The sequence below is a fragment of the Lissotriton helveticus genome, chromosome 10 (genome assembly GCF_964261635.1).
Source record: "Lissotriton helveticus chromosome 10, aLisHel1.1, whole genome shotgun sequence".
Classification (NCBI taxonomy): Eukaryota; Metazoa; Chordata; class Amphibia; order Caudata; family Salamandridae; genus Lissotriton; species Lissotriton helveticus.
The window spans coordinates 9032026-9176204 of NC_136071.1; the positions used below are offsets into that span (position 1 = coordinate 9032026).

The 144179-nt window shown below is 50.0% G+C and overlaps 2 protein-coding genes across 2 annotated transcripts in view; one reads left to right on the forward strand and one right to left on the reverse strand.

The window, feature by feature from the left end:
• The first annotated feature begins 17507 nt into the window (after positions 1–17507).
• ALAS2 (5'-aminolevulinate synthase 2) lies at positions 17508–88501 on the forward strand. The gene is made up of 10 exons (XM_078664538.1): positions 17508–17720; positions 23453–23635; positions 39753–39887; positions 56896–57118; positions 60569–60753; positions 63788–63967; positions 68964–69128; positions 71333–71601; positions 87677–87839; positions 88027–88501. The coding sequence occupies exons 1-10, from the start codon at positions 17546–17548 to the stop codon at positions 88188–88190; spliced, it is 1842 nt and encodes a 613-aa protein (XP_078520664.1). The 5' UTR covers positions 17508–17545; the 3' UTR covers positions 88191–88501.
• Positions 88502–123740: 35239 nt separating this feature from the next.
• Positions 123741–144179, reverse strand: part of APEX2 (apurinic/apyrimidinic endodeoxyribonuclease 2) — a 21586-nt gene continuing 1147 nt past the window's right edge. The window contains exons 2-6 of the mRNA XM_078664539.1: positions 140413–140496; positions 140008–140188; positions 130014–130160; positions 129033–129102; positions 123741–125498 (exon numbers count right to left, since the gene is read on the reverse strand). Coding sequence (XP_078520665.1) covers positions 124443–125498; positions 129033–129102; positions 130014–130160; positions 140008–140188; positions 140413–140496 — 1538 coding nt within the window. The 3' untranslated portion in view covers positions 123741–124442. The remainder of the gene's footprint in view (positions 125499–129032; positions 129103–130013; positions 130161–140007; positions 140189–140412; positions 140497–144179) is intronic.

Below are 144179 nucleotides of genomic sequence, written 5' to 3' on the forward strand. Positions count from 1 at the left end.
GTGCAGTGTGTCTTACAGACCTCCACTCAGTGTCCAGTCCAGGTGCAGTGTGTCTTACAGACCTCCACTGAGACTCCAGTCCAGGTGCAGTGTGTCTTACAGACCTCCACTGAGACTCCAGTCCAGGTGCAGTGTGTCTTACAGACCTCCACTGAGTCTCCAGTCCAGGTGCAGTGTGTCTTACAGACCTCCACTCAGTGTCCAGTCCAGGAGCAGCGTGTCTTACAGACCTCCACTCAGTATCCAGTCCAGGTGCAGTGAGTCTTACAGACCTCCACTCAGTGTCCAGTCCAGGTGCAGTGTGTCTTACAGACCTCCACTCTGTGTCCAGTCCAGGTGCAGTGTGTCTTACAGACCTCCACTCAGTGTCCAGTCCAGGTGCAGTGTGTCTTACAGACCTCCACTCTGTGTCCAGTCCAGGTGCAGTGTGTCTTACAGACCTCCACTCAGTGTCCAGTCCAGGAGCAGTGTGTCTTACAGACCTCCACTGAGACTCCAGTCCAGGTGCAGTGTGTCTTACAGACCTCCACTGAGAGTCCAATCAAGGTGCAGTGTGTCTTACAGACCTCCACTCAGTGTCCAGTCCAGGTGCAGTGTGTCTTACAGACCTCCACTCAGTGTCCAGTCCAGTTGCAGTGAGTCTTACAGACCTCCACTCAGTGTCCAGTCCAGGTGCAGTGTGTCTTACAGACCTCCACTCAGTATCCAGTCCAGGTGCAGTGTGTCTTACAGACCTCCACTCAGTGTCCAGTCCAGGTGCAGTGTGTCTTACAGACCTCCACTCAGTGTCCAGTCCAGTTGCAGTGAGTCTTACAGACCTCCACTCAGTGTCCAGTCCAGGTGCAGTGTGTCTTACAGACCTCCACTCAGTATCCTGTCCAGGTGCAGTGTGTCTTACAGACCTCCACTCTGTGTCCAGTCCAGGTGCAGTGTGTCTTACAGACCTCCACTCAGTGTCCAGTCCAGGAGCAGTGCGTCTTACAGACCTCCACTGAGACTCCAGTCCAGGTGCAGTGTGTCTTACAGACCTCCACTGAGAGTCCAATCCAGGTGCAGTGTGTCTTACAGACCTCCACTCAGTGTCCAGTCCAGGTGCAGTGTGTCTTACAGACCTCCACTCAGTATCCAGTCCAGGTGCAGTGTGTCTTACAGACCTCCACTCAGTGTCCAGTCCAGGAGCAGTGTGTCTTACAGACCTCCACTGAGACTCCAGTCCAGGTGCAGTGTGTCTTACAGACCTCCACTGAGAGTCCAATCCAGGTGCAGTGTGTCTTACAGACCTCCACTCAGTGTCCAGTCCAGGTGCAGTGTGTCTTACAGACCTCCACTGAGACTCCAGTCCAGTTGCAGTGAGTCTTACAGACCTCCACTCAGTGTCCAGTCCAGGTGCAGTGTGTCTTACAGACCTCCACTGAGACTCCATTCCAGTTGCAGTGAGTCTTACAGACCTCCACTCAGTGTCCAGTCCAGGTGCAGTGTGTCTTACAGACCTCCACTCAGTATCCAGTCCAGTTGCAGTGAGTCTTACAGACCTCCACTCAGTGTCCAGTCCAGGTGCAGTGTGTCTTACAGACCTCCACTCAGTATCCAGTCCAGGTGCAGTGTGTCTTACAGACCTCCACTCTGTGTCCAGTCCAGGTGCAGTGTGTCTTACAGACCTCCACTCAGTGTCCAGTCCAGGAGCAGTGTGTCTTACAGACCTCCACTGAGACTCCAGTCCAGGTGCAGTGTGTCTTACAGACCTCCACTGAGAGTCCAATCCAGGTGCAGTGTGTCTTACAGACCTCCACTCAGTGTCCAGTCCAGGTGCAGTGTGTCTTACAGACCTCCACTCAGTATCCAGTCCAGGTGCAGTGTGTCTTACAGACCTCCACTCAGTGTCCAGTCCAGGTGCAGTGTGTCTTACAGACCTCCACTCTGTGTCCAGTCCAGGTGCAGTGTGTCTTACAGACCTCCATTCAGTGTCCAGTCCAGGAGCAGTGTGTCTTACAGACCTCCACTGAAACTCCAGTCCAGGTGCAGTGTGTCTTACAGACCTCCACTGAGAGTCCAATCCAGGTGCAGTGTGTCTTACAGACATCCACTCAGTGTCCAGTCCGGGTGCAGTGTGTCTTACAGACCTCCACTGAAACTTCAGTCCAGGTGCAGTGTGTCTTACAGACCTCCACTCAGTATCCAGTACGGGTGCAGTGTGTCTCACAGACCCCCACTCAGTGTCCAGTCCAGGAGCAGTGTGTCTTACAGACCTCCACTGAGACTCCAGTCCAGGTGCAGTGTGTCTTACAGACCTCCACTGAGAGTCCAATCCAGGTGCAGTGTGTCTTACAGACCTCCACTCAGTGTCCAGTCCAGGAGCAGCGTGTCTTACAGACCTCCACTGAGACTCCAGTCCAGGTGCAGTGTGTCTTACAGACCTCCACTTCGAGTCCAATCCAGGTGCAGTGTGTCTTACAGACCTCCACTCAGTGTCCAGTCCGGGTGCAGTGTGTCTTACAGACCTCCACTGAGACTTCAGTCCAGGTGCAGTGTGTCTTACAGACCTCCACTCTGTGTCCAGTCCAGGTGCAGCGTGTCTTACAGACCTCCACACTGTGTCCAGTCCAGTTGCAGTGAGTCTTACAGACCTCCACTCAGTGTCCAGTCCAGGTGCAGTGTGTCTTACAGACCTCCACTCTGTGTCCAGTCCAGGTGCAGTGTGTCTTACAGACCTCCACTCAGTGTCCAGTCCAGGTGCAGTGTGTCTTACAGACCTCCACTGAGACTCCTGTTCAGGTGCAGTGTGTCTTACAGACCTCCACTGAGACTCCTGTTCAGGTGCAGTGTGTCTTACAGACCTCCACTCAGTGTCCAGTCCAGGTGCAGTGTGTCGTACAGACCTCCACTGAGTGTCCAGTCCAGGTGCAGTGTGTCTTACAGACCTCCACTGAGACTCCAGACCTGGTGCAGTGTGTCTTACAGACCTCCACTGAGAGTCCAGTCCAGGTGCAGAGTGTCTTACAGACCGGCACTGAGAGTCCAGTCCAGGTGCAGTGTGTTTTACAGACCTCCACTCAGTGTCCAGTCCAGGTGCAGTGTGTCTTACAGACCTCCACTCAGTGTCTAGTCCAGGTGCAGTGTGTCTTACAGACCTCCACTGAGACTCCAGTCCAGGTGCAGAGTGTCTTACAGACCTCCACTCAGTGTCCAGTCCAGGTGCAGTGTGTCTTACAGACCTCCACTTAGTGTCCAGTCCAGGTGCAGTGTGTCTTACAGACCTCCACTCAGTGTCTAGTCCAGGTGCAGTGTGTCTTACAGACCTCCACTCAGTGTCTTGTCCAGGTGCAGTGTGTCTTACAGACCTCCACTCAGTGTCCAGTCCAGGTGCAGTGTGTCTTACAGACCTCCACTGAGACTCCAGTCCAGGTGCAGTGTGTCTTACAGACCTCCACTGAGTCTCCAGTCCAGGTGCAGTGTGTCTTACAGACCTCCACTCAGTGTCCAGTCCAGGAGCAGCGTGTCTTACAGACCTCCACTGAGACTCCAGTCCAGGTGCAGTGTGTCTTACAGACCTCCACTCAGTGTCTAGTCCAGGTGCAGTGTGTCTTACAGACCTCCACTCAGTGTCTAGTCCAGGTGCAGTGTGTCTTACAGACCTCCACGCTGTGTCCAGTCCAGGTGCAGTGTGTCTTACAGACCTCCACTCAGTGTCCAGTCCAGGTGCAGTGTGTCTTACAGACCTCCACTCAGTGTCCAGTCCAGGTGCAGTGTGTTTTACAGACCTCCACTCAGTGTCCAGTCCAGGTGCAGTGTGTCTTACAGACCTCCACTCAGTGTCCAGTCCAGGTGCAGTGTGTCTTACAGACCTCCACTGAGTCTCCAGTCCAGGTGCAGTGTGTCTTACAGACCTCCACTCAGTGTCCTGTCCAGGAGCAGTGTGTCTTACAGACCTCCACTGAGACTCCAGTCCAGGTGCAGTGTGTCTTACAGACCTCCACTGAGAGTCCAATCCAGGTGCAGTGTGTCTTACAGACCTCCACTCAGTGTCCAGTCCAGGTGCAGTGTGTCTTACAGACCTCCACTCAGTATCCAGTCCAGGTGCAGTGTGTTTTACAGACCTCCACTCAGTGTCCAGTCCAGGTGCAGTGTGTCTTACAGACCTCCACTCAGTGTCCAGTCCAGGTGCAGTGTGTTTTACAGACCTCCACTCAGTGTCCAGTCCAGGTGCAGTGTGTCTTACAGACCTCCACTCAGTGTCCAGTCCAGGTGCAGTGTGTTTTACAGACCTCCACTCAGTGTCCAGTCCAGGTGCAGTGTGTCTTACAGACCTCCACTCAGTGTCCAGTCCAGGTGCAGTGTGTCTTACAGACCTCCACTCAGTGTCCAGTCCAGGTGCAGTGTGTTTTACAGACCTCCACTCAGTGTCCAGTCCAGGTGCAGTGTGTCTTACAGACCTCCACTCAGTGTCCAGTCCAGGTGCAGTGTGTCTTACAGACCTCCACTGAGAGTCCAATCCAGGTGCAGTGTGTTTTACAGACCTCCACTCAGTGTCCAGTCCAGGTGCAGTGTGTCTTACAGACCTCCACTGAAACTTCAGTCCAGGTGCAGTGTGTCTTACAGACCTCCACTGAGACTCCAGTCCAGGTGCAGTGTGTTTTACAGACCTCCACTGAGACTCCAGTCCAGGTGCAGTGTGTCTTACAGACCTCCACTCAGTGTCCAGTCCAGGTGCAGTGTGTCTTACAGACCTCCACTGAGACTCCAGTCCAGGTGCAGTGTGTCTTACAGACCTCCACTGAGAGTCCAATCCAGGTGCAGTGTGTCTTACAGACCTCCACTCAGTGTCCAGTCCAGGTGCAGTGTGTCTTACAGACCTCCACTCAGTGTCCAGTCCAGGTGCAGTGTGTCTTACAGACCTCCACTCAGTGTCCAGTCCAGGTGCAGTGTGTTTTACAGACCTCCACTCAGTGTCCAGTCCAGGTGCAGTGTGTCTTACAGACCTCCACTCAGTGTCCAGTCCAGGTGCAGTGTGTTTTACAGACCTCCACTCAGTGTCCAGTCCAGGTGCAGTGTGTCTTACAGACCTCCACTCAGTGTCCAGTCCAGGTGCAGTGTGTCTTACAGACCTCCACTCAGTGTCCAGTCCAGGTGCAGTGTGTTTTACAGACCTCCACTCAGTGTCCAGTCCAGGTGCAGTGTGTCTTACAGACCTCCACTCAGTGTCCAGTCCAGGTGCAGTGTGTCTTACAGACCTCCACTGAGAGTCCAATCCAGGTGCAGTGTGTTTTACAGACCTCCACTCAGTGTCCAGTCCAGGTGCAGTGTGTCTTACAGACCTCCACTGAAACTTCAGTCCAGGTGCAGTGTGTCTTACAGACCTCCACTCAGTGTCCAGTCCAGGTGCAGTGTGTCTTACAGACCTCCACTCAGTGTCCAGTCCAGGTGCAGTGTGTCTTACAGACCTCCACTGAGACTCCAGTCCAGGTGCAGTGTGTCTTACAGACCTCCACTCAGTGTCCAGTCCAGGTGCAGTGTGTCTTACAGACCTCCACTCAGTGGGGATGTGCAGTGTTGGGGGCCATAACTGGACTCGGTGCTAGAGGGGGCACACACGCACACTGACCCCAGGGGTGGCACACAGAGGAGGGGGCTCATGTTTGGACCTGGGGGGGGGGCGAGGGGGGCTCCTGGCACACAGGTTCCAGTGGGGGGAGAGGTGGGGGCCTTGTTTCCATACATGTAAGCTCAGCTGGCTGTCGATAAACACTGGAGGTGGGCGCACGCACCCACACGCGCACTGGCACGCACACCTTTAACGCGGACAGTCTCAGGTGGGTCAGGTGCTAACAAGCTGGGACGAGGAGCGCCCAGCGCTGTGCCAGCGGCCAACACCTGGCAACCACTGGAGCCAACTGCAGCTCCCTGCGGGGGGGGGGGGCTTGGAAGGACCTGGTGCTTCCTAGGGCCCTCTCTGCTTCTGACCCTCACTGTCCCACACCTCTGCCCTCCATGGCGCCCCCCCTGTCCCTGGGTTTCCCTGGGTGTCTCTGCCACCCCTCACACCTGTGCCCTCCCTGGCACCCCTCCTGTCCCCTCACTGTCCCTGAGACCCTGTCCTCAGACTGATGCCCCCCTCTCTGGGGCCCTGGGCGCTCCCTGGCACCCCTCCTGTCCCCTCACTGTCCCTGAGACCCTGTCCTCAGACTGATGCCCCCCCTCTCTGGGGCCCTGGGCGCTCCCTGGCACCCCTCCTGTCCCCTCACTGTCCCTGAGACCCTGTCCTCAGACTGATGCCCCCTCTGGGGCCCTGGGCGCGCCCTGGCGCCGCCCTGCTGTCCCGGGCGCCCCCTTTTCTCCCCTGCGCCCCCCTGCTCTTCTCTCATCCTGGGGTGCCTCTGTGCCCTCTGCTCCCGAGGCCCCCACACCTCCCCCCAGGTCTCCTCTAGCTCATGGCACCCCTGCCCTTTGACCCCTGCCTCTATGAGCTCTCTTCCACCCTCCCTCAGCCCCAGCCTGTCCGTGCGTCGGAGCCCCCTGGCACCCAGGGTGGGCACGGCCGGCGCAGGGCGCTGCTGGGACAGGGAGATAACTGCACCCGACTTATCTGCAGCCGCACGCGGGGCTCGACCCTCCCAGAGCTGGGGCACACCCCTCCCTGCCCCGCCAGCCCCGCAGGAGCCTTCCTGCCCCAGCGCCCAGAGGCCCCCTCCAGGCCTCACTGAAGACCCTGAGGACAGGTCGGGGGTGCGGGGGAGGGGGGGGGGCTCTGTCTGACATACATGCTGGCCCACACCCCCTCCCTCCTCTTAGCACCGCGGGGCCCAGCCCCTCTCAGACCCCCCACTGCACAGGATTACCACAGTGGCCCAAAGCGCCTGGAGGCGCGGAATTGGAGGCTCGGACAGGCCAATGGAGAAGGCTTTGTCGAGCCTGGGGGGCACGGGAGCTGTACCGGTCCCGGGCGTCTTCTGGGGGCAGGTGTCTGAGTGGGCTGCCGTGCTGGGGGCAGGTCCCCCTGGCACTGGGGGCATTTCTGAGCTGTGGGCTCTGCGGCAGTGCTTGGGCCCCGTAAAACACTGGCCTTCCTGGCACACCGGAAGTCGTGCCAGTATGAGGCGAGCGGGCTCTGTGGGGGTCAGCTGAGCTGAGGCCAGCTTCAGGGGGGTTCAGCTGAGCTGAGGCCAGCTTGAGGGGGGGTCAGCTGAGCTGAGCTGAGGCCAGCTTGAGGGGGGGTCAGCTGAGCTGAGCTGAGGCCAGCTTGAGGGGGGTTCAGCTGAGCTGAGGCCAGCTTGAGGGGGGGTCAGCTGAGCTGAGCTGAGGCCAGCTTGAGGGGGGGTCAGCTGAGCTGAGCTGAGGCCAGCTTGAGGGGGGTCAGCTGAGCTGAGGCCAGCTTGACGGGGGTCAGCTGAGCTGAGCTGAGGCCAGCGTGAGGGGGGGGGGTTCAGCTGAGCTGAGCTGAGGCCAGCTTGAGGGGGGTCAGCTGAGCTGAGGCCAGCTTGAGGGGGGTCAGCTGAGCTGAGGCCAGTTGAGGGGGTCAACTGAGCTGAGCTGAGACCAGCTTGAGGGGGGTCAGCCGAGCTGAGCTGAGACCAGCTTGAGGGGGTCAGCTGAGCTGAGGCCAGCTTGAGGGGGGTCAGCTGAGCTGAGGCCAGCTTGAGGGGGGTCAGCTGAGCTGAGGCCAGCTTGAGGGGGGTTCAGCTGAGCTGATCTGAGGCCAGCTTGAGGGGGGTCAGCTGAGCTGAGGCCAGCTTGAGGGGGGTCAGCTGAGCTGAGCTGAGGCCAGCTTGAGGGGGGTCAGCTGAGCTGAGCTGAGGCCAGCTTGAGGGGGGTCAGCTGAGCTGAGCTGAGGCCAGCTTGAGGGGGGTTCAGCTGAGCTGAGCTGAGGCCAGCTTGAGGGGGGTCAGCTGAGCTGAGCTGAGGCCAGCTTGAGGGGGGTCAGCTGAGCTGAGCTGAGGCCAGCTTGAGGGCGGTTCAGCTGAGCTGAGCTGAGGCCAGCTTGAGGGGGGTCAGCTGAGCTGAGCTGAGCTGAGGCCAGCTTGAGGGGGGTCAGCTGAGCTGAGCTGAGGCCAGCTTGAGGGGGTCAGCTGAGCTGAGCTGAGGACAGCTTGAGGGGGGTCAGCTGAGCTGAGGCCAGCTTGAGGGGCGTCAGCTGAGCTGAGGCCAGCTTGAGGGGGGGTCAGCTGAGCTGAGGCCAGCTTGAGGGGGGTCAGCTGAGCTGAGCTGAGGACAGCTTGAGGGGGGTCAGCTGAGCTGAGGCCAGCTTGAGGGGGGTCAGCTGAGTTGAGCTGAGGCCAGCTTGAGGGGGGTCAGCTGAGCTGAGCTGAGGCCAGCTTGAGGGGGGTCAGCTGAGCTGAGGCCAGCTTGAGGGGGGTTCAGCTGAGCTGAGCTGAGGCCAGCTTGAGGGGGTCAGCTGAGCTGAGGCCAGCTTGAGGGGGGTCAGGTGAGCTGAGCTGAGCTGAGGCCAGCTTGAGGGGGGTTCAGCTGAGCTGAGCTGAGGCCAGCTTGAGGGGGGTCAGCTGAGCTGAGCTGAGGACAGCTTGAGGGGGGGTCAGCTGAGCTGAGGCCAGCTTGAGGGGGGTCAGCTGAGCTGAGGCCAGCTTGAGGGGGGTCAGCTGAGCTGAGGCCAGCTTGAGGGGGGTCAGCTGAACTGAGCTGAGGACAGCTTGAGGGGGGTCAGCTGAGCTGAGGCCAGCTTGAGGGGGGTCAGCTGAGCTGAGCTGAGGCCAGCTTGAGGGGGGTCAGCTGAGCTGAGCTGAGGCCAGCTTGAGGGGGTCAGCTGAGCTGAGCTGAGGCCAGCTTGAGGGGGGTTCAGCTGAGCTGAGGCCAGCTTGAGGGGGGTCAGCTGAGCTGAGCTGAGGCCAGCTTGAGGGGGGGTCAGCTGAGCTGAGCTGAGGCCAGCTTGAGGGGGGTCAGCTGAGCTGAGCTGAGGCCAGCTTGAGGGGGGGGTCAGCTGAGCTGAGGCCAGCTTGAGGGGGGTCAGCTGAGCTGAGCTGAGGACAGCTTGAGGGGGGGGTCAGCTGAGCTGAGGCCAGCTTGAGGGGGGTCAGCTGAGCTGAGGCCAGCTTGAGGGGGGTCAGCTGAGCTGAGGCCAGCTTGAGGGGGGTCAGCTGAGCTGAGGCCAGCTTGAGGGGGGTCAGCTGAGCTGAGCTGAGGCCAGCTTGAGGGGGGTCAGCTGAGCTGAGGCCAGCTGGAGGGGGGTCAGCTGAGCTGAGCTGAGGCCAGCTTGAGGGGGGTCAGCTGAGCTGAGCTGAGGCCAGCTTGAGGGGGGTCAGCTGAGCTGAGGCCAGCTTGAGGGGGGTCAGCTGAGCTGAGGCCAGTTGAGGGGGTCAACTGAGCTGAGCTGAGACCAGCTTGAGGGGGGTCAGCCGAGCTGAGCTGAGACCAGCTTGAGGGGGTCAGCTGAGCTGAGGCCAGCTTGAGGGGGGTCAGCTGAGCTGAGGCCAGCTTGAGGGGGGTCAGCTGAGCTGAGGCCAGCTTGAGGGGGGTTCAGCTGAGCTGATCTGAGTCCAGCTTGAGGGGGGTCAGCTGAGCTGAGCTGAGGCCAGCTTGAGGGGGGTCAGCTGAGCTGAGCTGAGGCCAGCTTGAGGGGGGTCAGCTGAGCTGAGCTGAGGCCAGCTTGAGGGGGGTTCAGCTGAGCTGAGCTGAGGCCAGCTTGAGGGGGGTCAGCTGAGCTGAGCTGAGGCCAGCTTGAGGGGGGTCAGCTGAGCTGAGCTGAGGCCAGCTTGAGGGCGGTTCAGCTGAGCTGAGCTGAGGCCAGCTTGAGGGGGGTCAGCTGAGCTGAGCTGAGCTGAGGCCAGCTTGAGGGGGGTCAGCTGAGCTGAGCTGAGGCCAGCTTGAGGGGGTCAGCTGAGCTGAGCTGAGGACAGCTTGAGGGGGGTCAGCTGAGCTGAGGCCAGCTTGAGGGGCGTCAGCTGAGCTGAGGCCAGCTTGAGGGGGGGTCAGCTGAGCTGAGGCCAGCTTGAGGGGGGTCAGCTGAGCTGAGCTGAGGACAGCTTGAGGGGGGTCAGCTGAGCTGAGGCCAGCTTGAGGGGGGTCAGCTGAGTTGAGCTGAGGCCAGCTTGAGGGGGGTCAGCTGAGCTGAGCTGAGGCCAGCTTGAGGGGGGTCAGCTGAGCTGAGGCCAGCTTGAGGGGGGTTCAGCTGAGCTGAGCTGAGGCCAGCTTGAGGGGGTCAGCTGAGCTGAGGCCAGCTTGAGGGGGGTCAGGTGAGCTGAGCTGAGCTGAGGCCAGCTTGAGGGGGGTTCAGCTGAGCTGAGCTGAGGCCAGCTTGAGGGGGGTCAGCTGAGCTGAGCTGAGGACAGCTTGAGGGGGGGTCAGCTGAGCTGAGGCCAGCTTGAGGGGGGTCAGCTGAGCTGAGGCCAGCTTGAGGGGGGTCAGCTGAGCTGAGGCCAGCTTGAGGGGGGTCAGCTGAACTGAGCTGAGGACAGCTTGAGGGGGGTCAGCTGAGCTGAGGCCAGCTTGAGGGGGGTCAGCTGAGCTGAGCTGAGGCCAGCTTGAGGGGGGTCAGCTGAGCTGAGCTGAGGCCAGCTTGAGGGGGTCAGCTGAGCTGAGCTGAGGCCAGCTTGAGGGGGGTTCAGCTGAGCTGAGGCCAGCTTGAGGGGGGTCAGCTGAGCTGAGCTGAGGCCAGCTTGAGGGGGGGTCAGCTGAGCTGAGCTGAGGCCAGCTTGAGGGGGGTCAGCTGAGCTGAGCTGAGGCCAGCTTGAGGGGGGGGGTCAGCTGAGCTGAGGCCAGCTTGAGGGGGGTCAGCTGAGCTGAGCTGAGGACAGCTTGAGGGGGGGGTCAGCTGAGCTGAGGCCAGCTTGAGGGGGGTCAGCTGAGCTGAGGCCAGCTTGAGGGGGGTCAGCTGAGCTGAGGCCAGCTTGAGGGGGGTCAGCTGAGCTGAGGCCAGCTTGAGGGGGGTCAGCTGAGCTGAGGCCAGCTTGAGGGGGGTCAGCTGAGCTGAGCTGAGGCCAGCTTGAGGGGGGTCAGCTGAGCTGAGGCCAGCTGGAGGGGGGTCAGCTGAGCTGAGCTGAGGCCAGCTTGAGGGGGGTCAGCTGAGCTGAGCTGAGGCCAGCTTGAGGGGGGTCAGCTGAGCTGAGCTGAGGCCAGCTTGAGGGGGGTCAGCTGAGCTGAGCTGAGGCCAGCTTGAGGGGGGTTCAGCTGAGCTGAGCTGAGGCCAGCTTGCGGGGGGTCAGCTGAGCTGAGCTGAGGCCAGCTTGAGGGGGGTCAGCTGAGCTGAGGCCAGCTTGAGGGGGGGTCAGCTGAGCTGAGATGAGGACAGCTTGAGGGGGGTCAGCTGAGCTGAGGCCAGCTTGAGGGGGGTCAGCTGAGCTGCGGCCAGCTTGAGGGGGGTCAGCTGAGCTGAGGCCAGCTTGAGGGGGGCCAGCTGAGCTGAGGCCAGCTTGAGGGGGGTCAGCTGAGCTGAGCTGAGGACAGCTTGAGGGGGGTCAGCTGAGCTGAGGCCAGCTTGAGGGGGGTCAGCTGAGCTGAGCTGAGGCCAGCTTGAGGGGGGTCAGCTGAGCTGAGCTGAGGCCAGCTTGAGGGGGGTCAGCTGAGCTGAGCTGAGGCCAGCTTGAGGGGGGTTCAGCTGAGCTGAGCTGAGGCCAGCTTGAGGGGGGTCAGCTGAGCTGAAGCCAGCTTGAGGGGGGTCAGCTGAGCTGAGCTGAGGCCAGCTTGAGGGGGGTTCAGCTGAGCTGAGCTGAGGCCAGCTTGAGGGGGGTGAGCTGAGCTGAGGCCAGCTTGAGGGGGGTCAGCTGAGCTGAGGCCAGCTTGAGGGGGGTTCAGCTGAGCTGAGCAGAGGCCAGCTTGAGGGGGGTCAGCTGAGCTGAGCTGAGGCCAGCTTGAGGGGGGTCAGCTGAGCTGAGGCCAGCTTGAGGGGGGTCAGCTGAGCTGAGGACAGCTTGAGGGGGGTCTGCTGAGCTGAGGCCAGCTTGAGGGGGGTCAGCTGAGCTGAGGCCAGCTTGAGGGGGGTCAGCTGAGCTGAGGCCAGCTTGAGAGGGGTCAGCTGAGCTGAGGCCAGCTTGAGGGGGGTCAGCTGAGCTGAGGCCAGCTTGAGGGGGGTCAGCTGAGCTGAGCTGAGGACAGCTTGAGGGGGGTCAGCTGAGCTGAGGCCAGCTTGAGGGGGGGGTCAGCTGAGCTGAGGCCAGCTTGAGGGGGGGTCAGCTGAGCTGAGGCCAGCTTGAGGGGGGTCAGCTGAGCTGAGGCCAGCTTGAGGGGGGTCAGCTGAGCTGAGGCCAGCTTGAGGGGGGTCAGCTGAGCTGAGGCCAGCTTGAGGGGGGTCAGCTGAGCTGAGCTGAGGACAGCTTGAGGGGGGTCAGCTGAGCTGAGGCCAGCTTGAGGGGGGTCAGCTGAGCTGAGCTGAGGCCAGCTTGAGGAGGGGTCAGCTGAGCTGAGGCCAGCTTGAGGGGGGTCAGCTGAGCTGAGCTGAGGCCAGCTTGAGGAGGGGTCAGCTGAGCTGAGGCCAGCTTGAGGGGGGTCAGCTGAGCTGAGGCTAGCTTGAGGGGGGTCAGCTGAGCTGAGGCCAGCTTGAGGGGGGTCAGCTGAGATGAGCTGAGGCCAGCTTGAGGGGGGGTCAGCTGAGCTGAGGTCAGCTTGAGAGGGGTCAGCTGAGCTGAGGCCAGCTTGAGGGGGGTCAGCTGAGCTGAGCTGAGGACAGCTTGAGGGGGGTCAGCTGAGCTGAGGCCAGCTTGAGCGGGGTCAGCTGAGCTGAGCTGAGGCCAGCTTGAGGGGGGGTCAGCTGAGCTGAGCTGAGGCCAGCTTGAGGGGGGGGTCAGCTGAGCTGAGCTGAGGACAGCTTGAGGGGGGGGTCAGCTGAGCTGAGGCCAGCTTGAGGGGGGGTCAGCTGAGCTGAGGCCAGCTTGAGGGGGGGTCAGCTGAGCTGAGCTGAGGCCAGCTTGAGGGGGGGTCAGCTGAGCTGAGCAGAGGACAGCTTGAGGGGGGGGGGGTCAGCTGAGCTGAGGCCAGCTTGAGGGGGGGTCAGCTGAGCTGAGGCCAGCTTGAGGGGGGTCAGCTGAGCTGAGCTGAGGACAGCTTGAGGGGGGGGGGGCAGCTGAGCTGAGGCCAGCTTGAGGGGGGGTCAGCTGAGCTGAGCTGAGGCCAGCTTGAGGGGGGGTCAGCTGAGCTGAGCTGAGGACAGCTTGAGGGGGGGTCAGCTGAGCTGAGGCCAGCTTGAGGGGGGGTCAGCTGAGCTGAGGCCAGCTTGAGGGGGGGTCAGCTGAGCTGAGCTGAGGCCAGCTTGAGGGGGGTCAGCTGAGCTGAGCTGAGGCCAGCTTGAGGGGGGTCAGCTGAGCTGAGCTGAGGCCAGCTTGAGGGGGGTCAGCTGAGCTGAGCTGAGGACAGCTTGAGGGGGGGGGGGGTCAGCTGAGCTGAGGCCAGCTTGAGGGGGGTCAGCTCAGCTGAGGCCAGCTTGAGGGGGGTCAGCTGAGCTGAGCTGAGGACAGCTTGAGGGGGGGGTCAGCTGAGCTGAGGCCAGCTTGAGGGGGGTCAGCTGAGCTGAGCTGAGGCCAGCTTGAGGGGGGGGTCAGCTGAGCCGCCTGAGGGCTGATGGCACTCACCTGAGTTCAGGTAACCACAGTCGTTGTTCCCCCCCCCCCCTTTGAGTGCCTGGAGCCAAGATGACCTGGCTAGCGCCCCCACCCAAGCGTGCCATTGGTGGGGCTACTCTGGGCTTAGTAACGACGTCCACAGGTGGGCAGCTTTTCTAACTGCCCCTCCACACCCGGGGTCACGTGTGGGGGTAGTTGGGGGGTACATTTCTTCTATGTTGTTCTCAACTTAACACAAATAAAATTTGATTCTAAAAAAAGGCTCTGGAGTGATGGAACGGTGCTGCGTTGATTGGAGCTGCGTTGATTGGCGCTGCGTTGATTGGAGCTGCGTTGATTGGCGCTGCGTTGATTGGAGCTGCGTTGATTGGAGCTGCGTTGATTGGCGCTGCGTTGATTGGAGCTGCGTTGATTGGCGCTGCGTTGATTGGAGCTGCGTTGATTGGCGCTGCGTTGATTGGAGCTGCGTTGATTGGAGCTGCGTTGATTGGAGCTGAGCTGTGTTGCGATGAGCTGTTCTGGGTTGAGTTGAGCTGGTTTAAGCTGACTTGGGGTGAGCTGAGGTGGACTGAGATGAGATGAGTTGACTTGAATTGGTTTGGGGTTACCTGAGTTGAATTGAACTGGGCTGAGTTGGGTTGGATTCTGTAGAGTTACGTGTGGTTCCGTTGAATTCTGTTGGACTGGTTTGTGTTTGGTTAAGTCGAACTGAGTTGCCTTAAACTGGTTTGCCTTGATCTGAGTTAGGCGAGTTGAATTGCTATGAAGTGATTTGAGGTGAGCTGAGTTGAGTGTGGCAGCAATGAACGGGGTTGAGTTAGGGTGGGTTGAGTTGAGTTAAGTTGGGTTGAGTTGCTTTGAACTGAGTTGAGTTGGGTTAAGTTGAGTTGAGTTGCAATGAGATAGGTTGCTTTTGGTTGAGTTGAGTTAAGCTAGATTGAGTTAGGTTGGGTTGAGTTGATTTGTGTTTCCCTGGGTTGACCTGTGTTAACTTGAACTGAGTTGCCTTGAATGGTTTGAGTTGAATGGAGCTGGGTTCTGCTGAATTGCAACAAGTGCATTTGAGTTGGATTGAGCTCAGCTAGGTTGAGTTGAGCTGGGTGGCCCTGGCTGGGGTGAGCTGGGCTGGGTTGAGATGATTTTAGTTGAACTGAGTTACATTGGATTAAGTTTTGCTGAGTGGCCTTGCACCGGTTGAGCTGAGTTGGGCTGTGCTAAGCTGCACTGAGTTGAATTGATTTGTGTTAAACTAGGCTGAGTTGGGTTGAGTTGAGTAGAGTTACATGGGGTTGAGTTGACTTGAGTTGGACTGGGTTGCATTGGTTAAGTTGAGCCGAGTTTCCTAGAACTGGTTTAAGTTGAGTTGAGGTGAGTGGGGCTGTGCCGAGTTGATTTGTGTTAGACCTGGTTGAGTTAAGTTGGGTTGAATTGAGTTGCATTGGGGTGGGATGATTTTAGTTGAACTGAGTTACATTGGATTACGTTGAGCTGAGTGGCCTTGCACCAGTTGAGCTGAGTTGGGCTGTGCTAAGCTGCAATGAGTTGGTTTGAGTTGCACTGAGTTGAATTGATTTGTGTTAAACTAGGCTGAGTTAGGCTGAGTTTAGTAGAGTTACGTGGGGTTGGGTTGACTTGAGTTGGGGTGCGTTGTATTGGTTAAGTTGAGATGAGTTTCCTAGAACTGGTTTGAGTTGAGTTGAGGTGAGTGGGGCTGAGCTGAGCTGCAGTGAGTTGATTTGAGTTGGACTGGGTTAAGTTGACTTGTGTTAGACCTGGTTGAGTTAGGTTGGCTTGAGTTAAGTTGTGTTGGGTTGAGTTGATTTGAGTTGGACTGAGTTACATTGGATTAAGTTGACCTGAGTTGCCTTGAACTGGTTTGAGTTGAGTTGAGGTGAGTGGGGCTGGGTTAAGTTGACTTGTGTTAGACCTGGTTGAGTTAGGTTGGCTTGAGTTAAGTTGTGTTGGGTTGGGATGATTTGTGTTGGGCTGAGTTACATAGGATTAAGTTGACCTAAGCTGTCTTGAACTGGTTTGAGTTGAGTTGAGGTGAGTGGGGCTGGGTTAAGTTGACTTGTGTTAGACCTGGTTGAGTTAGGTGGGGTTGAGTTAAGTTGTGTTGGGTTGGGATGATTTGTGTTGGGCTGAGTTACATAGGATTAAGTTGACCTAAGCTGTCTTGAACTGGTTTGAGTTGAGTTGAGGTGAGTGGGGCTGGGTTAAGTTGACTTGTGCTAGACCTGGTTGAGTTAGGTTGGGTTGAGTTGAGTTGAGGTGAGTGGGGCTGGGCTGAGCTGCAATGAGTTGATATGAGCTGGAGTGGGTGAAGGTGCTTAGAGTTCTGCTGATCTGACCTAACTCCTAGCCACCTCCTCCTGGCGCGGAGCGGCTTAACAGAAGGAGAGTTTGGATGGGGAGGGGTTGGCGGTGCATCTGGCATGGAGGAACAGTGGTTCAGTTTAACTAACACTGAGTATCACAGGAGCCTTTCCATTCCCACTAACATGTTCTTTCGCAGGAGAATTGTCCACCAGGAACTGGGCTTTTCTTCTACACACTGAGCGCAGAGCTGTTTTACTCACTAATGCCACAGAAGCTCCGCCTTAGACCTGGTGAAGGCTGGGTGGGACCAGTCTGTGCCACTAGAGGCAGCCACAGAGGGCAGAATGATGCCAAGCAGTGGGAGGGGGTGTGTGGCCCTGGCAGCTTCCAGGAGGCGCAGCCGGGCCCCTGATGAAGGAGCAGGAGTCTGTCAGAACCAGGAGGACAGCGTCAGACCCTAGGCTTCGAGGAGCTGCGCAGGCTTTAGGGAGAGCTGCTTCTATGCCGCATCTAAGTGGCGGCTGGCGGGATGTGGTGACGGAGGCTGTAGTTGTTCAAGTGCGCCTAGAGGCATGGAGTGGGGAGCAATGTGGGTTATTGATCACGGCTAAGTGCTTCTTAGTAACCATTTGAGGGGGTTCCATTCAGGGGGTCAGTTCTCTTTCTAATTCAACTCATTTATCAGCCAAGATTAAATGTCCCATTCTGGAGTCGTTTTCGGTATTTTCAGGGGGATGTCAACCATTTTAGGGAGATTTAGCATCAATAACTTCTCCTTTGTTCTCTCCAAGATGAACCTATCAGAGCCTGAGCGATGGCTGGTTGTGTAGTGCCCCTTCCTATGGATCACATCTGGATGCTGCTGGGGGTTCTTCGCCGCATAAACCTCCGCGGGCTGCACATTACCTTCTCCTGTGCATCTCTCCCACCCACCCCTGGGGCCCCTCGCAGCATGAACCATAGCCAGCTGCACATTTAGGGCCATACTGATAATTGATATTTTTATACTCAGGGCGTATGTGGTAATCAATATTCTTATACTGAGGCCTACGCTGGTAATCAATATTTTTATACTCAGGGCTTCACTAGTAATCAATATTCTTATATTTAGGGTCATACTGATAACTGATATTCTTATACTCAGGGCTACACTGATTACTGATATTCTTATACTGAGGCCTACGCTGGTAATCAATATTCTTATAATCGGGGCTTCACTAATAATCAATATTCTTATACTCAGTGCTACACTAGTAATCAATATTCTTATATTTAAGGTCATACTGATAACTGATATTCTTATACTCAGGGCTACACTGATTACTGATATTCTTATACTGAGGCCTACGCTGGTAATCAATATTCTTATAATCGGGGCTTCACTAATAATCAATATTCTTATACTCAGTGCTACACTAGTAATCAATATTCTTATATTTAGGGTCATACTGATAACTGATATTCTTATACTCAGGGCTATACTTGTAATCAATATTCACTGATAATCGATCAATAATCGATATTCTGGAGTATCTATTTTTGCAGGACGGTGTTCCTGGCCTTGATGTTGGGGCGCTCACCAGAACCTGGGTCCAGACTGACGTATTTGATATTTGATATTTGAAGGAGTATTTCTAAAGCGCGGCGGTTGCTCCGGAGGGAGCATCATGGCGCTGTGCATCATGACGTATGTTTGTGTCTCACCCTCCCACAGATCACCCACCGCCACCATGAGCACCATTCTGCAGCGATGCCCCTACCTCAACCGGGACCCCCGTATCTTCCTGCGTGCCATGCGCCCCATGCTGGTGCATAGCGCCGAGAGGTGCCCCGTGATGGTGACCCGCAGCCTGTCCGTTTCCAGCGTGGGCCAGCAGCGAAGCAAGGAGACCACGCCCGTGACCGGTGAGTGGGCACAGTGGGGGCACGCTGCCTGTGCCATGGATGGGCAGGGGAGAGGGCAAAGCATCACAGAGATAGGTCTGCAGAGGACACTGGAAGAGTCCCCAACAGGCCTGCGGGGCTGGGGCAGTCAGGTACCTAGCTATGCCACCCTGTCCTGGCTCTGATGTGGTGCCAGCACTTGTCACAAGATCCATGCCCAGGGCCCCTGGTGCATGTGGAAGGGGAGAGTGCAAGAAAGAAGGTGCAGCCTGGCCACATGGGGGCTGATTCACAGAACTAACTTAAGACAAAATCCTAAACTTACTACTTTTGGTATTCACAGAAGTATGGATTTTGTCTTAAGACAGACGTAAGACAAACTTAAGACAGACTTAAGACAGAATCCTAACTTAAGTCTGTCTTAAGACAAAATCCTAACTTCTGTGAATACCAAAAGTAGTAAGTTTAGGATTTTATCTTAAGTTAGTTCTGTGAATCGGGCCCAGAGGACGCCTATAGCCCTCAGTCCACACGGGACCCCCTACCGCCTGACTGCAAATACATGAACCCTCAGCTTTGCAGGCTGGTGCCCCACACTCATAAAAGGCCTTTAGATTCTGAACACCAATAGTGAGGTACACGCTTGCACTTTGTGCACTAGGGGCAGAAAGTCACTGACCCGGAGCCCAGTGGCATCTTTTGCCTGTGGGAGGACAGCGTAGGGACCCCAGGAGGGAAGGCTGTCCTCTCAGACTTGAAAGGGAGGGGACCCGGGTCCTGTGCTGCTGGGCGCCGCAGCCCTTGTGCTCTCACCTGCCTTACAGGGTGAGCCGGCCACTGACCGGGGCGGCCCAGTCACTCCAGAGCCCTAGCTTTAGAATTCTTGGAAAAGAGCTGTTTAAATTCACTGCCCATATCTATAAAGCCCTCTTGTGAGAAATGTGTTTTTTGATTGAGAGGGGTGATAATCCTCTTCAAGCAACAACCACAATCCTTGTCAGGGTGAACCACAAAAGTCACTTAATTAACCTCTGCTTAACCCTCTGTTAGCTTGGCATAAAAGCAGCCAGGCTTAGATTAGAGGCGCTGTCTTAATAATTTATGTATGACACAAACAGTAGTAAGTGAAAACAGAACACAAGAGATACCCCACACCAATAATACATCAATAAATAAATAGAGTAAGATTTAATAAATAAATTGAGACGAAAGTGTCACAAATCCAATCAGTAGAACCGGAGATATGCAATCTTAAAGGTTTAAATAAATATAGCTCAAGAAGCAAAAAGTGCTAATTGTGAATATCTGGTCACGCTAGACCGGGACAAAGGCACAAGTTCAGGTCGATCGCGTTAGAGTGCGGGCCAGATACAGAGACCAGGTTAGTCCCACTGAAAAAGTTGCCCCCTCAAAGTCCGGCACGAGGCGTTCAAAACTTCAGGATATCAAAGGAGAAGCTTAACCGATGCCGAGGGTCCAGGACATGTGGAAGCAACTCTTGGGGGTCAGGAATTCACTCCGTCATAGGCCAGCAGGGCACAGCCAAGTCCAATTAGCTTGTTGTGTCCCTGTAGCTCAGAGCAGGAGGGTAGCCAACTGACCCTTAAAGTCACTCTGGTAGTTCTGGGTTCAAGGATACAGTCCTCCCTCCTTCATGCAGCGGGACAGTCCTCTGGAGTACACGGCAGGCCTCAAGCAGCAGGGCAGTCCTCTCAGAAACAAGGCAGGCCCCATGCAGCAGGGCAGTCCTCTGAGATACAAGGCAGGCCTCAAGCAGCAGGGCAGTCCTCTGAAGAACAAGGCAGGCCTCAAGCAGCAGAGCAGTCCTCTGAGAAACAAGGCAAGCCTCAAGCAGCAGGGCAGTCCTCTGGAGAACAAGGCAGGCCTCAGCAGCAGGGCAGTCCTCTCAGAAACAAGGCAGGCCTCAAGCAGCAGAGCAGTCCTCTGAGAAACAAGGCAAGCCTCAAGCAGCAGGGCAGTCCTCTGGAGAACAAGGCAGGCCTCAGCAGCAGGGCAGTCCTCTGAGAAACAAGGCAGGCCTCAAGCAGCAGAGCAGTCCTCTGAGAAACAAGGCAAGCCTCAAGCAGCAGGGCAGTCCTCTGGAGAACAAGGCAGGCCTCAGCAGCAGGGCAGTCCTCTGAGAAACAAGGCAGGCCTCAAGCAGCAGAGCAGTCCTCTGAGAAACAAGGCAAGCCTCAAGCAGCAGGGCAGTCCTCTGGAGAACAAGGCAGGCCTCAGCAGCAGGGCAGTCCTCTGAGAAACAAGGCAGGCCTCGAGCAGCAGGGCAGTCCTATGAAGAACAGGGCAGGCCTCAAGCAGCAAGGCAGTCCTCTGAAGAACAAGGCAGGCCTCAAGCAGCAAGGCAGTCCTCTGAGAAACAAGGCAAGCCTCAAGCAGCAGGGCAGTCCTCTGGAGAACAAGGCAGGCCTCAAGCAGCGGGGCAGTCCTCTGGAGAACAAGGCAGGCCTCGAGCATCAGGGCAGTCCTCTGAAGAACAAGGCAGGCCTCAAGCAGCAGGGCAGTCCTCTGAAGAACAAGGCAGGCCTCGAGCAGCAGGGCAGTCCTATGAAGAACAGGGCAGGCCTCAAGCAGCAAGGCAGTCCTCTGAAGAACAAGGCAGGCCTCAAGCAGCAAGGCAGTCCTCTGAGAAACAAGGCAGGCCTCAAGCAGCAGGGCAGCCCTCTCAGAAACAAGGCAGGCCTCAAGCAGCAGGGCAGTCCTCTCAGAAACAAGGCAGGCCTCAAGCAGCAGGACAGTCCTCTGAAGAACAAGGCAGCCTCAGCAGCAGGACAGTGCTCTGGAGAACAAGGCAGGCCTCAAGAGCAGGGCAGTCCTCTGAGAAACAAGGCAGGCCTCAAGAGCAGGGCAGTCCTCTCAGAAACAAGGCAGGCCTCAGAAGCAGGGCAGTCCTCTGAAGAACAAGGGAGGCCTCAGCAGCAGGCAGCCCTCTGGAGTACAAGGCAGGCCTCAAGCAGCAGGACAGTCCTCTGAAGAACAAGGCAGGCCTCAGCAGCAGGCAGCCCTCTGGAGAACAAGGCAGGCCTCAAGCAGCAGGGCAGACCTCTGAGAAACAAGGCAAGACTCACGCAGCAGGACAGTCCTTTGAGAAACAAGGCAGGCCTCAAGCAGCAGGGCAGACCTCTGGAGAACAAGGCAGACCTCAAGCAGCAGGGCAGACCTCTGGAGTACAAGGCCTCAAGCAGCAGGGCAGTCCTATGAGAAACAAGGCAGGCCTCAAGCAGCAGGGTAGTCCTCTGGAGTACAAGGCAGGCCTCAAGCAGCAGGGTAGTCCTCTGGAGTACAAGGCAGGCCTCAAGCAGCAGGTTAGTCCTCTGGAGTACAAGGCAGGCCTCAGCAGCAGGGCAGTCCTCTGAGATACAAGGCAGGCCTCAAGCAGCAGGGCAGTCCTCTCAGAAACAAGGCAGGCCTCAAGCAGCAGGGCAGTCCTCTGGAGTACAAGGCCTCAAGCAGCAGGGCAGTCCTATGAGAAACAAGGCAGGCCTCAGTAGCAGGGCAGTCCTCTGGAGAACAAGGCAGGCCTCAGTAGCAGGGCAGTCCTATGAAGAACAAGGCAGGTCTCAAGCAGCAGGACAGTCCTCTGAAGAACAAGGCTGGCCTCAAGCAGCAGGGCAGTCCTCTCAGAAACAAGGCAGGCCTCAAGCAGCAGAGCAGTCCTCTGAAGAACAAGGCAGGCCTCAGCAGCAGGGCAGTCCTCTGAGAAACAAGGCAGGCCTCAAGCAGCAGGGCAGTCCTCTGAGAAACAAGGCAGGCCTCAAGCAGCAGGGCAGTCCTCTCAGAAACAAGGCAGGCCTCAGCAGCAGGGCAGTCCTCTGGAGAACAAGGCAGGCCTCAATGTAAGTGGTGCTGTGCACAACTCCGCCCCTCCCATCATGCCAACACCTAGTACCCTTTTGTGTCACTGTTTGGGAGGAATACACAAATACCAACTGCCGTGCAAAAACCAGTCATGTGACCCAGGACAAGCTGCAGGCACCAAATGGTTAGGACAAGAAAATGCCAACTTTCTAAAGTGGCATTTTCAGAATTATGACTTAAAACCCGACTTCGCCTTTACAGGGGATTTTAAATTGCAATTGTTTAGAGACCAAACATGATATTTCTACCTGTTCCCAAACAACAGTTATCATTGATTAAGGAAACCCAATGTTATCCAATGAGAGAGGTAGGCCTTGCAATAGAGAAAATCGAATCTGGGGGGTTTCACCACTAGGACATGTAACATTTTTAATATAATGCACCCTTCCCTATGGGCTGTTTAGGGCCGCCCCACGGTTTGACCTATATGTATTAAAAGGGGAGTTTTAGGCGAGCGAAGAGGATATTTTGCCAGGTCGAATTAGCAGTTTCAAACTGCACACAGGATGCAATTGCACGTCTCGGACATGTGTTAATAGGACTTAAGTGTATGGCACAACAAGTGAGGCAGGCCCACTAGTAGCAGTTTTAATGTACAGGTCCTAGGCACACGTAGAACCACTTTATTATGGACTTAAAAGTGCATTAAATAGGCAGATTAGGTGTGAGCCAGTTTTACCATGTTTAGTGGAGTGAGCACAAGCCCGTTAGTACTGGTTAGCAGTGGTAAAGTGCACAGAGTCCTAAGGTCAACAAAAAAGAATTTCAGAATAAAGGGAGGGGTGAAGGCAAAACTCTTGGGGGTGGCCCTGCAGAGAGGGACAAGGCCAGCACGTCTACATCCCCTCAAAGTAAGAAGGATGCTGCTTGGACTTTGTGTTTACTGCAAACAGCGCCGTTTGGTGTCGTGGTTCTAAACGCGCCACACTCTAAGAGTAATCCAGACTGCTCGACTTCACCACCCCTGCAAGTCGTGTGATTTCAGTGAGCTCGCGGTAGTGTCTGGACCTTGGAGTAGATACTGGGAGACCTTATCCAAGGATGTCCACACTGCCTTGAGCCTCACAGGCGTAGACGGTGGCCAGAGGTGGTGGGCCTGGACCCTGAAGCTGGTCGGGCTGCCCTCCAAGTCTTTTCTTATCAAGTGCTTACTAAAGGTGGCAGAGAACTGGAGTGGCTCTTTAGAGAAGCACAACAGGAGGCACCTCCAGGAGGCTTTGCTCAAGATCACACGTGCACACACAGGTGCTGTGACTGAGAGTGACTCCGGCTGTGAACACCGTCCAACCCCCTGCTCACCAGATCAACTCAGTTATTACATTATAGATAGTCCTACTGCATGCATCCCCCTGGGGCGTGGCTAGCAGAAGGGCGGCTGGTGCAGTGGCACCGGGTCTCAAGAAGTCAGAGGGGCAGTGTCACCCCGATTATGCCAGTTTTCTTAAAACTATTAAACCAGGAGATGAGGTGTATATTCCATGCTTGTGTTAGAGCCCGTGGCACGCTTGCTATGCCACTGCACGCAATGCCACCCTGCCCTGCCACATCTGGGCTTTCACAAGACATCTGACAGCAGGAACACAAGACAACCCCACTGACGACACTTGTATCAACCATGACCACTGAGCAGAACCCTCTAAAATCATGCCCACCAGCACACTCTGCACAGTTGCACACACAAAACACACCCTAAAACCCGCAGATCAAAACACACCGTCACACGAACCACCTCACATCATAAATGTCCCACCTGCCCTGTGATGTGCAGGAACCGGCGGCTGCTTGTGGGGTCCCCCCAGAGAGGTCCTGCAGGGCCGAGGACTCTACAGACGTATCTGTGGTTTAACTTGTTTCCATCTCTGTGTCTCCCTCTTCAGTGTCCCTGGCCCTGAATCAGCCGCCATCCAACACTCGCACCCTGGCCCAGGCTGCAGCCGCCGCCGTGGCCCCTCAGGCCGGCAAGTGCCCCTTCGTGGAGTCCGAACGGAGCCAGGAGAAGAGCAGCATGGTCAAGCGAGCTGGACCCGAGGTGCAGGAGGACGTGAAGCCCTACAGGGCAGGTAAGGATGCTCTGGTCCGGCACACTTTCTGTACACTCCCTTCACACACCCTCCCACTCAATGCACACGCCGTTCAAACCCCCTGCACACTTTCTGCCATGTAAACAGAGCCCTTTTGCTGGTGACAGGGGAGCACCAAAAGCAAAGCAGGACTTTCACCTGTGAGCTGACCGTCCCCGCACCACTCACGACCCTATATTTCACATTTCATTATTTCTTCCCCACTCAACAGCCTGGGTATTGACATCAACCCGCAGTGATATTTTTAGGTCAAGCCTAGGCAGCGCTTGTGCTGTCTCTTCGAGACATGTTGTATATACTTTGTGGGCTTGAAGCCCGTCCATCGCTTTCATTTGTTTTTTCGAGCGTCCTTTAAAAGCCTTTGGCTAATCCTTCCTATGTGTCCCTCTTTTTCATGGGTTAGTCCCTCCCATAGAGCAGTGCCCCATCACTTGTAGCCTTATGGTTGTCCCAGTTAGGAAATGTTGCTGGGACTACTTCTTACTTTGTTTAACAGCGCTTTTCACTCGCTCCCTTGTCTGCACGCGCACTGATGCACACAAAGCCACAGTTGTCTTAGCGCTGGCTGTGCAGGCTCAACGCCCTACCCTCTGCTCTCTCGGCCCCCTCAGCCTGAATCAGTCGCAGCCTTTTTTTCTCTGGCAGGCTCACTCGGTACAAAAGGGCTCCTGTGCACTCGCCATTCAGGCCTTGTGCCGCCCCACTTTCCCGCCTGCTAAACCCATGCACAGTCTGCTGCCGGGGGATGTGAAACACTACCGCTCCATTTTGGGAGTGGGAATGACCTCCGTGGTCACCACTGTTAGGTCAGGCAAGCCACAAGGTACCACCAACAGACAGCAGATGTATACATTACTTAAATCAGCACAAGGTAAATCTGGCTACGCTATTGGTATGTATAAAGAAAGAGGTTGTCATCTTTTATAACATGGCAACTAAAAAAGGCGAGAAACAGACAATATCAGTGTCCTCTTTTTGTCTCTGATGTTATCTCACCCATTGTCTCTGATGGTGACCTGTCCGCCATCTTGGATGAGTATTTGTTACACGCTGTTCCATTAGTGTTTATGTGGTGGGTATTGCGTTCTATGCATGCCACCCACTGCACTGGGATTTCACAGAAATATGTTTTGAGTGTATTTTTAGACCGTTTACCTGCTCGCTTTAAAGATAAGCCGTCCTGTTGGCTTCGGTATTTGTTGCTTTCTTTAGTTTTTGCTGGTATTTATCATCAGGAAGTAGATGGATTTTTTTTGTCTGAAGCATCTCCGAGAGCGCATGTTTTCTAGCTCAAGAGAACAGATATAGAGGTAAATTAGCATAATGCATGTGGGGGCCGCTAGTCCACTCCCCTCCGCCTACTCTGGGGCTTGGGTTGACGTTGCCACGGCTGCATAGCTGTTAGATGTCCGCTACCTCTTCCTGTTGTCCTCCTCCTCTCAGAGCTCTGATGTCAAAGCACATTCACGGAACCTCCCCGGGGACAGTGAGGCATTTCTTGCCAGCCCGCTCTCACACCCCGTCCCAGTCCACACACAAAGAGCATCCGAGGATACACCTTGGTGTCAGTCATGTCCTGCTCCTTAAGGAGATAACATCCCCGCACCATCCACCCCGACGTGAAGGGGTCTCTAGCCGCCGGCTCCACTACACCACAGTTGAAGTTGAGTCTGTGCCGTACATGCAAACTACACCATAGTTGAAGTTGAGTCTGTGCCGTACATGCAAACTACACCATAGTTGAAGTTGAGTCTGTGCCGTACATGCAAACTACACCACAGTTGGAGTTGAGTCTGTGCCGTACATGCAAACTACACCACAGTTGAAGTTGAGTCTGTGCCGTACATGCAAACTACACCACAGTTGAAGTTGAGTCTGTGCCGTACATGCAAACTACACCACAGTTGGAGTTGAGTCTGTGCCGTACATGCAAACTACACCACAGTTGAAGTTGAGTCTGTGCCGTACATGCAAACTACACCACAGTTGAAGTTGAGTCTGTGCCGTACATGCAAACTACACCATAGTTGAAGTTGAGTCTGTGCCGTACATGCAAACTACACCATAGTTGAAGTTGAGTCTGTGCCGTACATGCAAACTACACCATAGTTGAAGTTGAGTCTGTGCCGTACATGCAAACTACACCACAGTTGGAGTTGAGTCTGTGCCGTACATGCAAACTACACCACAGTTGAAGTTGAGTCTGTGCCGTACATGCAAACTACACCACAGTTGAAGTTGAGTCTGTGCCGTACATGCAAACTACACCACAGTTGAAGTTGAGTCTGTGCCGTACATGCAAACTACACAGTTGAGTCTGTGCCGTACATGCAAACTACACCGTAGTTGAAGTTGAGTCTGTGCCGTACATGCAAACTACACCACAGTTGGAGTTGAGTCTGTGCCGTACATGCAAAATACACCACAGTTGAAGTTGAGTCTGTGCCGTACATGCAAACTACACCACAGTTGAAGTTGAGTCTGTGCCGTACATGCAAACTACACCACAGTTGAAGTTGAGTCTGTGCCGTACATGCAAACTACACCACAGTTGAAGTTGAGTCTGTGCCGTACATGCAAACTACACCACAGTTGGAGTTGAGTCTGTGCCGTACATGCAAACTACACCACAGTTGAAGTTGAGTCTGTGCCGTACATGCAAACTACACCACAGTTGAAGTTGAGTCTGTGCCGTACATGCAAACTACACCACAGTTGAAGTTGAGTCTGTGCCGTACATGCAAACTACACCACAGTTGAAGTTGAGTCTGTGCCGTACATGCAAACTACACCACAGTTGGAGTTGAGTCTGTGCCGTACATGCAAACTACACCACAGTTGAAGTTGAGTCTGTGCCGTACATGCAAACTACACCACAGTTGAAGTTGAGTCTGTGCCGTACATGCAAACTACACCACAGTTGGAGTTGAGTCTGTGCCGTACATGCAAACTACACCACAGTTGAAGTTGAGTCTGTGCCGTACATGCAAACTACACCACAGTTGAAGTTGAGTCTGTGCCGTACATGCAAACTACACCACAGTTGAAGTTGAGTCTGTGCCGTACATGCAAACTACACCACAGTTGAAGTTGAGTCTGTGCCGTACATGCAAACTACACCACAGTTGAAGTTGAGTCTGTGCCGTACATGCAAACTACACCACAGTTGGAGTTGAGTCTGTGCCGTACATGCAAACTACACCACAGTTGAAGTTGAGTCTGTGCCGTACAGGCAAACTACACCACAGTTGAAGCTGAGTCTGTGCCGTACATGCAAACTACACCACAGTTGAAGTTGAGTCTGTGCCGTACATGCAAACTACACCACAGTTGAAGTTGAGTCTGTGCCGTACATGCAAACTACACCACAGTTGGAGTTGAGTCTGTGCCGTACATGCAAACTACACCACAGTTGGAGTTGAGTCTGTGCCGTACATGCAAAATACACCACAGTTGAAGTTGAGTCTGTGCCGTACATGCAAACTACACCACAGCTGAAGTTGAGTCTGTGCCGTACATGCAAACTACACCTTAGTTGAAGTTGAGTCTGTGCCGTACATGCAAACTACACCATAGTTGAAGTTGAGTCTGTGCCGTACATGCAAAATACACCACAGTTGGAGTTGAGTCTGTGCCGTACATGCAAAATACACCACAGTTGAAGTTGAGTCTGTGCCGTACATGCAAACTACACCACAGTTGAAGTTGAGTCTGTGCCGTACATGCAAACTACACCACAGTTGAAGTTGAGTCTGTGCCGTACATGCAAACTACACCATAGTTGAAGTTGAGTCTGTGCCGTACATGCAAACTACACCATAGTTGAAGTTGAGTCTGTGCCGTACATGCAAACTACACCACAGTTGAAGTTGAGTCTGTGCCGTACATGCAAACTACACCATAGTTGAAGTTGAGTCTGTGCCGTACATGCAAACTACACCACAGTTGAAGTTGAGTCTGTGCCGTACATGCAAACTACACCACAGTTGAAGTTGAGTCTGTGCCGTACATGCAAACTACACCACAGTTGAAGTTGAGTCTGTGCCGTACATGCAAACTACACCACAGTTGGAGTTGAGTCTGTGCCGTACATGCAAACTACACCACAGTTGAAGTTGAGTCTGTGCCGTACATGCATACTACACCACAGTTGAAGTTGAGTCTGTGCCGTACATGCAAACTACACCACAGTTGAAGTTGAGTCTGTGCCGTACATGCAAACTACACCACAGTTGAAGTTGAGTCTGTGCCGTACATGCAAACTACACCACAGTTGAAGTTGAGTCTGTTCCGTACATGCAAACTACACCACAGTTGAAGTTGAGTCTGTGCCGTACATGCAAACTACACCACAGTTGAAGTTGAGTCTGTGCCGTACATGCAAACTACACCACAGTTGGAGTTGAGTCTGTGCCGTACATGCAAACTACACCACAGTTGAAGTTGAGTCTGTGCCGTACATGCAAACTACACCACAGTTGAAGTTGAGTCTGTGCCGTACATGCAAACTACACCACAGTTGAAGTTGAGTCTGTGCCGTACATGCAAACTACACCACAGTTGGAGTTGAGTCTGTGCCGTACATGCAAACTACACCACAGTTGAAGTTGAGTCTGTGCCGTACATGCAAACTACACCACAGTTGAAGTTGAGTCTGTGCCGTACATGCAAACTACACCACAGTTGAAGTTGAGTCTGTGCCGTACATGCAAACTACACCACAGTTGAAGTTGAGTCTGTGCCGTACATGCAAACTACACCACAGTTGAAGTTGAGTCTGTGCCGTACATGCAAACTACACCACAGTTGGATTTGAGTCTGTGCCGTACATGCAAACTACACCACAGTTGAAGTTGAGTCTGTGCCGTACATGCAAACTACACCATAGTTGAAGTTGAGTCTGTGCCGTACATGCAAACTACACCACAGTTGAAGTTGAGTCTGTACCGTACATGCAAACTACACCACAGTTGAAGTTGAGTCTGTGCCGTACATGCAAACTACACCACGGTTGAAGTTGAGTCTGTGCCGTACATGCAAACTACACCACAGTTGAAGTTGAGTCTGTGCCGTACATGCAAACTACACCACAGTTGGAGTTGAGTCTGTGCCGTACATGCAAACTACACCACAGTTGGAGTTGAGTCTGTGCCGTACATGCAAACTACACCACAGTTGAAGTTGAGTCTGTGCCGTACATGCAAACTACACCACAGTTGGAGTTGAGTCTGTGCCGTACATGCAAACTACACCACAGTTGGAGTTGAGTCTGTGCCGTACATGCAAACTACACCACAGTTGAAGTTGAGTCTGTGCCGTACATGCAAACTACACCATAGTTGAAGTTGAGTCTGTGCCGTACATGCAAACTACACCATAGTTGAAGTTGAGTCTGTGCCGTACATGCAAACTACACCATAGTTGAAGTTGAGTCTGTGCCGTACATGCAAACTACACCACAGTTGAAGTTGAGTCTGTGCCGTACATGCAAACTACACCATAGTTGAAGTTGAGTCTGTGCCGTACATGCAAACTACACCACAGTTGGAGTTGAGTCTGTGCCGTACATGCAAACTACACCATAGTTGAAGTTGAGTCTGTGCCGTACATGCAAACTACACCATAGTTGAAGTTGAGTCTGTGCCGTACATGCAAACTACACCATAGTTGAAGTTGAGTCTGTGCCGTACATGCAAACTACACCACAGTTGAAGTTGAGTCTGTGCCGTACATGCAAACTACACCATAGTTGAAGTTGAGTCTGTGCCGTACATGCAAACTACACCACAGTTGAAGTTGAGTCTGTGCCGTACATGCAAACTACACCACAGTTGAAGTTGAGTCTGTTCTGTGCATGGAAAATACAATGGGAATCTTTGGTAGGATAACGCACTGCAATGTTAATTTGGACATTGTTCTAACTCCTTCACTCCTCAGTCACGCATTCTTCAAGTTTGAAGCATTCTTAGCATGTGGTTCCTCTTGTTGTCGTTTGCTCCGCTGTATTCGTACATGATTTATCAAGGAAACAGCTTAAGGATGACCGCACACAGAAAGTTGTAGTGTTGTTGACTTGTATCCAGCCACAGGTCTTTCTGTCTGTGAGTTAAAAAGCCTGGGATTGTGTCCATAAATATTTCCTAAGGCAAGCATGTATTCCTGAATCAGACTGCATGACCCAGTATGTAGCAGTAGTATAGCTCTTCCGTCTTTGACGGCACACCCAGGATTGTGTGCTGCATGGCTAACCACTTATAAGGTCCCAAAGGCAAGACTAATTGGCTATGCCAATGCTTGTTTTATTTTGGCCTTCCTTCTAGGGGAGCCTGAGCCCTGCCTCCCCCCCACACACACACATGTTCTCAGTCCTGCATTATGGAGTTGGAACTGGCACGGAGCGGCAAAGCCTGCGAACAGTCATCCGCCTCTGTTGAGAGCCCGTGGTCTTGAGTGTTCACCACTGTCCGTGAGACGGGGCGACCCCCAAGGAGAGGGACCGGGTCACACCCGGGAAACACCACTGACACGACAACAAAACATCTCCACGGTCCCAAGTGTCACATTCACATACTCTAGTCACACGGCAGTGCACATTCACTGTACCATCTGTCACATTCACATGTCTCACTCAAGTGACTGTGCACAAGGGTCACAGTCACATGTTACACTCACATGACCGTGCACTTCACTATATCATGTGTCATGGTTGCATGGTGCCCTTGGATAACAATGTACCTTCACTGTATCATGTGTGTCAGTGTCACAAACACATTCTCCACTCTCATGACAGTGCACCTTCACTGGATCATGTGTCACAGTCACATGACAGTGGACGTTCACTGTATCATGTGTCACACTCACAGGCTACTCTCGCATAACAGTGCACCTTCACTATGATGTGTCACAGTCACATAACAGTGCACCTTCACTATGATGTGTCACAGTCACATAACAGTGCACCTTCACTATGATGTGTCACAGTCACATAACAGTGCACCTTCACTATGATGTGTCACAGTCACATGACAGTGCACATTCAGTATAATTTGTCAGTCACATGACAGTGCACCTTCCCTGTATCATGTGTCACATGCTACACTAGCATGACAGTACACCTTCATGGTATCACGCTTCACTGGTACCTATTCCACTCATGTGACAGTACACCTTCCCTGTGTCATGCTTCACTGGCACATGCTCCACTCATGTGACAGTACACCTTCCCTGTGTCATGCTTCACTGGCACATGCTCCACTCATGTGACAGTACACCTTCCCTGTGTCATGCTTCACTGGCACATGCTACACTCATGTGACAGTACACCTTCCCTGTGTCATGCTTCACTGGCACATGCTCCACTCATGTGACAGTGCACCATTACTGCTGCAAGGGTCACAGTCATGTCTTTCACTCCCATGACCATACACCTTCTCTGTACCCGGTGTAACATTCACAAGCTCCACTCAAGTGCCAGCGTTTGCTTACTGCCCCATGTGTTACATATTTATGCAACAACCACACAATGTTGGACTCCAGGTACACCTGCGTCAGACTTGGAACAGGGCATTGTGGGAAGAGCTCTGTCTCCTAGGAGTCATTGTCCTTAAAGTAGTTCCTCTCCCTGTGGATGTGTTTCAACCCTGTTTTTAGATGGTGGAGTCTGTTTCAGGCTAGGATTCAGTCCCATTCACCAGCATCAGAACTCAGCACTTCTGACAGTGGAAACTCTGGATTACATTTCACAGGGATGTGATCCGAGAAGCCACCTAAAAGGACCCTACTTAATTATATATAGTAATTATGGTGCCACCGGCACCCATGCTTAATTTGTGCCGATTTGTGCAGGCGATAGGTACTCATTTTGGGACCAGGGACACACTTTTTAAGAATAGACTTTGACCCAGCACAAGAGAGAGGAAGACAGAAAAGGGAGAAAAGAGGAGGGTGGAAAGAGAGGAAAACAGGGACAAAGGGTGGAAGCAGGAGGGCGGAAAGAGAGGAAAACATGGACAAATGGAGAAAGCAGGAGGGCGGAAAGAGAGGAAAACATGGATAAAAGGAGAAAGCAGAAGGACGGAAAGAGAGGAAAACAGGGACAAAGGGTGGCAGCAGGAGGGCGGAAAGAGTGAAAAACATGGATAAATGGAGAAAGCAGGAGGGCGGAAAGAGAGGAAAACATGGACAAAGAGTGGAAGCAGGAGGGCGGAAAGAGAGGAAAACATGGACAAATGGAGAAAGCAGGAGGGTGGAAAGAGAGGAAAACATGGACAAAGGGTGGAAGCAGGAGGGCAGAAAGAGAGGAAATCATGGACAAATGGAGAAAGCAGGAGGGCGGAAAGAGAGGAAAACATGGACAAATGGAGAAAGCAGGAGGGCGGAAATAGAGGAAAACATGGACAAATGGAGAAAGCAGGATGGCGGAAAGAGAGGAAAACATGGACAAAGGGTGGAAGTTCAAGTTCAAGTTCGGAAATTTGTATAGCGCACTACTCACCCAGAGGGTCTCAAGGCGCTTGGGGGGGAGAGGGGGTGAACTTTACTTTTCGAAAATCCAAGTTTTAAGTTGCTTTCTGAAGGAGAGGTGGTTCTGTACAAGGCGGAGGTGGGTGGGGAGAGAATTCCAGGTTTTGGCCGCTAAGTAGGAGAAGGTTCTTCCCCCCATGGTGGATCTATGGATGCGCGGGATTGCGGCGAGGGCTTGATTTGAAGATCGTAGTTGGCGGGTGGGGGTGTAGAAGGACAGTCGCGTGTTGAGGCATTCGAGTCCTAGGTCGTAAAGGGCTTTGTGTGCGTGGGTGAGGAGACGGAATGTTATTCTTTTGTCGACTGGGAGCCAGTGGAGATTTTTCAGGTGACCGGAGATGTGAGCTTGACGGGGGATGTCCAGTATGAGTCTGGCAGAGGCGTTTTGGATACGTTGGAGTTTTTTCTGTAGTTTGGCTGTGGTTCCGGCGTAGAGGGTGTTTCCGTAGTCCAGTCTGCTTGTGACCAGTGCGTGGGTGATTGTCTTTCTTGTTTCGGTGGGGATCCAGCGGAAGATTTTTTGAGCATGCGTAGGATGTTGAAGCATGAGGATGAGACGGCGTTGACTTGTTTGGTCATCGAGAGGGAGGAGTCCAGGATGAAGCCCAGGTTACGTGCGTGGTTCGTAGGTATGGGCGCCCTTTCCAGGGCTGGTGGCCACCATGAGTCGTCCCAGGCGGAGGGGGATGATCCTAAGATGAGGACTTCCGTTTTGTCTGAGTTCAGTTTCAGACGGCTGTTCCTCATCCATTCGACTACTTCTTTCATTCCATCGTGTAAGTTGGTTTTGGCGGTGTTAGGGTCTTTGGTGAGGGATAGGATCAGCTGGGTGTCATCTGCGTAGGAGATGATGTTGAGGTTGTGTAGGCGTGCGATGGATGCAAGGGGACTCATGTATACATTGAAGAGGGTGGGACTGAGTGATGATCCTTGTGGTACGCCGCAGATGACTTCAGTGGCCTCAGATTTAAAAGGGGGGAGGCGGACTCTCTGTGTTCTTCCGGTGAGGAACGAGATGATCCAGTCCAATGCTCTTCCTTGTATACCGATGTTGCTGAGGCGTTGGATTAGGATGTTATGACAGACTGTGTCGAAGGCTGCGGAGAGGTCGAGTAGGATGAGGGCAGCTGTTTCCCCGTTGTCCAGTAGAGTTCGGATGTCGTCTGTTGCTGCGATGAGTGCGGTTTCGGTGCTGTGCTTGGCTCGGAAGCCGGACTGTGAGTGGTCGAGGGATTTGTTGGTTTCGAGGAAGGCAGTGAGCTGACTGTTGACGGCTTTCTCAATGACTTTGGCGGGGAATGGGAGGAGCGATATGGGGCGGTAGTTCTTGAGTTCAGTGGGGTCTGCTGTGGGTTTCTTCAGAAGGGCGCTGAGTTCCGCATGTTTCCAGCTTTCTGGGAATGTAGCGGAGTTGAGGGAGCAGTTGATGACGTCTCGGAGATGGGGTGCGATGATGGAGTCTGCTTTGTTGAAAATGTGGTGGGGACATGGGTCGGTTGGCGATCCTGAGTGGATGGAGTTCATCAGGCGGATGGTGTCTTCAGTGGTGATTGGGCTCCAGGCGAGAAGGTTGTTCGAGGGGGGTGTTCGTTCGGAGGTGGGAGAGGTGGGCTGGTCCCCGGGCTGGTTTTCAAAGCTGTTATGTATGTCGGCGATTTTGTTGTAGAAGAAAGAGGCTAGGGAGTCGCAGAGGTCTTGGAAGGGAGTGATGTCGTTGGTGCCGGCGGTGGGGTTGGTAAATTCTTTAACGATGTTGAATAGTTCCTTGCTGTTTTGGGCGTTTTTGTCGAGTCGATCCTTGAATGCTGATTTCTTGGTGGATCGGATCAGTTGGTGGTGTTTGCAGGTTGCGTTCTAGAAGGTGGTCAGGTTGTCAGTGGTTGGGTTTTTTCTCCAGGCTTTCTCGAGGGTGTGACAAGATTTCTTGGATTTCTTAAGGTCGTCGTTGAACCAGTGCGCTTTTTTGTTCCCATGGACAAAGGGTGGAAGCAGGAGGGCGGAAAGAGAGGAAAACATGGACAAAGGGTGGAAGCAGGAGGGCGGAAAGAGAGGAAAACATGGACAAATGGAGAAAGCAGGAGGGCGGAAAGAGAGGAAAACATGGACAAAGGGTGGAAGCAGGAGGGGGAAAGAGAGGAAAACATGGACAAATGGAGAAAGCAGGAGGGCGGAAAGAGAGGAAAATAGGGACAAAGGGTGGAAGCAGGAGGGAGGAAAGAGAGGAAAACATGGACAAATGGAGAAAGCAGGAGGGCGGAAAGAGAGGAAAACATGGACAAAGGGTGGAAGCAGGAGGGCAGAAAGAGAGGAAAACATGGACAAAGGGTGGAAGCAGGAGGGCGGAAAGAGAGGAAAACATGGACAAATGGAGAAAGCAGGAGGGCGGAAAGAGAGGAAAACAGGGACAAAGGGTGGAAGCAGGAGGGCAGAAAGAGAGGAAAACATGGACAAATGGGGAAAGCAGGAGGGCGGAAAGAGAGGAAAACATGGACAAAGGGTGGAAGCAGGAGGGTGGAAAGAGAGGAAAACATGGACAAAGGGTGGAAGCAGGAGGGCGAAAGAGAGGAAAACAGGGACAAAGGGAGAAAGCAGGAGGGCGGAAAGAGAGGAAAACAGGGACAAAGGGAGAAAGCAGGAGGGCGGATAGAGAGGACAACAGGGACAAAGGGAGAAAGCAGGAGGGCGGAAAGAGAGGAAAACATGGACAAAGGGTGGAAGCAGGAGGGCGGAAAGAGAGGAAAACATGGACAAAGGGTGGAAGCAGGAGGGGGGAAAGAGAGGAAAACATGGACAAATGGAGAAAGCAGGAGGGCGGAAAGAGAGGAAAACAGGGACAAAGGGTGGAAGCAGGAGGGCGGAAAGAGAGGAAAACATGGACAAATGGAGAAAGCAGGAGGACGGAAAGAGAGGAAAACATGGACAAATGGAGAAAGCAGGAGGGCGCAAAGAGAGGAAAACATGGACAAAGGGTGGAAGCAGGAGGGCGGAAAGAGAGGAAAACATGGACAAAGGGTAGCAGGAGGGCGGAAAGAGAGGAAAACATGGACAAATGGAGAAAGCAGGAGGGCGGAAAGAGAGGAAACAGGGACAAAGGGTGGAAGCAGGAGGGCGGAAAGAGAGGAAAACATGGACAAATGGAGAAAGCAGGAGGGCGGAAAGAGAGGAAAACATGGACAAAGGGTGGAAGCAGGAGGGCGCTAAGAGAGGAAAACATGAACAAAGGGTGGAAGCAGGAGGGTGGAAAGAGAGGAAAAAAGGGACAAAGGGAGAAAGCAGGAAGGCGGAAAGAGAGGAAAACAGGGACAAAGGGAGAAAGCAGGAGGGCGGAAAGAGAGGAAAACAGGGACAAAGGGTGAAAGCAGGAGGGCAGAAAGAGAGGAAAACAGGGACAAAGGGTGGCAGCAGGAGGGCGGAAAGAGAGGAAAACATGCACAAATGGAGAAAGCAGGAGGGCAGAAAGAGAGGAAAACATGGACAAATGGAGAAAGCAGGAGGGCGGAAAGAGAGGAAAACATGGACAAATGGAGAAAGCAGGAGGGCGGAAAGAGAGGAAAACATGGACAAATGGAGAAAGCAGGAGGGCAGAAAGAGAGGAAAACAGGGACAAAGGGTGGAAGCAGGAGGGCGGAAAGAGAGGAAAACATGGACAAAGGGTGGAAGCAGGAGGGCGAAAGAGAGGAAAACAGGGACAAAGGGAGAAAGCAGGAGGGCGAAAAGAGAGGAAAACATGGACAAATGGAGAAAGCAGGAGGGCAGAAAGAGAGGAAAACATGGACAAATGGAGAAAGCAGGAGGGCGGAAAGAGAGGAAAACATGGACAAATGGAGAAAGCAAGAGGGCGGAAAGAGAGGAAAACATGGACAAATGGAGAAAGCAGGAGGGCGGAAAGAGAGGAAAACAGGGACAAAGGGTGGAAGCAGGAGGGCGGAAAGAGAGGAAAACAGGGACAAAGGGTGGAAGCAGGAGGGCGGAAAGAGAGGAAAACATGGACAAAGGGTGGAAGCAGGAGGGCGAAAGAGAGGAAAACAGGGACAAAGGGAGAAAGCAGGAGGGCGGAAAGAGAGGAAAACTGGGACAATGGGAGAAAGCAGGAGGGCGGAAAGAGAGGAAAACAGGGACAAAGGGAGAAAGCAGGAGGGTGGAAAGAGAGGAAAACATGGACAAAGGGTGGAAGCAGGAGGGCGGAAAGAGAGGAAAACATGGACAAATGGAGAAAGCAGGAGGGCGGAAAGAGAGGAAAACATGGACAAATGGAGAAAGCAGGAGGGCGGAAAGAGAGGAAAACAGGGACAAAGGGTGGAAGCAGGAGGGCGGAAAGTGAGGAAAACATGGACAAAGGGTGGAAGCAGGAGGGCGAAAGAGAGGAAAACAGGGACAAAGGGAGAAGCAGGAGGGCGGAAAGAGAGGAAAACTGGGACAAAGGGAGAAAGCAGGAGGGCGGAAAGAGAGGAAAACATGGACAAATGGAGAAAGCAGGAGGGCAGAAAGAGAGGAAAACATGGACAAATGGAGAAAGCAGGAGGGCGGAAAGAGAGGAAAACATGGACAAATGGAGAAAGCAGGAGGGCGGAAAGAGAGGAAAACAGGGACAAAGGGTGGAAGCAGGAGGGCGGAAAGAGAGGAAAACATGGACAAAGGGTGGAAGCAGGAGGGCAGAAAGAGAGGAAAACAGGGACAAAGGGTGGCAGCAGGAGGGCGGAAAGAGAGGAAAACATGGACAAATGGAGAAAGCAGGAGGGCAGAAAGAGAGGAAAACATGGACAAATGGAGAAAGCAGGAGGGCGGAAAGAGAGGAAAACATGGACAAATGGAGAAAGCAGGAGGGCGGAAAGAGAGGAAAACATGGACAAATGGAGAAAGCAGGAGGGCGGAAAGAGAGGAAAACAGGGACAAAGGGTGGAAGCAGGAGGGCGGAAAGAGAGGAAAACATGGACAAAGGGTGGAAGCAGGAGGGCGGAAAGAGAGGAAAACATGGACAAAGGGTGGAAGCAGGAGGGCGAAAGAGAGGAAAACAGGGACAAAGGGAGAAAGCAGGAGGGCGGAAAGAGAGGAAAACTGGGACAATGGGAGAAAGCAGGAGGGCGGAAAGAGAGGAAAACAGGGACAAAGGGAGAAAGCAGGTGGGTGGAAAGAGAGGAAAACATGGACAAAGGGTGGAAGCAGGAGGGCGGAAAGAGAGGAAAACATGGACAAATGGAGAAAGCAGGAGGGCAGAAAGAGAGGAAAACATGGACAAATGGAGAAAGCAGGAGGCCGGAAAGAGAGGAAAACAGGGACAAAGGGTGGAAGCAGGAGGGCGGAAAGAGAGGAAAACATGGACAAAGGGTGGAAGCAGGAGGGCGAAAGAGAGGAAAACAGGGACAAAGGGAGAAGCAGGAGGGCGGAAAGAGAGGAAAACTGGGACAAAGGGAGAAAGCAGGAGGGCGGAAAGAGAGGAAAACATGGACAAATGGAGAAAGCAGGAGGGCAGAAAGAGAGGAAAACATGGACAAATGGAGAAAGCAGGAGGGCGGAAAGAGAGGAAAACATTGACAAATGGAGAAAGCAGGAGGGCGGAAAGAGAGGAAAACATGGGCAAATGGAGAAAGCAGGAGGGCGGAAAGAGAGGAAAACAGGGACAAAGGGTGGAAGCAGGAGGGCGGAAAGAGAGGAAAACATGGACAAAGGGTGGAAGCAGGAGGGCAGAAAGAGAGGAAAACAGGGACAGAGGGTGGCAGCAGGAGGGCGGAAAGAGAGGAAAACATGGACAAATGGAGAAAGCAGGAGGGCAGAAAGAGAGGAAAACATGGACAAATGGAGAAAGCAGGAGGGCGGAAAGAGAGGACAACATGGACAAATGGAGAAAGCAGGAGGGCGGAAAGAGAGGAAAACATGGACAAATGGAGAAAGCAGGAGGGTGGAAAGAGAGGAAAACAGGGACAAAGGGTGGAAGCAGGAGGGCAGAAAGAGAGGAAAACAGGGACAAAGGGAGAAAGCAGGAGGGCGGAAAGAGAGGAAAACTGGGACAAAGGGAGAAAGCAGGAGGGCAGAAAGAGAGGAAAACAGGGACAAAGGGAGAAAGCAGGAGGGCAGGAGGGTGGAAAGAGAGGAAAACATGGACAAAGGGTGGAAGCAGGATGGTGGAAAGAGAGGAAAACAGGGACAAAGGGTGGAAGCAGGAGGGCAGAAAGAGAGGAAAACAGGAACAAAGGGTGAAAGCAGGAGGGCGGAAAGAGAGGAAAACAGGGACAAAGGGAGAAAGCAGGAGGGCGGAAAGAGAGGAAAACAGGGACAAATGGAGAAAGCAGGAGGGCGGAAAGAGAGGAAAACAGGGACAAAGGGAGAAAGCAGGAGGGCGGAAAGAGAGGAAAACAGGGACAAAGGGAGAAAACAGGAGGGCGGAAAGAGAGGGAAACAGGGACAAAGGGTGGCAGCAGGAGGGCGGAAAGAGGGGAAAACATGGACAAAGGGAGAAAGCAGGAGGGCGGAAAGAGAGAAAAACAGGGACAAAAGGAGAAAGCAGGAGGGCGGAAAGAGAGGAAAACAGGGACAAAGGGAGAAAGCAGGAGGGCGGAAAGAGAGGAAAACAGGGACAAAGGGAGAAAGCAGGAGGGCGGAAAGAGAGGAAAACACGGACAAAGGGAGAAAGCAGGAGGGCTGAAAGAGAGGAGAACATGGACAAAGGCGAGAAAGCAAGCATGAACAACAACCTGGAGCCGTGAGATAAAGAGGCGGGAGTGTCTGGTGGTGTAAAGAAAGGCATGGGTGGAATCAAGTCTAGGCAGCCTTGGTGTTCCACCCATCCGGTGTTTGACCGCGCCGGCAGCATGCTTTTCAGGACAACTTTGACCCCTTAGTGCTTAACTTGTTTAAAAAACAACATAAACAGAGTCCCCAGCCCCAGGACATGTCACACACCTGGAGGGATTGGTCTGGAAAGAGTTCAGTCACACTTTATACCTCTCGGTCAGCAAATGTGAAACGTGTCGGAGACCCCGCCATTTGTGTGGAACAGACTCCTACAAATACTCGCCATTAGCTGAAACGTGTCAGAGACCCTGACATTTGTGTGGAACAGACTCCTACAAATACTTCACCATTAGCCGAAACGTGTAAGAGACCCTGACATTTGTGTGGAACAGACTCTTACAAATACTTCAAAATTAGCCGAAACGTGTCAGAGACCCTGACATTTGTGTGGAACAGACTCCTACAAATACTTCACCATTAGCCGAAACGTGTAAGAGACCCTGACATTTGTGTGGAACAGACTCTCACAAATACTTCACCATTAGCCGAAACGTGTCAGAGACCCTGACATTTGTGTGGAACAGACTCCTACAAACTTCGCCGTTAGCTGAAACGTGTAAGAGACCCTGACATTTGTGTGGAACAGACTCCTACAAACTTCGCCATTAGCCGAAACGTGTAAGAGACCCTGACATTTGTGTGGAACAGACTCCTACAAACTTCGCCATTAGCTGAAACGTGTCAGTGACCCTAACATTTGAGTGGAACAGACTCTTACAAATACTTCACCGTTAGCTGACATTTCACACCCTTTACCTCTTTCTCTTTCCTGTTTTCCCTGCAGATGCCCTGAGCTCTCTGATCATGGAGGTTCAGTCGAGCCTGAAGAACAAGTTTCTAAGACCAGCTCCGGCCAAGGTGAACCTGGGCACCGGCGCCCCCCTGACTCCCACCCATCTGCTGAAAGAGAACCTGAGAGGTAAGCCACCATGTGTGACCCTGGGCACTGGTACCCCTGGTCCAAATACACTATCTTATAGACAGCTTGAGAGGCAAGGCACCATGTGTGACCCTGGGCACTGAGGTCTCCATGTCCACATCCACCAACTGATGGGCAGCCTGAGAGGTAAGCAACCATGTGTGACTCTGGGCACTAAGGTCCCCTGGTCCTTACTGACCTGCTGATAGAGTGCCGGAAATATAAGTAACACTGTGTGACCCTGGAAACTGGGGTCCCCTGATCACTACGCACTTGTGATGGAGAATCTGAGAAGGAAGTGACCCTGTGTGAACCTGGGCAAAGGCGCCCCCTGGTTCCCAACCATCTGCTGCTGGAGAACCTTAAAGGAAAGTGACTGTGTGACCCTGGGCACTGGAGTTCCACCGACCACCTCCCACCTGCAGATGAATACCCTGTGAGGTGACACTGTGTGACCCTGGGCACTGGAGTTCCACTGACCACCTCCCACCTGCAGATGAATACCCTGAGAGGTGACACTGTGTGACCCTGGGCACTGGCGTTCCATCGACCACCACCCACCTGCAGATGAATACCCTGAGAGGTGACCCTGGGCACTGGAGTTCCACTGACCGCCACCCACCTGCAGATGAATACCCTGAGAGGTGACACTGTGTGACCCTGGGCACTGGAGTTCCATCGACCGCCACCCACCTGCAGATGAATATCCTGAGAGGTGACACTGTGTGACCCTGGGCACTGGAGTTCCACCGACCGCCACCCACCTGCAGATGAATACCCTGAGAGGTGACACTGTGTGACCCTGGGCACTGGAGTTCCACCGACCACCACCCACCTGCAGATGAATACTCTGAGAGGTGACACTGTGTGACCCTGGGCACTGGAGTTCCACCGACCACCACCCACCTGCAGATGAATACCCTGAGAGGTGACACTGTGTGACCCTGGGCACTGGAGCTCCACCGGCCACCACCCACCTGCAGATGAATACCCTGAGAGGTGACACTGTGTGACCCTGGGCACTGGAGCTCCACCGGCCACCACCCACCTGCAGATGAATACCCTGAGAGGTGACACTGTGTGACCCTGGGCACTGGAGTTCCATCGACCACCATCCACCTGCAGATGAATACCCTGAGAGGTGACACTGTGTGACCCTGGGCACTGGAGTTCCATCGACCACCACCCACCTGCAGATGAATACTCTGAGAGGTGACACTGTGTGACCCTGGGCACTGGAGTTCCACCGACCACCACCCACCTGCAGATGAATATCCTGAGAGGTGACACTGTGTGACCCTGGGCACTGGAGTTCCACCGACCACCGACCACCTGCAGATGAATACCCTGAGAGGTGACACTGTGTGACCCTGGGCACTGGAGTTCCACTGACCACCTCCCACCTGCAGATGAATACCCTGAGAGGTGACACTGTGTGACCCTGGGCACTGGAACTCCATTGACCACCACCCACCTGCAGATGAATACCCTGAGAGGTGACACTGTGTGACCCTGGGCACTGGAGTTCCACTGACCACCTCCCACCTGCAGATGAATACCCTGAGAGGTGACACTGTGTGACCCTGGGCACTGGAACTCCATTGACCACCATCCACCTGCAGATGAATACCCTGAGAGGTGACACTGTGTGACCCTGGGCACTGGAGTTCCACCGACCACCACCCACCTGCAGATGAATACCCTGAGAGGTGACACTGTGTGACCCTGGGCACTGGAGTTCCACCGACCACCACCCACCTGCAGATGAATACCCTGAGAGGTGACACTGTGTGACCCTGGGCACTGGAGTTCCACCGACCACCTCCCACCTGCAGATGAATACCCTGAGAGGTGACACTGTGTGACCATGGGCACTGGAGCTCCACCGACCACCACCCACCTGCAGATGAATACCCTGAGAGGTGACACTGTGTGACCCTGGGCACTGGAGTTCCACCGACCACCACCCACCTGCAGATGAATACCCTGAGAGGTGACACTGTGTGACCCTGGGCACTGGAGTTCCACCGACCACCTCCCACCTGCAGATGAATACCCTGAGAGGTGACACTGTGTGACCATGGGCACTGGAGCTCCACCGACCACCACCCACCTGCAGATGAATACCCTGAGAGGTGACACTGTGTGACCCTGGGCACTGGAGTTCCATCGACCACCACCCACCTGCAGATGAATACCCTGAAAGGTGACACTGTGTGACCCTGGGCACTGGAGCTCCATCGACCACCACCCACCTGCAGATGAATACCCTGAGAGGTGACACTGTGTGACCCTGGGCACTGGAGCTCCACCGACCACCACCCACCTGCAGATGAATACCCTGAGAGGTGACACTGTGTGACCCTGGGCACTGGAGTTCCACCGACCACCTCCCACCTGCAGATGAATATCCTGAGAGGTGACACTGTGTGACCCTGGGCACTGGAGTTCCACTGACCACCACCCACCTGCAGATGAATACCCTGAGAGGTGACACTGTGTGACCCTGGGCACTGGAGTTCCACCGACCACCTCCCACCTGCAGATGAATATCCTGAGAGGTGACACTGTGTGACCCTGGGCACTGGAGCTCCACCGACCACCTCCCACCTGCAGATGAATACCCTGAGAGGTGACACTGGGCACTGGAGTTCCACCGACCACCTCCCACCTGCAGATGAATACCCTGAGAGGTGACACTGTGTGACCCTGGGCACTGGAGTTCCACTGACCACCTCCCACCTGCAGATGAATACCCTGAGAGGTGACACTGTGTGACCCTGGGCACTTGTACTCCATTGACCACCACCCACCTGCAGATGAATACCCTGAGAGGTGACACTGTGTGACCCTGGGCACTGGAGTTCCACCGACCACCACCCACCTGCAGATGAATACCCTGAGAGGTGACACTGTGTGACCCTGGGCACTGGAGTTCCACCGACCACCACCCACCTGCAGATGAATACCCTGAGAGGTGACACTGTGTGACCCTGGGCACTGGAGTTCCACCGACCACCTCCCACCTGCAGATGAATACCCTGAGAGGTGACACTGTGTGACCCTGGGCACCGGAGTTCCACTGACCACCACCCACCTGCACATGAATACCCTGAGAGGTGACACTGTGTGACCCTGGGCACTGGAGCTCCACCGGCCACCACCCACCTGCAGATGAATACCCTGAGAGGTGACACTGTGTGACCCTGGGCACTGGAGTTCCATCGACCACCATCCACCTGCAGCTGAATACCCTGAGAGGTGACACTGTGTGACCCTGGGCACTGGAGTTCCATCGACCACCACCCACCTGCAGATGAATACTCTGAGAGGTGACACTGTGTGACCCTGGGCACTGGAGTTCCACCAACCACCTCCCACCTGCAGATGAATACCCTGAGAGGTGACACTGTGTGACCCTGGGCACTGGAGTTCCAGTGACCACCTCCCACCTGCAGATGAATACCCTGAGAGGTGACACTGTGTGACCCTGGGCACTGGAACTCCATTGACCACCACCCACCTGCAGATGAATACCCTGAGAGGTGACACTGTGTGACCCTGGGCACTGGAGTTCCACTGACCACCACCCACCTGCAGATGAATACCCTGAGAGGTGACACTGTGTGACCCTGGAGTTCCATTGACCACCTCCCACCTGCAGATGAATACCCTGAGAGGTGACACTGTGTGACCCTGGGCACTGGAACTCCACCGACCACCACCCACCTGCTGATGAATACCCTGAGAGGTGACACTGTGTGACCCTGGGCACTGGAGTTCCACGACCACCACCCACCTGCAGGTGAATACCCTGAGAGGTGACACTGTGTGACCCTGGGCACTGGAGTTCCACTGACCACCTCCCACCTGCAGATGAATACCCTGAGAGGTGACACTGTGTGACCCTGGGCACTGGAGCTCCATCGACCACCACCCACCTGCAGATGAATACCCTGAGAGGTGACACTGTGTGACCCTGGGCACTGGAGCTCCATCGACCACCACCCACCTGCAGATGAATACCCTGAGAGGTGACACTGTGTGACCCTGGGCACTGGAGTTCCATCGGCCACCACCCACCTGCAGATGAATATCCTGAGAGGTGACACTGTGTGACCCTGGGCACTGGAGCTCCATCGACCACCACCCACCTGCAGATGAATACCCTGAGAGGTGACACTGTGTGACCCTGGGCACTGGAGCTCCACCGACCACCACCCACCTGCAGATGAATACCCTGAGAGGTGACACTGTGTGACCCTGGGCACTGGAGATCCACTGACCACCACCCACCTGCAGATGAATACCCTGAGAGGTGACACTGTGTGACCCTGGGCACTGGAGTTCCACCTCCCACCTCCCACCTGCAGATGAATATCCTGAGAGGTGACACTGTGTGACCCTGGGCACTGGAGCTCCACCGACCACCACCCACCTGCAGATGAATACCCTGAGAGGTGACACTGTGTGACCCTGGGCACTGGAGTTCCACCGACCACCTCCCACCTGCAGATGAATACCCTGAGAGGTGACACTGTGTGACCCTGGGCACTGGAGTTCCATCGACCACCACCCACCTGCAGATGAATACTCTGAGAGGTGACACTGTGTGACCCTGGGCACTGGAGTTCCACCAACCACCTCCCACCTGCAGATGAATACCCTGAGAGGTGACACTGTGTGACCCTGGGCACTGGAGTTCCAGTGACCACCTCCCACCTGCAGATGAATACCCTGAGAGGTGACACTGTGTGACCCTGGGCACTGGAACTCCATTGACCACCACCCACCTGCAGATGAATACCCTGAGAGGTGACACTGTGTGACCCTGGGCACTGGAGTTCCACTGACCACCACCCACCTGCAGATGAATACCCTGAGAGGTGACACTGTGTGACCCTGGAGTTCCATTGACCACCTCCCACCTGCAGATGAATACCCTGAGAGGTGACACTGTGTGACCCTGGGCACTGGAACTCCACCGACCACCACCCACCTGCTGATGAATACCCTGAGAGGTGACACTGTGTGACCCTGGGCACTGGAGTTCCACGACCACCACCCACCTGCAGGTGAATACCCTGAGAGGTGACACTGTGTGACCCTGGGCACTGGAGTTCCACTGACCACCTCCCACCTGCAGATGAATACCCTGAGAGGTGACACTGTGTGACCCTGGGCACTGGAGCTCCATCGACCACCACCCACCTGCAGATGAATACCCTGAGAGGTGACACTGTGTGACCCTGGGCACTGGAGCTCCATCGACCACCACCCACCTGCAGATGAATACCCTGAGAGGTGACACTGTGTGACCCTGGGCACTGGAGTTCCATCGGCCACCACCCACCTGCAGATGAATACCCTGAAAGGTGACACTGTGTGACCCTGGGCACTGGAGCTCCATCGACCACCACCCACCTGCAGATGAATACCCTGAGAGGTGACACTGTGTGACCCTGGGCACTGGAGCTCCACCGACCACCACCCACCTGCAGATGAATACCCTGAGAGGTGACACTGTGTGACCCTGGGCACTGGAGATCCACTGACCACCACCCACCTGCAGATGAATACCCTGAGAGGTGACACTGTGTGACCCTGGGCACTGGAGTTCCACCTCCCACCTCCCACCTGCAGATGAATATCCTGAGAGGTGACACTGTGTGACCCTGGGCACTGGAGCTCCACCGACCACCACCCACCTGCAGATGAATACCCTGAGAGGTGACACTGTGTGACCCTGGGCACTGGAGTTCCACCGACCACCTCCCACCTGCAGATGAATACCCTGAGAGGTGACACTGTGTGACCCTGGGCACTGGAGTTCCACTGACCACCTCCCACCTGCAGATGAATACCCTGAGAGGTGACACTGTGTGACCCTGGGCACTGGAGTTCCACTGACCACCTCCCACCTGCAGATGAATACCCTGAGAGGTGACACTGTGTGACCCTGGGCACTGGAACTCCATTGACCACCACCCACCTGCAGATGAATACCCTGAGAGGTGACACTGTGTGACCCTGGGCACTGGAACTCCACCGACCACCTCCCACCTGCAGATGAATACCCTGAGAGGTGACACTGTGTGACCCTGGGCACTGGAACTCCATTGACCACCACCCACCTGCAGATGAATACCCTGAGAGGTGACACTGTGTGACCCTGGGCACTGGAGTTCCACCGACCACCATCCACCTGCAGATGAATACCCTGAGAGGTGACACTGTGTGACCCTGGGCACTGGAGTTCCACCGACCACCATCCACCTGCAGATGAATACCCTGAGAGGTGACACTGTGTGACCCTGGGCACTGGAGTTACACTGACCACCACCCACCTGCAGATGAATACCCTGAGAGGTGACACTGTGTGACCCTGGGCACTGGAATTCCACCGACCACCACCCACCTGCAGATGAATACCCTGAGAGGTGACACTGTGTGACCCTGGGCACTGGAGTTACACTGACCACCACCCACCTGCAGATGAATACCCTGAGAGGTGACACTGTGTGACCCTGGGCACTGGAGTTCCATCGACCACCATCCACCTGCAGATGAATACCCTGAGAGGTGACACTGTGTGACCCTGGGCACTGGAGTTCCACTGACCACCACCCACCTGCAGATGAATACCCTGAGAGGTGACACTGTGTGACCCTGGGCACTGGAGTTCCATCGACCACCATCCACCTGCAGATGAATACCCTGAGAGGTGACACTGTGTGACCCTGGGCACTGGAGTTCCACCGACCATCACCCACCTGCAGATGAATATCCTGAGAGGTGACACTGTGTGACCCTGGGCACTGGAGTTCCATCGACCACCACCCACCTGCAGATGAATATCCTGAGAGGTGACACTGTGTGACCCTGGGCACTGGAACTCCATCGACCACCACCCACCTGCAGATGAATACCCTGAGAGGTGACACTGTGTGACCCTGGGCACTGGAGTTCCATCGACCACCACCCACCTGCAGATGAATACCCTGAGAGGTGACACTGTGTGACCCTGGGCACTGGAACTCCATCGACCACCACCCACCTGCAGATGAATATCCTGAGAGGTGACACTGTGTGACCCTGGGCACTGGAGTTCCATCGACCACCACCCACCTGCAGATGAATATCCTGAGAGGTGACACTGTGTGACCCTGGGCACTGGAACTCCATCGACCACCACCCACCTGCAGATGAATACCCTGAGAGGTGACACTGTGTGACCCTGGGCACTGGAGTTACACTGACCACCACCCACCTGCAGATGAATACCCTGAGAGGTGACACTGTGTGACCCTGGGCACTGGAGCTCCATCGACCACCACCCACCTGCAGATGAATACCCTGAGAGGTGACACTGTGTGACCCTGGGCACTGGAGTTCCACCGACCACCACCCACCTGCAGATGAATACCCTGAGAGGTGACACTGTGTGACCCTGGGCACTGGAGCTCCATCGACCACCACCCACCTGCAGATGAATACCCTGAGAGGTGACACTGTGTGACCCTGGGCACTGGAGTTCCACCGACCACCACCCACCTGCAGATGAATACCCTGAGAGGTGACACTGTGTGACCCTGGGCACTGGAGTTCCATCGACCACCATCCACCTGCAGATGAATACCCTGAGAGGTGACACTGTGTGACCCTGGGCACTGGAGTTCCACCGACCACCTCCCACCTGCAGATGAATATCCTGAGAGGTGACACTGTGTGACCCTGGGCACTGGAGTTCCATCGACCACCATCCACCTGCAGATGAATACCCTGAGAGGTGACACTGTGTGACCCTGGGCACCGGAGTTCCACTGACCACCACCCACCTGCAGATGAATACTCTGAGAGGTGACACTGTGTGACCCTGGGCACTGGAGTTCCACCGACCACCTCCCACCTGCAGATGAATACCCTGAGAGGTGACACTGTGTGACCCTGGGCACCGGAGCTCCACCGACCACCTCCCACCTGCAGATGAATACCCTGAGAGGTGACCCTGGGCACTGGAGTTCCACCGACCACCACCCACCTGCAGATGAATACCCTGAGAGGTGACACTGTGTGACCCTGGGCACTGGAGTTCCATCGACCACCATCCACCTGCAGATGAATACCCTGAGAGGTGACACTGTGTGACCCTGGGCACTGGAGTTCCACCGACCACCATCCACCTGCAGATGAATACCCTGAGAGGTGACACTGTGTGACCCTGGGCACTGGAGTTCCACCGACCACCATCCACCTGCAGATGAATACCCTGAGAGGTGACACTGTGTGACCCTGGGCACTGGAGTTCCATCGACCACCACCCACCTGCAGATGAATACCCTGAGAGGTGACACTGTGTGACCCTGGGCACTTGAGTTCCACCGGGCACCACCCACCTGCAGGTGAATACCCTGAGAGGTGACACTGTGAACCTGCAGTAATAAGGTGCGATCAAGGGAATTATTCAACAGGATATTTGTGACATCAGTTCAACATCTACTGATTATAAGACCTATACATGAGGGCAGATACTACTGAATATAAACAAACAAGTACAATACAAATGAGAAATGTTTGGCAACTGGATGTACAAAAGAGGGACTCATTACTAACACAACAAAGGAAAAAACAAACAAAATAAATGACAAAATAATAACGTGAAAAAGCTAGGGGCTGCAGGTGTTCTACACACAACAGCAGTTCGGCCTGCAATGGTGAGCCAGTGGTGATGCTGACGACTGAGCTGATCCACTCTCCGGATGAAGTCATAGTCATGTGATAGGTTTGTTGGGGCGAAGATGACTCACATGAAGACAAACACAGTCTTCTTACTGAAGAAGCAAGCAGCGGAGAGGCGTTGACGTTTCGGTCTCTGTTATACTTAATATGTGAGACCTTCATCAGGACAATGCTTAAAGTAAATTATTTAAACCCCGTTGTTTTTGTGAATGCCCAGTGGCAAACTGCAGGGATTTGACAGCAAGAAGAGATCCACTGGTTCTCTAGAAGGATAATAAATACAGATTTTTTTGAGGGGTGGATTCATCGGTCCAATGTGCGGTCCCGCGTTGCTGCTCATGGTTAATTCCACATACTGCAATACAACCCCCCACTTTTTAATGTGATTATGTTTGTTATTGGTTTTGTTTTTTCATTTGTTGTGGTAGTAAAGAGCCCCTTTTTGTACGCTCAGTTGTCAAAAAACTTTCTTTTTTATTGTATTTGTGTACATTCAGTATATGCACTTATGTATAGATGTTCACACTTCAGAGCTCTGGAACTGAGGCCGCAGGCAGTGCGAGTTTCTTGCAGCGCTTGTCAGTGAGACATAAAGGGGTCCATGGTACATGCTCATCCAATCCTTGGCCTCTCACACAGAGCAATGGTCACGTGTGCCAACTTTTATTGTGATTCTTAACGAAAGTGTGTGAAGCAGGTACACGGCTGCCGAAATACTGACAGAGTGACAGTATAAGAAAATGCAGTTAAAGGTGAGAGGGTGGGCTGGGTGCGTGGGGAGCGGTGAAGTGAAGGAGGTGTGAGGGAGTGCATTCAAGACAGAGTGAAAGTGTGTGCTAAAGAGGAACAAAACGAAGTGTGAGACAAGCAGGACGAATTCAGAAAGCGATGTATGACGTTACAATGCATACTTTTACAACGCATACCTTTACAATTCATTTTTTACAATGCAACATCAATTACAACGCATGCCATTACAACAAATTTTTAAAAACTACCTTTACAACGCATTCCATTACAATGCATACTACCTTTACAACGCATACCATTACAACGCATAACATTACATTTCATGTATGGTAAGTATTGGATAGTGTAGGGGTAAAAATTACTATTCTAACTCCAGGGGGGTGCAACAGTAGGGTAAGTGTTGGATAGCGGGAGGGTAAAAATTACTATTCTAACTCCAGGGGGTGCAACAGTAGGGTAAGTGTTGGATAGTGTAAGGGTACTATACGTTGTAATGTTATGCGTTGTAATGGTATGTGTTGTAATGACATGCGTTGTAGTGATATGCGTTGTAGTGTCATGCGTTGTAATGGTTGCGTTGTAATGGCATGCGATGTAATGGATGTTGCGTTGTAAAAGTTTCATTGTAATGGTAGTGCGTTGTAAAGTTGCGTTGTAAAGGTTGTTCCACTTCAGAAAGATGTGTAGAGAAAAAGGGCTTAAGTGTCTAACAAAGTGAGAGACAGCAGAGGAAAGAGGAGAGAGGGAAGAACAGGAGTGCCTGAGACACTCTGGAGACCACTGCCCCGTCCACAGACCTTATGTGTCTTTCACACTCATATTTCTGGAATATTTTCAATTGCAAATATTCGTAACAACATTGTTGTCACTCATTTATCTGATAGCGCAAACAATAATATGCAAAGCTAAGGGCTTTGGTTTGCTTCAGGTTCATGTCCCTTACCCTGTGATACGTCTGGATGCAATAACAGAAAGCTGACAGAGGCGCTACAGTACTGGTCACGTGGTACGCTAGGGAAAGCACAGGATTTTAGTTTGCAGTTTTTTCCACGCCCTTTACTATCCAGGATACACCTCTTGGAAATGATTCCTAGCTAAGCTTCTTAGAACACCCCCTGTTTTAGGTCGCGCCTGAGCCAGCGCGCACGCACTGCTCTGCGAGACCTGTTGTAGACGAGTAGCGAGTAGAAGCCCCGTCCACTCTCCGCCCATGTTTGCCATTGGCTTGTGTCATTGTCTGTCCTATATGCTGGCTTCTGATTCATCAATAGGCTTGTTAGTCCCTCCTAAGTACTGCCTCCTCTTCATTTTTTGCCTTCCATGGCGACTGGCCCCTTTACTTCCGTTGTTACACGGCTCATGTTATTTAGACTGTGAACACTATTTTCTTTAACGAGGTTCTTCTACTGCCTTCTTTACTCCCCCCTCCTTCCCGTTGTCCGTGCCTTCTCTCTCCCGCCCACCCGTGTCCATGTCTTCTCCCCCCACCCTCCCTCCCGTTGTGTGTGAAGGCTTCCATTTGGAATGCAATAGATCTCATGTTCAAATCAAATCAAATCAAATAAGACTTTATTTCGGTTAATATTTCAAACCATAAAAAGTACATACATTGATTACTTTATCAAATTGCACATCAATACATTATTAAAAAACATTATACACAAATATCATTAAAATCATCATGATTGTTTAGTTAGCAGAAGATGGCCTGCTGGTCCTGACATAGTACAATATCGCTTAAAAAAGATCATAGGTCTAAGCAAGTCCTTATTCTCAGTGCAAGTTTTAAAAACGACAAAATATGGAGTACACAGTCCTGGTGCAAAAGCTGCAAATAGATGAGGGCAGGTCTGATTTGTTTAAAATCCAATAATCTCAGCAAATCAACAAGAAAGTAGCGTCTGGGATAATCATAAAACCTACATAAAAATATAAAATGTAGCAAATCCTGGGGAGACTTCCCGTCGCAGCCACAGGGAGCTACATGTTTACTAAAAATGTCTGATTTGGGTCTTATTAAGAGCTGCTGAAAAGTGTTAAATCTGAACCTAGTCAGCAGAAACTTTTCATGTGAGCTGAAGGCACAAGCCAAGTAGGGCTCCATTCCACCACACGACTTTAGCATAATAAACTTTCTAACACTTGGTTTCAGCACTTCCACACTTTCTCTGTCCGCCATTTTAAACTTGAGATAGGCTCTTTTTACCGCTGTTATGTCCCCCTTCACAATGCCACTCGGATGGGAAAACAGTTTAGGGCACCCCAGCATTTCAAAGCAAGATTTCAAGTATTTGAGCCAGGGGATGCGCATACAGCTATCCTGAGATGTTACATCCCGTACAATCTGGTGAGTGAGTGGTATCTCCTTGTTAAGCCACAGCGAGACCCAGCAGGTCAGTGGCTTCAGTGCTAGGTTATCGCATAAAAACGGTGTCCCTAACTCCTCGTGCACCACAAGGTTCGGGGTACTCGCAGGGACACATAGTAACCGTTTAAAGAAGGTGTTTTCGATAACCTGTAATTGAGTGTTAGACACATAGCCCCACAGTTCACTGCCATACACCGCCGTGGCTACAGACTTAGCATTATATAACTTAATCATTGCTGATATTGGTTTCTTTCCTATCTTTTTCGCAAGATTAAGGATGGTTCCATTAACCCTCAACATATCATTCTTCTTCTTCACCAGGTGAGGGGCCCAACTTAACTTCGAGTCAAATAGCACACCCAGATAGGAAAAAGTCTCTGTGACCGGAATGGGACTATCATCAAGCTTAAATACAAAGTTCTTTCTTGGGCGTTGGCCAACCTGCATTATCTAGGACTTAGAATTATTGACCATTAGGTCCCTTTCAGACATAAAAACATTAAAAGCAGTTAAAAGTGCCTGGAGACCCTTCTCTGTGCGCGAAATTAAAACTGCGTCATCCGCGTATAACAGCACGGGGATGCCCCTTCTACCTACTCTGGGGCAATCCACCTGTATAGATTGTAGAGCTGCATCCAAATCGTTAATATAAAAATTAAAAAGAAAAGGGGCAAGAATACATCCCTGACGTACTCCTTTATTTATCATAAACTTATCAGTGGTGTCCCCATTGGATGAATATCTTACATTGGCACGAGTTTGATGGTGCATATCCACCAGGAAGTCGACAATCCCAATGTCGACTCCCCTCGCCCTCATGTGCTGCCACAGCCTCCCCCTGTTGACACAGTCGAAGGCTGACGACAGGTCCATGAAGGCGAGGTGGATCGTACCCTTCTGTGCTACCGTGTATTTGCTGAGTATGAGGAACAAATTAAGACACTGAGTTATCGTGGATCTGCCCTCGCAAAATCCATATTGAGATATGGACATGACATTATTTGCGGTTGCCCAACTAGTGATTCTCCTCAACAGAACTCTCCCGATAACTTTAATCTTTGAATCAATTAAGGAGATTGGATGGTAGCACAGTGGGCTACCCCTATCTCCCTTTTTGAAAACCGGGACGATGGTTGACACCCCCCAGGTCACTGGACATCCTACCACTGTGGCAGCGTTAAAAACCGCCTGCAAGATAGGAGCCCAGAAATGTGGTCTGGACTTAAATAGATCAGGGGGGATGCCATCTGGGCCGGGGGCTTTATTTGATGTTAAACCTTCTATGGCTTCAAGCACTTCGCCGCACTCAAACCTGAGTACTCCTTTAGATTCACTAGGATAGCTCACACCATTTCCAAGATCGGCTGAAAAGTACAGTGATTCAAAGTGACGAAACCAATCCTCTTTCATTATACAGCACTCCAGCCCATCCCCCGGATATTCTGACAGGAATGTTTTTTTTACTAACTGCCAGAATTTCGTGCTACTATTTAGGGTCTCGGGGTCCAAAAGCTCATTCCAGGCCTCCACACGCAGAGTGTCCTTATGTGTTTTAAGGGAAGACTTATATACTTTGCGGCAGAGGCGGATTTTCTCCTGATTCCGCGGTACATCTGCCAATGCCACCTTCAGGTTACGGGCAGCTTTCGAGCACTCTTGGTTAAACCACCTTGGCCCGCATTTCTCTACATTTCCCTTTGAAGGTTTCGTAAGTAACCCTGACACTTTCCCCGCCAAAGCTTGAAAGGCATTAAGCACCCCCTCCGGATCTAACCCTGTACAATTAACAATTTCATCTGCACAGGATTCCTCTATATTTTTATACAGAAGGTCAGGGGTAATAGTTGACCACTTCAAGCGCCGCCTCCCATCGGTCGTTGTCAGATTGCCTTCAAGACGTGAGGGCATGACATCTGAGAGGCCAAAACCCCTGAGACAAACCACAAGGGGGTTGTGATCACTGAACTCACTTTTGTTAATATCAAAGGATTCTAGGAAAGGCAACAAAGCTTCAGAAAATAGCATGTGGTCAATAAAGGTGCCTCTGCCATGCCCTTTAAAAGTCGGAGTGTCAAAGCTCTTACAGGGATCTCTAATTTCCATGCCCATTGTTAAGACTAAATCATTCATCATGGAATTGCAAAATTCACCCTCTGCTGTATGTACAAAATGTAGCCCATCTGCTCTATCGCAGTTTAAATCCCGTATACACTTCCTAAGGGGATCGCCACAGAGGTGCACATTGAAATCTCCCATGACCATTAAATTAAGGCTGTGTTTCCTCATGGAGACATTAATATATTCATCTAGTACAGTTAGATCATTAGATGCTAGGGTGGTATTAGTAGCATTGTAAAAATTGACCAATCCAACACTGTTACTTTTGGCAGACATAACAATACCCTGGGCACATGAACGTTGTACATTAGTGGTGAGGATACTCGAGGTAATCAAAACAGAGACAAAAATCACCAAACCTCCCTTTGGTCTTCCTCTATTAGATGGAGTTGCTGGCACAGAGAACGCTTTATAACCTTCTAAGAACATTTCACACTCCACATCCCAAGTCTCTTGGAGGCAAATAACCTTAAATTGTTTAATAAAAGTAACCCATTTTTCATCTGCCATTTTGGTTGCTAGACCCGCAACATTCCAAGACACAATGTTCGCACATTTATTGGGCTCCTGTGGGTTGGTAGAGTCAGTAATGCATATTAGATCAGCTACATTTAATCCATCCTTACCCACAGGTACTTTATGTCAGTCACACATGTCAAGACCGGACAAGAGTTCGTATCTGTTATGTGTGTTGACGTTATAGCCCGTCTGGCGTTGCCCACCAAGATCAAGTCTGTTCCCTGGGTTAGTTGGAAAGCCTTGCCCGCCAGAATTAACTACATTGTATGTAAATTGCATCCCATTACTCCCAATGTTCGGAGTCAGAGTATCAAACCGAGGTGTTGGCCTACTCAGTTGCGGGGACACCGTGCAAAGGTGAGCATAAAAATAACCCAGTGGGCGAACACAGATACTACCCTCGTTGTAAGCCAGCGATGCAGCTCTCAGGAGTACAGTTGCCACATGTTGGGGGTGTCTAAAATTAGCCACAATACAATCCCCATTACCCACTTTATTAGAGGGCCCCACCCAGTTTACCCTTCTAACTAGCGTTATCTGATCTGAGTACCCAACGGGGAAACCGCAGTTCTTATTTAGCCATGAGACTGTCTTGTTTTTTAGCGAGTCATATGACTCGCCATGTGGAGATGCCGGATGGGTGCCAACTGCAGGGACATTTGTTAAGACCACCACAAAAGGCGCACAATCCGGGGGAAGATTTAGATAACGATTTCTTCTGTCAGGTCTAGGGTCTATTTTGTTACCTGTAGTTGGAAGTGAGCCAACACCTGGCTGCAGGGATCCTGCTTTAGATTGGGGGGAACTGACAGGTAGTGGGCGCTGGGGTCTATTCCCTGAAGCACTCTGTGCTCCTGCCGAATTAACTGCTGCTGGCACTTTTTTCCCCTGTTCAGCTTGGGTGGACCTTATTTCTTTTAGTATAGTACTAGTATCTCCAGCGGCCTTTTGCTGCGAGGAGACAAGCCCCCCAAGCCTGTCTACTTCTTTTACAAGGGAATCAATTTTATCCACAAGTGGTTTAAGAGCTTCCTCTATCTTCGTTCCCAGGCTAGTCTCCATAATAGAGATTAAGGCAGTGAACTGCTCAATAGTAATATTATTACTGGCATTCTGCTTGGGGGGGCCTGAATCAGCTCCCGTAAACACAAAGGGATTGTTAGCTGCAGCCCAGATGTTATCGGTAGTGTGGCTAGGGATTGCTACCGCTGAGTTGCTAGTTGGTTGTCCCCCTTGACGTAATGCCGTCTTTCTACACTGCCTTACTGGCCTCTTCTTAGTGGGTACCCCCTCACTCACTTCACTATTTATATCGGGTTGCTCCCTCTCTCCTGTGTGTACCATTGCCTCAACATTTACAGAGATTGGTGTTAGTGTCAGCATACATGTTGATGGGCTAGCTGATAGCGGGTCGGGAGACCTCAGAGAGGGCATTTCCGAGTTGGACAAACTAGCCCTATTAGTATCCTCTGTATCTTGTTCAACAACCAGAGGATCATCCTGTGTACATACTGTGGTATCTCCTTTCCCTAGTGAGGCACGTCGATCGCAGTTTATCTGGGCGACCTTTTTTACCATGTAGTTCTCGATGGCAATCTGTCCCAGAGGCATAGTGCCTACTTTAGCCTTTGACATTGAGCTTGGAAAGGATAAAACACACTATAAAAAGAGATAAACAGAGCAAAAACAGAACCATACAAAATATAGGCACAATATTTAGAATGTCTCAGTTGCTACTAAGCATCGACATACAAAAGGGGCCTACCCAGTCCGAGCAGCGTTTCTGGCCCAGACCAGACTCCTCAGGCCTCTGAGGGCCACAGAGGGCCCGCCCTTGTCCCGGGCTTAGCCCGGCGCTGCCCGCGCGCGTCCCGCGATGCGTGAGGCGTTCCAAGTTCTTAAAGCGCCTCCGGGCGCGTGCAGAGCGTCAGGATTGGACGCCTCCCCCGGGGCTTCTGGGGAGTGTAGTTCGCCTGGTTGAACTACCTGGCGGCGGGTCCTGCCGTTTCCCTCACGGCGCTGGCGGTAGGGAGCTGGTGCCGTTGCCCTTGCGGCGCGGTGATTGCCTGGTGTCTCTTGCTTGCTAGATCTCATGTTAATGCAAGACCTATTGCATTGCAAATGCTTCTTTAGACTGCCACCATGTTTTTCACCCCATTTGAAGCCCTACCTAGCTCCCAAGGAGGGTATCATTCAGCAAGAAGGTGCTCTAATTATTCTGACAGCCTGCAGGAGACACCTACTACAATCCTAGACCACCCCTGGCACTACCCTTCCACTGATAGGCGCCCCATTAATTCTGACCCCTATATTATGTTGTTTGTTTTTCTGTGCAAAAACTGTAAAAAGAGATATTCCAAAATAAAAAAAACTTCTGACCTCTGTCGGGGACCATCCCTGTACTGAAGCCTCACACCCAGAGCGCTAATGACGGGCGTCAAGGCACTCTCGACGTTGTACGACCACCAGGCCTGAGTTGGGGGTCATACCTAATTTCTGATTCTTGCCTTGCAGGTGTTAAGGCCTTCGGCTACGACGAGTACTTCGCCCGCAGGATCGACGACAAGAAGCGAGACCACACCTACCGGCTCTTCAAGACGGTCAACCGCCGGGCGGACGCCTACCCTTACGCCGAGGACTACTCCGACCTGCACAGTGACAAGAAGGAGGTCTCCGTCTGGTGCAGCAACGACTACCTGGGCATGAGCCGACACCCAAGGGTGCTGCGGGCCATCTCGTGAGTACCCCGGGCGAGGGCCCTCCGTCGAATAGGGGGGATGAGTGTAGAGTCTAAAATCAACAAAACAAATACTCAGTGGGGGTTCAAAGAACAAGAATGATCAAGACTGCTGCAGCATGAGGCCAGACTCATCCAGAGGCTAACCCTCACACCACAGTTTTACAGGGGGCTTTATACCTTTTAGCACAGCTCTCTATGGGGAACAACCTTTACAACCCAACTTTTACAACGCACTACCAATACAACAAAACTTTTACAACGCAACATCCATTACAACGCATGTCTTTACAACACAACCATTACAACGCACGACACTACAACGCATACCACTACAACGAATGCCATTACAACGCAGTCATTACAACGCATACCATTTAAACGCATAACATTACCATCCAACACTTACCCTACTGTTGCACCCCCCTGTAGTTAGAATAGTAATTCTTACCCCTACACTATCCAACACTTACCCTACTGTTGCACCCCCTGGAGTTAGAATAGTCATTTTTACCCCTAGACTATCCAACACTTACCCTACTGTTCCACCCCCTGTAGTTAGAGTAGTAATTTTTACCCCTACACTATCCAATACTTACCAAACATGCAATGTAATGTTATGCGTTGTAATGGTATGCGTTGTAAAGGTAGTTTAACAATATTCGTTGTAATGGCATGCGTTGTAAAGGTAGTTTAACAATATTCGTTGTAATGGCATGCGTTGTAAAGGTATGCGTTGTAAAAGTATGCGTTGTAACATCATACAACCCTCTCTATATTAACCCTCCAATGGCGGCCTAAGGTGCATAAGGTGATGGTGGCTACCAAGCACCTCATGCAACCAAAATTGGCTCCCCGCATCAAACTATATTTGGGCATGATATTACAAAATGTGTAACTGCAGCAAAGCAGCTGAATGACAGGTAGGCATATACAACTCTTGATTTCTGTGGTTTCTCAAAGCCTTGCGAGTTCAGCAAACAGATCAACCGACCTGTGGACAATCTGCAAGCTCCACTTATAAAGTGTCACAGAACAGGCCTCAAAGAAGATGGCGTCTACAATGAGGACATGCCCTGGCACAGGCCCTTTGACTCTGCTAGGCAGCAGCCTTGGGTGGAAGGCCTAAGCCCACCCTATTCAGTCTGAGATCCCCACACAGGCACTGGTCTCTGACAGCATCTTCCAGCCTGCTCACAGACCACTCTATCTCTGGTGGCCCTCAACCCCAGGGGCCCAAAGGAGAAGGGAGCCTCTATATTGGTGGGCACGTGAGACTAAGCCAAGAGAGAGGGCTTCTGCCTGCTGGTCTCAGATGAAGGGAGCTGCCCACCCATTGAAGAAAGGGGGCGGGGCGTTGACACATCCTCAGCCAACACACACTTTACTCTAGTTTGAGCCTCCTGTGGTGTTCTTGTTTATTGAGGCCAGAGATGGTCATGTTGGCCAAGAGGTGAACAGCCCTTGATTTGTTGTATCTCAGGCTGGAGTTCTGCCCCCTGGTACAGGTTGGTGTCTTGAAACCCTTGATTTGTTGTATCTCAGGATGAAGTTCTGCCCCCTGGTACAGGTTGGTGTCTTGAAACCCTTGATTTGTTGTATCTCAGGATGGAGTTCTGCCCCCTGGTACAGGTTGGTGTCTTGAATCCCTTGATTTGTTGTATCTCAGGATGAAGTTCTGCCCCCTGGTACGGGTTGGTGTCTTGAAACCCTTGATTTGTTGTATCTCAGGCTGGAGTTCTGCCCCCTGGTACAGGTTGGTGTCTTGAAACCCTTGATTTGTTGTATCTCAGGCTGGAGTTCTGCCCCCTGGTACAGGTTGGTGTCTTGAAACCCTTGATTTGTTGTATCTCAGGATGAAGTTCTGCCCCCTGGTACAGGTTGGTGTCTTGAAACCCTTGATTTGTTGTATCTCAGGATGAAGTTCTGCCCCCTGGTACAGGTTGGTGTCTTGAAACCCTTGATTTGTTGTATCTCAGGCTGGAGTTCTGCCCCCTGGTACAGGTTGGTGTCTTGAAACCCTTGATTTGTTGTATCTCAGGATGAAGTTCTGCCCCCTGGTACAGGTTGGTGTCTTGAAACCCTTGATTTGTTGTATCTCAGGATGAAGTTCTGCCCCCTGGTACAGGTTGGTGTCTTGAAACCCTTGATTTGTTGTATCTCATGATGAAGTTCTGCCCCCTGGTACAGGTTGGTGTCTTGAAACCCTTGATTTGTTGTATCTCAGGCTGGAGTTCTGCCCCCTGGTACAGGTTGGTGTCTTGAAACCCTTGATTTGTTGTATCTCAGGATGAAGTTCTGCCCCCTGGTACAGGTTGGTGTCTTGAAACCCTTGATTTGTTGTATCTCAGGATGAAGTTCTGCCCCCTGGTACAGGTTGGTGTCTTGAAACCCTTGATTTGTTGTATCTCAGGATGAAGTTCTGCCCCCTGGTACAGGTTGGTGTCTTGAAACCCTTGATTTGTTGTATCTCATGATGAAGTTCTGCCCCCTGGTACAGGTTGGTGTCTTGAAACCCTTGATTTGTTGTATCTCAGGCTGGAGTTCTGCCCCCTGGTACAGGTTGGTGTCTTGAAACCCTTGATTTGTTGTATCTCATGATGAAGTTCTGCCCCCTGGTACAGGTTGGTGTCTTGAAACCCTTGATTTGTTGTATCTCAGGATGAAGTTCTGCCCCCTGGTACAGGTTGGTGTCTTGAAACCCTTGATTTGTTGTATCTCAGGATGAAGTTCTGCCCCCTGGTACAGGTTGGTGTCTTGAAACCCTTGATTTGTTGTATCTCAGGATGAAGTTCTGCCCCCTGGTACAGGTTGGTGTCTTGAAACCCTTGATTTGTTGTATCTCAGGATGAAGTTCTGCCCCCTGGTACAGGTTGGTGTCTTGAAACCCTTGATTTGTTGTATCTCAGGCTGGAGTTCTGCCCCCTGGTACAGGTTGGTGTCTTGAAACCCTTGATTTGTTGTATCTCAGGATGAAGTTCTGCCCCCTGGTACAGGTTGGTGTCTTGAAACCCTTGATTTGTTGTATCTCAGGATGAAGTTCTGCCCCCTGGTACAGGTTGGTGTCTTGAAACCCTTGATTTGTTGTATCTCAGGCTGGAGTTCTGCCCCCTGGTACAGGTTGGTGTCTTGAAACCCTTGATTTGTTGTATCTCATGATGAAGTTCTGCCCCCTGGTACAGGTTGGTGTCTTGAAACCCTTGATTTGTTGTATCTCAGGATGAAGTTCTGCCCCCTGGTACAGGTTGGTGTCTTGAAACCCTTGATTTGTTGTATCTCAGGATGGAGTTCTGCCCCCTGCTACTGGTTGGTGTCTTGAGTTGGGGAGAAGTTGTAAAGCGGCTGCTAATGTTGATGCTTCAGAGATGGGATGTCTGGTGCAGGGTCCGAACGCTGGCACTTTTGCGGTTCTGCCCACCCCTGATGTCGCTTGTCCTTTTTCTTTCTCAGGGAGACCCTGGAGCAGCATGGGGCCGGAGCCGGTGGAACCCGCAACATTTCTGGCACCAGCCGGTTCCACGTGGACCTGGAATGCGAGCTCGCCGACCTGCACCAGAAGGACGCCGCCTTGCTCTTCTCCTCGTGTTTTGTGGCCAACGATTCCACCCTCTTCACCCTGGCCAAGATGCTTCCAGGTACACCTTTACACTGGGTGGGGGCATACGGGGTGGTATTGGCAGGGCCATTCTTTTGACCATGAGTGAGACCCTGAAGGGCTTAAGCGAAGCACACAGGGGTCTCCACCCCTCGCGTCTCGTTATAGTGCATCATGCAGGGTGGAAGTGCAGGCTTACTCAGTCACATCACTGTCCCAGTCCTCCTACGAGAGTTGTAATGGTTCCAGTCATGGCATAAAACTTGAAGGAGAATGGCAAATCCAAGAATTGGACGCGGTGGGCTCACTCACGTAATGTGACATGCTTCATCGTAGCAAAAGACTCACTGTTTCTTTTGCATTTGTCGGCCTAAGTTGGCAGGGTATGCTCAGACGTGAGTCCGGGGCTCACTACACCATTGGATTCAAGATAACCTGGCTGATGAGGGGTGATGCCCCAAAACCGGTCCCAGGATGCTTGTTTCTGGTCCAGTGAGGACCTGGCTTGGCAGTTCGGTCTGGACTCTTCCCGTAAGGAACAGGGTCAAGACTGATTTGCATATGGATGGGTCCAAACTGGGGCGGAATGGTGAGCAAAAGAACGATGGATTAAACCCAAATCTCTTTACTGGGGAAGAATGTTTGCTATGTTCGCATTCCGTCCATCAATTGTTTCTTTTGCATGATTCATCGTAGGCCACCTCGTCCCACCCTGGTAGGATGATATCACCAGGGCGGACTCAACCTCGGTTTGGGCTGTCCAGATGGGAGTCCTTAGTTATTCTTCTCTTTTCTGGATAACAAGGGTCCGGTTACTAACTAAAATTACCTCAGGGTATACCACTAAGTATGCTTTTATTAATGTGGTACCCTAGGCATAAATAAAACAGATTACCGTAAGATACTAAAGGGGTATGGCAGTGGATATTATGATCCTTGCCTACCCATCGCTTTAACCAACACGTTTCTGCCCTTCCTGGCAGCCTAACAGGTCTTGGGCATTCATCAGGGTTCTTACTTGTATCCCTATCCTATCAACAAGTGAAGGCAAGGGGGTGTTTAATAAAAACAGACAGAGAGAATCCACCTCTCTGAGGTTAAGACTTCTGATTTAGAAACCTATATTTTTGTAGCTATTTGCCTCAAGGTCTGTTGAGGAAGGGGCACTTCCTGTAGTCATACATTCGTCAAGGAGTGGTGCCTTCTTAGATCCTACCCATTCCCTTATCAACTGCCGATCATACCAGTTGGCTTTAGGTACAGTTAACTACCCTGATGAATGCCCCAAGACGTATTAGGCTGTTAGGAAGGGCAGAAACGTGTTGGTTAAAAATATGGGTAGGCAAGTATCATAATATCTGCTGCCATACCCCTTTAGTATCTTGCGGTAATCTGTTTTATTTATACCTAGGGTACCACATTAATAAAAGGATACATAGTGGTATACCCTGAGGTAATTTTAGTTAGTAACCGGACCCTTGTTATCCAGAAAAGAGAAAAATATCTAAGAATTCCCTCGGGACATGTCTGGTGGAAATCTCTGGACTGCTTCAGAGGAAAGTGTGTAGGGGATGGTACAAGAATGTCTCAACCCAGACATATCATGTACTGACTACAGTCTACAAAAATATCTCCCCCATTGAGTTAAAAGAAAAAAACAACGTATGGGACATTTTTGCGATCAATATTTAGTACATGATATTTCAGTCAGATGACTTTTTTGTTGCTGATAGTCGTGACATACAACAGGGTGTAGCTTGGTCTGTGTGAAGATATCTCCAAAGTGCTGTATTACAATCAAGAGTAGTTAGCCTGGGAGTTGATAACTCCAGACTGCTGCCTTTTAATCAGGTATAGTTCAGTGTGAATATTGCTGAAGTACTGTGTTACTATCAGGTGTAGTTACTCTGGGTGTGAATATTGCTGGAGCACTGTGTTATTATCAGGTGTAGTTACTCTGGGTGTGAATATCAATGGTGCACTGGTTTGAGGGTGGCTATCTCCATATTGCCATCTAATAATCAGGGGTAGTTGGTCAGGGTGTTGACCTCTCTGGAGAGCGGTCTTACACTCAGGGGCACTTGGTTTTCGATTCGCAGTTGTGCTATCTCATAACGTACAGTTGTGACTCGGTGTACCTACTGCTTGAGTGTTGGCAGGTGTAGTTGAGTGTGGAGAGCCCTGTCCTGCTGTCTTATCATGAGTTGTAGCTGGTCTTGGGTTGATGTCTCAGGATTACTGTCTTATAAGGCCTGGTGTGATATTCCTAGTACTGCTGTTTTATAAGGTGTAATGGGTGTTCATATGTACTGTGGCCTTACACTCAGCTGTAGTTGGTCTGGGTGCTGATATCCCTGTAGTGCTGTCTTACACTCAGTTGTAGTTGGTCTGGGTGCTGATATCCCTGTAGTGCTGTCTTACACTCAGCTGTAGTTGGTCTGGGTGCTGATATCCCTGTAGTGCTGTCTTACACTCAGTTGTAGTTGGTCTGGGTGCTGATATCCCTATAGTGCTGTCTTACACTCAGTTGTAGTTGGTCTGGGTGTTGATATCCCTGCAGTGCTGTCTTACACTCAGTTGTAGTTGGTCTGGGTGCTGATATCCCTGTAGTGCTGTCTTACACTCAGTTGTAGTTGGTCTGGGTGCTGCTATCCCTGTAGTGCTGTCTTACACTCAGTTGTAGTTGGTCTGGGTGTTGATATCCCTGCAGTGCTGTCTTACACTCAGTTGTAGTTGGTCTGGGTGCTGATATCCCTGCAGTGCTGTCTTGCACTCAGTTGTAGTTGGTCTGGGTGTTGATATCCCTGCAGTGATGTCTTACACTCAGTTGTAGTTGGGTTTGAACTTTGAAGGTCCCTGTGCTGGTCTCCTAGAACCAAGTGTGGTTGTGGATGGGTGGAGATATTTCTGGCTGATGTTGTACAGCCAGATGTTCTTGGTTCTTGGTGCAGGTATCTCAGTCTTGGCGTAGATGCTCTCCCACTGTTAGTACCCCAATATCTCCCCATTGGGGGGTACATGTTGGCTTGTAGGTTGATTGACATGCGCTTGACTCCTTATCTTCTCGTTCTCAGGCTGTGAGATCTACTCGGACGCGGGGAACCACGCCTCCATGATCCAGGGGATCCGCAACAGCGGGGTGCCCAAGTACGTGTTCCGCCACAACGACCCGGCGCACCTGGAGCAACTCCTGAAGGACTCGGACCCCAAGAAACCCAAAATCGTGGCCTTTGAGACGGTGCACTCCATGGACGGTAAGCCAGAGACACGTGTGATCTTGGCCAAGCTGCGTGGATTCAGGTTCTCTCGACCACGTTGAACCCTGATGTGGATAAAGCCAGTCACCAAGGGCACAAACAGGGGTGTACCCACCCTGCCCACCATTTTGAGAAATGGGGTCTCTGTTCCCCTTAGCAAGGCTGAGAGGGGCCCACTTGTGCCCCAGCACTGCAGCTGCTTGTATCTGCAAACAGTACATGCTTCAATCAATCAATCAATCAATACATTTTTAGAGCGTGCTACTCACCCGTGAGGGTCTCAAGGCGCTGAAGGGAGGGGGGGGGGGGGTGCCGCTATTGCTCGAATAACCAGGTCTTGAGGTGCTTCCTGAAGGTGAGATGGTCCTGGGTCAGTCGTAGGTGTGCGGGGAGGGAGTTCCATGTCTTGGCTGCCAGGTAGGAGAACGACCTTCTCTGGTGGTGGTTCTGCGAATCTGCAGGACGGTGGCGAGGGCGAGGCTGGTGGAGCGGAGCTGGCGGGTGGGGGTGTAGAACGAGAGGCGGTTGTTGAGGTATTCGGGGCCCATGTTGTGGAGCACTTTGTGCGCGTGGGTGAGCAGCCTGAACGTGATCCTCTTGTTGACGGGGAGCCAGTGTAGGTTTCCCTGGTGGGCGGATATGTGGCTGTGGCGAGGGATGTCGAGGATGAGTCGTGCGGAGGCGTTCTGTATGCGCTGAAGGCGTTTCTGAAGTTTGGCTGTGGTTCCTGCGTATAGGGCGTTCCCGTAGTCCAGTCGGCTGGTGACAAGTGCCTGGGTGACCGTCTTTCTGGTTTCGGTGGGGATCCACCGGATGATCTTTCGGAGCATGCGCAAGGTGTTGAAACATGAGGACGAGACTGCGTTGACTTGCTTGGTCATCGTGAGGGAGGAGTCAGGATGAATCCCAGGTTGCATGCGTGGTCCGTGGGTGTCGGGCGGTGCCCAGCGTCGTGGGCCACCAGGAGTCGTCCCAGGCCGATGGGGATTGTCCGAGGATGAGGACCTCCGTCTTGTCCGAGTTGAGCTTCAGACGGCTGTGCTTCATCCATTCGGCGACATCTTTCATTCCGTCCTGGAAGTTGGTTTTGGCGATGAAAGGGTCTTTGGTGAGGGAGAGTATCAGTTGGGTTGGAGATGATGTTGATGTTGTGTTTACGTGCGATGGCGGCGAGGGGGCTCATCTAGATATTGAAGAGGGTAGGGCTGAGTGATGAGCTTTGGGGTACGCCGCAGATGATCTTGGTGGCCTCGGAGCGGAAGGGAGGGAGGCGGACTCTCTGGGTTCTGTCGGTGATCCAGTCCAGGGCCTTTCCTTGGATTCCAGCGTTGTAGAGGCGGGTTATTAGGGTGCGGTGGCAGACGGTGTCAAAGGCTGCCGAGAGGTCGAGGAGGATGAGGGCGGCTGTCTCTCCGTTGTCCATCAGGGTCCTGATGTCATCGGTGGCTGCGATGAGGGCGGCCTCGGTGCTGTGGTTGGCTCGAAATCCGGACTGAGATGGGTCGAGAGAGTTGTTTGCTTCGAGTAATGCAGTCAGCTGTTTATTGACGGTCTTCTCGATGACTTTAGCCGGGAAGGGGAGAAGAGAGATGGGGCAGACGTTCTTGAGGTCTTTGGGGTCCGCTGTTGGTTTCTTCAGTAGGGCGTTGATTTCTGCGTGTTTCCAGCTTTCAGGGAATGTGGCTGATGTGAAGGAGCTGTTGATGACTTTCCGGAGGTGGGGTGCGATGGTGGTGTCGGCTTTGTTGAAGATATGATGAGGGCATGGGTCGGAGGGGGAGCCAGAGTGGATGGTGTTCATGAGGCGGGTGGTGTCTTCAGTGCTGATGGGGGTCCATGCACTGAGGCTGGTGGTGGGGGTCGTTGGTTTGGTGGCTGGAGACTGAGTCTGGGCCCGAAGCTGTCGTGTATATCTGCAATCTTGCAGTGGAAGAAAGTGGCGAGGGAGTTGCGGAGGTCTTGCGACGGTGTGAAGTCGTTGTTGCTGGGGTTGTGAGCTTGTCTGGGATGGTTGTAGACCTCCAGCCCACAACCAGCAGGTGCAATGATTTTAGTTATGTTCATTTTTAGTTTTTGTAAAATACCCCTTGACCTTTTAAATAAGGATGATTTTAAGGACATCAAATTAGGGTGGAGTGGATTCTTTATGACCCCCCCCCCCCCACTTCCCCACACTGCCCAGGAGGGGAGGGGGCCACACCAACAAAAGAGGATGGACGGGAGGGGCAAGAGAAGCACATGGTCAACAGAGGGTAGGAGGGAGGGGCAGGGGGGAAAGCTACAACAGAGGGTAGGAGGGAGGGGCAGGGGCAGAACATGATCCACAGAGGGCAGGAGGTAGGGGCAGCAAGCTGACACCCGAGGGGAGTGGGGCAAGCTACAAAAGAGGGTAGGCGGGAGGAGCAGGGGCAGAACAAAGACAATGGAGGGTAGGTGGAAGGGGTAGCAAGCTGACAACCGAGGGCAGGAGGGAGAGGCAGGGGCAGTGAGTTGGCAACCGAGGGTGGGCAGAAGGAACATGTGGCGAACCGGCACCGTTCAGGCAGGAGACGCGGAGGTTGCCGCTTGCAGTGGTCAGGGCACAAGGCCAATGCAGGGCTGCACATCGCTGAAGGCCGCGCGCCGAGGGGTTGTTTACCCGCAGCAGGAATGGGCGCAATGCCTGCTGCAAACCTCTGTTGCACACAGCATGGAATCTGGGCTGAAAGTGATAAAAAACGTACATTTATTGAAAAAACAACGTTTAAAGAGACGGTATACTTTTGTATGGTGATATGTTCTTACGTCACATTTCAAAAATAAATAAATTAAATGAAAAAAGGATAAAGTGTTGTTATAGTTAGGTATGGTAATAAGATATTAATTTACAGAAAAACAACATTAGAAATTCATTGAAAAAACAAAAGTGACACTATATTTAGGTGGTGTACTGAGATGAAAACTGACTTTTAAAAACTAAAAAAACACTATAATTCACTAGTTATAGTTCAAGAACTTGAGCCTGCACTGCTTATGACCTCACATATTGCATCACTCATGACATGTTCTATGACATCACTGATATCACCACTGATGACATCTCAAATGACATCTTGATGATGTCACTGATTATGTCATCCAATGAGTGGGACTCTTTGCTGCATGCTTTTCATTTTGGAAGGTATCACTGCGCTGCACCAAGACTCCATTTGCTGTCACCTCTGTCGTGCGAATGTACGTAACTTTGTGCAACCCCTGGGGCATGAAGCATAGGTATGAGAGCAGCTCCACTTAGCAGAGATTGTGCTCTTTTTTACTAGGTTATGATGCATAACAAACAATGTCTCCGTAGTCTTCAATGCAATCTGAAATGTATTCAACTTTGAATATCGCTCAAAAGAGTGTGTGATGATTGTTTGCCGTAGCCTCATCCATGCTCATGACGAGCTGACCACGTCATGAGGCACGGCGCTCCGGTGCTCATGACGAGCGGACCTCGTGATGAGGCACGGTGCTGATGACGAGCTCAGCTCGTCATGAGCCGTGGAACGCTCACACGCGGGGATAATTCCCCTCCTGTGCTGAGCGTTCCACGGGAACGGGGGTGGTCATGACGAGCTGAACTCGTCATGTGCCGTGGAACGCTCACACGCGGGGATAATTCCCCTCCTGTGCTGAGCGTTCCACAGGAACGGGGGTGGTCATGACGAGCTGAACTCGTCATGTGCCGTGGAACGCTCACACGCGGGGATAATTCCCCTGCTGTGCTGAGCGTTCCACGGGAACGGGTGTGGTTATGACGAGCTCAGCTCGTCATGAGCACCGGGGCGCTGTGCGTGCCCCCCGCCCCCCAGCACAGCGGGGGAATTACCCCCGCACGGAAGGGGTTAATGAGATGCAGCCGTTAAATACCTCGTCTGACATAGAATTTTAAGTCAACGGCTTCGCGTCTAAGCTTGCGTCCCTGGCAAGGCTTGCAAAACCAAGTCACAACCCTCCATAGTTTGTAAAAATAATTAACATATGGTCCTGAAATGGGCGTAATGGTGTAAACAATTAGAACTACACTTACAATTATGATGCAACTAGATCTGTTTGTGAGTCACCACTAAATTATACGTTCTTCAACAATTTTTCACTGGACTTCCGGAAATATATATATATATATACAACATATAAAAATCCAGTTTACATAGAAATTGTCAATAGCACCACAAGACATCTCTTTATTCGGCAGCGTGTGCACAGAGATCCACAGGTAAATAATGTTACGTAAGGATACGCTTTAATTTTTCTCACATATTTTGACAACATTACATTGATTTACGCCACAACCTATAAGTAACGCAGTCTGCAAACCACTCCAGCTGCGCTCAGTCTCTGCCTTGTTTAAATGAAGTTCTGTTTGCACTTAAGGTTTAGTGGCAGTAAAGCAGTAAAGCTGCGCACCATATACCTGTTAACGTACTGAGTCCGACTTTTCTCAAGGACTATGTAACTCCCATTTTGTACACGCCAACGCGGACAGACATACAATCTAAGCTGTATGTGCCTGTGGGCCGTTTGTTTTCTAAAATGATCTACAGGTTTATAGAGTGATCTGAGGAGCAGTAGATTGGATGATGTAATTTGAGATGTAATCAGTGATGTCATCAATGATGTCATTTAGTATGTCACGAGTGATGTAATATGTGCAGTCATCAGCAATGGATGACCAGGGGCGCAAGTTATAGTTCGCTCATGGAACTATAACTAATTTAAGTATTTTTTGTTTTTTAAATGTTAGTTTTTATCTCATTACAAACATTTAACTATAATGTCACTTAAACTTTTGGTTTTTTTTCAGTGAATTTCAAAGTTTTTTTTTAACGAAAGCGAAGATCTTATTACCATACCTAACTATAACGTCATTTTAACAGATGGACGAACGTATATATATATATATATATATATGTATATATGTATCTCCAACCCATGCCTGCCTGATCCGGTCTCTTTTTCGCCATGTTCACAGGGGCCATCTGTCCACTCGAAGAGCTCTGCGATGTCGCTCACAAGTACGGAGCCATCACGTTTGTGGACGAGGTGCACGCTGTGGGACTGTACGGCACGCACGGAGCCGGCGTCGGCGAGCGTGACGGAGTCATGCAGAAGATGGACGTCATTTCTGGAACGCTGGGTAGGAACCGATGGCCTGTTGTGTTTGCTTCCAGAGGTGGCAGGGTTTATAGCACCTTGGCTGCGGCTGGAATTCCGCGCCGATGCTGCACATTCCGATCGCGGGCGTGGTCATGACGGCTCCCGGCCGTCATCAGCACACACCCACCGTGACTCATGACGGCCGGGAGCCGTCATGAGCACCGAAGGCGATAGCGACTGACGTCGGACAGGCCAGTGCCTTCTGAAGGACAGTAGGGCTGGAGCAGCATCAGTGACCTGTTAGGCACCACCTGACAAGTCACAGAGGTTGCTGCAGCCCTACTGGGCTGCAAGAGGCATTAGCTTGTTGGGTAACTTCGCCACTTCTTTAATAGCCCCATCCGCAGTGGCATAAGACCAGCAAAATTGAGAAAAAAGTGAAGGTTTAAAAAGCTAGTGGTTGAAAAACATATCGCTCAACTAGAGACAAGTGGTTATTAAGCACTCAGCATAAGACATGGGGAATAAGACAACAATACAGTGCTTTACCCTAGACAAAGGGCCTAAGATGGGAACACTGTGCTCTTCTACAGATGAAGAGATAATGATAGCAGTGCTAGTCTAAAAATGGAGTTATGATGATAATACAGTGGTAGAGATGAAAGAACTACATACATACTGTGCTCTGCTTGAAATGAAAGGGTTATGATGTTAATACTGTGCTCTGCTTGAAATGAAAGGGTTATGATGTTAATACTGTGCTCTGCTTGAAATGAAAGGGTTATGATGTTAATACGGTGCTCTGCTAGAAATGAAAGGGTTATGATGTTAATACTGTGCTCTGCTTGAAATGAAAGGGTTATGATGTTAATACTGTGCTCTGCTTGAAATGAAAGGGTTATGATGTTAATACGGTGCTCTGCTTGAAATGAAAGGGTTATGATGTTAATACTGTTCTCTGCTAGAAATGAAAGGGTTATGATGTTAATACTGTGCTCTGCTTGAAATGAAAGGGTTATGATGTTAATACGGTGCTCTGCTTGAAATGAAAGGGTTATGATGTTAATACTGTTCTCTGCTAGAAATGAAAGGGTTATGATGTTAATACTGTGCTCTGCTTGAAATGAAAGGGTTATGATGTTAATACGGTGCTCTGCTAGAAATGAAAGGGTTATGATGTTAATACTGTGCTCTGCTAGAAATGAAAGGGTTATGATGTTAATACTGTGCTTTGATAGAGATGAAAGGCTTATGTTAATACTGTGCTAGATATGAAAGAACTATATTAACACTGCGCTCTGCTAGAAAACAAAGGGTTATGATGTTAATACTATGCAAGAGGTGAAAGAACTGCCTTAATACTGTGCTCTGTTTGAGTCTAAGGTAGGATGTTAATAATGTGCAGTGGTAGAGAAGGGGTTAAGAAAACAATACTGTGCTCCAGATGAGGTGGTTATGACATCAATGATGTGATCTTGTACAGACAACGAGATTGCAATGACAATACTCAGCCCTACCAGAGACACAGGGTTTCATATGTCTATACTGTGCTCTACTAGACATGAAAGAGCTCAGACAACGACGCTGCCCTCTACTGGACATGAGGTGTTTCGGACGCGCTCTACAGGAGTCGAGGCACCCCAGCTCTGCCCCCCCTGGCTCCAGGCCCTGAGTGTCCCTATCTGAGCTGACAGAGGGACAGTGTACCCAGGGAGTCCTTTATCTCTACGGGGGCCTGTCGGCGAGTGCGTCACTACAGGCGGCCACACCCTGGCCACTGTCAAGCCTCAGCAGAGTGTGAGAGTGAAATGGAGCAGAGCTGGCCTCACACCACAGCCCTACAACCACTGCTTCATATGTCATTCTCACCATATGTGTAGACAGAGCCAGAGGGGCTGGGGGCACAGAGTGGCTCTCCAGGTCACACTCCCTTTACCCTGGAGTGTCCTCTCGCTCAAGAGGGCAGAGTCGGTCACAAGTCCAGGAGGAGGAGGGGAGTGAGAGTGAAGCGCACTCACGCGAGTGCTCCTCCTGGAGTGTGGCTGCCCATTTCTCTTAGGGTGTGTAGTAAGGGCCATGGTTAGGTCTGGCTGAGAAAGATAAGGCAGAAGTAAGTGTATTTGTTGTTGAGGATCCGGCGAGACTGCCATAGCGCCAAGATACCTGCCCGGTGAACGTTTGCGCTTTACAAATGTTAGTTACTTACTCACATCATGTAACGTCCGTGTCTCTTCCTCTCCACAGGGAAGGCCTTTGGCTGCGTCGGGGGCTACGTGGCCAGCACGGCCGCCCTCATCGACACGGTGCGCTCCTATGCCGCCGGCTTCATCTTCACCACCTCGCTGCCCCCCATGGTCCTGGCGGGCGCCCTGGAGTCCGTGCGAGTGCTGAAGAGTGAGGAGGGACTCGCCCTGCGCCGAGCTCACCAACGCAATGTCAAGCACATGCGCCAGCTCCTGATGGACTCGGGCCTGCCCGTCATCAACTGCCCGAGCCACATCATCCCCATACGGGTGAGTGAGTGAGTGTGTCCGAGCCACATCATCCCGATCCGGGTGAGTGAGTGAGTGTGTGTGAGCCACATCAAACCCATCCGGGTGAGTGAGTGAGTGGGTCCGAGCCACATCATCCCCATCCGGGTGAGTGAGAATGAGTGTGTCCGAGCCACATCAAACCCATCCGGGTGAGTGAGTGAGTGTGTGTGTCCGAGCCACATCATCCCCATCCGGGTGAGTGAGTGAGTGTGTCTGAGCCATATCATCCCCATACGGGTGAGTGAGAGTGTCTGAGCCACATCATCCCCATCCGGGTGAGTGAGTGAGTGTGTCTGAGCCATATCATCCCCATCCGGGTGAGTGAGTGTGTCTGAGCCACATCATCCCCATACGGGTGAGTGAGTGAGTGTGTCCGAGCCACATCATCCCCATCCGGGTGAGTGAGAGTGAGTGTGTCCGAGCCACATCAAACCCATCCGGGTGAGTGAGTGAGTGGGTCCGAGCCACATCAAACCCATCCGGGTGAGTGAGTGAGTGTGTCCGAGCCACATCATACCCATACGGGTGAGTGAGTGAGTGTGAGTGTGTCCGAGCCACATCATTCCCATCCGGGGGAGTGAGTGAGTGTGTCCGAGCCACATCATCCCCATCCGGGTGAGTGAGTGAGTGTGTCCGAGCCACATCATCCCCATCCGGGTGAGTGAGTGAGTGTATCCGAGCCACATCATCCCCATCCGGGTGAGTGAGAGTGAGTGTATCCAAGCCACATCATCCCCATCTGGGTGAGTGAGTGTGAGCGTGTCCGAGCCACATCAAACCCATCCGGGTGAGTGAGTGAGTGTGTCCGAGCCACATCATTCCCATCCGGGTGAGTGAGTGAGTGAGTGTGTCCGAGCCACATCATCCCCATCTGGGTGAGTGAGTGAGTGTTTCCGAGCCACATCATCCCCATCCGGATGAGTGAGTGAGTGTGTCCGAGCCACATCATCCCCATCCGGGTGAGTGAGTGAGTGTGTCCAAGCCACATCATCCCCATCCGGGTGAGTGAGTGTGTCCAAGCCACATCATTCCCATCCGGGTGATTGAGAGTGAGCGTGTCCGCTCCACATCAAACCCATCTGGGTGAGTGAGTGAGTGTGTCTGAGCCACATCATTCCCATCCGGGTGAGTGAGTGAGTGAGTGAGTGAGTGTGTCCGAGCCACATCATCCCCATCTGGGTGAGTGAGTGAGTGTTTCCGAGCCACATCATCCCCATCCGGGTGAGTGAGTGTGTCCGAGCCAAATCAACCCCATCCGGGTGAGTGAGAGTGAGTGTGTCCGAGCCACATCATCCCGATCTGGGTGTAAGTGAGTGTGTCCGAGCCACATCATACCCATCCGGGTGAGTGAGTGTGTCCGAGCCACATCATACCCATCCGGGTGAGTGAGTGTGTCCAAGCCACATCATACCCATCCAGGTGAGTGAGTGTGTCCGAGCCACATCATACCCAATCAGGTGAGTGAGTGTGTCCGAGCCACATCATACCCATCCAGGTGAGTGAGTGTGTCCGAGCCACATCCTACCCATCCGGGTGAGTGAGTGTGTCCGAGCCACATCAAACCCATCCAGGTGAGTGAGTGAGTGTGTCCGAGACACATCATCCCCATGAGTGAGTGTATGCGAGAGATGAGACATGTCTCAGAGAAAAAGTGTGTAGGAAATGTGCTAAACAAATCCACAACACAATGATACAGTGAGAAATAAAGAACTTACAATAGCAACACCGAGTAAAAGAAAAAAAGAAAACATAAGAAAATATAAACACTGAAGCAAGTATTGTCAAAGCGAATATTTCTGGCACAGACTGCCAGCCTTTTGGCTTTGTGAATGCTTTTGTTTACTAAGGTTTTTGCAAAATGTTATTGTTGAGGAAGCTGCTGGGCCCTCAGCAATATATAAAAAAGAAACACGGGCTAAAAGCAAAAGTAACAAATAAAATAAAGGCACAGACACATTACCAGAGTAGCCCCTGGCACTAAAGAGATCTGCTCTGTGTGAGGAGGGCCTCCTTGCGAAAGGGCAGAATGAGGTCACTTGCACCTACAGTGAAGTGAGTCAGTCCGTGACGTGACGCATCCACCGCCGCACGCTGCACGGGGTGGAAGAAACGTGGGACTGGCAGACCAACAGTTCTGAGGGCGAAGAGAGCTCGTTCAAGCCCCTATATGTATAGAAGTATATTTATATAATGTTATTAAAGTCAAAAGGTCTTGGCTAAAGCCAGACCTGAAAACAAGAGCTGGTAAAGACGATTGGTCCAGCCTTGCTGTCCTATTGGTTTTGCCAATGGTTTCTGGGATGTTGTGTAGCAAAGGGATACAAGGACTTTCCCCAGGTTATGCAACATCAGCAAAAAAGAAAACAGGCTCAATGACGTGGCCTCTGTTGGCGACTGCGTCATTCCACTGGTGTGTGCATGTGTGATGACGTGTGCAAGCATGTGTCAGCGTGCACACGTGTGCCAGGAGAATGTTGTGGGCGCCATTTCCTTTGATTGACTTTTTAGAGCAAAAGTACTTTCTGCACTGAGGAGGTGCCTGCAGCAGATGGGAGCTGCCATGCCCTCAAAAAAAAGTACAAAATAAATATATACATACACCGCTCCGGGAGGGGTTCAGGGAGCTATGGAGGAGGGGGTTGGGGGAACCAGGGAGTAGTGGGTGGGGAGAGGAGGGGAAAAGAAGCACATGAGGGACAAAGCAATGTGAGGTAAAGTACACAAGAGATGGAGCAACATGGAGTAGTGCGGGGTGTGGGGAGAAGCAAAAGAGAGGGCAAACAGCACACAGGAGCGAGAGTAACATGGAGGGGGGCTGGGGAGACGCACACGACAGAAAGAGCAGCACATGAGGGAGAGAGCAACACGGAGCGTGATGCTGGGGAGACGCACACGACAGAAAGAGCAGCACACATGAGGGAGAGAGCAACACGGAGCGTGGGGCTGGGGAGACGCACACGACAGAAAGAGCAGCACACAGGAGCGAGAGAGCAACACGGAGCGTGGTGCTGGGGAGACGCACACGATAGAAAGAGCAGCACATGAGGGAGTGAGCAACACGGAGCGTGGGGCTGGGGAGACGCACACGACAGAAAGAGCAGCACATGAGGGAGTGAGCAACACGGAGCGTGGGGCTGGGGAGACGCACACGACAGAAAGAGCAGCACATGAGGGAGTGAGCAACACGGAGCGTGGGGCTGGGGAGACGCACACGACAGAAAGAGCAGCACATGAGGGAGTGAGCAACACGGAGCGTGGGGCTGGGGAGACACACACGATAGAAAGAGCAGCACACATGAGGGAGAGAGCAACACGGAGCGTGGGGCTGGGGAGACGCACACGACAGAAAGAGCAGCACACAGGAGCGAGAGAGCAACACGGAGCGTGGTGCTGGGGAGACGCACACGATAGAAAGAGCAGCACATGAGGGAGTGAGCAACACGGAGCGTGGGGCTGGGGAGACGCACACGACAGAAAGAGCAGCACACAGGAGCGAGAGAGCAACACGGAGCGTGGTGCTGGGGAGACTCACACGATAGAAAGAGCAGCACATGAGGGAGTGAGCAACACGGAGCGTGGGGCTGGGGAGACGCACACGACAGAAAGAGCAGCACATGAGGGAGTGAGCAACACGGAGCGTGGGGCTGGGGAGACGCACACGACAGAAAGAGCAGCACATGAGGGAGTGAGCAACACGGAGCGTGGGGCTGGGGAGACACACACGATAGAAAGAGCAGCACATGAGGGAGTGAGCAACACGGAGCGTGGGGCTGGGGAGACGCACACGACAGAAAGAGCAGCACATGAGGGAGTGAGCAACACGGAGCGTGGGGCTGGGGAGACGCACACGACAGAAAGAGCAGCACATGAGGGAGAGAGCAACACGGAGCATGGGGCTGGGGAGACGCACACGATAGAAAGAGCAGCACATGAGGGAGAGAGCAACACGGAGCATGGGGCTGGGGAGACGCACACGATAGAAAGAGCAGCACATGAGGGAGTGAGCAACACGGAGCGTGGGGCTGGGGAGACGCACACGATAGAAAGTGCAGCACATGAGGGAGTGAGCAACAGGGAGCGTGGGGCTGGGGAGACGCACACGACAGAAAGAGCAGCACATGAGGGAGTGAGCAACACGGAGCGTGGGGCTGGGGAGACGCACACGACAGAAAGAGCAGCACATGAGGGAGTGAGCAACACGGAGCGTGGGCTGGGGAGACGCACACGACAGAAAGAGCAGCACTTGAGGGAGTGAGCAACACGGAGCGTGGGGCTGGGGAGACTCACACGATAGAAAGAGCAGCACATGAGGGAGTGAGCAACACGGAGCGTGGGGCTGGGGAGACGCACACGACAGAAAGAGCAGCACATGAGGGAGTGAGCAACACGGAGCGTGGGGCTGGGGAGACGCACACGATAGAAAGAGCAGCACATGAGGGAGAGAGAAACACGGAGCGTGGGGCTGGGGAGACGCACACGACAGAAAGAGCAGCACACGAGGGAGAGAGCAACACGGAGCGTGGGGCTGGGGAGACGCACACGACAGAAAGAGCAGCACATGAGGGAGAGAGCAACACGGAGCGTGGGGCTGGAGAGATGCACACGACAGAAAGAGCAGTACATGAGGGAGAGAGCAACACGGAGCGTGGGGCTGGGGAGACGCACACGACAGAAAGAGCAGCACATGAGGGAGAGAGCAACACGGAGCGTGGGGCTGGGGAGACGCACACGACAGAAAGAGCAGCACATGAGGGAGGGAGCAACACGGAGTGAAGGGCGCTTGGCAGGGGAAAAGCACACATGGGAAAGAGTAAGACTAAGTGTGCGGGGAGAAGCCCACGAGGAAGGGAGCTGGAAAACACATGCACTACCATGGAGTGCTTAAGAACTAAAAAGTCGTTCCCTAAAAGTGACCAGTGGTAATAATAATAATAATCCACATTTGTATAGCGCACAATCACCCGTTAGGGTCTCTAGGCGCTGGGGGCCGTCAGGAAGATTAAGCAAGCTATTGCCCAGAGTCACATGGTGCTGGGCTAACCTGCCGCCGGAGCCGGGGATCGAACCGTGATCCCCAGATTCCAGCGTCAGTCGCCTGGTAGGGTGCAAGCCAGCCAATCAAAAGGATGGTAAAAAGGGAATATGTGATGTTAAAACACGATAAAAATGATCACGGTATGTAACATCGCAGGTTTTACAATGCAAGTTGTTACTACGACTTGCGCTGGAGGGCGCTGTACTTAGGAGTAGTAAGATTTACTATTCCAACACCAGTCTACGTACAGTAGGGAAAGTGTTGGAATAGTAAATCTTACTATTCCTTAGGTTATAGCGCCCTCCAGTGGAATTCGATGCAACGCTTGCGTTGTAATGCCAGCGTTGTAAATGCATCGCGGTGTAATCACCGCGATGTAAAGGATGTTTCCGGTAAAAAGGCAATGCTGCATGGGAGGAACAAACACAAGCAAAGGAAGGCCAACCAATGATTAGAAGCAGGTGCATAAAAGCGCCAATAAAACCAGCCGATGGGAAGCGATGGGCGGGCTGCAAACCCTGTAAAGTCTTGGTAAACCCACAAAAGGATCTTTGGTAATTCGAAGCTTGTGCTGCCTGGAAGGCGAGACCTAGGGCCTGATTCACAGAACTAACTTAAGACAAAATCCTAAACTTACTACTTTTGGTATTCACAGAAGTTAGGATTTAGTCCTAAGTTTGTCTTAAGACAGACTTAAGACAGACTTAAGTTAGGATTTTGTCTTAAGTCTGTCTTAAGTCTGTCTAAAGACAAACTTAAGACAAAATCCTAACTTCTGTGAATACCAAAAGTAGTAAGTTTAGGATTTTGTCTTAAGTTAGTTCTGTGAATCGGGCCCACAGTCAGTACTACAAAAGGGAATATCAAACACGGCCACTGGAGGGCAGCAGCGCACCGCGGACTGAGAGGGAAGGAGAGGATGATTCTGCATCACTCAGGAGGCTCCAAGTGTCTTTGCATCTAGTGTAGTTGTGAGCACATATCACAATGACACCCCAAGCAGTTGGACACAAACTAATTTGGACACCAGTAATAATGGGAACAAAAGTCTGGAACTAAGGAATTAAAAGGCGCCCAAGTTTTGTTTTGTTTTTGAAAGAGGGTCGGCTTCAGTGGTCCTTTGTTGCTGCGTAAGGCCCTCGGTGGGCAGCTGGGACTTGCCCACTTTGCCTGGCACCCACCCCCGGGCCCAGGCCGAGCCCCGCTCATTTTCCCCTGAGGGTGGGCACCTCGGACACACTTTGGGTGAAGTCCACACAACCCCCCAGCGCAGGCAGGAGCTTCCACTGGACCCCCAGGGCCCTCCCCACTGTCAGCCCCGGGAGCAGACATGCCCCAGGCCACACAAACCTACTTCCAGGTGGACTGAGTCCTCTGTAAGGCCGGCCTCGGGCCAGGAGGCAGCCCGGCACAGACCCGGACAGGGCCTCTCATCAGAGGGCGTTCCCTCATTTGCATAGGGGCGCGCCCCATGCAAATGACGGAATCTCTACCTCTGCGCCTGCGCCGTATTTCGGATGCGGGCACAGAGGCAAAGACGCTGTCTGGAGGCGCATAGACAGTGTGCCGCCGCCTTAAAAGTGGTGCCCTGTCAGTATGCCCTCTGATGGCAGCTGTCTGGATAGGGTGAAGGGGGTCCCAAAGACCCCCAGACATCCCCTTGCCCGGTAGGTGCAGTCACTCACTGCACCCACCTGCATGGGGGTCTCTAATCCCCCTTCAAAGGGCAGGCGGGTGCCGCGGAGCGGCGGCTTCAAAGGAGCTGCTCTTTTTTTAACCTGAACGTGCAGCCCTGGGGGCAGCGTGAGCTCGCGACTACCCTGGGGGCAGCGTGAGCTCGCGACTATCCTGGGGGCAGCGTGAGCTCGCGACTATCCTGAGGGCAGCGGGAGCTCGCGACTACCCTGCGGGCAGCGTGAGCTCGTGACTATCCTGGGGGCAGCGTGAGCTCGCGACTATCCTGGGGGCAGCGGGAGCTCGCGACTACCCTGCGGGCAGCGTGAGCTCGCGACTACCCTGGGGCAGCGTCAGCTCGCAACTACCCTGGGGGCAGCGTGAGCTCGCGACTACCCTGGGGGCAGCGTGAGCTCGCGACTACCCTGAGGGCAGCGTGAGCTCGCGACTACCCTGGGGGCAGCGTGAGCTCGTGACTATCCTGGGGGCAGCGTGAGCTCACGACTATCCTAAGGGCAGCGTGAGCTCGCGACTACCCTGGGGGCAGCGTGAGCTCGCGACTACCCTGGGGGCAGCGTGAGCTCGCAACTACCCTGAGGGCCACGTGAGCTCGCGACTACCCTGGGGGCAGCGTGAGCTTGCGACTATCCTGGGGGCAGCGTGAGCTTGCGACTATCCTGGAGGCAGCGTGAGCTCGCAACTACCCTGGGGGCAGCGTGAGCCCCTCGACTATCCTGGGGGCAGTGTGAGCTCGCAACTACCCTGAGGGCAGCGTGAGCTCGCGACTACCCTGGGGGCAGCGTGAGCTCGCGACTATCCTGGGGGCAGCGTGAGCTCGCAACTACCCTGGGGGCAGCGTGAGCTCGCGACTACCCTGGGGGCAGCGTGAGCTCGCGACTACCCTGGGGGCCGCGTGAGCTCGCAACTACCCTGGGGGCAGCGTGAGCTCGCAACTACCCTGGGGGCAGCGTGAGCTCGCGACTACCCTGGGGGCAGCGTGAGCTCGCGACTACCCTGGGGGCAGCGTGAGCTCGCTACTACCCTGGGGGCAGCGTGAGCTCGCGACTATCCTGGGGGCAGCAGTGTGAGCTCGCAACTACCCTGAGGGCAGCGTGAGCTCGCGACTACCCTGGGGGCAGCGTGAGCTCGCGACTATCCTGGGGGCAGTGTGAGCTCGCAACTACCCTGGGGGCAGCGTGAGCTCGCGACTACCCTGGGGGCAGCGTGAGCTCGCGACTACCCTGAGGGCCGCGTGAGCTCGCGACTACCCTGGGGGCAGCGTGAGCTTGCGACTATCCTGGGGGCAGCGTGAGCTCGCAACTACCCTGGGGGCAGCGTGAGCTCGCAACTACCCTGGGGGCAGCGTGAGCTCGCGACTATCCTGGGGGCAGCGTGAGCTCGAGACTATCCTGGGGGCAGCGTGAGCTCGCGACTACCCTGGGGGCAGCGTGAGCTCGCGACTATCCTGGGGGCAGCGTGAGCTCGCGACTATCCTGAGGGCAGCGTGAGCTCGCGACTATCCTGGGGGCAGCGTGAGCTCGCGACTACCCTGAGGGCAGCGTGAGCTCGCGACTACCCTGGGGGCAGCGTGAGCTCGCGACTATCCTGGGGGCAGCGTGAGCTCGCGACTACCCTGAGGGCAGCGTGAGCTCGCGACTACCCTGGGGGCAGCGTGAGCTCGCGACTAACCTGGGGGCAGCGTGAGCTCGCGACTACCCTGGGGGCAGCGTGAGCTCGCAACTATCCTGGGGGCAGCGTGAGCTCGCGACTACCCTGGGGGCAGCGTGAGCTCGCGAATATCCTGGGGGCAGCGTGAGCTCGCGACTATCCTGAGGGCAGCATGAGCTCGCGACTACCCTGGGGGCAGCGTGAGCTCGTGACTACCCTGGGGGCAGCGTGAGCTCGCAACTACCCTGGGGGCAGCGTGAGCTCGCGACTATCCTGGGGGCAGCGTGAGCTCGAGAATATCCTGGGGGCAGCGTGAGCTCGCGACTACCCTGGGGGCAGCGTGAGCTCGCGACTATCCTGGGAGCAGCGTGAGCTCGCGACTACCCTGGAGGCAGTGCATTCACTATAATGAAGCGCATTTTCCTGGTTAGCGCTGGGCACATCTTTTGAAAAGTGCGCCCAGCACTAACCAGTAAAATACACCACATACATAATACGGCCCCAGGTGGACTCGAAGCCTTGGGGTAGCGGGTTTCAGGACGCCCGCTCCCACAGGTCATTCCATGTTAAATAAAGCAGTTTGGCAAAAAAGACAACTGGAAAAGTCTCTCCTAAATAAAAATAAAACCTCCACGGAGACCAGAGTTTTCCTCTGCAAAGACTTTCCTGGGGCCGCAATACAGAACGTGTCCCAGGGGCGCCATGGGTATGGGCGCCCGCTATGCACGCCCCAGGGGCATGTTGGTATTACAGAACAGGGTGCAGAAGGTTGTGCGGCCCCTTCTGTAATTCAGATAGCGGCGGCACACAAATAGCGCCAGCACTATCACCAGAGGATGTTCCCTTATTTGCATGTTGGCGTGGGCCCTTGTAAATAAAGGAATCCCTTTGCCTCTGTGCCTGGCCATAATACAGACACGGCCACAGAGGCAAAGAAGCTGTCCCGAGGTGCACTGGCTGCATCCCCTGATAGCAGCTCTCTGGAGGGGGAGGAAGGGGTCCCATGGACTCCCCAGCTATCCCCTTGCAGGCAGGTGCAGTCTCTCACAGCACCCACCTGCAAGGGGTTCTGCAGCGCCAAACTGTCCGCTCCTCTGAGGTGAGTAATCCAGTTTAACCATCCTTGTAGCTAGCTTTGCTAGTGTCTTTCCAGTTGTTTAGAACCCGTTTAACAGCCACAGTCAGTAGTAAGTCCTTTAGCTCCTTATCCTTCTCAGAGGAGAGATCAGTCCTCATAAACGCTGTGGCAAGGGAGGGGAAGTCCCTCATTGTTTTGCGTTTAAACACATTGTCAATGAAGTCAAACACCCTTCCCCAGAATACCTTGAGTGTGGGGCAATGGAAGATAAGGTGTGCTAGGTCCCCCTTCTGTGTATTGCAGTTCCAGCATAGGGAGTCCTCCGAGGCCTAGTGCGTATAGTCGGTCTGGGGTCCAGTAGGTTTTGTGTAGTAACCAGAATTCTGTTTGTGCAAGGACTGGGGTGATCTTGTTTTGTATGGTCGAGGACCACAGAGTTTTCCACTTCTGGTCATTTAGCGGGAAATGAAGTTCTTTGTCCCAATATTCTGTTGTTTTAGCGTTGAGTTTGGTGTGTTTTGGGCGTAGTAGCTTGTAAAGTTGTGAGACTTGGTGTCCTAGTTTGTTGATGTTAGTCACAAAGCGGAAGACCGAGGGTCGGGTGCTGATTAGTTTTGTCTTCGACAATGCTGCTCTTATCTCTCGGAATCTGTAACGGTCTAGGTCTTCTAGTTGATGGTCTGTTTCCAGGTCAGAGGAATGAATAGGGGCTGCCCCCGTCTCTAGTCGGTGTGGAAAGCATAACCCTTTCTCTATCCATGACTCAAAGTTAAGACTATTCCCCTTATATCTGATTTTGCTGTTGGACCAAAAAGACTCTGACTTGGATCCCCTGATGCTAACCTCCATTCTCCTGTCTACTTTTAAGAGTGCTATTTTTGTGTTTTCAAATATCAGCTTAGATGTGCGTGGATATGTGTTTGTCGTGAGTACACACCTCTTGCACCACCTTAGAGAATGACTGTGGAATGTGTGTTGCGGCCTCTGTGGTTGGGATACACCTCTTGCACCACCTTAGAGAAGGACTGTGGAATGTGTGTTGTGGCCTCTGTTGTTGGGATACAGCTCTTGCACCACCTTAGAGGAGGACTGTGGAATGTGTGTTGTGGCCTCTGTTCTTGGGATACACCTCTTACACCACCTCAGAGAAGGACTGTGGAATGTGTGTTGTGGCCTCTGTTCTTGGGATACAGCTCTTGCACCACCTTACAGAAGGACTGTGGAATGTGTGTTGTGGCCTATGTTGTTGGGATGCAGCTCTTACAGCACCTCAGAGAAGGACTGTGGAATGTGTGTTGTGGCCTCTGTTCTTGGGATACAGCTCTTGCACCACCTCAGAGAAGGACTGTGGAATGTGTGTTGTGGCCTCTGTTGTTGGGATACAGCTCCTGAACCACCTTACAGACGGACTGTGGAATGTGTGTTGTGGCCTCTGTTGTTGGGATGCAGCTCTTACACCACCTCAGAGAAGGACTGTAGAATGTGTGTTGTGGCCTCTGCTGTTGGGATACAGCTCTTACACCACCTTAGAGAAGGACTGTGGAATGTGTGTTGTGGCCTCTGTTCTTGGGATACACCTCTTACACCACCTCAGAGAAGGACTGTGGAATGTGTGTTGTGGCCTCTGTTGTTGGGATACAGCTCTTACACCACCTTAGAGAAGGACTGTGGAATGTGTGTTGTGGCCTCTGTTGTTGGGATACAGCTCCTGAACCACCTTACAGAAGGACTGTGGAATGTGTGCTGTGGCCTCTGTTCTTGGGATACACCTCTTACACCACCTTAGAGAAGGACTGTGGAATGTGTGTTGTGGCCTCTGTTCTTGGGATACACCTCTTACACCACCTTAGAGGAGGACTGTGGAATGTGTCCTGTGGCCTCTGTTCTTGGGATACAGCTCTTACACCACCTTAGAGAAGGACTGTGGAATGTGTGTTGTGGCCTCTGTTCTTGGGATACACCTCTTACACCACCTCAGAGAAGGACTGTAGAATGTGTGTTGTGGCCTCTGCTGTTGGGATACAGCTCTTACACCACCTTAGAGAAGGACTGTGGAATGTGTGTTGTGGCCTCTGCTGTTGGGATACACCTCTTACACCACCTTAGAGAAGGACTGTGGAATGTGTGTTGTGGCCTCTGTTGTTGGGATACACCTCTTACACCACCTCAGAGAAGGACTGTGGAATGTGTGTTGTGGCCTCTGTTGTTGGGATACAGCTCTTACACCACCTTAGAGAAGGACTGTGGAATGTGTGTTGTGGCCTCTGTTGTTGGGATACAGCTCCTGAACCACCTTACAGAAGGACTGTGGAATGTGTGCTGTGGCCTCTGTTCTTGGGATACACCTCTTACACCACCTTAGAGAAGGACTGTGGAATGTGTGTTGTGGCCTCTGTTCTTGGGATACACCTCTTACACCACCTTAGAGAAGGACTGTGGAATGTGTGTTGTGGCCTCTGTTCTTGGGATACACCTCTTACACCACCTTAGAGAAGGACTGTGGAATGTGTGTTGTGGCCTCTGTTCTTGGGATACACCTTTCACCACCTCAGAGAAGGCCTGTGGAATGTGTGTTGTGACCTCTGTTCTTGGGATACACCTCTTGAACCACCTCAGAGAAGGACTGTGGAATGTGTGCTGTGGCCTCTGTTGTTGGGATACACCTCTTACACCACCTTAGAGAAGGACTGTGGAATGTGTGTTGTGGCCTCTGTTGTTGGGATACAGCTCTTGAACCACCTCAGAGAAGGACTGTGGAATGTGTGCTGTGGCCTCTGTTCTTGGGATACACCTCTTGCCCACCTTAGAGAAGGAGGACTGTGGAATGTGTGTTGTGGCCTCTGTTCTTGGGAAACACCTCTTACAACACCTCAGAGAAGGACTGTGGAATGTGTGTTGTGGCCTCTGTTGTTGGGATACAGCTCTTACACCACCTTAGAGAAGGACTGTGGAATGTGTGTTGTGGCCTCTGTTGTTGGGATACAGCTCTTGCACCACCTCAGAGAAGGACTGTGGAATGTGTGTTGTGGCCTCTGTTGTTGGGATACAGCTCTAGCACCACCTTAGAGAAGGACTGTGCAATGTGTGTTGTGGCCTCTGTTCTTGGGATACAGCTCTAGCACCACCTTAGAGAAGGACCGTGGAATGTGTGTTGTGGCCTCTGTAGTTGGGATACAGCTCTTGCACCACCTTAAAGAAGGACTGTGGAATGTGTGTTGTGGCCTGTTCTTGGGATACAGCTCTAGCACCACCTTAGAGAAGGACTGTGGAATGTGTGTTGTGGCTCGGTTCTTGGGATACAACTCTTACACCACCTTAGAGAAGGACTGTGGAATGTGTGTTGTGGCCTCTGTTCTTGGGATACAGCTCTAGCACCACCTTAGAGAAGGACTGTGGAATGTGTGTTGTGGCCTCTGTTCTTGGGATACACCTCTTACACCACCTCAGAGAAGGACTGTGGAATGTGTGTTGTGACCTCTGTTCTTGGGATACACCTCTTACACCACCTCAGAGAAGGACTGTGGAATGGGTGTTGTGGCCTCTGTTCTTGGGATATACCTCTTACACCACCTTAGAGAAGGACTGTGGAATGTGTGTTGTGGCCTCTGTTGTTGGGATGCAGCTCTTACACCACCTCAGAGAAGGACTGTGGAATGTGTGTTGTGGCCTCTGTGGTTGGGATACACCTCTTGCACCACCTCAGAGAAGGACTGTAGAATGTGTGTTGTGGCCTCTGTTGTTGGGATACAGCTCTTGCACCACCTTAGAGAAGGACTGTGGAATGTGTGTTGTGGCCTCTGTTGTTGGGATACACCTCTTACACCACCTCAGAGAAGGACTGTGCAATGTGTGTTGTGGCCTCTGTTGTTGGGATACACCTCTTGCACCACCTTAGAGAAGGACTGTGGAATGTGTGTTGCGGCCTCTGTTGTTGGGATACAGCTCTTACACCACCTTAGAGAAGGACTGGGGAATGTGTGTTGTGGCCTCTGTTGTTGGGATACAGCTCTTGAACCACCTCAGAGAAGGACTGTGGAATGTGTGTTGTGGCCTCTGTGGTTGGGATACACCTCTTGCACCACCTCAGAGAAGGACTGTAGAATGTGTGTTGTGGCCTCTGTTGTTGGGATACAGCTCTTGCACCACCTTAGAGAAGGACTGTGGAATGTGTGTTGTGGCCTGTTCTTGGAATACAGCTCTAGCACCACCTTAGAGAAGGACTGTGGAATGTGTGTTGTGGCCTCTGTTCTTGGGATACACCTCTTGCACTGCCTTAGAGAAGGAGGACTGTGGAATGTGTGTTGTGGCCTCTGTTCTTGGTTGGGATACAGCTCTAGCACCACCTTAGAGAAGGACTGTGGAATGTGTGTTGTGGCCTCTGTTCTTGGGATACAGCTCTTGCACCACCTTAGAGAAGGACTGTGAAATGTGTGTTGTGGCCTCTGCTGTTGGGATACAGCTCTTACACCACCTTAGAGAAGGACTGTGGAATGTGTGTTGTGGCCTCTGTTCTTGGGATCCAGCTCTAGCACCACCTTAGAGAAGGACTGTGGAATGTGTGTTGTGGCCTCTGTTCTTGGGATACAGCTCTTGCACCACCTTAGAGAAGGACTGTGAAATGTGTGTTGTGGCCTCTGTTGTTGGGATACAGCTCTTACACCACCTTAGAGAAGGACTGTGGAATGTGTGTTGTGGCCTCTGTTCTTGGGATACAGCTCTAGCACCACCTTAGAGAAGGACTGTGGAATGTGTGTTGTGGCCTCTGTTGTTGGGATACAGCTCTTGCACCACCTTAGAGAAGGACTGTGAAATGTGTGTTGTGGCCTCTGTTGTTGGGATACAGCTCTTACACCACCTTAGAGAAGGACTGTGGAATGTGTGTTGTGGCCTCTGTTGTTGGGATACAGCTCTTGCACCACCTTAGAGAAGGACTGTGGAATGTGTGTTGTGGCCTCTGTTGTTGGGATACAGCTCTAGCACCACCTTAGAGAAGGACTGTGCAATGTGTGTTGTGGCCTCTGTTCTTGGGATACAGCTCTAGCACCACCTTAGAGAAGGACTGTGGAATGTGTGTTGTGGCCTCTGTTGTTGGGATACAGCTCTTACACCACCTTAGAGAAGGACTGTGGAATGTGTGTTGTGGCCTCTGTTGTTGGGATACAGCTCTAGCACCACCTTAGAGAAGGACTGTGGAATGTGTGTTGTGGCCTCTGTTCTTGGGATACAGCTCTTACACCACCTTAGAGAAGGACTGCGGAATGTGTGTTGTGGCCTTTGTTGTTGGGATACAGCTCTAGCACCACCTTAGAGAAGGACTGTGGAATGTGTGTTGTGGCCTCTGTTCTTGGGATACAGCTCTTACACCACATTAGAGAAGGACTGTGGAATGTGTGTTGTGGCCTCTGTTCTTGGTTGGGATACAGCTCTAGCACCACCTTAGAGAAGGACTGTGGAATGTGTGTTGTGGCCTCTGTTCTTGGGATACAGCTCTTGCACCACCTTAGAGAAGGACTGTGAAATGTGTGTTGTGGCCTCTGCTGTTGGGATACAGCTCTTACACCACCTTAGAGAAGGACTGTGGAATGTGTGTTGTGGCCTCTGTTCTTGGGATACAGCTCTAGCACCACCTTAGAGAAGGACTGTGGAATGTGTGTTGTGGCCTCTGTTCTTGGGATACAGCTCTTGCACCACCTTAGAGAAGGACTGTGAAATGTGTGTTGTGGCCTCTGTTGTTGGGATACAGCTCTTACACCACCTTAGAGAAGGACTGTGGAATGTGTGTTGTGGCCTCTGTTGTTGGGATACAGCTCTTGCACCACCTTAGAGAAGGACTGTGGAATGTGTGTTGTGGCCTCTGTTGTTGGGATACAGCTCTAGCACCACCTTAGAGAAGGACTGTGCAATGTGTGTTGTGGCCTCTGTTCTTGGGATACAGCTCTAGCACCACCTTGGAGAAGGACTGTGGAATGTGTGTTGTGGCCTCTGTTGTTGGGATACAGCTCTTACACCACCTTAGAGAAGGACTGTGGAATGTGTGTTGTGGCCTCTGTTGTTGGGATACAGCTCTAGCACCACCTTAGAGAAGGACTGTGGAATGTGTGTTGTGGCCTCTGTTATTGGGATACACCTCTTACACCACCTCAGAGAAGGACTGTGCAATGTGTGTTGTGGCCTCTGTTGTTCGGATACAGCTCTTGCACCACCTTAGAGGAGGACTGTGGAATGTGTGTTGTGGCCTCTGTTCTTGGGAAACACCTCTTACACCACCTCAGAGAAGGACTGCGGAATGTGTGTGGTGGCCTTTGTTGTTGGGATACAGCTCTTGCACCACCTCAGAGAAGGACTGTGGAATGTGTGTTGTGGCCTCTGTTGTTGGGATACAGCTCTTACACCACCTCAGAGAAGGACTGTGGAAAGTGTGTTGTGGCCTCTGTTGTTGGGATACACCTCTTACACCACCTCAGAGAAGGACTGTGCAATGTGTGTTGTGGCCTCTGTTCTGGGGATACACCTCTAGCACCACCTTAGAGAAGGAATGTGTGTTGTGGCCTCTGTTGTTGGGATACACCTCTTGACAATCATTTTTTGAAATTCCCAAGGTGGGCAACGCCGCGCTGAACACAAGGATCTGCGACCTCCTGCTTACTGACCACAACATCTACGTCCAGGCCATCAACTACCCCACAGTCCCACGCGGAGAGGAGCTGCTCCGACTGGCCCCTTCGCCCCACCACACTCCACCCATGATGAAGTACTTTGTCGGTAAGTGGTCCTGCACTTCACTAGGTGGCCAGAAGAAGGGGGCTGGGAGACAGCTGTCATTAGGGTTACAGTTGGGGTTCATCCAGGGCTTTAGGGTGGATGGCTGTACCCAAGAGTATTGGGGGTGTTTGGGACTGACACATCCACTGTATTTCATCATGTCCTCTTTGTGTCTTCTTCTTTGCAGAGAGCTTGGTGCAGGCATGGAAGGAGGCGGGAATGCCCCTGCAGCAGCCCTCAGCGGCAGAGTGCAACTTCTGCCACCGACCCCTGCACTTCGACCTCATGAGCGAGTGGGAACGCTCCTACTTTGGGAACATGGGCCCGCAGTACATCACCATGTATGCCTGAAGACCACACTTGCGTTGTACCGTTGGGTCCGCGCGCCGCCGCCGACTCAACTGTGTGAAACTGCTTCCTGGCACTGCTTGAAACACTTAGGCTGCTTGGTCCCAACACACCTGCACTTGGACAGTGAGGCGCAACCGTCACTTGAATAAACGCAACCACAGGGCTTCCGGGGTTGGGTACGGCTAATGCTGCATGCGCTTGCCTCGCAACCCCAAAAACGCTTCGGAGCGCGCGTGGTGGGCGGACCAACCGCTCGAGTGGAGTGTGCCCCAGAAGAGGATACTTATAATAAAGGATGCCATTGGTACACATTGCTTGAGTGACTCCATAATGGTTTTCACTGCTTATGACTGCGTAATATGCTTTGAGCAATCTCCGCCCTCCTACCCCAAAAGCAGACTTGCTTATAGAACCAGCATTGGCAAAGCCAATAGGTCTCACCTATGCAAGAGCTATTGGCTTTGCTAATATGTATTAGCAATGTTGTACACCTGAGTGGCTGCTGTTCAGCATGGCTAAGAGTTAGTGGGATAAAGGAGAGTGTTGTGGAGTACAGTGGAGTATTATGGCGTGGAGTGCCGTACAGTAGAGTTGAGTGGCGAGGAGTGAGTGTAGTGTAATGCAGACAGTAGAGTGTCAGAGTGAAGGGTGCAGATTTGAGTGCTGTAGAGTGTTTATTTATAACGTTTTATAATGCGCGAACTTGATCCCGAAGGATATCAGAGCGCTTTACAATTTGAGGCAATTAAATAACTTCCCACCCTATTCCCCTATAAACCCACACCCCACTATGGAACTAAAAATGCAAAATTAGAACAAAAAAATTTAATACCTACTAACATTTTTACACAGATAATAAAAACAAATCTTATACCAAAAATACATGCATCACACACATGTATATGTATATATACACAAAAATAAATAAATAAAAAAATTCCGAATATCGTATATTTTTACAAAAACAAATCATCAATGTGGGTGTGCGTGCAGTAGACCCGGCCCTGATATTGTAGTGCCAGTGCTAAGCACCGGAAAGCACCGGCACAAATTAAGCACTGGTTTCTACCTGTTATTTTGCTCTCTGTGTCTTTCTGTGCCCCGTGCCTAACAAAAATGAATGTGTCCTCATGTAATGCAACTGGTGCTCGTGTAAAGCGCTCTCATACCCGATACCTTACCCGATATGCCGGCCGATGTTGCGCAGGTTATGCTGCCTAAGTGAAAAAAATCTGCGTGCGCTACCGTGCGCATCGCCCCTGCCTACCCCCATCTGAACCTGGCTCGAGACCAGCTCGCGGCCTGCCCAAATGCATAATTGTGCGCGCTCTGAACTTCCGCGGCCCGCCCACCCACTGGCAAATCGAAACTGTCAACAACTGTCAACAACTCTGCGTCCGCCATGATGATGAAACGAAACTTGGCTGCTGGCACATATTTTATATGGTACTATTCAATTCAATATATATTCTCTCTTGGCCTGGGACTGGGCAGGGGCAGCAGGGCTGCTAGTGCTACCTCACGTGCTGACACTGACAGTGATTATGAAGAAATGTGAGTCGCGGCGGACGGGGGCACTCACTCGCAACTCACACTCAAACCGTTTAAACGCCCTGACACCGGTGATGACAGTTATGACTCACACTGCACAACACAAACTTCCGTATTAAATTAATTACAGAAAGTAAAATTACAGAGCGTAAAGTAGAGTGTTGTAAAGTGGAATAGAGCAGAGTGGCGTAGAGGGTGTTGCATAAAGTGTTGTAGAGTAGTGCGGTGTAGAGCAGAGTGGAGTAGTGTCATAGAATAGAGTGGAGTAAAGTGCCATGGAGGGGCATAGCGGGAGTTGCGTAGAGTGTAGTAGTGGAGTAGAGTGCTGTAAAGTGCAGTGGCAAAGAGTGGCGCAGAGTGACAGTGGAACAAAGTTTAATGCAGTAAGTGCCTTGGTGTAGAGTGCCGCGGCGTAGTGGTGCAAAGTAAAGTGACAGAGTGTATTGGTGTAGGAGAGGCGTACATTAAAGTGGCATACAGAGTAGGAGTGGAGTGGTGCAGGGTACAGTGGTGTAGATTGCAGTGGAAGAGAGTAAGTCGGCGCTCTTTCAAGGGGTGCTTGATGCAAGCATGCCCGTGGGTCTATTCTCCGCCGCGCAGGGCTGGTCGAATGCGCTCTTTACTGTGAGGGATACACTTGTGTTATCTCTTGCATGAGTTGCCCCACCTAGAACTTGCATGATCATCTCAACATCTTTATTATTTCTCTGGGGCAATAAGTAAAGCCCCTGAGATGTTTTAATAAGGGACGAGTACATGGATCCCGGCTGGCAGCCAAGGGCCCCCTGTGACAAGACCCCTCTTTAAGGATATTGTAAAGGAACTCGTATACTCCCCAGAGAATCTACACTTCCTGCCTTTATGGTTAAACAAGGGTCTTTGCAAAGCCCGGACCCTGTCCAGCCTGGCACTGCCCTCTTTCCTTCTATTGTAACACCCAGAAAGTCCTCCTGAGGGACTGTCACACCTGTCGCTCCATCCAACAGAGTGTACGTAAAGTGGCAGCTAGCAAGCCAAGCACAGTAGGGTAGGACACTGGCCATCAGGTGAGATACAAGCCGCGCACACCTGAAGTGGAATCGACAAGCCAAAGATAAATGTCCTGACGGACTCGCCTCGTAAGAAGGAACTCCTTTGCCTGGTGCTGTAAAGAAGCGTGCGGCCAATAACGAGAAGTTAAACTCCACAAGTCCACACGTAGGCCCTCATTACAACATGGGCGGAACCGAGCGAGGTATTTACCACACCCGGTACGTACCATTACCCCTTGGTGGGGTATTTACACTTTCAGGAGAATATCGCGGGGTTTTAACATAAAAATGAGATTTACCATCCTGGATTGGCATTTAAAATTCAACATCAAATCTGCATGTTTTGCCTTTTTTCTGGGTTTGTCTCCAGTTCAATTATGAATCTATCAGGGGAAGGGTGTGATATTTGTTACACAACTCTGGACTTCTATCCCTCGACCAGTCAGTGTCTGTGGTACTTTCATTAGTTGTGACACGCAAGGTATGGCGTCCCTTTGCCACTGGTTGTGATGCAGTTGAGCCGCCCTTAGTAAGGCGCGTCAGTGGAAAACTCCTCCTTTCTTGAGCGCGCTTTGCTCTTGTACGCATCAGGCAGGGTATGGCGTCCCCGCGCGGGTGCCTGTGCTCACGGAGAGGAGGTCATAGTGAGTTGGGTTGCTAGAGTTGAAAACTGGAAACAAGGCTAAACTTGAAGCTCAGGGCAGAGGCAACAGGCTTTCCAGAAGAAACACAAAGCAGAAGAACAGAACAGTTCCTGTAATAAAACCCCTCCAGGTCTCAAAATCAGAGCAAAAATACAGAGCGATAAAAGGAAGCAAGGGGGTGACAGCAGGTAAGTACAGGGAAGCAAGGGGCTGCACTTTAAAAACTCTTTAAGACAAGAAATGGACAATACGACCTGGAAGAAGAAAGGGGAAGCCATGGTAGATATGTAAGAAGTGGACAGTCCGCCATGATGAAGTGGGAGGACTATGATTGGTAAGGCATGGACAGTCAGCCATGATAGTGGGAGGACTATATTGGAGCTCCACCCTCCAATGGAGGCCTTTCCTTTAAACAGAGCAGGCACTCATGGTGTATTACCACTTCCTGTCTCCAACCCGCCCCTTCTGGTGACAAAGTAGCCAAAGGGGCCATCAACGAGCTCCACGTCGTTCCAACTCCTACCCACTTGAAGAGTGGTGCTGAGTAGGGACGCGGCAGGGTCACCGTTGGAGTTCTGCCTGGGATACAGGAATAGAAGCGTTTTAGGAGGAGGGCCTGTGTTCGAGGGAGCAGACGATACTCCACTGCGTCAAAGGCTGCGGCGAGCCCGTTTCACGAAGGTCTGTAGATCTGGTTCCCACTCTGGTAGGAAAGACGCATTACTGGCCGTTCAAGCCCGTACGGCTCCAGAGGACGCTACAGGACTGTTCTTGTATATACTCTGACGGGGGTCGGCAGGTGATCCACTGATGCAATCCATGCACAACAAACTCCACCAGCACAACAGGACCGGCTAGATCACTGGTTTTTCATGGGATTTCACTGTGTGGATGTTGTGAATGACCCTGGACAGAGTGCTCCCTTTCCCAGTGTGGTTTGGTTGCAGACTGCATTTGTTTGAAAGGGGTCTCTGGGTCCTTGTCTGTTTCAGTCGCTGCAGGATTCTTGGGGGTAACTGGTGCAGACTAGGGTGACCTCCGGGGGCTACAAGTCTGAAATCATTTTCAGGCCTTTCTTCAGATAAGCAGTAAGGAGTGAGATTGGGGTTGTTTTGATGCATGCTTCAAAGGCTCAGGAATGCCATAATAACAGACTTTTGCCATTTTCTGGTTATGTTTTCCTCCAACATCTTTGATGAGGTCTAATTTTGTTAATTTAAAAAAAAAATCATGTCTGAATTGAGCTACGTATCCGTCTTGTGCGGCACGAGAGCATAGCGAGGTGTCCTTAAAGTGGTAACGGACAACTTGCTAATATAACATCATCCTCCTTTTTTTACACAAATAAAAGAAAGTGCAATACATGGCAAAGAAAATAAAATTTCAAGTTAACATGTAACAGCCACGCAGGGTTTACAATGCAGTATTGGAAACAATAAAACAAGTAGACCAAGCATACGTAATAAAAACAATCTACATCAAGTAATAATCTTTAAACTTCAAGGGAAATGAAGCATTACAAGACAACCTGCAAGAAACCTGGGAAGAGACTCCTCTCTGAAGAGACTCTCCCTGCCGGCATCAGGCGAATGGACAGACTCACTCCCTGGCAACAACATATTGGAATCCTTGTGCTCACGAGCATCCGCATTGGATGGAACAACATCTGTCCGTGCAGTCGGTACAGCTGCACCTGCCTGCAACTGAGATGTGTCATGCGAAAGGTCTAACCAGGAACTTCCCCACAAAACTCTGGGTGACATAAACCTTTACTTTTTGCATTGGAAATGTTTCTATCTTGCTCATTGGTGATCTGCGCCAGACTCCTTCTGTTCCACCCCCTCCCCCTTCAAAGGAACGGCCCCTTTGAAACCCGAACAATCTCGACAGGTAAGGTACACTTAGACTCTCCTTTCTTAACCCTGTCGGGTTTTTTGAGTTCCCAATCACCTACTGAGTAATGCAGACAATCAATCAATAAAAAAAGCTTTATTCCATTTTTTGGCATTAAATTCATAAGAGCATACAGTTAAAACACAAACACAGTACGAGCTTCAACACTGGATAAAAATAACGTTTGTTATGAATCATCTGATGGTGCAGCATTTAGTAAAAACTATAATTCTGGTTCAAATCCGTTTAGAGTGGTGCTGACGTTTAGTATTGTTCTTACTTCTATAATGACTGGATCTGGCGTCATGTTTTCTGGTCACTTCATTCCTCAGGGCATCCACGGTATCCACTGCCCCAATGCCAGCACCTTTAGAAGACTCCAAACCCGAGCAGGACAAACTTTGCTGCTTGGGTTTAGCTGTGATTCCCTGAAGGCCCTCATGAGCATTTTCAAACAAAAATGTTCTCATATTTGTGGGAGGTACAAGTGACTCCCGGTGAAGCACAAACCCTTCAACCACAGACAACTCATCGGAGACTTGAGCATCAGAATTTAAAAGCTCCAAAGGGTGTCATAAAAGAGGTTAACGCCTGACTTTCTGCAGCAAGTGGTATTTGATGGTCAGCTGACCTGAGATCAAGAAAAGAAAACAAGCATTTACAATGCAACGGTCTCGCCTTTGCAAAAGTTAGAGCTATTGGCATTGTAAATGACAACATTTTTATTTATGTGTTGGTTTTGAAAACAGATAAATAAATGGCATTGTCATTTACATTGCCAATAGCTTAATCTCTCGCAAATGTGAGACCTATTGCATTTGCACACACACACAGCGCCACACACACACACAGCGCCACACACACACACACAGCGCCACACACACACAGCGCCACACACACACAGCACCACACAGAGCCACACACAGGCACACACTCAGAGCCACAGACACAGCGCCACACACACACACACACACACACACACACACAGCGCCACACACACACACACACAGCGCCACAGAGCCACACACACAGGCACACACTCAGAGCCACAGACACAGAGCCAGAGCCACAGAGCCAGAGCCACAGACACAGAGCCACACACAGACACAGAGCCACACACAGACACAGAGCCACACACAGACACAGAGCCACACACACACACAGCCACACACAGAGCCACCCACACAGTCATACACAGAGCCCCAGAGCATAATTCCAAGAGCCAATGTAGTTTAAAAATTACTTGTGAAGAAGCATCCGGGGCACTGTGGAGGCACCGACAGCTCCCACCTATCTTGACAGGTCACTCTCCACCCTTCTTGACTGGTCACTTTCCACCCAGCTTGTTATGCCACTTTCAGTCCCTCGTGATGTATCACGCCACCTGTTGTGGCAAGTCACTTGTCAGGCGACCCTCCATCATTCACTTTCAGCTCTTCCGGACAGATTGCGTCCACCCATCCTGACAAGTTACTCTGAGACTCTCCTGACAGCTGCTGTCCTCCAGTCGTCGTGAAAGCGTGCACCCATCCTGACAGGACGACTCCCCTGCAAAGTGCCCGCAGCACTCACTCCTCTCAGTGCTGGGGCAGGGGGCACAGCTCCTTGAAGCGGTGGGTAGCACTGTAAGAGAAGGCATGTGCTCACCAGGAGCAGCGCGGCCGCCAGGGGCGGCAGCGGTGCCCGGGGGCGGCGGCTGTCCATGCCAGGGCAGGAGGCTGGGTGCTGCTGGAGGCACTGCTACCGGACAAGGAGTTCTTCTGTGCTCAGCCCCGCGGCCTCTCACTGCCCCTCCTCCTCCTCTCCTAGCCCTCCCTCCCGGCAGCCACTCGCGCTTCCTGAGCCTAGGTGCGGAGGTATCGGCCGGTGCGCCGTGCACAGTGTGCAGAGGCCCGGGGCACAGGCAGAGCTCGGGACAGGCGGCGCGCAAGAGAGCGGGCTCAATGCCACAGAGGGGCGCTGCATAGCGGAGCACGTGGAGGTACTGATGCTGTGCAGCGAGGGGGCATACTGGAGACATTGCGCGCTCGAGGGCAGAGACTCCGAGCTGGGAGGGGGCGTTGGGGTGGTTAAAAAGGAGTGAGCAGTGGATCACCCCTAAACAGAATGGGAGACACTTTGTGGGGTTAGAGTGTGTGGGGGGCAGCTCTAAGGCGTCGAACGGGGGGGAGCCCTGAATGCAACGGCAGGAGATTCCCAGCAACACGCTGGGACCGTGCGTGAGCCGGAAGGAACACACAGGAACCAGGGACAAGAACCCCAGGTGCGAGCCGAGAACACGGGGATCCTTTGAGGAGTGTCAGGAGGGCTGAGAACGCGGACGGCCACAGCAACAAAACTCGCAAGAACTGAGGGCCCAGTAAAGGCATCCATTGGGAGATTCAGGTGCAGGCTGCAACAGTGGCTCGCCCCCAAGAGCCCAGAAATAGCCCTGGGGCAGAAGGGGGGTTAGGAACCCGGAACTCAGGCTCCCCTGGAGGAGTCCAACAAGGCAAGAGCCCAGAACTAGAGCTGGGGCAGAAGGGGGGGGGGTAGGGACCCGAACACAGACTGCGGAGTCCAACGAGGGAGCCTCACACCTAAGAAGCCTCTCTTTATCTGGCTGCCAGGAACCTTTCCCTGCCTGGGCTAGCCCCTGCTGTGCCGGCTCCACTTCATGTCTTATTTTTATATCCCCCACCCCCCGCACAAAATCCAGAGACACTCGTACTTGCCCACACCTGGCATCCTGCCCCCGGGCAGAGCAGGCCAGCCCTGCCAAGTCACATTTCTTCACAACAAACTTATTCAAAACATACAAACGTTTTTTAGGTGAAACAACAAAGGCCTGATTGTTGTGAAGGACGAAGTGATGAGTGAAGAATTTCTCTCCCTCCCCCCACCCCATACAAACCCTTCTGGGCACTGGGGGGACCTCATCGACACAGGCCTACAGCACAGGCGCATACCGGGCAGGTACTGTCAGGCTCTAGGTACACACATTATATATAGTACAGCGCTAGGGTCGTCTGCAAAGCCGCCAAGGCGTGCGTGGGACAGTACCAGAGCGGCCCGCTCTCAGGAGACCGACGGCACGGACGCCTGCAGCAGAAGCTCGGCGCTGTCAGGACTTCACGGACACCCAATCCCCGGCGCTGTCAGGAGGACAGTACTGACGCCCACAACAGAGCCTCGGTGCTGCTGAAAGGGCACCTGTGTGTGACGTTCTCTTCGTCCGGTGGGCACAAAGTGCGCACACACGTTCGAGCTGGCCCTGTGGCACTGGTGACTGCTAAACACAACAGCACTGGTAGTTTTCAGCCAGGCCACAAAAGTGGTTACAAGCAATTCAGCCACATGGGGTTAACCACCTCCGTTCGCTTTCACTTTTCCACTCAAGACTACAAGGGAGGTGATATAAATTACCGTCAGAAAATAACCTGAAAAGGCGAGATCTCCATAAAGACACCTGTGCACCTCCCAATTTGAACGAAAGTGAGTTGAAATGCCCATGTGCCCTCATAAAGGCCCTTACCCGCTTCAGCACAAAAAAGAGGCGCCTCACCCTCTCACCCCCCTCCCTTAAAAGCAATCCCCACACTCCCTTTTGAGACGGAAATGACAAAGGCCGGCCCTTCACTGGCTCTAATGGCAGAGTCAGATGTGAGCGCACGGCGGGGCTCCCGTCGAGGTGTGTACGCCGGGTCTGGAGCGAGCAAGCCTCAGCCCTCTGGGCACATACACCCGCCTGGATTCGGGTGGATGGGAGGAGACGGTCTTCAGTTAGTTGGCATGGCACCCCAAATAGCGTTTGAGCCAGCATCTGAAGCTCCGAAGAACAAGCATTGGCCATGTTAATTTTCGTATAAAAAGTGGAAAAGAAAGTAAACACATGGCGCACAACAACAGAAGAACTTGAAAGTTTCAAACCGGCATCCCGGAGCGGCCACGTCCGCTGGTTCAAGACGGCACTGCGGAGCTTTGCAAGTAAGCTTTTGCCCGGGCGCCATCTTCGGAGGAATGACAAAAACAAACCTTGGAAAAAATAAAGAAAGAAACAAACGCCCACCGCTGCATGACGGAGAAAAGGGGCGGAGCTTTAAAAAAAACACAGAAACGCCCACGAATCTGCTCCCACAATGATTGACATCTCTCTTCCAATGGCTAGCCTCCATTTATGGAGCTAGCCAATGGAAGACAGAGGCGGGTTAAAGCCACAGTACTGGAAAACAAAAAATTTCGCCTGCGCGACACTGCTGCGCAGTGAACGGCAGGCGAAACCTAAAAACTTGGAGAGGGAGAGGTGGGGAGAGGGAGAGGGAGAGGAGAGAGGGAGAGGGGATGGGGAGGGGGAGAGGGAGTGGGGAAGGGGAGAGGGAGAGGGAGAGGGAGAGGGAGAGGGAGAGGGAGAGGGAGAGGGAGAGGGAGAGGGAGGGGGAGGGGGAGGGGGAGGGGGAGGGGGAGAGGGAGAGGGAGAGGGAGGGGGAGGGGGAGGGGGAGGGGGAGGGGGAGGGGAAGAGGGAGAGGGGGAGGGGGAGGGGGGAGGGAGAACAAGAACACCGGGATACATGGAGGTGGCTGGAACTTAGAACTCAATATGGGAGTAATGAGTCTCAGACGTGAGTGGTAAGACCATAAGGCTGGTGATAGGGAGGCTGGACACTAAGTCACAGTGTGGAAGATACACGGCCAGCTGTGAGAAGCCACAAGAAGACCACAGGGGCCTCAGGAGTAAAAACCGACAATGTGAGTAAGGGAGCTACAGTCAGAGTGAGAGACCGATGAGGGCTCTGGGGTAAGAGATCACAGCATGAAGTCCTGACTTTCTGCAGCAAGTGGTATTTGATGGTCAGCTGACCTGAGATCAAGCAAAGAAAAAAACGTGGGGCTCAGGAGTAAGAGGTCACAGTGTGAATAAGGTGGACAGTCACAGACGAGAGGTGAAGAGGAGGCCACAAGGGGCTCTGGAGTAAGACTCCACAATCTGAATACAGGGCGGCACGGTGGAGACAGCTCATACCATGAGACTAGATTAGGGGCAGCTCAGGGGTCGGGGGTTGCTCTGCGACCATAGGGTGGTACCCTCAGGGGTGAGAGGTCACAAGGAGACCAGGGGAGGCTTGTAAGTGGTCACCCTGTGATCGGGTGGGCATGCCAGTGGCACTGGGTGATGCTAGGAGACTTCCTGAGAGAGGTGAGTAGTCACAACAAGCCCTGGAAAGGCCATTAAATAGAGAACAACTAGAACTGACAGTAAAACAAGCCAACAGAAAGCAGTGGGCGGGGTGCAGGCGCAGGTAAGCCCAGAGGAAGCCCCCAGTAGGTCTTTGCAACAGGCAGCTACGCTGGTATGCTCAACCTAAAGCTGTGTGTAGTAAAACAACGACAACAGCACCATCTGGTGGAAACATATGGGAAACAACACAGCAAGTAAGCGACACAGATTCCATTTGTGATGAAGGGTACAGCTGGGATATAGAAAACTAGTTAAATATTGCTGAATATGGCACACATCTGGTGCCCATAGCCTGCCCTAGGAGTGCACCACGTGTTTGAATCACATGCAGCGGCCGCCTGCCAGCTGGGATGGGCAGACTCGTCACAGGGAGGTGCCCAGGCGTGACTGCACGGATGCAACAGGTGACGTGTCTGGGAGGGGTGCAGGGGGCCCTGGTGGCTGTGCCAGGAGACATGCCAATCAGAGGCTGGGTACACAAGAGGGGTTTTCGGTGCTGCGCTGCAGTGGGTAAGAGGCGTGTGGCGGCTCTCCTGTGGCACGGGCACAGGTGCGCGCTGCTACAAACTGCACAGATGACACAAGTCACGTGCTGAGGGTATTTGCACCTCTGGGTATTTGCGCGCAATACAAATCACCTAAACATAAACAAACATAAACTGAGGTCCCACAGGGGATGGTGACGAAGAGCGACATGTGGGGCTGGAGATGCTGACACCAGGAATGTCTGAACACACGCTGGACCTGTTGCACCCAAGACAATACACACCTACCCCGGGGAACAACCCGGGGTAGGTGTGTATTGTCTTGGGCGCAACGAGTGGCTTAGCGCATTTGCATGCGTGGGTGCCACAGATGGCAACAGGAACAGCCCGGCACCTGCTGTGTGTGGCGGTGGGAAGGGTGCCACAATCATACCGGGGACATGATGGCATGGGGGCCAGAAAGGAGCTTTCAACAGGACGGGTCCCACCCGTATATGGACATGCGTCGGGCGACACTAGGCATGAGCAGGCATGCCACAGTAAAACCGGGTACAGGCTACGATCGCTACCAAGGATGGAACGGCTCAAAAGACACTGGTCGCGGGCCAATCAATCAGGATTTATAAAGTGCAGCAAATCACCCGTGAGGGGCTCAAGGCGCTAGAGTTGCTAGCAGCTTTGCGGAGAAAGCAGTGAAAAACGACTCAAAAGCAGGAGAAGCCCTCTGAAAAACATGGTGAGGACGGAGAAAAAAGTAAAAACGAGACAAGCGCTCGGAAAGAAAGGGGGTGAAGAAGAAGAAAGCAGTAAAAACGAGGGAAACAGCAATAGAAGCACGGGGAGGAAGCACAGAGGTGCAGCAGCATGGGAGCGCAAGGCCCGGAACCCCACGTGTGTGATGGCAGGAGTGCTGCGGAGGACTTGGGACGCACGCCTGTATGTTGGGGCGCACACGGACACGGATGCTTCGACTATCAGCAGATCGTGGGGTCCCTTGTGTGTTGACATAGGTGCAACTTTTGACATTAGGCCTACGCTGGACGTCACCTGCGGGCATTGGCACCGTGACTGACACTGGGCACACCTTGCAGCTCCCTCATCATGATATTTTTCGGATATCAAGAAAGTAACATGGTTCCAAAATGTGCCAGGTTACAGCAATGTGCTCTTGTTCCAGAGTATCTAAGGCGACATTTGAGAGTCTAGCATGCAGATTTTGTGAAGTTATTATATATTACATAATATATAGATTAAGGTATGAGGTAGTGTGTCACTACTGAAAATATGAAAACAGATATTTTTATTATTAATATTTTTTCATTTAAATTTTTGGACTTGAAAAAGCAACTGAAAGAATTGTGAAACCCTGGTTAGGAGAATTGCTGAAATTCTGGATACAAATTTGATGAAAAGCTTTTAGGACATTTTTAATCACAAACTAATTTCAAGACTTAATAAAGTAACTACTACTGGATTTCAATACACTATGGATTTAAAGCAAGAATCCTTTCTTTAGAAACAGTGTACCACGAGTAGCAAGCGGTACGTCGGTGAGCTGTCCCGCGTTAGCGCTAGTCCGATTTCCTGTGACGACTCCGCTTCTTCCATAAGACTCCGTATTAAACAAGAGTGACGCGTCTCCTCGCCCTCCTGAACTTCTTGACAACCAGTTTCACCAGAAGAGTCTAGGCTGGCTCTCGTAGTTCCCAACCAATCAAGAATGTCTAGAATGAGACTTTACCTTTAACCTAGCGGTGGTAACACGCGATGTCACTCAAGGTCCCATCCTAACGCCCACAGAGTAGTTCACATATGACCCGAAGGCACCTATGGATGAGGGAAGCAGACGATACTGAACTCTACTTGAAAACAGCATCTACGGAGGACATTCACAAGCTAGGATCATGCCTGAAAACTCTCCATAAACAGATGGCAGCCAACCATCACAGCCTTCACCCAGAGAAGACTGAAGGCACTCGCTTAGCCAGACAAGCCAAAGCAGACTTCAGCACAGAATGAACCTAGGAACGAGACGCAACTGTCTTTGCCTTAAATCTCTCTTCGAGGTACATTTTCTCTCAGAGTCTGGATCGTTAACATCTCACTATCAATGCCCACATTGATCAAACGCTAAAAAGTGCCCAGAGTCGCGCTCCAGTCAATGAAAAAAAGTTAAAAACTCTCAGGTGCTGTCCTCGCCAGCAGCTTGTGTACCTATAATCTGTAATCTGCTTGCGGGGGATCTGCCTTCTGGGTGCTAAAATCTCAATAAAATGTGTTGTAAAAAAAAATTTTACAACTTTCCAAAACCACAAGAGTTTTACTACGTTTTTTTGTCTCTGGTGCTCTGTGTCTGGACTTTGGAAACGCAGCATTGATCGGGCGCCCAAAGACCACCTCTGAGACTAGAGTGTAGTGTAGTTCCTATCATCCCAATAGGCTCTGCGCATTGGAATAATACCTACAGCAGTAAAGGCCTAGACCAGACGTTAACTAGGTCTACTACTGTCGATACTAGACTTAAAGTTTTGGGTTTGCCAGCTTAGCTCAGAGTTCACTAGAAACTTTCTCGAATGTTCAAGGAGGACTTAACTTCCCTGATTAGACAAGAAGGGATTTAGTTTCTGACAACCATAGAACATGACAACTTTGCTCTCCCCTAATCAAGAGTAAATCTCGAGAGTCGTGTGAACAAAAGGCAATTTATTTTACTCAGTCAGTACGTGCATTCTTAGTCTCATCAGATTGTAGAGAAAAGGAAGAGACGGGCGTGTTCAATAAAAAGGTGTTATTTATTGATCAGTCTCTTTTCTCGTACAAGAGAAATGGATCGATATTATTGCAATACTTATAGTTAAGTAAAGTGCATACATTAAAAGCAATAGTATAAAATAATACTGTAAAAACATTGATATGGTTTCTAAGCCATAAGATGTTTAAAATGAATAAAATATATTACATACACATATACATTTGACTAAACGTACTCAACTGGTGTTTCTAAATACGCCTACCCCGTGTACCTGACCTAAGTCTAATATGTGGGCGGGAATAGAAAGTTACAGTTTAAGTTAAGTTTGTTTTTGCCAAGTGAATAACTAAAGAATTCTCTGTGAGGGGTTATTCAGTTCTGTACCTGGAATCTAGGTTGAATGAGGGATGGTATCTCTCGTCTCTGGTCTCGATATTCCAGGCTGCCTGCGAGGGCTACCCGGAAACGCCGGTGCTGGATTTCTCGGCAGGAGAAAGCAGCTTCTCTCAGCGCGTCAGGAAGGCGGGGCTGCGCCAGCGGGGTCTGCTCTGCTCTGGGCTTTGGCAAGTATGGCTGCTCCGTCTCGTCACCACGCGTGTGTTTGCATAGGGCAATATCGGTAATATTTATACCTTTAAGGTGCCGAGATTGACGTAAGGATGGACATAGATACGTCAATAAGGATGTCATACGACTTGCTCGTTAGCACATTCTTTTACTGAAGTTCTCGGTGAAATCAAAACAATGGCCGCAGGGTTTTGCCCAGGTTGTCATAGGTTTGATTTGTTATGAGAACTCCGTATGCCTTATCAGGGGCTGGAGGAATATCGCTTGTCTAATTAGATCGCAAGCGTTATGACCTAATCAGATAACACGTTCCTGTGCCGTAGTGTGACTGCGTCAGATAACGGTATCTGCATCATGGGGGTTTTCTGCCTCATGGGCTGACTACTTAGTTAACTTGTTAGTTTGTTAACCAGAATAGGGTCAGGAATAGGGGGATCGATTCAGAACCTATAGGAATACATCCCACCCACTCCACGCTAACTATGGTCATATTTACTAATCTATGCATAGTATAACATAGTACAACATACTATAGAGTATAGTGTATACCTTACCACCCCAAAATACATAAAATGCATTTTGAAATTTTTCAAATATACGGAAAAATTGCAGTCATATGTATTGTATGCACTCAAGCTGTAGAATAATGCCAAAGTAATCGCATTTGTATACATTATTGCTATTTTGTATATGAGAATTACACATGAAATGGCTCTTAATACAGAAGAAAAGTTCGAGACCATTTCATCACAGAATATAATAACAATGAACATACCAGCGGGCAGCTAATGTCTATAAGCTATCTAAAATTTAGAAACCTTAGTTCTCTAAGAATAGTTCTTACTTTAAGCAGAAGATAGTGTCCCGAAAAATATGCAAAAATATTCTTGGGCTGCTGAAAAATTGCTGGCCGTGAACTGGAGGGAAAATTGTTCATGTGACTTTATTTTTAAAGTTGAAGGCCGAATTCAGGGAACGCCATGTGCAAGCTTGTTCAAAAGTCTCTATTTCTGTTCTGGCGAGAACATCATATCATTTAGGCTTTCGAAAAAACTGTCAACAGCTTTCTGGGAAAGTTCCACTAACTCGGTTATAGGTGTAATCATGCATTCGTGCGCATGATTGTCTCCATTGACATTTTGATTTGGATTGCTGACAGAAGGTCGTACCTGATCGATGCTGCTTTCATCTTGAACTTCACTACCCATCAATCGTAGTGGTGAAGCTTCCACGAATGCCGGAGGTAATCAGAAATAGGGAATGGACACTAGTGTCTACTGAACCATTGGTCCAAAATTGACATCCCTCATAGACAACCTGATCGGTGCGATGCGGTATATCTTTTATCCGCCCCCTCAGGTGTCATGGCATATTCATAGGGAAGTCAAAAAGGGTTTTTGTATGCCTGCCTCACCCGAGGCTACCTCTGGTTCTGGTAGAAGTGTCCAGAAATATTAGGGAGGGTGAAAATAGTAAAAGCAGTGTATCTCCAAGAAAAATTTTAATAAAGGAGGGGATACCACTGTCGATTAAAAAAAGATCGATATATATGTAATCGAGTTACTAGATTACCATATAGCTATGTATATATGGGCGCGTCAACATGTTTCAGCTCTTTGGGCCCAGCCGGGTCTATAGAGCTTTCGTCAGGACATAAAACAAACAAACATATACATGAGGTACTCACACCATTAGTGTAGTTTCCTTTCGCTATATGTAGCGTTTCTTATTTTTGTCACCTGAAATATAGGAGCACAAACACATACAATCCAAGGCAATGTGGCATTGTATTTACGGTGATTAGACATACAATAGTTTTCAGCAAAACATATATGCTAGTATTACTAGTCGCTTTTTATGTAGCTAATTCTCAGTCACATAAAAATTTCTGTAGCGTAGGAAAGTAGCAGGGGAACATGTGGTGACATAGTTTGCACAGGGCGTACAGTGGATGCATGTGTTCAATGTTGCGCATTCTCAGAGAAATACCGTATCGGCACATTAGTGAGTCAATACATTAAAAGGTTTCGTTTTTAAAGTACCAAAAGGTGAGTGTGCAATGGCTAATTGAAGGTCTGCAAAAGCGGGTTCATTTCAGCATTGGAATATTATGTACCCAACGTTTTGTTTTCAAAAAACGAAAAACGAAGAATTGTTTTTTTAAGTGCATGATGGCGGTAAAGCGCGTCTAGCTCAGGTCGCGAGGAAATCCATTAGCGCATTATGGGAGGAGGTTATTAGTACCTTGGTAGGTTGTTTTCTGTACTTCAGCAGGGGTGGCAGGGTCGCTTAGCGTGATCGCTGCTAGGGAGATACAGTAAGAGATTAGAGGGGGGGATATAAAGGTTAACAATCTTACCCGCATCACAGCGTCTCTTGTCACTGAATCTTACCGTGTAGACCGCGTTCTGGGTCTAGTGCTGACTCTGCCCCTGGTTACGGGCGGGGCTCTGGTCATGGCCTTTTCTTAGTTAGACCAAAGAGACTAAAAACGGACTATAGTCACTACTCTCAAGATGGAACTCGCCTTCAAGTGTGAGACTTGAGATATTGGATATTAAAAATTGTTGTGAAGTGGTTGAAAAAGTAAACCAAGGAATTCGTTTTTTGTTTTTCGTTTTAAGATAGAGCTTGCCTTTAAGTGTGACCTATTGCACATTTATAATTAGGAGTTCATTGTTTTGGGGGAGCATTGTCCATCTGTGTAGTTCTCATGCTGGTCATGATTGGTTATTAACCACTTTTCTAGTTCAATTGAAAGAAAGGTTTAGAAGTGCATTTTATCAAAGGTGTATCTGCATGTAGAGTTGGATTATCAATCATGCTTGGAATCTGTAGTTGGTTCTGTGCTATGTTATGCACTGCATCGTTTTTAATTAAACTGACTCCATGGAATATTGTCGTTCATTCCGGAGATGTGGGTACCCAGACGGTCCACCCACCTTTGCTCCTTCTCAAAGAGCACTCGTTCCGCATTGTTGTGTTTGTCATACAAGGTCTCCAGAACAGTCCAAATCAGGTCGTCACAGGTGTGTCCAGCTTCCACAAAATGTGTGCAAAGTTTTGTGTTATTCTTCTTCATTCTCACATTGCTCCTGTGTTCCCCGATTCTAAGTTTCACTTTTCTACATGTCATGCCTATATATTGGCGTTTGCAGGGACATGTGATCATGTAGATGAGATGGGACGAGTTACAATTTGTATGGTGTTTTTGAGTCCATTTAAATGTGTCTGTGAGTTGTAAGGTTTTGGTTGGTCTTGTGAATTTACACACGCCGCAGGTACCACACGGGTAATGTCCAGTGACAGGTTGCATCCTGACATCTCTTATGGTTATGGGTGTGAATTTTGTCCTAGGTCTCGTGTGGACAAGGACGTCTTTTATGTTCTTTGTTCTTTTATTTGCAAAACGTGGTTTTGGCCATTCAAGTTGTCCAGAATTAATGATCTGCCAGTTCTTTCTGATCAGTTTTTGCACTTCATAAGTGGCGGGACAAAAGGTGGTCACACATGTTGTTAAATCTTTTACTGGTTCCTTCACGTTAGTTTGTAATAGGCAATCGCGTGGCTGGTATTTTGCCCTTTTCATGCACTTTTTGATTACTGCTGGTGTGTAGTTCCTTTGTAGCAATTTTTCGCTTAGTTCCATGGCTTGTGATTGGTAATCACTGTCCTTACTGCAGTTTCTTTTATGACGTAAATATTGACTGAACGGGAGATTATCCCTCAGGGGCCTTGGGTGGTAACTGTAGTATGACAGCAAACTATTTTTTGCCGTGGGTTTTGTAAAAGTCTTTGTCTCGAGTTTACCACTCTCATGGAAGATTGTCAGGTCCAGGAAGGCTATGCTCTGATTACTAGCAGTAAATGTGAAGTTAAGCCACCGGTCTCTTGCATTAAGCCATTCGATGAATTGGATCAGGTCTTTACTAATGTCCCAAATTAAAAGAACATCATCGATGTAACGTTTCCAGTATAAAATACTGGAAACGTAAGGATTGGTTGTGTTGAGTACACAATTTTCTTCCAGTTGGCTTACATAGAGTCCAGCCAATGAGGGAGCACAGGCACTTCCCATGGAGGTCCCATGGCATTGTAAGAAAAGCTGTCCGTCGTACTCGAAATAGTTTTCTCTTAAAACTAGACGGCAGCACTCCATAATGAAGTGACGTGGGGTTCTGTGTGGCCAGTCTTGATTAAACAGGAGGTCTTCCAGCATTTGTAGGGTGTCCTCTTGGGGCAGGCTTGTATATAATGCCTCGACATCTAGGCCCACCAGCAACATCGTGTTAGGGTCAAATTGAAAATCCGCAATTTGAGTTAAGAGGTCTCTGGTATCTTTGAGATAAGTGGGTGTTCTCTGGACCATCTGTTTCAGATACTCATCCACAAATTTTGAGAGGGGCTCTAACAGGGACCCGATCCCCGAGACAATGGGGCGTCCTGGGGGGGGAGACCTGTTCTTGTGGGTTTTTGGTAATGAATAGAAAAAAGGCGTTTTGGGACTCTTCGGTGTTAAAAAATCTGCCTCTTTTTTAGAGATCCAACCACTCACCTCTGCCTCATGGACCATGATGGCGATGATGGTGGTCAATCGATCGGTAGGGTCTTCCTCAATCCTCTTGTAGAAGTTTTCATCGGAGAGGAGGGATAGGCATTGTTGGTTATATCCTTCCTTTGACAGGATCACTATCCCTCCCCCCTTGTCTGCTGGTTTGATGACGATTGCGTCATTGTCCTTCAGCTCCATTAATGCCAGTCTTTCCTTTTTGTTCAGATTTTGATATGTCTTTTTTGGTTCGAGTTTATCGATCCCTTTCATGATTGCCTGTTCGAAAGTTTTTATTTCAATCGGCACTGCGGTCAGGGGAGGGCAGAACGTGGATTTCCTCCTCAAGTTTGTGTCACCTTCGTTCTGTCGACCGGTGGAATCGGTAAAAAAAGCTTTTAGTTTCAATGTTCGACAGAATTCCGAAATTTCACATTTCAATTTGAATCTGTCTGATGGAGGCGTAGGTACGAAACCTAATCCTTTGTTAAGGACATTCATGTGGTCTTCGGTGAGGTTGAAGTCTGACAAATTCACAACTAGTGAGTCTTGTTGCTTGGACCTGGTGCTGACGACATACTGCGAGTCTGTACGTTGGGATGATCTTGCCATGACAGGTTTTTCTTTTTCCCTCGTGTTTGATTTTGGCCTCTCCCTAAAAAAGGCTGTTGTGGTTGGTTCGTGGCATTAGATAGGGGATGGTTCTCTAATTGTTGTTGAGGGTGGATGTTTGGATTGTAAGGATTCATCCATCCTGTGAAGGGAGGCATGAAGGGTTGGAAATAAGGTACTTGGTGTCCATGAAAGAAAGGAGGTCGTTGCCACCTATTGCCCCTTCTAGGGCGGTTAAATCTGAAATTGTTTCGGCCCCTTCTTGGTGTGGTATCGTCAGAGCTCCCATCTGAGCCGGCAGAGGAGTTCCATCCTGTGGAGCCAGTCTCTGAACCATTGTCTGTTGATACATAGTCTTTTTTTGTGTAGGGATGCATACTCTCCTGGCTAAATTTCTTGACATCTTTTGCCAATTTTTGGAGTTTGTTCTGCATAAGGTACTCATGGGTGTCGTCCATTTCTTTCGTTATTTCTTCTAGCCGCTTTTTATATATTGTTGGATTGATGTTTTTCTTCATCTCGTTCTCACACTCTCTGATTTCTATCAGGAGTGCATCTGAGAGTCGTTTCGCTGTCTTCACTATGAGTACCAGGTAGTCAAGAGTACATTTCCACGAAATGGAGGACCAGTCACATCTGAACGCGAGATCATGGAGAAAGATTCTCGGGGCATTGCTGACCCATAGCCCTTTTGGCGCCGTTTTTGACCTCAGATACTCGGTCATTATGATTCCGTGGATTGCAGTACGGATCTGCTCCCTTTTCTTGTTAGTCAGTGAGTCCCAATCATCGGTTTGTGCTAAGACCTGTATCAAATCAGTGTTTTGTAGTAACGGTTGTGCTGCTAGTATTTCATCGATGTCAACTCCTGTAAAACTTAGTCCACTGTTCTCCATTTTGCTTTCCAGCTATTTTCGAGCCCCAACAACTATATAGTTGTATAGGTGGGATATGAGTTTCCCGCAGCTGTCCGCTGCTTAAGTAATGACCATCAAAAAATGAGGGAAGAGGATTTTATGTCCATTCAGTTCCCCTGGTGAGATCCGGAGGTAATCAGAAATAGGGAATGGACACTGGTGTCTACTGAACCATTGGTCCAAAATTGACATCCCTCATAGACAACCTGATCGGTGCGATGCGGTATATCTTTTATCCGCCCCCTCAGGTGTCATGGCATATTCATAGGGAAGTCAAAAAGGGTTTTTGTATGCCTGCCTCACCCGAGGCTACCTCTGGTTCTGGTAGAAGTGTCCAGAAATATACTGCTCTTTGGGCCCAGCCGGGTCTATAGAGCTTTCGTCAGGACATAAAACAAACAAACATATACATGAGGTACTCACACCATTAGTGTAGTTTCCTTTCGCTATATGTAGCGTTTCTTATTTTTGTCACCTGAAATATAGGAGCACAAACACATACAATCCAAGGCAATGTGGCATTGTATTTACGGTGATTAGACATACAATAGTTTTCAGCAAAACATATATGCTAGTATTACTAGTCGCTTTTTATGTAGCTAATTCTCAGTCACATAAAAATTTCTGTAGCGTAGGAAAGTAGCAGGGGAACATGTGGTGACATAGTTTGCACAGGGCGTACAGTGGATGCATGTGTTCAATGTTGCGCATTCTCAGAGAAATACCGTATCGGCACATTAGTGAGTCAATTCATTAAAAGGTTTCGTTTTTAAAGTACCAAAAGGTGAGTGTGCAATTGCTAATTGAAGGTCTGCAAAAGCGGGTTCATTTCAGCATTGGAATATTATGTACCCAACGTTTTGTTTTCAAAAAACGAAAAACGAAGAATTGTTTTTTTAAGTGCATGATGGCGGTAAAGCGCATCTAGCTCAGGTCGCGAGGAAATGCATTAGCGCATTATGGGAGGAGGTTATTAGTACCTTGGTAGGTTGTTTTCTGTACTTCAGCAGGGGTGGCAGGGTCGCTTAGCGTGATCGCTGCTAGGGAGATACAGTAAGAGATTAGAGGGGGGATATAAAGGTTAACAATCTTACCCGCATCACAGCGTCTCTTGTCACTGAATCTTACCGTGTAGACCGCGTTCTGGGTCTAGTGCTGACTCTGCCCCTGGTTACGGGCGGGGCTCTGGTCATGGCCTTTTCTTAGTTAGACCAAAGAGACTAAAAACGGACTATAGTCACTACTCTCAAGATGGAACTCGCCTTCAAGTGTGAGACTTGAGATATTGGATATTAAAAATTGTTGTGAAGTGGTTGAAAAAGTAAACCAAGGAATTCGTTTTTTGTTTTTCGTTTTAAGATAGAGCTTGCCTTTAAGTGTGACCTATTGCACATTTATAATTAGGAGTTCATTGTTTTGGGGGAGCATTGTCCATCTGTGTAGTTCTCATGCTGGTCATGATTGGTTATTAACCACTTTTCTAGTTCAATTGAAAGAAAGGTTTAGAAGTGCATTTTATCAAAGGTGTATCTGCATGTAGAGTTGGATTATCAATCATGCTTGGAATCTGTAGTTGGTTCTGTGCTATGTTATGCACTGCATCGTTTTTAATTAAACTGACTCCATGGAATATTGTCGTTCATTCCAGAGATGTGGGTACCCAGACGGTCCACCCACCTTTGCTCCTTCTCAAAGAGCACTCGTTCCGCATTGTTGTGTTTGTCATACAAGGTCTCCAGAACAGTCCAAATCAGGTCGTCACAGGTGTGTCCAGCTTCCACAAAATGTGTGCAAAGTTTAGTGTTATTCTTCTTCATTCTCACATTGCTCCTGTGTTCCCCGATTCTAAGTTTCACTTTTCTACATGTCATGCCTATATATTGGCGTTTGCAGGGACATGTGATCATGTAGATGAGATGGGACGAGTTACAATTTGTATGGTGTTTTTGAGTCCATTTAAATGTGTCTGTGAGTTGTAAGGTTTTGGTTGGTCTTGTGAATTTACACACGCCGCAGGTACCACACGGGTAATGTCCAGTGACAGGTTGCATCCTGACATCTCTTATGGTTATGGGTGTGAATTTTGTCCTAGGTCTCGTGTGGACAAGGACGTCTTTTATGTTCTTTGTTCTTTTATTTGCAAAACGTGGTTTTGGCCATTCAAGTTGTCCAGAATTAATGATCTGCCAGTTCTTTCTGATCAGTTTTTGCACTTCATAAGTGGCGGGACAAAAGGTGGTCGACAGTGGTATCCCCTCCTTTATTAAAATTTTTCTTGGAGATACACTGCTTTTACTATTTTCACCCTCCCTATTATTTCTGGACACTTCTACCAGAACCAGAGGTAGCCTCGGGTGAGGCAGGCATACAAAAACCCTTTTTGACTTCCCTATGAATATGCCATGACACCTGAGGGGGCGGATAAAAGATATACCGCATCGCACCGATCAGGTTGTCTATGAGGGATGTCAATTTTGGACCAATGGTTCAGTAGACACTAGTGTCCATTCCCTATTTCTGATTACCTCCGGATCTCACCAGGGGAACTGAATGGACATAAAATCCTCTTCCCTCATTTTTTGATGGTCATAGCTTCCACGAATGCCGTCATCAGGATTGGTAGCCTTTGAGGGCAGCACAAAGCATGAACCTTGATCGGGCTCAACAATGTTTCTGCATCCATTGGCGCATCCGATTGTAGCGTCAGACAGGTGTCTAACACGCATTCTTCTCCGCATAGCAGACACCTTAATACAGGTAAAACACATCTTTGCCACATTGGTCGAAATGATAGAAACCAAGTCATGTTCAGGTCTCTAAGCCGGGAGAGTCCCAGGATTTTTGATCTCCGGTCCCGGTATCCAATGGCTAGGATTGTTTCTTCCCTTGTCGCAAGAGTTTTGTCTGTGACATGGGTTGCCATAACGAAAAATAAGGACTAAGAATAGGATTCCCGCAATTAGTCCCAAGATAAGGGGAAGTCCGCCAAAAATCGAATGGACGAAATCTGGAAAAATACCCAGTATGGCTTTGAATGGTGTTAATGCCATCGAAAATACTGTCTTAAATACTTTTGAGACCCCATTGGTATCAGAAATATTTAAGATTTCGTTTAGAATTTCTGCGAAATGTATGGGGGAATTAGTTGATAACAATGAATGTATCTCTGCAGTCGTCCTTGCGACTTGTAGATCATACGTTTCTTTTGATGACGTGAGCCTAGTAGGCGTCTGAAGAAGCACTGTTTTCATTCTGCTTAAAGTATCTATTCGAATAGAAGTAATTTTCAAATTGGGCCATGCCCTTGCCTCCCTGTCTGGAAAGGAGCTGGGGAACAATGAGCGTCCACAGCACTTGACCTTCGCAGTCGTAGTTACTAGATAAGGAGTCCCGGGCATAAGACTACAACATCTGCGGTCTACAATTAGAATGTAACTCCCATTATAGAGTCTTTGAAAGAATGGTTCTATTTCTGTTGCAGGTGCGCCTTGCTGGTGACATGAAAGGTTGTATGAATTCCCTTCACAGGCTCCATGCAAACTAATTCCGTTACACAGAAGTGTGCCACTTAGTGACATCGCACAATTGTTGCCACTAAGAAACACTTTCTGTCCTTTATTACTGACACATGCATGTGAATAGGGCAGGTTCCATGTTGTTTTAAGGTACCCCTTTCCCAATTTCTCGTACATGCCAGCCTGTATATATTTTTGGCAGTATTGAAACCTGAAGGTTGAGATTGGAATATTTATTATCCCATGTATTATCCATTCACTGACAGGTCGTTCTGACATTGTCACTGGTAATCTTTCGAGTTTCTCAATGCTCAGGATTGTATAATCAGCACCCTTTTGTGCCATACTGATTTGTCTATCAGTAAGGTTAAAGATTTGGAATAGTGACGTTGTGTTGATTAAACGCCAAGGCACATAGCCTGAACGCAGATTTTGTAACGTCCAGCCAAGCTGTACAATAGAGCGCAATCGTGACTGACCGTGTTGTAATAACAGTAAGTCTTGCGATAATATGTCGATTGCTGAAGACACAATGCTGTCCAAAGAAAAGATTCTGGAGGACAGAGTCATTAACCCATTGTCCACTACAGAAAGTGATTTTTCCAAATTAATACGGTCAATTTCCCGTATTCTTTCTGCTGTTTCAATTTGAGTAACCTTCCAGGCCTCATTGTATGCTGCATATACAGAGGCTGCTATGAAACGTTTTTGACGCTGTTTGCGTGGTCCCATTATGAAATCACGCAAGTCAGCACCATCAGTAAGTAAAGTTAGGTGTTGTTTAATTTCTGCCAGTGTGGAAGTTTGTAGCCATTGAAGGCATAATTTGCCCACACTGTAGGTGGTTATTATCCCTGGGTGATGTCTTTGGGGATATCTAGGGTCTGGCCTGGTCATTTTGAACCCCTGTGTTTTATTCAGGAATCTGTCTTGACAGTTATTTGTATCTGTGGGCCAGATCAACCATTGTTTCCAATCAGGATGTGTTCTGTTTTGGTTTAATACATAATTTACGTCTATCTCTTCATCTGTAGAGCTATTGCTGAGCATTATCGGCATTGGAATAGACGGTTTATTTAAGTCTTTGATTTTAGCTAGGCCAAGACAGGTAGTTTGTTGAACAGTGTCATTTAAAAATATCATTTGTTCTGGGATCATGCAGGCTCTAAACAAAGATTCTATACCCTGCACTTGCCATTCTTTTGTACCCCAAACACTTTTCAATTCAACATTTTTGTCCCAATAATCAAAACCAAAAGTATTCATTTGTTCAAAAAATGAGTCCGAATATATCAATTTTGTGTTTGTTAGCATGGTCTTTGTCCCTGTCTTGTTTGACAATTTAAAATAGAATGCTTCAGCATTACTTGTGTTAAAACCTGAAAAGTATGAATATTTGTCATAGAAGGTCCTTGAGCTTCCTTTTGGAGGGGTTGCACAATGTTCCCATTGATTATAATTTAAAACATTTCTAGGTTGTGCAGATCTATGTAGAAAATGGTTACCATAGTGGTTATAACAGTACATACTATCATAATTTGTAGAACCCTGCAAATAATCATGTTTGGTAAATTTAGCAGACATTACTAAGTCAGACATCATATTATTAATGCTTTCGAAGTCCCAATCATCAGCAAATGAGTTTGGTTTTACAAAGTCACTCAATGAGATCTTAATTTGGTGTGGATATTTCAGGATTTCGACCGGACCATAAATTTCATAGTCAGTGTTGTCCCAGGCTACCCCACCCGGTATCGGATTGGCTGTGAAGTTGACTGAAGAAAGTTCTCTTTTCTCGATGTGTGAAGATGTGTGTGGTTTGAGGATCAAGTTGATTTTCTGACTTGCTGTGTCCATTTTTGCATATTTTCCCTCAATGAAGCGTCCCAAAGTTAGTATCATGATGAGCCAAAGTATGAGGATAAATGCACCAAAACCCACCCACAATTCAATCCATGGGGAAATCAGATATGTTTCTTTCAGTTGTTTCAAAAGTTTTTTAGCTTTATCTTTAAAGGTTTTTGATGATGGCTGTGTCTTTGATTCACTGAAGCCTTCAGAGGAATCATCGAAGTTTATGAAGTAGCCGGATGCTGTTCTGTCAATTGTTCCAATTGGTTCAGGACTTCTGTTTCTTGCATTTTCACTTGGTACTTCATTATAGATTGGTGTGTCTCTGCTAAATGTTTTTATTTGGGTTTTCAGAGGTCTGAGTTCTATTGCATTGTTGCATAGTCCTTGTTGTTCTTCTGTAGGCGTTTCGAATGTGATGAGCCTCTTCGTTAGGACCTCTGTACTGGTAGCAAACCTTGGTGTTCTGCTACTTATTGGGAGTCCACTTGGCCTACTGTTTGTTATCGGCCACATGTTGTGGTTTTACCAGGTCGATGGTTACAACTCGGTTCTCCTTTTTTCCAGCAAGTGGCGGTAGTACAACTGATCTTGTCCCGTTGACAGACAAGACAGGAACTGCTTTTCTGTAAGAAGGCCCAAATTCCTTCTTTACCGCGATCTTTTCCCTGACTAGATCCCCGACTTTTGGAATCCAGACAGGTCTTGCTGGGACAGGTGGTGGTTCTTCAGTGGTTGTTGGCTGTTGTTTCAATTTTATGTTGCTCAGGTCTTTTCTTGTTTTGTTTAAGTCCTGCAAAATAGCCAAACGGTCTTTGATATCAAAGCTTTTTTCTTCTACCACTGAAGTCTGACTATCAATGTCAGAGATCAACATCCTAGTTCCAAATAATAATTCGTACGCACTGAATCCCTTCAGAGAATTTCTTGGCAAGTTATTTAGACTACGTTGGACACTTATTAGATGTTTGACCCACCCAGCTCCCGAACCTAATATCCTTTCCGCTATAGATTGCTTTATGCCTTGGTTTTTTCTTTACACCATCCCATACCCTCAGGAAGGAAGTGAGAAGATTCCCGCTGGGCTATGCTCATTTGGTCATGTTTCCCCTCAGGCTGTTGGGCTAGAGTGAAGACAATGGTCAAACGTAGCATGCTCTTAGCGTATATGCCATTTAGACTCGCAAATCTTTGTATAACAGTCCAGACGTCAGCCGAGTGCTGAGGTCTACATTATAAGTGGAACTAGCCTGTATATGTTAATCGCAACCCTTCCTTTTTACTCCTGATTTTTCCTGGAGTAAACCGACGAGGTATTAAACTGTTTCTCTCCCCACTGCGATCTCTGTTGCAGTTTGGGCAGTTTTTTACAAACATGGTGTGACGCAGGCTCATGCCTGGCCACCAGTACCGTGATTGTAATTCTTCCAGAGAATCTTTTATTTTTAGGTGTCTGAGACCCTCGCCCATATGTGCGTCTGCGATTAACAAGTTTCTCCTGTCCATGTTTGGAATCACCCTATCCCCCACTCCAGGGATTCGAGCAAAAGGGACGGAGTTTGCATCGATTATGTATGTATAATTGAGTGGATAGTTGATCGGTAACGCTGAGCAGTCGCCTTTTGATGACGTTTTCACTGCCAGCACTGTTTCACCGTCAATGTATTTTAATGTACGCTTTTTTCGAACTACGAGAGCCGATTTAGTGGCTGCCGCTGTGGCTGTTTCAGCCAATGAATTCCCTGCAACGTGAACGCCATCACGCTGATGACTCAGTGAGTGTGTCACGTGAGTCTTTGGTAGTAATTTTGGTAAAAGAACTACTTGTTCCCAGAGCATTTTATGCTTGATTGTGCCACCTTTCGCATCCTTGAAACCATTCTGAAGCCAGATCTGCAAGTATTCATTGTAAGACTGAACGCAATAATACGAATCGCACACTATGAGTGTGGGGAATTCTCGATCGGTATTTTCAAGCGCCATCTTGAACGCCAGTAGTTCAGCTCGCTGAGCTGTACAATCTCCTAAAGATTGTGTTTTAGCTGGTTTAAACTTTCCTTCGAGCCAGCGACCTTTAACGATCGCGCACGCAGCACTGTAAGCTTGCTTACCCCCCACTGCGGGTTGTGCTGATCCGTCTGTATATATTATACAGCCGTACTGGTCTAGAGGCAGAATTTCGGTCGGCGGAGGACATTCAAATTCATATTGGAGAAATTCTTGTGTTTTTAAGTAAGGATCAAATTCGTACACCACGTCTGTTGCAGCAAGAGAGTTAGCCCATTGTATCCATCTCGGATGGAGCGCTTTAGCATTTGGAATGCTTGCCTTTGTTACCGCCTCTAGGGCTGGTATTGGTGTCACGATTATTATTCGTTTACCTTGTGCCAGGGCTCGTTCTTTTGCTATAGCTGTCTGTGTTGCGGTAAGAATTTTTTCCGTTGGGCTGAATTTCATTTCAGCCTTAGTGTACAAGTGTGATTTGAATGCAATTGGTACCTTTCTCCCTCATTAGAGGTCAGGTATGTGAATCCGCATCTCCCTGGGATGACTCGAATCACAAGATTGCGTGTGTTATCACGTGTTTCTAATTTTGTTTTAATTAGCATGTCTGTTTGTAGGGATCTCAAAATTTCTGTGTGTATTTGAGTCCAATTGGATCTTTTAAAATCTGTTTTTATCAGATCATAAAGGGGTTTGACCCTTTCTGCGTAATTTGCAATGTATGTTCTTCCGAAATTTAGGAAGCCTAGAATCGACTGTAGGTTTTTTAGTGTTCTAGGTGCTTGGAGTACGGCACATTTCTCTAGGAAATTGTCAGCCAGGCTTTTGCCTTCACTTGATAATTCATATCCTAAGAACAGGACTGTCAGATGGGCAATTCTGGATTTTTTAAAGTTGAATTTGTAACCCTCTGCAGCGAACCCAAGTATTATGGTGTTCACTCTCTTCAAGTGAGTCTCCAAGTCATCATCTGTTAAGTAAATGTCATCGACATAAGATAATGCTTCATCATCATATATTTGTAGTAATTCTGTTACTCTCGCTGAGAATACTCCCGGGCTGTTCTTGTACCCCTGGGCTAACCGACAGAATTGTTTTTGAGCGCCATTTATTGAGAACGCGGACAAATATCTGCTCTCTGGTGCTATATTTTGACAAAAGAATCCATTAGAGATGTCTAATGTTGTTTTGTATTTTTTGCGCACTATGTTATTCATTAGTGCAGCACTATGTGAGTTTTGCACTGCAAAAGTTTTGCAACATGTGTTAAGGTGTCGGTAATCCAAAACTAGACGGTATGAATTGTCTGGTTTGGAGACCGGAAACAAAGGGTTGTTCATTTGTGAGGTGCAAGTTTCAATCACCCCCTGGTATTCAAGTTGATCTAGGATCTCTTTTACCCGTTTTTTAGCTTCTTGCTTAATTGGGTACTGCCTTTGTGCAGTAGGTTGTGATTTTAACTGGATTTTGTGAGGAGGAGAGTCCTCATCCCATCCCACGTGATTTTTATATAAAGCAGGAGCTAGAGCCACTGCCCACTTTCTAGCAAGTGTGTATTTTTTATGAATAGGAATTTGATTTGAGAAGGCAGGCATAATTACTTCTTCGCCATGAGGGCACTCCCTGACAAACTCTGGTGGCCAGTCTTTATCAGCTAGAAGGATATCATAGCCCTTGGAGAGATTATCCCAAAATAGTCCCCTTATTTTCCTAGTCTTATCTCCCTCTATACGCAATGTTATTTCGTATATTTTGTGAGGTTTGCTAACTCTGGTGTCCGCAGTTTCCACTTGAAGATATTCATTTGTGTCCACTGTCTCCAGATGATTCATAAGGACTTTGCGAGCTATGCTCACTTCTGCTGCGCTGTCTAGCATTGTCTGAGCCCATTCTCCGTTTTTCAGTTGTGTCCTCAGTATTCTCGGCATTGTTAACTACCTTGATACTGGCTACCTTCTTTTTTGGAAATTGTAATTTCTTTTTTAGCTGAGCAGGTTCCTTGTCTTTGGACTTGGTGTGCTCTTCTCTTTGTTCTGATCGTCCTCTTCTTTCCGATTTCTGCGAGGAAGTCTGAAAAGATTGAGAGGGACGTGTATCAATGTCTTTATATCTATCAGGCTTTTTTATATTATCCCTATTTCTAAGGTTATATCTTTTCCCAGAGGGGTCACTCTGGGGTGACCTGTGTCTTTGGTTCGGAGATTTTTCTCTTCGCCTAGGAGACCTTCCTCGGGACTGGAATTTCTTTTCTTTAGGATTGGATTGTTTGTTTCCATCCCAGTTCTTTTTTGGTGATGTAGAATTATTATTAAAAAATATTTTTTCAGGACTTTCAATTAGTTGCGGTTTTACTGGTATTCCACCTAAACTATCTCTACCTAGTTCCTCATAGGATTTTTCTATGATTCTGGCAATTTCAGCTGGTTGGTCTGCTATATCTGTCTCTTTTAACCTCTGGCGGATCGCCACGTTTGCTGCTTCTCCTTTTATGTTGGCTAATAGTATAGCCGAGACCTGCTTGAAGTCTTTTAGTAATTTCATACCAAGAGTTAAAGCGGGTTCAGGACCATATTCATCTTGAATTTGTTTTAGCACATCTGGTATTACCGAAATGGATGGAACACCGTGCGTTTTTGTGTAGATGGAAGCAAAGACTGTACCCCAAGTGTCACAGTCCTCAATGTGTGGTGCGATTCCCATTGGAAGACAGATAGTCAGAATCCTGTGCTTTTCTAGCGGGGTGGTGTCTGGAAACACCGCCTCTATTTGGGTGATTTTCTGCGCTAGCCAGAATGGTATTTGTTCCCGTTTAGCCGGTACTTTACCTAGGCAGGACTGGATGTTCTGTGGTGTAATTTTATTTGTGTTCCCCTGGTGAGGGGTCAGCTGTGGGAGTTTAATCGCTGGCTGAATTGTTGAAGTCCGCATCACATATTGGACTAATTGTCTGTGTATTTTTATTAGCTGTTTTAGCTGTGTTAAAAGGTTTGGTGCAGACATCCCATCGATGTCTGGATGTGGTGTGTATCCGGCTAGGACCGGCCACGTTGCTCCTGGTCTACCTAAAGGACCGAGCCTGGTGATGTGATTATTGTGTTTTAGGGCGCCATCAAATAAGAGCAGATGCTCTTGAAATTTGAGTGGTACTTCCATCTCCTCGAAAGGAGTGTACGTTTCAGGAGGTTCCTCTATTTTGTAATAGTGGAAGTACTTTGTTACAGGATTTGCTGCTGGAAAATTTATCCATGAATAGTATACCTCTGTCTGCCGATATTCGTGTGCCTCAATTACGAATATGACTGTACCACCTCTAGGTGTCAGTCCATTTTCTATAAGTTTTATGATTATAGATTTCCTTTTAATGACCGGGATGAGTATTATATCCTCGTCTGCTGCCTGCATGGTAGCATCAGCTGCTGCGAGTTCAGTTGCTAATCTAACTGCCTCTCTTTCATCCTCATTGTCTGACATTTTACTGTCCAAAAGGTTTTTTCTTTTGTTTGCAGATCAGGTTTCTTATGGAAACAAAGATTAGATGCACAATATTTTGGAACCGTGTATCCTTCAACGTTGACTTGTACCAAGAACCATACATAGGAGTTCCCTCCTGCGAGGTCTGGCGGATATAACCTTTCACCCACTCCAGACGTCTTTGGAGTATTTGGGAAAAGGGGTCTGAGTGAGAAAGCACGACTGAGTTACTCTAAATGTCTTACGTTAGTTTTATCGCCCTTTCCAAACGCGTTGGGCGCCATGTAGTGTAGTTCCTATCATCCCAATAGGCTCTGCGCATTGGAATAATACCTACAGCAGTAAAGGCCTAGACCAGACGTTAACTAGGTCTACTACTGTCGATACTAGACTTAAAGTTTTGGGTTTGCCAGCTTAGCTCAGAGTTCACTAGAAACTTTCTCGAATGTTCAAGGAGGACTTAACTTCCCTGATTAGACAAGAAGGGATTTAGTTTCTGACAACCATAGAACATGACAACTTTGCTCTCCCCTAATCAAGAGTAAATCTCGAGAGTCGTGTGAACAAAAGGCAATTTATTTTACTCAGTCAGTACGTGCATTCTTAGTCTCATCAGATTGTAGAGAAAAGGAAGAGACGGGCGTGTTCAATAAAAAGGTGTTATTTATTGATCAGTCTCTTTTCTCGTACAAGAGATATGGATCGATATTATTGCAATACTTATAGTTAAGTAAAGTGCATACATTAAAAGCAATAGTATAAAATAATACTGTAAAAACATTGATATGGTTTCTAAGCCATAAGATGTTTAAAATGAATAAAATATATTACATACACATATACATTTGACTAAACGTACTCAACTGGTGTTTCTAAATACGCCTACCCCGTGTACCTGACCTAAGTCTAATATGTGGGCGGGAATAGAAAGTTACAGTTTAAGTTAAGTTTGTTTTTGCCAAGTGAATAACTAAAGAATTCTCTGTGAGGGGTTATTCAGTTCTGTACCTGGAATCTAGGTTGAATGAGGGATGGTATCTCTCGTCTCTGGTCTCGATATTCCAGGCTGCCTGCGAGGGCTACCCAGAAACGCCGGTGCTGGATTTCTCGGCAGGAGAAAGAAGCTTCTCTCAGCGCGTCAGAAAGGCGGGGCTGCGCCAGCGGGGTCTGCTCTGCTCTTCGCTTCGGCAAGTATGGCTGCTCCGTCTCGTCACCACGCGTGTGTTTGCATAGGGCAATATCGGTAATATTTATACCTTTAAGGTGCCGAGATTGACGTAAGGATGGACATAGATACGTCAATAAGGATGTCATACGACTTGCTCGTTAGCACATTCTTTTACTGAAGTTCTCGGTGAAATCAAAACAATGGCCGCAGGGTTTTGCCCAGGTTGTCATAGGTTTGATTTGTTATGAGAACTCCGTATGCCTTATCAGGGGCTGGAGGAATATCGCTTGTCTAATTAGATCGCAAGCGTTATGACCTAATCAGATAACACGTTCCTGTGCCGTAGTGTGACTGCGTCAGATAACGGTATCTGCATCATGGGGTTTTTCTGCCTCATGGGCTGACTACTTAGTTAACTTGTTAGTTTGTTAACCAGAATAGGGTCAGGAATAGGGGGGATCGATTCAGAACGTATAGGAATACATCACAAGAGGGGCAAGTGAACTGCCCTGAGGTTGGTGAACAGACCAGAGAAAAGGTGTTATCCCTGTTGTGCCCTGAAGATGGTAAGTGGCGACCAACAGGAAGAAGCAAAGGCTCCAGAGATGCAGCAGTTCTTTCAAGGAGTGTCCTTCCCTCAAGGAGCAGGAGAGCAGATAAACTCTGGTGGCCTCTGGAGTGTAGAGGGAAACAGGGTGTGAGCCTGTCCAACTTTTGAATGCAAGACAGACAGACAACGAGGTGGACGGCCACAAGTCTTGTACTAAAGTATGCTTTCAATACTGTTGCATGTGTAGCACTTTACCCCAGACTGCTAGCCTGACAAATAACTCCAGTATGCTCATCTCTGAAAGATACTGTGCCAAAGACGCTTGGTTTAGCACCTGCCACGTGTTACTACCGTGCTTGTATGGCTGAATATGTGTAAAGCACACGCCTACCTATAGCGCAATGGAGGAGAGTACAACAGAATTTCAGCATGGGTAACCAAGCGAGTGCAAGAGAGACTCGCTTACAAATGGGAGGGTCTCGTGAATATCCTCCTTGCGGAGAAAGCACTCTAAGTGGTTACTTCTCGACAAGGCGTTTCTTCAGGAGGAGGTTCTTCGGTTTCTTCTGGAGTCGATAACTGCAGGCGGACACATGATAAGTCCGGCTTCCAGGATTCTGGATCCGTAGCGAGAGAAGACCTGCCACCAGGAGTATTCTTTCTAGCACTTCTGTTAGAAGCGGGGTGATGCCCTAGCTGCATGACTTGTGGGAACCGCTGATATTTTAATCTCACCTGCAAGGTCAGCAGTTGTGTTGGGGCCGCAGCCTTGAATATGAAGCAGGGACCCCTGGAGGACACTTGAGCTGAGAGGAGCCAGTGTAGTTCCTACTCGAGGCGATCAGCAATCCTCGTTCCTTGAGGAGTCTTGATACTGCGCACTGGGTGCTCGTTCGTGGCACGCGACAGGTGTCCAGGTTGCAGACGCGAAGCGCATAGCTGCAGTGTCAGCGTGACAAAGCTCTGTTGTCCTTTGGGTTTACTTTAAGTAAGCCTGAGATACCAGGCTTGGTTGATGAAGAAACAGATATTTCTTCGATCAATGTCGCTCTCATATTAGAGCTTCAGGTAGAGCGGTGTGTCCTCACCTCACTGGTGAATCTTGTCGCTCTTGCTCGTCAGGAGTGAGTCCAGAGGTCCAACGATAAGAAGTGGCAGAGCATCGGCCTGCATCGCAGTTCACCAGAATGCTTTCTGATCTTCACGAGCTTGGTTGGACAAGCTGTTGGTTGGGTAGTAAGAGATGAATTTAAGAACAGCGACGTTGAAAGGTCTTATGTAGAGTTGAGGTATTCAGCAAGGCGAGGTGGAAACAGTACCAAATGCTGAAGAGACGCTGACGAGGATGAGACGCCAGAGATCTTCACTGACGTGATGAGGAGGACGTCAAACACCATCTGGATGGTGCTCTGGATGGAGGAGTCACTATGGATTCATTTAACTTGCTGCTAGCCTCAACCTTCTTAGTGATCTTTCAAAGGCAGGAAAGAGTTATTGAAAAGTAATTGGAAAGATCACTGACGTCAAGGCAAGCTTTCTTCTCTGTTCATCAGAGGAGACGCCTTGTGCGAGGGAGTCGCTGAACAGGGCTAGCAGCGTCTTGAGTTATTGAGGCATTGAGCGCGTGCTCAAGCGATCATGGATGAGAGGATGAATGCTGTCCGTCTTGTTGCTTGGGAGGGTGGGAGAGCGAAGGGTTGCCGCTTCCTTTATCTGACGTAAACAAGTTTCCATATCTTGTCTATGTTTTCCTTCCCAAACAGGCTATTCCATTGTTCTTGCTGTTGGAATATGCAACCTGCTGGGGCATGTGGGGATTGCTACAAGGCCTGTTGGCTTTGACGAGAGACTGCGTTGGTCTGTGGTTGTGCTGATGCTACTGTAGTATGCTGCTTTGCTTCAGGAAATGGTTTTCAGTGCAGTGAGTTTTGTATTTTCAGCTAGTTGTTGAGATGTAGGGCACAGACACAGAGCGCTTGAAAGTTCTGCTCGGAGCAGCGAGTTTGCCACGTCTTCTCTTGCCTTCGGGAGGTAAGACTCGCTTTCTGTGCTCTTTGGTTTAGCAGCGCAGACCTTCAACGTAATGAATAGCTTCATGGGCAGGGTCTACTAACCACCTCGACTTTAGTCAAGAGTCAATTTAGTCCCAATTTTTGTTACAAGCCAAGTCTTGAGTGCCTTTATGGATCTTGAGGTGGCCCCTGAAGATACACACTCCCTTCAGAAACAACTTCGAGGACTGCCTGGCTGAGCCGGACACAGCCCCTTTCCAGGTCATGCTGATCGACAGGATTGTTCAAGCGGAGAGGTTAGTAAAATGTAGGTTTCTGGGTAGTGTTGGGACAGAAAGCAACAACCACCTTTGGAAGCTTGAAGTTTGTAGCCGGACACAAATGCCGGAAGGGACCACACAGTTCACAATGTGGTACACATAAACCTTCTCAGCACTGGCCATGCTGTGCCTTAGTACCCATGGTATAAGCCAGCAAAGACTGCCCAAAGGAGACCGCGCATCTCCCAGGGAGAGTCAGTCACATTCTCAGCAGCCAGCACAGAGTTATCCATTGCCTACATGTCCACTGTGTTGTAAACCCACCAATATTCACTTGATGTGTCAAAGGGAAACTGATTCCCTTTTAGTTACTAAGACGTGTAATAATGAACACAAAAGGTTTCTGATATGCCTCGTTTACTTTAAAACATTTCTGCAAGCTTGATTTAAGAATTTCAAATGTGTGGTCAACATTAATCAATGATTTTCTACAATAAACCTCATTGCAATAGCTCTATGCTTTTATTTACAAGGAATGTCAATACAGACAACATGAGAAGTCTTTTGTGTGTGCCACCCAGCTTAGAACAGCACACCGCTGGTTTGTAATCCGCAAAGTGGCACAAACTAAAACCAAAAGCACTTTCAGAACGAGGCACTTTGATAGAAGAGAGAGGCTTTCAAGATAGGCTTGGATTGTAAAGTAAAGTGTGTCCCAGCAAGGTTGCAGGAGTTGACCGAGGAATGATATTGGGAGTCACACGACCTAAGAAGACTCCTGGGAGAGAGTAGCCACAGGGATGGGAGACATGTAGTCGACACAGACTGCTGGGAGAGTCTCCCTGGTAGACCCCTCGGAGACAGACATACAAGCAAGTCAGTAAGTCAGTCAGTCTCCCTCTAGGCAGCCGGCTGGACTGCCGAAAGAGCAAGTCACTTGGTCAGCCATTGCAGTTTTGTGCTTGAGGACTGAAGGCCATTTTTCTTGCATCCATTTAAATCTAGCATTGGTTCTTTCTAGCTCATGTGCCAATAAATTCTGATTCATGTATCCCAGCGGCTTACAACTTCCTTCTCACAGTGATGCAAAAAACAAAAAACAAGGGAGACGCTTTGGCAGGAGGAATGGGCAGTGCCTAAGTGCTTCAAATGCTGTGAGGGGGAGAGAAGGTGAGAACTACACTCGGAACCCCTCCCTCACAGTCTCACCTGCTACTGGAAGGCTTCTTGCCAACCCACAAGAAGAAGTTGCAGCGGGCCTCTGGGTTGGAGGTATGGCCCTCGGGCCGCGCACACACATAGAACTGCTTGCCAAGGTTGGGTCCTTCCTTCTTCACTGTCCGCAAGACACATGGCTCGCTGTGGCCTTTGCAGATTGGAGGCGGTGGGGGGCCCTTAAGCACGGACTTCCAGAAATCAGTCTGTTGCTTGACCTGGCCCCCTGTTGCACCCACCTCTGCCTGCAACCCTGGGGTTTGAGTACTAATAGCACTCTTGGCCTTACTATCAGTTTCCAGTCGTTGTCCAATCTTGTCAGAGTCTTTTTTCGCCTTCTCGACCACCTCGCCTCCACCTTTCGCATTGGTGGGTTTAAAAAAGCCGAGGAGGCTCGCCTGCCCACTTGGAAGGTCCGTTTTCTGCTTTTTCGCACCTTTTTTGCTTACCTCTTCTGTCCGGCTTTGTTTTCGCCCAGCGTTCATCTGTCTCGGATTACCAGTAGATGCCCTGTTCACAGGCACTTTGTTGGCGTCTTGTGAGCTTGGCAGTGCCTTCTCTGTCACAAGACCATTGCCAGCCTGACGGTCAATTTTAACCAAAAACTGGGACAGCTTTTGCTGCTTGCCAGCGAATTCAGGCAAGAACTTGGTGCAGAATGGAGGGCACTTTGTCGCTGCCACCAGTTTGCACCTTAAGAAGGCCTTGATGGGGCAGTGGTCCGAGCCCTCTACATCTGGCATCAGAACTGAATCCTCAAACTCCTGCTCCACCAGGGCCCGATCCCCAAAAATGTAGTCAATCCGCGTGCCATAATTGGTCTGCCTGGCGCCAGTCGTCGTGCACCAGCAGGTGAAGGCGTTCCGCTGCGTGGGGTGGAAGAAGCGGAAGCTGTCCAGAAACATCCCCCCAGCTTCCTGTTCCGCAGCCGGTGGCGAATCCTGCTCCTCCGCTTCAGCAGAGGACTCTTGAGCTTCAGCGCCGCCGTCCCCATGGACCAAGAACTGATTCAGCCACTTGCGCCCTGGATTTTCTTCGAAGAATTCCTGAAGGACAGAAATGCAGGAGCTCAGACAATCTTCGAGAGACACAAATGTACACTTAACTTCTTTAATGCATCACCAACTGAGCAGAGAGGGAACCCTAACACTTTTTCCATAGTTTGGATAAAAAAATAGCCAACTAGAAAGGTCAGATAATGTTATTAGGATCCAATTTGCACACAGCCTTCATAGCGCTAGGTGTTACGTCATTCAACTCATTTCGTCCTCCACACTTCTTCGCCTACATCCATACAACACCTGGAAATTAATATACACAGCCACGCAGAATCAAAATATGAACAAGGCTCCCAGGACAACATCCTATAAAGATCCCTTACAATTTACAGACTTGGAGTTGCACAGCGCACATTAATGCATCCCTGTAATGACTGTCACAATAGGGGTCCTCGTCGAGAGGCCGTGGGCCGTCTATACATGGAGTGGGCGAGACCTGGGGCCCACTGGCATGCCTCGCCAGAACGCAGCCTCAGCCGATTCATACAGTAGCTGAAAACCATGATGCTGCCTAAAGTATTTGTCAAAAGGAACAGTTGGAAATCAACTCCATCTATAAAATGTTAAATGAACATTTGTCTGGCTCATGCCCTTTCCACAGTTTAAACGTTATAATTTAAAATACACAACAAAACAAATGTTGCGTTCAAGTTGTACAGTATATCTTTCAAGGCTCCCATTAAACTTTTAGGTCATTTCCAAAGCTCGCAATCCTGGACCTCTAACAGATTATATTTTCGAGGACTCAGGACGAAAGCCTTTAAGGCCGGTATTTTACAGAAAGCACTTCGGTTCTCCTGACTCAGAACCCAGAACAGCTATGGGCCTGGTTTAGATCTCAGTGGACGGGTTACTCTATCACAACGGTGACTCGTATCCCGTCCTCTGAAGTATAAATGCTATTGTATCCTAGGGCCTGATTTAGATCTCGACGGATGGGTTAAACCGTCACAACGGGGACAGATATCCCGTCCTCTGAAGTATAAATGCTATTGTATCCTAGGGCCTGATTTAGATCTCGGCCGACGGCTTACTCCATCACAACGGGGACAGATATCCCGTCCTCTGAAGTATAAATGCTATTGTATCCTAGGGCCTGATTTAGATCTCGGCGGACGGGTTACTCCCTCACAACGGTGACGGATATCCCGTCCTCTGAAATATAAATGCTATTGTATCCTAGGGCCTGATTTAGATCTCGGCGGACGGGTTACTCCCTCACAACGGTGACGGATATCCCGTCCTCTGAAATATAAATGCTATTGTATCCTAGGGCCTGATTTAGATCTGGGTGGACGGGTTACTCTGTCTCAACGGTGACGGATATCTCGTCCTCTAAAATATAAATGCTTTTGTATCCTAGGGCCTGATTTAGATCTCGGCGGACAGGTTACTCCGTAACAACGGCGACGGATATCCCGTCCTCTGAAATATAAATGCTATTGTATCTTAGGGCCTGATTTAGATCTCGTTGGACGTGTTACTCCATCACAACGGTGACGGATATCCCGTCCTCTGAAATATAAATGCTATTGTATCCTAGGGCCTGATTTAGATCTCGACGGATGGGTTAAACCGTCACAACGGTGACAGATATCCCGTCCTCTGAAATATAAATGCTATTGTATCCTAGGGCCTGATTTAGATCTCGGCGGACGGGTTACTCCGTCACAACGGTGACGGATATCCCGTCCTCTGAAGTATAAATGCTATTGTATCCTAGGGCCTGATTTAGATCTCGGCGGACGGCTTACTCCATCACAACGGGGACAGATATCCCGTCCTCTGAAATATAAATGCTATTGTATCCCAGGGCCTGATTTAGATCTCGGCGGACGGGTTACCTCATCACAACGGTGACAGATATCCCGTCCTCTGAAATATAAATGCTATTGTATCCTAGGGCCTGATTTAGATCTCGGCGGACGGGTTACTCCGTCACAACGGTGACGGATATCCCGTCCTCTGAAGTATAAATGCTATTGTATCCTAGGGCCTGATTTAGATCTCGGCGGACGGGTTACTCCGTCACAACGGGGACGGACGTCCCGTCCTCTGAAATATAAATGCTATTGTATCCTAGGGCCTGATTTAGATCTCGGCGGACGGGTTACTCCATCACAACGGGGACAGATATCCCGTCCTCTGAAATATAAATGCTACTGTATCCTAGGGATTGATTTAGATCTCGGCGGACGGGTTACTCCATCACAACGGGGACAGATATCCCGTCCTCTGAAATATAAATGCTATTGTATCCTAGGGCCTGATTTAGATCTCGGCGGACGGGTTACCTCATCACAACGGTGACGGATATCCCGTCCTCTGAAATATAAATGCTATTGTATCCTAGGGCCTGATTTAGATCTCGGCGGACGGGTTACCTCATCACAACGGTGACGGATATCCCGTCCTCTGAAATATAAATGCTATTGTATCCTAGGGCCTGATTTAGATCTCGGCGGACGGGTTACTCCATCTCAACGGTGACGGATATCCCGTCCTCTGAAATATAAATGCTATTGTATCCTAGGGCCCGATTTAGATCTCGGCGGACGGGTTACTCCATCACAACGGTGACGGGTATCCCGTCCTCTGATATATAAATGCTATTGTATCCTAGGGCCTGATTTAGATCTCGGCGGACGGGTTACTCCGTCACAACGGGGACGGACGTCCCGTCCGCTGAAATATAAATCCCATTATGTCCCATAGGATTTATATTTTGGCATACGGGATATCACTGTTGTGATAGAATAACCCATCCAACCAAGATCTAAATCAGATTAAATCATTTCAAAGGTTAAAACTTGAAAAAAATGAAAAACATTTTGTCAAACTCAGTTCCTTGTGAGCAATTGTGTCTAGCTAAATAAAGTTCTGAACCGGGCCGCATGTTCTGCACCCAGCATGCTCAGCTGTGCAGTCTACGGAACAATCAAGACAACCTGGAGCCCACAGAAGAATGGACCACGATGGGGGGCGATGGCTCTCACACGCATCCCCTGAAGGAAGCGAACAATGGTGGGCTCCATGAAGCAACAACTAATGTCTGCTACAGAGTTCTGTCTCTGCCAACCAGTCCTACCTCCCTGAAGTTGCCTCATCTCATTCAGGCTGTGTCACCCACACCATGATACTTCCTGAGCCCTGGAGTCATCCCAACTGACATGTCTCACGATGGAATATAATGCACCACACAACAGCTGCATGGCCCCTTCGTGTAGGACCAACTCTTTCTTGATATTTTATGGTATCGCCACCTACCGCTAAGACAGCTAGGGCTCTCTGGGACATGGCACAAGCTGTTGAAAGTTTTGTGCACATCCACTGAACTTCACATATTCTCAGTACGCTAAACTACGCAGGCAACAAGTCGAAGTAAAACCACCTCCAGGGCTGTCAGGTACAGGAGTGTGCTCAAGGTGTTTGGCCAGGGTCAACTACTCCCAATCTCTGGAGACACAGAAGACGCAGGAAGCACAAAAGGAGGGAAGAAATGTGTGAACAGGTGAGACCTACCGGGTCCTGCGGATCGCAGGTGTCGATGGTCCGGTGAGACGTGTTCACATCGCCTAGGACGATGACGTGACTGCAAAAAGAGCAGAAGGACACAGAGTCAACACGAGTTTAGGGCAACGTCGGCTGCGTGCAAGGACGAGAATGCAGCAATATCACCGCACAGCACATCTTCCCACTACTGACCCTTCGACTCTCTGAAGTGGGGCAGTGAACCTACATCTGTTCCTCTGCGTGGACGTGTATTGGATGCATCCTCCTATGATCTATTCAATAAAGAGCTTGTAGTCACTCTCTCCTGAAGAATGTACGATGATACAACGCGTACCATCACAACACGGTATGCTATATCGCTGTTTTGATAATGCAAGTCGTTACATCGACCTGCACTGGAGGGCGCTCTAGACTAAGGAATAGTGTGAATTACTATTCCAACTCCAGTCTACGTACAGTAGGGAAGGTGTTGGAATAGTAATTCACACTATTCCTTAGTCTAGAGCGCCCTCCAGTGCAGGTCGATGTAACGACTTGCGTTGTCAAAACCACAATTTAACCATACCGCGTTGTAATGGTTTAGTGGTTAAGGATGTCTCCCCTCCTGAAGCCTGGAGGATGCGCCGTTTCTAAATACATCTGTGCCCCCACCACAGTCCATACACACCCTCAGAGTGGCCACGGCACACTGAGCTCCTCTTTCCTGAACTTGAAATTATAGGCCCCCCTCCCTCCACACTCAGAACAGAGGATAACCCTTTCACCACTGACCCATGGATAGGCCATTGCATGTCCCCCCCTGCAAGCGGGGCGTTCAATTTCCCTCAGCTGCATGCTCAGCACACAGGATAACATTCCCTCTATTACACAAGCCACAGTCTGGCCTCACCAGAGCACAAACTCTTCTAAGCCTTCTCCGCGGCACTAGTGACATCCGCTGCTCGAATGCAGACGTGTGTGGCAGCCCTTGAACCCAAGCCCTTCACATACCCACCGGAATGCAGGATGGCTTCTGCCCTGGCCTGCAGGAGGCGGTAGAAGCGCAGTTTGTAGGCCTTGCGCTCCGGCTTCTCTGGGTCAGCGCGTGGGCAGTACACGTTTATCACAGTGAGCGTTTCTTCTCGCTCGTCCCGGGTCCTGTGGGCAAGAACAAGAGGGGTTGTCACCGGGTGCCCTGGGCAGAGACGGCTGGGTATACACAGGCCTCAATCAGCTAGAGACTAAGGAACAAGGGAAGGGTTTGAATATAGGAAGGATCAGTGTGCAGATATTAGAACTGTGTATGGGATAACTGAGATAACCGGAGGAAAGAGGAGACAGGTCGATGGAGCCAATAGGAGCAGAGACGGAGCTGGAAGGAGGAGTCACAACAGTTGCAGAGGCCTCCAATCAGCACCAAACTGGGGGGCAAGGAGAAGGTTTGAATAAAATAATGGGTTTGAATACACATTTCTCAGTCATTGCCAAATCTCAAAACAGGATTTGAATCAATTGTGATTTCTAAGACCAGGCAAGTTCAATATCATTGAATTTCTTGGGACCAATATTTCGACATATACAAAATAACAAAAATAACATGAAATATAAACACCAATTCTAAAGAGGAGACGAGAAGCAGAGGATTAAAAAAATCATCCTGGTTTAATTGCACGACACAACAACATTTACAGAACACATTGTGTTTAGAAGTCAACGCCAGGATCCCCTCGCGAGTGATAGATGGCGAGCTTTACAAATACACATACGTCCGTTTCCTGAATCTAGCCGATATTTAATCAATCTTAGCTTCTCAACACCTTCAGCGTCATTCCAAAGCGAAGTGTAAATTATAGTAGGCCTTTCAGCCCAACACTACAAGATACCGGCAAGGGAAAACGCTGGATTGTAAATATGCTATAAAAAAACAGGCGCTCGATTAATTCTGTCCAACATAACAGGTTTTCATTTATATGGTAATAGACGTATAAAAATAGTGGTTAGTGCATTTAAAAAAAAACAAAATGGCACAAGAGACTATGAAAATATAATCTCTTATCCAGCTTTACATTCAATGCCTTTCAACTATATAAGGAACCCCTCAAAATTCAACTCAACGCCCAGAGCCACCGAGCTGAACTTCCACTTCGAGACGATACAGCCTATGGTTAATAGTAGGAGAATTTTTCTTGGGACAGGCTGCCAGCGATATTAAACTCATCCTCTTCAGAAACAGATCTCAGGAATGTAAATAAGAATAGATTATTATGAGAAATAATACAATTCAAGCCTCCAAGAAGCTTTGGCTATAGGTTCAAGGGAATGTCCCAATTACTAAAAGTGTCATCAGCCATCAGTTCCCTCGAAGAAAGTACAAACTAGTCTGGGCCTAGATTTTTATTTTAACACAGATTTTAATTGGGACTAAATGGTGGTACCTTGAAGTACTTACAATGCCTCATTGTACCTCTAAATATTTCAGAAGAGGGAACTTTACACAAACTTATCATGCAATGTGTGTGCACTACTGGAAAAAAATGGGTTCTCCATCTATAATAGGAGAATAAATTCTAGAAATTAAGGCAAAATAGAATCTGGATAATAGCGCAGGTGAGAGGTTTCAATGCAAACATAACTCGCAGTGGGTGTGAGGTATTTAATGACCTTGAGCAACTGCAGACAGTGGACATCAGAAACATAAATTAAAACATAAAAGACAACAACAGAAAAGCGTCCACCACTAGCTTACCCACAGTGGGATGCAGGACATTAAACGAGGGGTAGCAGGAACTATGCCTGCAGCCAGCGCGAAACCCTCCAAAAGTGGGGGACAGAGCTGGACTGTAGGGTATCTTCTTCTGAGTTGTTTGCACAATTTCAAGAAATGCAGATAATTGTGACAATTTTAAGGAATTACAACTTGGTTCTGATTACTTTCTTATTTCTGTCACCAGTATTAGCCCAAGATTATTGTCTTGGAAATGTTAATAATAGCAAGAAAAAAACAGAATGTATTGGTCTGCAGTTTCAAAACTGGTGAAAGAATGAATAAAATATCTAATTTTGCAACATACTATGAGTATTAATGAGACAATGCAAAGTTGCAATACTCTCCTTGCAAATGTTGCGGAATTTAACATGTTTCAGAAAACATAGTGCCCACAAGGGTAAGAGCAAGTTTAAGTGCAGTAAAGGAGTCCACAAAGTGCGGAAACAAATGCCATATTGAGTTAGATAAATTAACTAGAAATCATTTAAATATGGACAATACTCAGTGTAAAAAGGAAGTGAAATCAATTAGAAATAGACTAAAATGGAATGGAAACCCAATACCACTCTAAAAGCAAGACCCAAAATCATGGGGTAATAAATATCCATACCCTGCTCTCTGCATCATGGATTAAGACGGTATCGCCCCAGCCACGTGGAAAGGTAATATACCCACTGCAACTCATAAGAAAGGATGCAGATCTAATAAGGTCTGGGCAAAATTTCAATTACACTGGCGTAATCAGAGTGATTTGGGTCATTCTGTGTTGCTCTTTGATGCTGAATTTACAACAAGGACGCAATTATTTTTGCTTGCGTAATTAAGAGTAATATGGGAGGAAACGTCCTACCATAGGAGCACATTTATCGAGTGTGAACAGACGTTCGCGTTCACTATTCCTGTTCTGCTGCATTTAGTGCTGTTTCTTAGCATAAAACGCATCCCGGGTCCATTTTGGATGCAAGAGTCCATTTTGCGCCAAGAAAATAGCTCAAAATGCCAGTAGTAAGTTGGGGGGAAATCCTACCCCAAGAGCACATTCATGGAGCGCGAGCAGCTGCTCGAGCTCACTATTGGTATTCTGTTGCATTTAGCGCTATTTCTTAGCGCAAAGTGGGTCCCCGCATCCACTTTGGACACAATGAGGCATTTGATTGCTAAGAAATCGAGCTAAATGCAGAATTATTCTTCCTGCGTAATTTCACAGAATCAAGCACGATCCTTGGGTAATTCTGCGTGATTATGCTAGACAGAATTTCGTGAGTTACGCCCATCCCTAGATCGAATGCCAAAAATTACAGGCAGATAGCATTAATAGATGAGACACACAACATTCTCTTAGCCATGATACTAATTATATCCTACGCCGATGAAACGCAGCTGTTGTTTACATTCGAGAAAAACGCTGTATGGAGTGGAGATGAAATGAACAGCTGCCTCTCCAAAGCGTTCTCCTAGTTCAGGAAAAACCCGCTGTGCCGATAAGTCCGAAATCATCTTCTTCGGCCACAGTCCTGGCGAGGAATAGTGCTACTGGTGGCCCCGGGATATGTCCCCTCCAGCCAGCCCAGTTACCACCGTAAACAATCTTGGGGTAAAACTAGATGCGGACATGTCTATGAAGTCCCAAGTCCAAGCTGTGGCCGGTACCCGTTTCTGGCTGCTGAAGAGGATGAGGAACTTCCTCCCCCTCCTTCCCGTTCCGCGTAGAAAAACCGCGGTCCAGGCCCTGATAACGTTATTGTTATTGTTATTTTAATTTTATACCGCGCCTAATCACCTGCAGGTCTCTAAGCGCCCGGAAAAGATGGTACAGGACAATAACATAACGGAGTCAGAGCAAAGAGTAGCAGTGGATTATGCCATGCTCAGGCTTCTCCTGAACAAAAGCGTTTTCAAGCTCTTTCGAAATCTTAACAGGTTTCCTTCCTCACGCAGCCCTCCAGGCAGATTGTTCCACAACTGGGGAACCAGTACTGAGAAGGCTCTCCCTCCCTTCGTCGCTAGCCTGTAGCGAGAACAGGTCAACAACTGTGAGTCCGAAGACCGAAGTGTTCTCACCGGGCAGTACAGTTGTAGGCGCTCCTTGATATAGGCTGGGGCCTTACCATAGATAGCCTTATGAGCTGTACACAAACTCTTAAATTCCACTCTCTCTATAATTGGAAGCCAATGTAGGCTTAGTAATAAAGGAGAGGCTCTAGACCTCCTGGGGAGTCTAAAGATCAATCGGGCAGCATCATTCATCAAGACCTGGAGCCTATTGGTAAGGGTTTTTGGTAGGCCAAGATAGAGAGCATTCCCATAATCGATTCTGGAAATGATAGTGGCAGTTACTATTAGTCGCATCATGGGCTCTGAGAGGATAGGGGATAACTTCCGCAGTTGCCGAATGATATTAGTACAGCTGCCTACCACCGACGCGATCTGAGGAGCCATCGACAGATCAGCGTCCAACCTAATCCCCAAGCTTTTTACAGCCAGTCTTGGTTTTGGGGCAGGGCCCAACTCCATAGGCCAGTAGAGGTCACTCCAAGGTGAGGAAATGGATGGTATAACCAAGATCTCAGTTTTTTCCGGATTGATTTTTAGAAGGTTATCCGTCATCCATTGCACCGTGAACCTCAAGATGTTCTGGGATTGGAGTTGCGCAGCCGTGGTGTCATTTATACTTAACAGCAACTGCGTGTCATCCGCGTAGTTAAAGACTTTACAGTCCATCGCAGCCAGCGCAGTAATCAGTGGTTGCAGGTATAGGTTAAATAGAAGCGGGGACAGGGCCGACCCCTGCGGTACCCCGCACTCTAGAATCCCCACCTCAGATGTTTCATCCCCCAGTTGTATCCTTTGGGTCCTTCCTGTAAGGAAGGATTCCAACCACTGAAACGCCAAACCCTTAATCCCAAAGTTCTTCAATCTATCCATGAGCAGGGTGTGGCTGACAGTATCGAACGCCGCTGATAGATCTAATAAAATCAGGGCGCTCGCTTTCTTACAGTCAGCCCTACCTCTTAGTTCGTCCAGCACCGAGAGCATCACCAACTCGGTGCTGTGATGGGCTCGAAAACCTGCCTGTCTATCATGGAGTAGGTGGTGAGATTCCAGATAGCAAGACAGGGACTGAAGAACGTGTTGCTCAAGGATTTTTGAGAGAAAGGGCAGCTGGGAGATGGGTCTGTAGTTCTTTAACACAGCGGGATCCGACCCCAGTTTTTTCAATAAGGGTCTTACCCGCGCCTCCTTAAGTTCACTCGGCAGATATCCCATGTCTAGCGATCTATTGAGGAGAGAGATAATATACTCCTCTAATAGGGGACGCGCGATGCGAAAGATCTCAGGTGGGCATGGATCAGCTGGGGAGCCAGATTTAATTTTACCCATCAGCTGTTCCAAGATTGGTGTATCCATCTCTGGAAACACTTCAAGAGAACAATCGCTCGCCTTTTTGGATGTTAAAGCGATGGCAGTCCCAGTTGCCGCCATATTCTCTATCTCCTGGACAATGGTCTTCACCTTCTCCAGGAAGTAGGTCTGGAAGGTGTTACAGTCAAAAGGGGCCCTAGTATTATCAGGCTTCTTACTCAGCTCGGCCAGTACTTTAAAGGTTTCTTTCTGAATATTAGTGGCCTTGCTTAGGCGCGACTCAAAGTAGTCCGCTTTGGCTTGGACCATGAGTTTTTTATAATGATGGAGGGAGGCCTTATAGATATTCCTATCTATATCCTGCTTGGATTTCCTCCACAACCTTTCCAATCTCCTTAGCTTTGTTTTGGTTTCCCTTAAGAGTGGAGTAAACCAGAGAGCTTTCCCTGAGCCCTTAATTTGCAGCGTCCTCACTGGCGCTATCTGGTCGATGGCACGAGTCATACATCTTGTTAAGTCAGAGTATTCTCGGTCCAGATTACAATCCACCTCTAAGGCCTGGGGAGGTTCCAGATGTGCCTTAGTCAAAGACATCAAATTGACTTCAGTCCATTTCCGGGTTTTTCTAAAACCATGTGAATTACGAGCAGCCCCATTGTTAAGGGGGACCTCACATGAGACCAAACAGTGATCCGACCAGACACAGGGCACTGCCTCACTGAATGTTAAAGTGGCATCTGTGGTCCACATAAGGTCAAGAGTGTGGCCTTTTACATGCGTTGGGGCATCTACGATCTGTCTAAAACCCAGTGCAGACATTAATGTGTCTAACTGGCGCGTAGGTGAGTCCCAGTTGGGCTTGTCCCAATGTAGATTAAAATCCCCTGTAACCAAGATTTTTGTATATCTTGACCTAAGGTCAGATATAATAGGACAGAATAGATCAAAGAAGGTTGGGGTTGCCTTCGGCGGGCGATAGACAGACAAGATCACCCAGCACACATTGTGTACCGTGAACTTTACCCCGAGAAGATCTGCTAGGTCAATCGTCTGTTAGTATCTTTTCAACTGTCATGGTCTTTCTGTACAGGACAGCTACCCCACCCCCCCGTGAGCCCCCTGGGCGGTTGTGCCACATTATATCATAACCACTTGGGACAGCGGCGATGATGTCCGGCAGCGAGTTCTCATCCGTCCAGGTCTCCGAGAGAGTCAGGACATCGATGCCACTGTCCTGAAGCATATTGTATACCTCCAAATGGTGACAGTGCAGCGAGCGGGTATTAAGGCTAGCTATTTTTAAGGTGGGATATTTATCCAGGACAGGTGTAATCCCAACATTCCGGGATATGCTGTAGTTTTTAAGCAACAGCAGGACCGCCTGGTCCACCATGGGCTCACCTCTGTTCATGGATTTAAGCTCCTCTGGGGAGTATGTGCGACGCAGACCAGCCGTCCCAGCCCCTGCGCCCGTCCGTGCGCGGACGGGCGCAGACGGGCTGGACTCTGGCGTGACTCCGGCGATGCTCCGGCGAGCCCACAGCGCGTGCCCGCTGCGCGTCAGCATGGCCCGTTTTAAATACCGGTCTAGCGTCCTTGCGACGACTAGACCGTGCGCAGCTTCTCTGTGCCGCCCCCCCCAACCCAAGATGGCCGCCGCAGTGCTGCCTCACGGGAGAAGGACCCGCTCCAAACGCGGTGACAAAACAATTATGGTGCAAGTAAGTGGGTAGTAATTAAAAGCCTAAAAGCGGCAACAATACACGACTAAATAAACAAGAATCCGCAATTTTTAAAAACTCCTTGTGCGAGCTCCTATGAGCGCGCTGCACTCTGTAGTGCTACTTGCTCTAAGGTCTAGGCTGGACTACGTTAATGTTTTGTACTTGGGTCTCCCAGACTACCTACTGGGCTGCCTAAGGTATTCCAAAACGCGGCAGCTAGGGTCATCCTGATGGTTGATCTTAGGACTCACTTGACGCCTCTGTTGATGTCCCTGCACTGGCTTCCGGTGCGCAAGATGGTGAAATTTAAGGCCTTGGTGCTGGCTTCCACGGCCTTTCACAATATTGGGGCTCCCTACATTAGGAGTAGAATTCAGCCCTATGTCCCTACGGGGACCCTGCGGTCCTCACTCACAGGCTGATGAGCGGGCCAAAGTTCACACGTTCACGTTTGGGCGGGCGCTCGTTCCAGGTGGCCGTTGCCAAGCTATGGAACAGCTTACCGCCTCCCCTGAGAGTGGTGTGGGATATTTTGAGCTTCAGGAGAAAGCTAAAAACGTGGGTCTTTCAACAATAGATGCGGCACTCGCGGTTGCGCTCTAGCTGTTCTGTCAAATAGGGCACAGTTAGAGCCGGGACACTAACAGAAGTAGCCGTGCGCTCTACAAATACCATAATATAACATAACATAACTAGAAAATCTAAAAGATTGGGTAGATAAACGGAATATGCTTCCAATGGAACAAATAGATTTAAGAAAAAATTCATAGCCTTCACTGTTATCTCAAACATCCAGCGAATATAGGAGTTTCAGAGAAAACAACCTGTTTATGTTATTTTACTTGACGTCTCCATGGCCTTCGACAAGGTGGATAAAGAATACTTTGGCAAAACCTAAGTGTTTTAAAAATTCCAACTAAATTATTAAACGCCCTACTTTAATTAAATTCATAAACCTGGACGTAGGTCCTTCTGGGGAAAGACTGGGACTCACACCAAAAACTATGTGCACCTAATTTTTTAGCGCAAGGTTGCTTCTAAGTCCACTCTTCTTTTATGCATATCCACCACGGAAGGCTGCAGGACGTCTTGGTTCTATCAATTCATACAGGATTCTTCCCGAACGAAGAGGGTCCGACCCAACGCAAGATTTTTTTATACCAAATCATGATGTTTAATTTAAGGACCAATCGTCTCCCACTGCAATGTAACATCAAAATAATGGGACAGGATGGATGAGGCCACTTGCCCCTTTTGTAAATTATTCAATCAAGACTGGAAATAAACTTTTTGTTTTCCATACATTGGCAGGATTAAGAGGTCATTATTATATTTAAAAAACAATTGTTTGTGTCAAATAATGTGTTAAATGTAAAAGAGGCGTTAAAAGGTTCCTAATCCTAAAATTTCAATCGTATGTACTTTTTTTAATGTTTACTGCTTTTTATACTGACGGCATGTTTTACAAATGTTTGCATTGTTTTCATGTTTGTTGTGCCATTATTGCAATTTTCAAGCAGTAAATAAACCTAATTGATTAAAAGGTGTACGTATGAATATGTAAGGGTTTTACTTTGAGATAAATGCGTCCTGGGAGGGAAGACGAGAGAGGAATGGTGTCAGAGTGCCCATTACATCATCCAAAAAGAGGAGAATGAAGGCACTGACAAGGAGTCACACGTGAGGTCTCTAAAAAAATTATATTAACCCCTTGCATGCTCGTGACGGAACCATTCCGTCATGAGCCACGGTGGTGCTGTGCTGGTGACGGAATGGTTCTGTCACGGCCCGGCCACAGCGCCTGCGTGGCGCTGATTTCGCGCCTGCTCTGAGGGTTCTATTAGGCAGGCGGGCCGTGACGGAACCATTCCGTCACAAGCACAGCGCCACCGCGGCTCGTGGCGGAGTGGTTCCGTCACGAGCACGGTGGCGCCACGCGGCCCCGCCCCCCCCAGCGCCGCGGCGGAATTACCGCCACGGCCAAGGGGTTAAACAATGCTGTGCATAATAATGCGTGAGGGGTTCAGGGGATATCGCGCCAACTATAACTACTGGGACCAACACCTCTGTCCATGCAGATGAAACCAATGGGAGTCAAAGCCGCTCGACTGGAGCTGGAATGATGAACGTTATCAAGGATGGCGGCACAGCGTCGAGTGTGCAAACTGTGCGAATATATGGGAAGCTAAAGGGAACCCTGCAGAAGCCGCCTACGAAGGCCAGTTTGAGCTCCCCTGGAGCAGCCAATATGTTGGAGGACTCGCTTTATCTGGAAACATCACAAGGTTTAAAAAATATGATGTGGAAGGAACAGAGATCTCGAGGCCAGTCGTAAGGGACAACCTGAGGTTATGAAGGATGCCTTGATGTTGAGATGTACAGGGATTGCGTCTTTATGAAGAAACCTCTATAACAATATCCTCGACAACAACAAAAAAACTAGAAAAAAGTAATTACATCAGAAATTATTTTTAGGTTTTTAAAACCACAAAAATAATTTTTTAAAGGATTTTTACAAACAGTAATTTTGACAGATTTAGAATTACAAATAGATTTAGAGTTAAGGTAAATTTGGGAAAGATAAATAAAATCAAATGTATTCATAAAAGTTTAGTTTTTAAATTTCTCCTTAGTTTTACAAATGCTGTTAAAGACACTGTGCTTCGCTGTAAAGGAATTCCTACCTAAACTAAATGCATTCTTTAAAATGACCTACAACTCAGCAGCATATAAGTCAAGCAAAGGCAAACTTGACCCCAGTAGCAAAACCGCTGAGACACTATGGATTGAAAGCATAAAAAAGTAACTTCTGAACTTCAAGGTGACAGGTCATGTAATCCCCCTCAGGCTTTTTACTACCTTTGGGGTCCACAGATTCGTTTACTCTCTTTAAAAGCACTGTACATATCATTGCCTCTGTATACTTCAATACATAATGCAATAACAGGACGTATCGCAGACAGCAGCACGTCTGCAGAGTCGAAGACATTGTCCACCTGCATCTACAAACCTCCTCGCTGTACCTCAAGCTCTCCTCTCTTTCTGGTGCTTATGCTGTGACTCTGCAACATTACTACACTCCTAGTGCCACCTATAAAATAACAAATGCTCTACGAACATAGTCATGGCCCCCACTCCTACCTCTACGTACATGATTCTGTGGCGGGTGAGGACCGCCCGCCCCTCATTGTCCAGCGATTGAAGCTCCTCCTCTGAAAAATCCTCTGTGGCCCCATAGCAGCCGACCGCTCCAGTGTGATTGGTCAGCATCCCAGAGAGGCCCTCCTCAGCAGCCAATGGTGTTGCGCTGTCCCTACAGAAGGTGGCCACCCCTGTTGAATAAGGCACATAACACATTGAAAATATGTCCCATTATTTTGCAACAGTTACAGTTTGAAATCAGTGAGACATGAAATTGCAAAAAAACAACTGAAACCCTTGAAAATTCAGAATATAGGATGCAGTCTGGAGAGAATGTGCGTGTGGGAAGAAATGAAGGATGTGCAACAACCCCATCCACCCCACCCCCCAACGATGAAGGTTGTAAATGCCTCACCTGAGTAGCCGCTTCTCCCCCGGCTGAAACTGAAGTAAGAGTTGTAACCTTCCACCACTGCTGTAGGCTCTTCCAACAGGTCCCCTAAACAAGAGAAACACACACCTTACAAACCACTCATGTTGCAACACTACACAGTGTGGACACATCTTGAATGGGGTCTGTGGGTAGTCAGTTCAAGCTATCCTGCAGCAGAAGTAGAGGCCAGCCGTGAATGTGCCCACAACCTGCATCAGCACATTGTGTGTCTTTTAGGCTTCCAAGAGATATTTTAGAGGGCTGGGGAGCTGCTGAGGTCCTGAAGACCCCTGACTCTTAATCTACAAGTCTCAGGGCACTTTATGTTATGCAATGTTTGGAACACCCAATATCGCTTCCAACAGATGCTCGACCACATTGTTCAAAGACAGACTGAAAAGAACTGGAGGAGTGCACAGCCCTGCCTGACGCCCCACTCAGTCGGGATTGGACCCTACACTCATCAAGTGGCCCCAATGAGCCTTAGCCTACGATGATATGTTATGGGCCAGAACTGAAATCGCCTCACTGGAGTTACTTAATGAGCTTCTAGATTACTGTTCCAAGAACACCTATTGTTCTTAATCATTAACACTACTAAAAGTAAGATAATGATGTTAAACCAAGACCACTGTCCGGCTTAAACAGATGCTTAACGTGCATGGTGTTCCCTTGGAACAGGTCCCCAGGTGTGATTACCTGGGGATCCGCTTTGAGGAGAAGCCGAGCTGGAGATCGCAAATACATAAGGCAACTACTTGCCTTTTGCAAAATTCGAGGGCAATACTTGATGTGAAAGGCAAATCCCTGAGTATAAGTATGCTGATCTACCAGCAGAAAGCAGGGACTGGAGCATTATATGGGGCTGAATTTTGGGGGCTAGCCAACTACAAGACACTCCAAGTTGAAGAAAATAATTTCTTCAGGTCACCGCTGGCCCTGGAACCCTGTGGTGCCTTTATAGCATTTCTTGCATAGCAGCTCAGGCTGGATTAAAAACAGTATTATACAGGGTGTGTGTGCGTAGAAATCCTTGAGCATCAATATATATGAAAACTAGCCATGATAAGGGCGGTAGCACGGGTTACGTTACGTTAGGAAGCTGCTGATCCGGTACATTTAGAACATTATTGGAGGGCCCCCTCCAATACTCGACCAGATTCAACTGAACTTGTCAAGAGGCTGCACTAGTCATATGGGAGAGTGGTTCAAAAAGTGCAAACAGGCGCCTAGAAGTTGAATACCTCACCCCACGCGCCTACGTTTGACTGGGAGGGATATTTGAATGAGGTATAACCGGATCTGAAACGCTACCTTTATAGAAGGTTTAGAATGGGGATCTTCCACACTAAGGTCTATGTACCCCAGTATGAAAGGAAACAAAGGGGAGCGAATACTGTGACTGCTCTCTTGGGAGCAAAGATACCATCATGCACTTCATGCTGCTTTGCACAAAGACGTTGGCGTCTTCTGCTATTCAGGTTAAAAGTGACCTGAACCTCCCAGGAAGCAAAGACTCTTTCCTAAGGCGCCACTAACCGTAACATCAGTGTCCTCCTATGTATGTTTTTTATGGCCAAAGATTAGACACTGGATTGTACAGCAACGCGTTGCCCAATTATCTAAAGAGGGTAAGGGCTCCTAGACTAGTATTACTGTTTTTTACGAGTCACCACATGCACAGGTTTTTATTCCTTCATGGTGTTTAGTTGTCTGATGCGGTGTGTAGGGCCATTGACGGTTGTTCTTAACCTACGTATTTCACTTGCATGCTCTGCCTCCCAGGGTAGCATCCCTGGGGCAGCACAATCTTTATAATACAGCGCACTGTCCCCGTTTGCACCCAGCACACCTTCTGAAAGGTACACAGTGGTGTAAACAGGGAAAGTGCACCGTATACATGATACGGCCTCAGGAGTCCTTGTTTTTTCGATACCTTTAGTCCCCGCCATCCCCACCAAGTGCAAGAATGCGGATGGCTCTTCCTATCCACCGAAGCAGAGACTGTCACCGTCCTCCATAAGACACATCAAGCACAGCCATTCTCTTTATTCACGAATCCTGTGCAAGGTGAAGTTACTCTCTGCAACCATAGGTAAGTCCTCTCCACCCAGACCCAAGCATCTGAGATGCTCTTCGACCCCCTCCAAAGCGCAGGGATGTTCGTTCTCCTCATATACACAGATGGGAAGGATGGAGGAGGGAAATCTTTGCAGGAAGAGCATAAAATGTAAGCAAGAGGATGAGGGGTATATTTTTCGAATAGTAAATGATACCGTGAAGGTAAGAATTAGCGTGGAACGTAGAAGCGTACAGAACATGACTAGAGTGGCACAGCACAAGGATGAGTTTGCAAGTGGCCAGTACTTGTTCCAGTGTGCAGAGTATCAGAAAAGGTTTCATGGGGGATTAAAATTCACAGAGCGTGGTCTTGTTAGCAGGCCAAGGCTTTAGTCTGAAAATGACTGAACCATTCTGATGAGTTGTCTGGTGTGCGGTGCGGCTGAGGGGCTGCAGTGTTAGATTGTGAGTGGGCAAAGCAAAGGCGAGAGTGGTTACTGCGGATCAAAGTGTTTAGGGAGAGCATCAAAACAGGGTCTGGGATGTTCTATCTTTTTTCCTCCATTACGTTTTTCATATTTAGCATGGCAGGTCCTCCTGTTGGGTCTGTAAGCTTTGAAATAGGTTCCCGCTCGACTGAATGACTTTGTACGATGGGGTGTTTGTATAAGTCTGCCTGTAAAATACCTTCCGTCAGAAGGGAAGTGACATTTTAATCGGTGTCAAAAAGTTTACACATCAGGCTTTCTGTAAATCAGATTGCTTCTGTTATGGAGGGAAGAAGCATCTGGCAGGCGATGAGCCGTCTACTACATCTCGGGAAACCCACGTTCTATCAGGTCCTCTTCATTATGGGGACCATTGACGGGGAGCCTATGTGGGATAACATTAAAGAATGGAAACCCATCTGCCTCAAAGTTGTGAGTACATGGGTAAGACAGGAAGGCTGGAGTGACCCTTGACTATTTGAACTTCCATAACTGAGGAAGAGTGCGAGTTGGAGCATTTGAAAGCTCAAGAGATGCCCTGCGGTCCACACATATTCGCTAGCCTTGCTTTGGTGGGAATTTTCGGTGCATGGACCAACCCTCCCGCTCCCAAAGATCAACACTGGACAGAACAGTTTAGCATCATTGTATCGATTACTGGTGGGCAGCACCATACAGAGTGATAAATAAATGAAGGAATGTTGTTTGAATCCAGTGACAGGAATTAACTCAAGCGTGGCGACCATGACTACATGGTGTCTAAATGAGTCTATGTACGAAGGGGAATGCCCAGGTGAGGGCCCTCTACTCAGTGCGCTATAGGACTCAAACTGTACCTCACTGATGTGGCCCAACAAGTCCGACAACAGCCTGGGGCTGCTCGTGTCACAGTTCAAAGGGGGCCTGGCCTGGCAGTTCGGACGGGCCCATCCTTGTGTGGCAGGAGAAGTACCATTTGTAATGGTTGCCCTCATCTATAATGGCACAGATAAGCTACAACACAAAGGAATTGAATGAAGCTTTGAGTAATTACCAGTGGCAGACATTAAGCCCTTCCAGCTATCAGTTTTTATGCCATAGGCATAATTCTAGGCACACACACCCAAGTGTGAACCTAAGTGAGCCAAACAGGCCCAAGCGCAGAGCAATGCAAATCAACGCACATCCTGCAGGGTGCAAAGATAAGCACCCAAGCACGTC

What these genes read in the sequence shown, in the direction of transcription:
- ALAS2 (XM_078664538.1), top strand. Translation starts at nt 17,546, where the DNA reads ATGAGCACCATTCTGCAGCGATGCCCCTACCTCAACCGGGACCCCCGT. An exon ending in GCTGAAAGAGAACCTGAGAG is followed by an intron (nt 39,888 to 56,895) that starts GTAAGCCACCAT and finishes CTTGCCTTGCAG; the next exon opens with GTGTTAAGGCCTTCGGCTAC. An exon ending in GCCACATCATCCCCATACGG is followed by an intron (nt 71,602 to 87,676) that starts GTGAGTGAGTGA and finishes GAAATTCCCAAG; the next exon opens with GTGGGCAACGCCGCGCTGAA.